The sequence below is a fragment of the Argopecten irradians genome, chromosome 2, assembly GCF_041381155.1.
Source record: "Argopecten irradians isolate NY chromosome 2, Ai_NY, whole genome shotgun sequence".
NCBI lineage: Eukaryota > Metazoa > Mollusca > Bivalvia > Pectinida > Pectinidae > Argopecten > Argopecten irradians.
Window position 1 is genome coordinate 9,286,617 of NC_091135.1, and position 144,179 is coordinate 9,430,795.

The 144,179-nt window shown below is 33.9% G+C and overlaps 3 protein-coding genes and 1 long non-coding RNA gene across 7 annotated transcripts; 2 read left to right on the forward strand and 2 right to left on the reverse strand.

Moving 5' to 3' along the window:
• The first annotated feature begins 6,193 nt into the window (after positions 1 to 6,193).
• Positions 6,194 to 89,545, forward strand: LOC138314373 (integrin alpha-8-like). 4 transcript variants are annotated; one of them, XM_069254677.1, is made up of 31 exons: positions 6,194 to 6,789; positions 14,346 to 14,470; positions 17,622 to 17,728; positions 43,066 to 43,180; positions 48,124 to 48,206; positions 58,519 to 58,567; positions 59,860 to 59,946; positions 60,785 to 60,829; positions 61,331 to 61,374; positions 61,814 to 61,867; positions 67,210 to 67,262; positions 68,072 to 68,171; positions 68,860 to 68,898; positions 73,152 to 73,269; positions 73,702 to 73,890; positions 74,196 to 74,241; positions 74,957 to 75,070; positions 75,412 to 75,467; positions 75,814 to 75,968; positions 76,455 to 76,589; positions 77,041 to 77,108; positions 77,620 to 77,767; positions 78,142 to 78,231; positions 78,758 to 78,837; positions 79,681 to 79,873; positions 80,266 to 80,433; positions 81,118 to 81,264; positions 82,185 to 82,298; positions 82,674 to 82,787; positions 83,391 to 83,516; positions 84,990 to 85,992. In XM_069254677.1, the coding sequence occupies exons 1-31, from the start codon at positions 6,584 to 6,586 to the stop codon at positions 85,035 to 85,037; spliced, it is 3,216 nt and encodes a 1,071-aa protein (XP_069110778.1). In that variant the 5' UTR covers positions 6,194 to 6,583; the 3' UTR covers positions 85,038 to 85,992. The 4 variants fall into 4 exon arrangements, with proteins under 4 accessions (XP_069110778.1, XP_069110775.1, XP_069110776.1 ...); XM_069254674.1 differs by lacking the exon at positions 84,990 to 85,992 and adding an exon at positions 86,777 to 89,545 and having other exon boundaries at positions 6,196 to 6,789; XM_069254675.1 differs by lacking the exons at positions 48,124 to 48,206; positions 84,990 to 85,992 and adding exons at positions 52,736 to 52,797; positions 86,777 to 89,545 and having other exon boundaries at positions 6,196 to 6,789.
• On the reverse strand, positions 47,824 to 62,709 carry LOC138314374 (uncharacterized). Its single transcript, XR_011207366.1, has 3 exons — positions 62,653 to 62,709; positions 62,148 to 62,246; positions 47,824 to 48,274 (listed from the first exon to the last, which is right to left on the reverse strand). It is a non-coding gene; the product is annotated as an uncharacterized lncRNA (long non-coding RNA).
• Positions 89,546 to 94,818: 5,273 nt separating the features above from the next.
• On the forward strand, positions 94,819 to 97,283 carry LOC138316424 (adenylosuccinate lyase-like). Its single transcript, XM_069258118.1, has 3 exons — positions 94,819 to 95,380; positions 96,782 to 96,985; positions 97,212 to 97,283. The coding sequence occupies exons 1-3, from the start codon at positions 95,150 to 95,152 to the stop codon at positions 97,281 to 97,283; spliced, it is 507 nt and encodes a 168-aa protein (XP_069114219.1). The 5' UTR covers positions 94,819 to 95,149.
• A 6,654-nt stretch (positions 97,284 to 103,937) lies between these two features.
• LOC138314375 (NADH dehydrogenase [ubiquinone] 1 alpha subcomplex subunit 10, mitochondrial-like) lies at positions 103,938 to 114,080 on the reverse strand. Its single transcript, XM_069254678.1, has 8 exons — positions 113,435 to 114,080; positions 111,616 to 111,702; positions 110,908 to 111,029; positions 110,438 to 110,526; positions 108,450 to 108,504; positions 107,779 to 107,891; positions 105,425 to 105,548; positions 103,938 to 104,214 (listed from the first exon to the last, which is right to left on the reverse strand). Exons 1-8 carry the CDS (start codon positions 113,976 to 113,978, stop codon positions 104,161 to 104,163), a joined length of 1,188 nt encoding a protein of 395 aa, XP_069110779.1. The 5' UTR covers positions 113,979 to 114,080; the 3' UTR covers positions 103,938 to 104,160.
• Positions 114,081 to 144,179: the final 30,099 nt, after the last annotated feature.

A 144,179-nucleotide genomic window follows, 5' to 3' on the forward strand; every position in this document is an offset into this window, starting at 1 on the left:
GAGTGACAACGAGCATATACTGTAACACCACGTGCTATTAATTACAGTAATGGCAAAAATGTATAAAATAAATGTCATTTGGTAATGACGTTAGCCGCTAAGATGAGCAATTACTAATGCAATTTTTTTTTTCTTTTTCTTTTCAAGTGAAATTTATTTAATTGACGATAGAGATGATTGGGGAAACATTTTTTTTTTCTTTTTCTTTTCAAGTGAAATTTATTTAATTGACGATAGAGATGATTGGGGAAACTACATGCTATGAAGGGACATAACTCTTGTAGCATTGAACACTGAATGTGATCGGAGTTGTCTTTCCTTAATTTGATTGTTTCATTTATATAAAAAAACTTGAACTTTTTTCCAAGCGTTTCCAACTTTCATCGGGTTCTTATTTTGATTAATAAATCGGATTCAGATTAAAATTTTTTTATATCTGTGGAAAAAACCAGAAGAGTCCAACTTGCCCAAGTCTGGTTGTGATCTGAAACCGGTTTGCGGTTAACAAACACGTAGGCGAATTGTGGGTGGAAACCTGTTTCTCCTATTTATTTATATCAATTGAGATCATTTTTTGAAATGTGTCATAAACCAGGCATTTTATGAAGGGTGTATATTATATATATAATGCTCTGACTACCCACAATTCTCAATTACTATTGATACTGTGACCACAATGCAAGTTTTCAACCACTTATTCTATTTAAAAAAAAGTGGGAAGAAGTCGATTCTCGGAAGAAGATATAAAAACTTAAGTTTGTTTCGTTTAATTCTATACATCTGTATTTGATCAGACATGTTCTATCACTGGAAACAATCATCCTAAAAGTACCAGATCTTGATATATGTTAATAGCCTAAAGCTAACTTCATCACAGCACTCTATTGGCACTTATTACTAAAGTACTAAAGATATCAAATGTATCTAGAATTAGATGAAAATCGGAGAACTCGGAGAAAATCCCTCCTACCTACGAACAGCATGTCATACCAATTTCACTACTTGCGTGAGTTAAACTTGCTATTCAACGGACTCTACTAGAAGTAGGATGTTGGTCACTGCGGGGCCCCAGGATGCATATTTCATAAGTGACGTAGAATAAACTTTTTGAACTTCTTAAATATTATGAAAGTGAGCAGAAATGTATACAAAATTTGAACAAATTGAAAAAAATACATTACGACATTTCAGAAGGTACGATTTGTGTTGATTATGTAATCAAATGATTGTCGACATGTTGTAGTCAATGTATAAATATATAAATAGACAATAGACAATGACAATTTTTATTAAACCAATCAATGTCCCGCACGGGGCATTTACATACAAAACATTTATGATTACATAAAGTAGACATTATACAGGACAACTTTTAAAGTTAAAACGCACTTAAATATAAATATGATTGCATGTTATCATAATTAGCGTTATATGTCCGTGAACAACATTCAGCTTACGATATCGCATATCAAAAATTACTTACATCAATCAACCCATAAAATTTCAAAAATGAGTAATCCTGTGTTTACAGAGAGTAAAATATGATCGCCGGAAATACACGGAAACACATCTTCAGATAATGGCGGATTGTTCGAATCTGCATTATGATGAAACTTGAGATGTGGAAAAGTAATCGGATAATGTAACAGTTCTAAGGGGATATAAGCCTTGTCCAAGAGGTACAGTACCTGAACCGTTTAACGTTCCCAGCCTAACGCAAACGCAACGCAAAAAAATCGTCCGTTAGCTAACGCTAACGATTGCTAACGCTAACGATTAACGATTAACGATAAACGATTAACGCAATACCTTCTAACGATTAACGATTAACGCAAAACGCAAAACGATCGGCTATGATAAACCGGAAATCCCATTGTTATAATCACGGACACGGCTTGACGGTAAATAAATTACGGATCTTGACGTTCTGAAATACAAACGAAAGTACAAGAAAAACTGGAGTATGTTCGGGATTAAAGTTTCTGTATATCATATAAACATTTGCCTATGAAATCTATATGGACACGATGAAGTCAAAGACGACAGTACTCAATGCAAAGCTTCCACTTTACATGTACAAAATGTACGTATACAAAATGAATTACATGTGCACTGTGTGTATGGAGAAAGAATGGTATTATTCTAAAGTGTCATTTTACCCGATAATTTAAGAAATAACAAATTGTTACAACATATCTTTACTGATAATAACACAATGAAGTCAAACACGACTGTACTCGATACGAAGTTTCCACTTCACACGTACGTTTACAAATTACGTGTACAGCCGTATGCATTAAGAGAGAATTGTATTATTCTAAGTGTCATATTTGTCCGACATTTTAAGAAATAATAAAGAAATTGTTACAACAACACTTTATTGATAATATTACCGTCACAATGTCATAACTTTAGTGAAGCGATCAGGCGTATACTGGTACTTTAAATAGTATCATGGTATTGAAATGACGAATAAAACATTTTCACACAAACACATTTAAAATGCAGTAAATCAAATTTCCATCTATATGTTTGATTTCTATTATCGATGTTTCATAACTCAACACTTGTAATAATTAACATCTTATAGTGTTTCCCGCAACTATAACAAGTTTCAGGGTTTTTGTAGATTGTCGAAAGGCTCTTCCGCTTACCATGGAAAATTGTATTCTCGGAATATTTGTTTCATAACGGATTACACGCTGTATATTACTAGGGTGTGCATTCATAAAAGCTCATTGCTTACAATTGACTAGGCATCGATTTTAGGGTCGTACATGTACATTTACAAATGCACGTACATACGCCACAGCTACTGTAATAAAGATTGAACATTTGAATTCTTGTTTCACCATTTGCAGTTCTCTCATATTATAGTTCATGCATATAATAAAGATATAAAGAGTGAAAATATTTCACTTCCAGTTATTTATATTCAAATTAAGTCAATTATGCATAATCATTGATAACAACGACGATGAAGATAGTGATGCACATACATACATGTACATGTATGTACACTGAAGATTATATACTGCAAAATTGCATTGCAACAATTTTCTACGTATATTTGTAACTGGTGTAAGACATATATTTATTTGATCACATTTCACATCAAGCAACTCTTCAATTTACAGTTTAAACAAATTAATTATTCATACAATGTATAAGTGTAAGTGAATTCTTTCCAACGTAATCTATACTATAGGAAAGCATATTGCACACATCAAAACTTTGAAATACGACAGTACATATATGGACGTGAAATGTACTGTCACAGTGTACGGCACACAGGTAAGTTGGGTATAAAATTAATCTCCCTCCCAAGAAGGTGTTAATTACAGGTGAACTCCGCCCGTGGCCAGCTACAGGGGGTCGACACAAGGTAACACCAGTCGTGACCTATATACCTGTACAGGTAAAATACCCGTGCGCGTCACGCTGGGAATTGAAGAAATTCCAGTTACAAATAACAACGAACACACGTGTGAGAAGGTGCCCGTGACAGTCCAGTTTTTATTGATATGAGCTGATTTGACACGCGTACAGTACGTGTGAAGGCTTACAATGTAACGTACCCCTGCACAGTTCAATTTATCCACACGTGTTCTACATGTAGTTGTAGGATTGCAAACATTTACATCATTTTATTCCATTTTCATATAAATAAAAGTACTTATAAATTGCGTTTAAAAATATGCAATGTACAGTAAATGTCAAATCTCACCTATTCCTCGTGTTCAAACTCGTCATATTAATGATTTTTAAATTTCACGAATTTATTTACAAATCTTCCGAGTCTTTTTTTTGCGTTCTTCGTACATTGATAATATTTAACATAACAAGAACAATATTATGCAGCGTGTCTGTAATAACATTTTTATATTTTTATTATCTGTTTTAGCTATTTTCTTGTGTAATATATCAGTCGTCGTGGATACACGAAGCGGTAAACGTAATATCTTAGTAGACAAAAATGAACATTATATCCGGATCGTCAAAGCATATCACCGGCATTTGGTTCTATTTTTAGTGGTTAACGTTAGCGGAAGTGGATCCTGCTAACGATTAACGCAAACGATTTCTAACGCAAACGATTGTAAACGCAACTAACGATTAACAATTGCTAACGCAAACGATAACGATTAACGATAAACGATTGCTAACGTTAACGATTGCTAACGGAAATAACGCAAACGCAAACGAAACGCAAATTTGGGAACGTTAAACGGTTCAGGTACTGTAGAATAAAAAAGAATGTCTTTATAATCATTCGGGTGTGCAAGGCTTTATAAAGTGATCTACGTCCCTAGAGGTGTCTAAAGGAATGGAATTTGGTTAACCACACGTTTTTTAATCTTAAAGGCCCAATATCCGTATCTTTCTTATTTTTTTCTTGATTTAGAAGAATGTTGAAAAAAAATCCTGTTGTAAATCATGCAGAGACAGGACTAAATCGAAGTCAAGATGAGCGATAATGATTCGTAATATTTCTTTAAAAATCAAATAAATATTAACTATCGCTAGGTGGGTCCCACTTAGTCAAACAAGCCGAAGTTAGCCGACAATGTAACGTCTTTGCCGAGAACGTCATGTGACTACTGTAACTACGTAACGTCTGTCCGAACTCTTCCGAAAACGGGTCATGAACTTTCCGACTTCCGTTCGGCAATACTCGTAACTTCTATGGCGACCAGTTTAAAATGAAGGCATGTTTACATGTATCGACTTTCAACAACTGCTGTACCAAAGTTATCAAAAAACATTATGAATATTCTTTAATATATCTTAATTTTAACTACATCTACAAATACTAACAATATCGGAGTCGAATTTAACTTGAATTTTTGTTGATAGTTACGTATAGTGTGGCTTTAAGTAAGATGTGAAATAGCAAAGAAAATCCGAAGTTTCAATTCTCTTTCAATTTAATTTTTATTCTTTGTGATATTATGCACGGCGTAATTTTCACAAAAGCTACCAGGTAAGTTTACTGCAATCAATACCCCGACAAGGGTAGATAACTCTGTAAAAGGCAGAAACGAAATATAAGGACTGGCAAAACAAAATTAAAGATGCTCCACCGCCGACAGAGCATGAATGATATTAAATAACTTGAATAATAATTGGTGTTTAATAGTGTATGTATATGTTTAATTAACACAAAAAATAATATAAAATTATTTATTTTGCCCTTAGTGCATGCGCAAACAGTACTTAATTCAATATAGGATATAGTGCCACGGAATACATTTAATTATTTTTTTAATTATTTTTTGTAACTTTAACTTGAAGTAAAATTAGAAGCTCAAACTTTTCAATGGTGGTAATGGTGTTAAGTACGTAACTTTTGTAACTGAAGAAAAATACTAAATCGTCTGCTCGTGTTTTTGATAGTTAAAAAATATCATTTGTCAGCGGTGAAGCATCTTTAAATGCTTTTTGGATTACTTGAAGTATAATGTTAAAAAAAACCGGGTGTTCTGAACAAAGAAGTTGAATAAATGTTTCTGTTTATAAATGTTTACCTTAAAAATCGCCAATGCGAGACTAAGTCTGCGCGACATCCGTAACCAAAATACATCGCTATATTCATTTTTGTTATTTGTAACATTTAAGTACATACATAATAAACTTTAAAACATTGCATGCTTCCGTGATTACAATCATCTATACTAAAGACCTACAATTACGATCATGAAAGTCGGTCTGTACCATTCACATTTTGACGCAACAAAGCAGAGCTATATTTCTCAAGAAATAATCCTCTTTAGTGTGTGATGCTACTATTATGAATAAATCTGTTTTATGTGGTAAGCAATACACAACATAGTGTATCGTATTGTATGGGGAAGAGATGGTTCATCGAGTAGCATGGACGATCGAACACTGTGAGCCTGTGTACCGCTCTCTCTAATCCACGATATACACACTGTAGCAGTTATATAGTGTCCCGTGTACACATCAATCAATCTTTAATGTAAACAAGAAGATGTCTTTATGTATGTCCCAACTGGTCCTATCTCTCATCCTTCCCCCCTACCGTGGATACCGAAGCCACGTGAGCGCGTGATGACCTTTGGCGTGGTTTATTAATATCATTTGTCCAGTAGCGTACGTACGTTGCCTCCGGAAATGCTACAAAGAAACTATATACATTTAATCCTATATATCTAAACGTGTACCACAAAAACAGCGGGAAAAGTTACGTGCGCCTCTCCTGCATGCTGTGTTCTTTATGAATGAGTCAGAGACCTATCCGAACGGCTACACAAACGGACCCCCTTACCTATATTTGGCTTATCACACCTATCAGCCGGCAGACGCTAACCCCCCTTGACTAAAGAATGGACTCACCCAAAGTTTTAGCGATGGGGTGTTAGAGATTCGTATGGTACAGAAGCTGCAAGGAAGCTACCAAGATGTGGATGTTACTTTCTTGAAACGTCAAAAAGTATTTTTAGAATCAACAAAGGAAGACAAATTTTGGGAGAGTTATAATATAGTCCTGTTGGTCGTTAGTTGTGATTTATTCTAAATTGTGTAAATTTTGGAAGTGTAGTCTTTCGAAGTTGGATATATAATGTGTGTGTTGTGTAAAACCATGTTTCCAAGGCTAAGATATGCGTGTAGGGTTGTGTCGTGTGTGTTTTTATGTGCTTTACTTTTCTTCGTGGACTCAACTCGCGGATTTAATCTAGAAGTTGAGTTTCCCGACGTACGGACAGGAAGCCCCGGGAGTATGTTCGGATATTCCGTAGCTCAACATATCGACCAGGGCGAAGGATGGTAAGTTCTTCACAAACTTTCGAACTACAAAAGTTCCCATAATGAACCCTTCCGTTTTCCAATTACAACTCGTGAGTAGAAATTCCGAAACTTGACTCCCCGTCGAGTCTAGGAATACCTGCCGTCCAGTATTGCGTTACACCAGCTAATTTGTAAACTGACTCGCTTCAAACTTCTTGCCCTGTTGTCTATAAATCTTGATAATAGATAATCAGAGTCTTGTTATATCCCAAACAAGTCATTGTGTTAATTTAACCTGATCGTATAATTTTGTGGGAGGGGATGTGATGCGGAGGATATCCGTCAAGTCTAGCCGACAGTCGATTAAACTTAAACCAGACTTCTGTAGACCCCAGTGTGCGATCAAAAATGAATCTGACATGCCACACTCAAAACATTCCCGATACTTTAAATAGTTTTCTACTACCAGCTTCAATACCCTCTTTATTACAGAAAAGTAATAAAATGGAGCAGGTGAGCCGATTAAGATCTATCTGACATTTGAAAGCGATACCACTCGCAATCCAATACACTTAATATACAAGACCATATCACTTTCTCTTGCATTCAATAAATTTATAAACATGCGTACTTTAAAGCTCGTGTACCCAGCCGATAAGATATATTTACTATCGTGAAAATCGCAATATGTATATGTGAATTAATACATGGACAGAGGGTACTGTCAAAATCAGGGACTGATTTTTGGTTCATAGAGGTTATGGCTGGAAAATTAATATAAAAACTGCACCTACTTGTAAACGTGCCCACACTCTTCTTAGACGTAAACATGTCTTATGTAATATGACGCGCCGGTACTTGTAAACATACACCAGAGAAAACAAACAAATATAATTTTACATGTTGTTTCAAATCTCTCCAACGCCAAACGAAATATCATCACAGTTAGTAATACACATTTTAGGTGTGTCGACATTAGCTCTAACTCGAGTAATTGATATAAAGGTCTTCTACTAAAGTTTTACGTCAGCTTCAGTAACTCCTGCAAACCGGAAGTGGATATTATAAATTAGCCTCGCTCTTTCGCAGATTGAGTCTTCGGCTGTGTAAGATAGAAGTCAAGATAGATAGGTGTTGCAGCGTCAATAACATCGACTGTAAAATGATAAAAGGATCGATGAGATCCGTATTGAATTAACAGTAGTAATTATCAAAAGTCTTCCAAGCGGTTGTTTAATTATCTTTTGCTCTGTAGAACTAGAAGCGATTTGACAACATTGTGACGAAAATCGAATATATATGCTATCCCATGCTACCATCTAACTGTAGCTGTTTTAAGTTTTGTAGTCCCATAGGATTTAATCAACAAAATACATGTTTTCCTTTTCAATTTCATTGTGTAATATATTTTTATTATTGTAGAATTCTTAGGTTCCTGGTAAGAATAATGACTGGACATGTTTCGGAGAACAATTACATTTCTGACTGACTGAAGTGACATGTCGAAATATACGTAAATTTTACCAGAAACGCATATTTCCCTGAATTTACGTACCATATAAAAAGAATGTTCTATCTGGCATATATAGTTAATGAAGTATACATGTATGCATTTATCTTCAGGAAAAATGAAAATCTGGGCCATACGAGTTCGGAACCATTCATAAATCGTGCTTGTAAGATAGATTACGTAACCGGTTATTTCGCCGTCATTGACAGGAAAGCTACTTAAGGTTAAATGATTGACGGCTTCTCCGTTGCGTTGACACGACATCCCCGCACCTCATAGATCACAAGACTACACGCCCCACCCCCGGGGTAATACACTTGTCAACAATGGCGTTTAGCTTCCTTTACGCAGTGCTATGCATCAATGTCGATTTCTAAGTTTAGCTCTCCCATTGGGCACATCTTAGTATAAAACCAGATATTGCAAATACGACAATATACCGGGAAGATCTATTACGAAGATGTAACCGAAAATATTGTTTAGGGTCTCTTGTGTTTTCTGCATCACGGCCAATTGCCAACACTTGTCTACATATATACATATCTGTCCGTTAAAAATAACCTGGATAAAAATTCTGGCCTAAACTTTGGAAATATACCTTTTTTAAGCCAGTGTATATAAAGTATATTCATATGTATATTTAGTGGAGAATCTCTGGTAAAAGCCTATTATCCATTATTTTCAGCAGCAAAAACGGTAGATACTTGAAATATTACATGCCTCAATATCGTTATTGTTATATAATTTATACTGAATTTTACAAATTATTGTTGACACTAAATTGTCCGTCATTCCTCTGCGTGTGTCAATGTTATTATGAACACTTAATCATGATTACCGCGCCTTTTGTCATTCGAAATAGCACAGACTTTAGTAAAAGAAAAAGGCGTACTTTTATTCTTTCCGGTACATTGAACGAGTTACGAGATCTCCTGGGGTTAAGATATGTCATGGTATTAAATGTCTACTGCTCTGTCCACCTCCGTAACCGCAGGGCTCGGCTTTGTTGATAAACCTATGTAAATTAGGAAATGATTAATGCTATGTGTAAACAGAGATGCTAGTACTGTAATGTGACACCACGGGGGGTATGTACCCTCTGGCCGTGAAACTGACCGTGGGTGATAAGTAGACAAACTGGACAGCAGTGACCACAGCGGAGGGTGTGCGTCATCGTTACAGAACCAGACGTCTCCCCCAGGGGCATAGAATCCGTTAATCTCCAAGGGGGTGGGGGTTCTTACCTCTGATATCTCAAATACATGAGATTATCCCCATGATCAAGATTAGACCCCCCCCCCCCTCTCCGTATATGATACATGTACCTGTACAAGTCTGTGTCCCTCAAGTTGTTCACCAACCTGAATTAGTCATCATTCATTGTATGGATATATTTTGGTGGATGCAAGTATTAGTGGGCGTTGTGGTTTATATGAATTTTCAAATAATACAATTATGTTCTTTCCTGTATCAATTGAAAAGATGAGCTAAACAAGTATTGAAAATGCACCTGTTCTGAATGCATGACACCTGTACATGTGACGTAATTATGTAAATTGTTTAGTTACCATCAACATGATGACTAGCGAGTGTTTACATAATCTTGTCGGATCACTCGGGGTGTCTCGATCATTATGATTCATGATGGGATGGGATGAGTATTGGGGGAGGGGGGCTATACAGTTTTGGCAGGGGTGGGATTAGGACTGGCTAAATGCTCATCGTAATACACAAGGTTGGCAGCAAATATACATGTATGAATGAGTGCATTAACTACATTTCCTATGACAAGGACCCTCAATACATTACAGATGCTTTGTGCATTATATAATGTACATACCATATGTATAATAAGTATTGCCACCCTTCCAATCTTACATCTTACACACATCGATAGATAATTAGAATCAGTCCTATATCAAGCTAACAGAGTAAGGTGATTATTAAAAAAGAATACCGCAAGGTCGGCGGTGACGGCTGCTGGTTATAGACAAACTGAGAAACGGACCGGTCCAACCGTTGGTATAATCTTATTCTGTTTTACAGTAAATACATGTACACTATTAACTGACATAATGCTGTTCTCATGACATGCCGGATCTTTATCTGAAATGCAATTATTAAGTTACGTGGCCAAAAAAATGGGAAACATGACCTGTCATATAAATCATAAGAAAACATTTCCTACATATCGACATTCCAGACCGATATGTAATTTTCTGGTCAGTTGTTGACCGGCTCAGGAGACGACCAACTGTCCATCGAAGGTCATCCCACAATCGAAGGCTGTATCTCAGCATCCGTACCCGTGTAAATCAATGGTGTCTCATCATACAACATCACAAGATGATTACATGTGCCAAAAAATAAGTACACGGTTTCCATTTTTATTTGACTTTTTGACGCTCGCGTTTGTTTAATTCGAGCTTTCTAGCGAATTTCAATCGAGTCATATTCGCTCGTGATAAGAAATCTTGCCAAGTTTTGCCGCAAGGTTGATTGCCGACAGACAGACGGTGGTTGTTGCGGATGAAAAGTTATAATACAGTTAGTGTATATATGATAGATGGGCAAATTTTAAATATAAATCGGAAACTCTTGGATGGAAGGACGGACGCATGATTTATGACATTCCAAGATTTCTCTTGACAACCGAAATTGACCACTGTCAGAAGCTGTGTGACTAGAAATACCAGATTAATGGTCTTCCAGCGTCCTATAGCGCGGATTACGTTTGATATTTTGTCGAATAAGCAGAATTTTATAAATTTTGTCTACGTCTACAGTTTTGAACCCTATACCTATATATATATACACCGATGCCAATTGCTGAATCTACACTGGCACGCGCCATACGAGGAAGAATGTTGGTGACTTTTATGCTTCATTAACGTAATTAATGCTAAAGGACTACTTAGCTCGTTCAGAGGCCTCCATTACAATATAGACTAGGTTTAATTTTCTGGCGCAAGGGTCTCTGGAATGGGGCTAAAGTCTTCACAGGCACTTGGAATATCAACATAAACATGTATATATGTGTGTTTAATTTTGTTGATAAGATTATCTCAACGTCTAATGCTAGATTGTCGCCCCTTGATTTGAGATACTGGTAGCTGAGAAATTCAACAACTGGCGAATCGTGGTCTAGTGTCCAGATATATAAGTTAGCACAGTATTTAACACCAAATCTTCGTCCAAATCATATTTAGGTAGTTACTAGTACATTTAAAGTCATAATTGAATAACGGGTTAATATTGATTTAAGATGAACCTATAGTCTCCGGTATCAGCTGTATTTGACACCAAACTGACCATGGCACTGCATGACCACTACTTGTACTTGTGACATTAGTACCCGGGATTCCCGCATGGACCACGTGTGAACACCCTCCGAACGTCGATGAATGACAAATGCTGTCATATATAGCGCATGTCTGAAACTTTCCTCACTGGCTCCAATATACAGTTTGTTACATGTATCTTTGTTTCATTCGACCAGATGGTTTAGTAATAGTTTGACAGTCGATGGGGGTCAACAGGGGATTATGATTTGTCCATAGCTGTTGCGCTGCCAGTGCCGGAGGAGATAGACAGAGCTATGATGCGGAACTCCTCTCTTGTTTCCAAGGTTCAGATTGAGGCTGTGATTATGTGGTACCCGTTAATTAACAAATAACGCGATATTAGTAATATCTGGTTAATGTAATCATGGTTAGTGTGACAAAAGGTCGTATCGTCACACCAGAAGGCCTTAGAATAACGCCATTTTAGTCTGAATCATAGTTAGAACAGATAAAACTTCTTGTCTGGACATCGACATGGTGGTCAATGTCATAGACATATGCACGTGGGGCGATTCCAATCCAATATTTAATTTCCTTATTAGCTGATAGCACGCGCGGACATCCAATGATGTTAATTTCTGACACTGATTAATATGGAGGTTAATTAATGGAATATGATTAGTGCCATACTGAATATAATCACACCGATTTGAAATAATTTGTCATACATAATTTCTCAGTAATGCTCGGGTATGATCCGTTCAGTCCCTTCATGTAAATCTGATCGCGAACAATATTATGCATGACGCATGGAATTCGAATCGTTTGTGTGGAACGTTAACCTTATATCGCAGTATATTTATATATGCACCATCAATAAAAATTCATCCTTTGGTGTCTAAATTTGACATTTTATTGACTTTTCTTTGGAGCGCTTTCTTATTTAAGGTAAAGGATGCAAATTTTTACATAATATTACAGCTAAACACCTGCTTCTGCAATCGGCAAACAATACTAAGTCGGCCTTTTCTAGCATTGCATTCTTTTCGGTGTACCTATACTAAATAAGCGGAAATGGCCACGGACTTGATTTCTTTAATGTCGTATATGCCATGGTAATATTGATTGTATACTGAAGATATTGATATCTGTATCACTGCCGTTAGCCAAGCACGTGCCAAGTACGTGCTGGTACTCGTACACGTGCTGGATGTAAACAAAGTCGGACACGCACGTGTGCATGTTTAGTAGTGCGCGTGCATGGTCCAGAGTTTTGGATATTATACTGTCTAATGAACAACAAAGTTTAACTGTTCGGAGGACTAAACATCGATCGGTGTGTAAAAAGTTCTTGATAGGATCTTGCCTCTTTCGCAAATGTGAAGTTCCTCGCATCCACGATCACATTTATAAGTACCGAGAAATGACTAAGTTTAAGTAAATATAATTCTAAGTTCAAAGTTGATTATGCCATCACACAAAATCACGAGATTGCATGAGACATAGTACCGGTGATTTCTTTGAATTTATTGTCATTGTGTGTGTTTATTTATTAGTAAGAACAAATCAAAATAAAAATCAACGATAATATTTTTAACACAAATATATTGCATATGTACTTCGTCGACATAGGTGCATTGGTCTGGGATTGAAATTTGGCATCCCCGGAGAACTTCCACCTCCCAATATATATACAGATCTAGAATATAAGGAATATATATACATGTACACGTGATTCGTTACGTTATCAAAGATCTAAGTACACGTGAACTGAAAGCAACATTATATTTAGACAGCTAAAAGTAACCTTAGTAATTATCATACATGCTGATCTAGATGTATGTATATAAATACAATGCTACAATCGAAGTTTTAATACAATATAGTTTGACATTGTCTCTTGGCATATATCGTGTCTTTTATATGCATATCTCACAATAGCTGCCCGTATATATACAGCACTGCTACGTCCTTCGCCATACTTTTCAAACAAATGTTGAAGTAGACAACAATGACCAAGAAGAACAATGGATTTCAACCGGAATCGGTATCGTCTGCTTCCGCTTCTTGTCCGACATATGTTTCAAGTGCGTGGTTGCAATTGTATTCGTGTCCAATAGCTATATAGGACGAAATAAAACCAAACATAGACAACAATTCTTGAAACAATTGATTCTCGAACGGAATGTTATTGTGTATATATATATATATATATATATATACACACACGCTAGAAATGGTCAGACAATTTGTCATAATTTTGTAAATTTGTCATAATTTTGTAACTTGAAAAATCTCGATCCTGGAAAAAAATTTATGAAAGCGGTATGCAGATTCTGGAATCTCTAGAATAGCGAATTAAGTCACGATGATAAAATGTATGGCTTATGTTAACGTTACATATAGATATTATTCGACCCATTAAGCACCCAGGACATTAAAAAATGAACAAAAAATGAAAAGGTGCTAATAAGACGAAATTATTGCAAATCGGTACAGTTTTGTTAAGCTTTTGGTCTATGTTTATGCCTCGGCAATTGAAATCGAGGCCTCAAAATTGAGGAGGGCGCTTACAGGGTTTAATACGGTACATCTCTCAAACTTGGTAATATCTGTTCAAGAAACATATCAAGTAAGAAAATTACGATCCTAAATACATCCCAACTCATAGCAAACTAAAGTTTGAGTAAAAAATAATTAAAAAAAATATCTTAGTTATAAACTCTTTAAAATATGCAAAGTTGTTTCATCATCATCGTCGTTTTTACTCTCAACCTTGTGTGATGTCATCTTGATTTCAGGCTTTTGGTTGGTTCTCCCACTGCCGCCACTCAACAAGCAGGAATTATAAGAGGTGGCGCCGTCTACCGGTGTCGGGCGAATAACACGGCCGAAGATTGTAATATGATACCGTTCGACGAACGAGGTGAGATATTATTATTTTATTTTGTGTTCATTACATTTCTTTAATGTTTAATGTAGGGCTAATGGCAAAAATTTCCGGTAACGTTTGATAATTATGAGCGAATCGGTTCAATGCACGTGCACACTATTAACTTTTTCACACTAGGAGCACCTCGCTCGCGTTTGCGGACAATCGGAACTCCTCGTCATTGAAAGTTCGCACCTTCCAGAAATGGCGGACAGCACTTTTGGTGCATTTCATTGAATATTTGAAACGAGAAATATGAGGGTAAGGACCACAACTATCTATGCAATGTGGAAATAGCTACTTAGGTAGAAATGAATTTGTGAATTCGTAAGACGTTAGGTCTTCCTGCAAATTGACACCATACATGTGCACAAACACGTATATTACGTAGATTTATCACTTATAAATAGGCCTAAATCCTGAATGTGCATTTCCCATTATATAATAACTTCAACACAAAATAACCATCGTCATTGATGGATTTGTGACAACAATAAGAAGAATCGGTTATGTAGAAATTGAAAAGGGGCATTGATGAAATCAGAAATCTAAATATATCTAGGGCCAATGTTCTTTAAGAAATATCTACCAACCAGAATTTTAACAAAAATACCAAACCATATTTGTTCCGATTAAAGCATAGGTATTTAGCACACTGGTATGTCAAAGACCCACTAAAGACTAATTATATAATATATGTATATAAAGCTCTCTTTATATTATTCTAAAGTGGGTATTTGACTTTTTTTGTTTGGTTTGAGTTTTACGGTCATTTAGGACTTACCAGCGTGCTATATACCTATGATTAAATGTTCTTCTGAGTTTCCAGCAAATATATTTTCAAACAACAGCCAAGAATTTATAAATCTACGTCCTTGAAGAAGCATATTATTATCTATTGCCAAGTTTTTCTTAGTCCAAAATTTCAAAGAGACCAACACCAATATAATATAAACTGTATAAATACTACAGCCTACCACAACATGTGCATACATTCACACAGGTATAAATGCAACACATTGCAAAAATACAGGGACGGCTGTCCTTCAGTGACCTTATAGCTGTTAATATAACAATGGTTAGTCTAATAAATACAACTAAATCAAACCCTGAAAAGTGCAATACTATATTTATCAAACCTACTTGGACCCTCAGGGGCAGCTTGTTATATTAGACCTGTTATAATGGATCCAGGTGGACTTTTGTGTCCCAGGTATTGTATTGGTGATTCATGGCGTTATGAATGACACAATAATTGATAGTGTCAGTGGCAAACATTAATCATATGCATAACATCGATGATTAGAATTCTATTTTTTAACGAATCGTGTAGCTGTTGGCTTGATTGTAAATTGATGGTCAGTACGTTTGTATTATCAGACTGAATGTTCTCTTGAAGTTTCTATGGCTAACTATAATCACTTTAGACCGTCATAAAAAACGGCTCATTTCCCATAGGCATATGGTGGGACAAAAACTGTGGTGGTTCAATGACTCCGACAACAAAAACCAAGCCTTGCCGATGAGGCTGGACACGGTCCAGTGACCATGGCAACTGCCTCCCATATCATTGTGAATGTAGTGTACAGCTGTTTGGCTATATAACCACATTGTTAGTAAAAATTTAAAGACAGATGTGAAATTCATAAACGAATCGGTTGCTTTCAACACCAGGTAAACAAATCACTGCTTAAAAATTTTGCATTTATTTTTTCACAAATATATTGAAAATTTAAAAGCCTTTAAGTGGCATTATGGAGGGGAAAAAAAGAAAAAAAGTATAAAAATATAAATTGTAGAACGTAGTAAAACAAATTACTTCTGGAAAGAAATTTGAGCTTGTATCAATGAAAATTGAGACTTCCTTTTAGAACTTTAGACCACATGTTCGTCTAGGGGTTAAGGAGAACGCTTGACCCTGTTTTTCCAATTACCTTTACTACGTATCAAGTTTAACTGCTTTTAAAGGCATATAATTATTTCTTAAATAAATTGTTTTTGCCAGATTTACATGAACAGAAGCTATTTATTGGTGGTCTTTGCCTTTTGATTTGTTTCTGTTAAGTTGATTACAGCTGAAAAAAACATTTTTTATTTATAAAGGATGATTGTCAAACAAGCCTTTCAAAGTGTGACAAATGGAAATTGTAGAATTTTGTTACCGGTAACAAAAACACGATATGTAGTAACTATATATTGTTATCATAAAAGATGAAATAAATGCAAGCCATTGATGTGCGATTCATGTTAAATCAAAATTTTAAATGTATTTTGCCGAAAATATTTGATACCGTATTTAATCCAATAAGTGTTTTGTAATTTCTATTCCTAGACTACCAAATATGGTTCACTATGAATGTCATTTTGGAGTAATGGTCAGCATGCAGCTATTTTATTATTCTCTTTCCAACATGAAATGCAAGTTACCATATTTGACCCAATAAGCGCCCAGAGCTTTCAAAAAATTTAAAAAAATAAGGGGGTGCTTGATAGAATAGGATTAGCCTTTCATAAAATTGATTTTGCATTAATAAGCCATGAGTTAATTTGTAAAAGAAATTTAAATTCCATACTGCATTTAGTTCATGGTAAGTGAAAAAGGGGAGGAACACTTATAGGGTCAAATACAGGAAATAAGTATTACTAGAGTTTGTCGAGTTGCATCAAGATCCCTTCCCATCCTACCTGATACAGCCTTGCTTTGATGCAGGGGCTTTTTGTCTGACAAAAACCATTTTTTTTTTTTTTAATTTTTTTTTTTAAAGTCTTTTCCTGTACCAAATATGTTTGCATGTGGTATATCCAGCAACATAATTTTCTAACAGAGATTATATGTATCAGAAACTCAGATCAACTTAACATCCTTTTATTTTCCTTACCAATCTCTTCACTTTCAGATATACCATATTTGACCAAAAAGTGCCCAGAGTGTTTAAAAAATTGAAAAAAATGAAAAGATGCTTAATAAGACAAAGTTATTGCAAACCTATACAGTTTTGGTTTTTATTTGTGCCTGGACAATTGAAATTGAGGCCTCGAAAGGGGGAAGGGGCACTTATATTATAGGGACATGGGTGCTTTTTAGGTCGAATACGGTATGTGGTATAATTTGACTTTGTAATTCACAACTGTTTTCTGCCCACAGGTAACTCAAACCAGTTTAATGGCTCATTATATTTAGCTATAGAAGATAAATCACACCAGTGGTTTGGTGCTACTGTAGCAAGTTCTGGAAACGATGGACATATCTTGGTGAGTACCGTATCAATTTGTCTGATTAATATCATAAATTGTCTCCCTTGTACCTGGTAATTACAAGATGTTACATATAAAAATAAAGATCCACTGGACTGAACTTAATTCAGCTTGAAGTTTGATCAGTTGAGCAAAAAGGCTAGTGGTTAAAAGAACCTGAAAGTTCCTGATGGAGACAATTATTCATATAAAATAATTAGTCATATGACTGTATCAGGGGAGATAACTCTTATAATCTAAACTGGTGGGTCTACTTTCCATGGCTGTCAAGAGGAGATGTTTTTACTGATCGATGTCTGATACTCGGGTTTCAATCTGTCTCAGAGTTCATTGTAGTTCTCTTATTTATCTTATAATTCTTGAACTTTAACATTTCTTTGTTAATGGCTCTTGATCAGATTTGTCAAAATCTGTAATGTATCTCAAAATGACCCATATATATATATTTCCAGCCAAAATGATTCATGCATCACAGTATAAAAAGACAGGAGCTGGTTGTGGTTTTGAATAAGTTCAAGAGGAATAAAAAAACAACTTCATAAAACATGTTATTTTTAGCAAGTTAGTCCCCTTTGACATGCGTGTATTATGGTATTTGGAAAGATTTTTGTAACCGAAGCTACCAAATTTCGATGAATTTCTACAGGGTGATGATCTTGTTGGCAGGGTATATGTAATGATGTGCAGTTTATTAGGTTTGCTCCTGTTTCTCAGTTAGTTGTTGAGCTATAAATGGATCAGTGTCAGAGTTTGGTATGCTGCTGATCTTTTAATGCTCTGAGAACTCCATCTTGCTTGGGGTTGTATCATATAAGTAAATTTATTTATAGACTTGCTTCCTGGTGTTTCAGACATTCGATTGTAACATGGATATGGCAAAAGCTAACAAAACCAATATAAGATCGTGTTCAACAGACACATAATGACATGTATATTAAAGAAAATACATTACATATCTGTTTCTCATTTTTTTTAAACTTTTATTTTACGGAGTTCTATCCGAAGCAGTTAAATGGAAATAGAACCATAAAAACAGTTTCCATCAGTTATAATGGCGATGGGCTCCATTTCTAAAACAATAAAACGTGTTTTCTGTGTGAAGATGAGAGTGGATTCCACCATTTCTGACAGTTGCTACATGGACTTATCAGAACTTTAGAAAGCACTTAAAACAAATGCTTGGCTGATAATTAATGCTTCCGACAACAGGCGATGCTTGTTCAGCAAGACATACCCATTTCATACCCCACTTCCAATGTTTCTTTTTTTAATCAAACTTGACATGAAGAGAAGGTCTTTAGACTCAAAAATGTTTCTGAGGCCAAGAGGCTTGTAGACTCTCTAATTGTATCTTTATATTACAGATTTTCTCCACTTTAAACCCTTTTAGTTGAGTTTATCTTTATTTCTTGCCCTATTTTGGCAAATCCTTGGACGATAGCGCAATCGACAATGCGTCACTGGCATTGAATTTAGCTTTTTCTAATGGATACTACATACAGGAGCTAACAAAACCTAAACAGTTTTCATTTCCATTCATATTCAATTAGGTAATTTATGATAGGTTATATTCCATTTTTTCATGTTATAGAGTTATCTCCCTTGTGGTAGGTATCAATTGTGATGTCATTACTTTGTGAGCACAAATTAAGTAGTTTTCTTTGAAAAACATAATGTTGTCCTAAAAAATAAGTAACAATCAGTACTTACCTGCAAGGACAGATAACTCTGTAATATGCAAATGCTGAGCAACTGTTCTGAATAACAGGGATATTATACACATTCTTGAAAACCAAATGAGCCAAAGAAGTGATCATCAGAACGACAGAAATCGATGGTATATATAAAACAATATAAAAGTTACAGTGACCTGCTACTTTTCCCCTTTTTTCTCTTCCAATATTTTTAATCCTTCTAGTATCAATAAGCATATATTGCTGTCCCTGCTTAAGTTAGTTGGATCACTGTATAGAAGAACTAAGTAAATACATGTCTTTGTTCAGCACCCAACCAGGAATTGAACCTGGGTCTCTGTGTCTGATAACCCAATGATAACCTGACTGAATCAAGAGAAGCTAATTAAGCATGCAGTTTTGTCGACTGTTGTTACCTGCAATACAAAGCCAAACATACAAAATCCTTCATACAGGAAAATTTCTCAAAACATGTATTTTAGAATTAATTATTTACATTAGTGGAATTGTATATCCCAGCTTAAATTTACATTAGTGGAATTATCACAGCATAAAAGTAAATCTGAATTTTCATTTTGTTTTTCAAATATCAATACACACGTGATGCGGCCCTATTATTTCTCTGATATGTCAATTTCATTTCATAGCAAATTGATGATATAACATATGTTTCTTATAGAAAACTTTATTGATCTGCTATGGTCGAGATACAGCTAACCTATGTACAAGTTTTCTAACTCATAAAGTCAATTCTAGGAGTCAAGCTTTAATACATTGCATGCATGCTTGTGCCTCGAGAAAACTGTTTGTTATTTATACGACCAATAGAATCCTTCTAGCTACACAAGTAATTTAACATTTTCCTTAAATCTATTTATTGATTCTTTTTTATCAGAAAAAATATAAAAAATAAATTATTGCAGCATCCTGCTTTCAATTTTTTCCCTTTCCATTAAAAAGTCTTTAGAATTTAAAATTAATTTTGAATACCTTGGAAGAAAATTACAGATCCCATATGACAATTTTCTCTGCAAACTTGGAAACATAACATGATGTATCATGTTGTCGTACACCTAGCAGCAGACAGATTGGAACAAGAATTCGGATCCTCGAGGGGATTTGAGACAACGTTATGAAATTCACGATCTGGTTTGTTGTAAAGTTGATGTATTCAAGACAAAATCGAAATCTTTGAGATAAATGGAAGGGTGTAGACATGAGAAACTCAATTTTCACAACAGTATTAGGTATTGGTTGTCATTCGGTCGGCTGAATTTACCGTGCCTCAGAGCTAAGGTATCCCTTGGTAACATTTCCTTCTCAGTACATGTACGTTGTTATGATGACATTTTAAGAGATGGAAAAACCGAAAGTTTTGGCAAGAAATGGAAATAGACTTCATGTCAATAAAGCATTAACATTTTACAATCTCAAGTTTTTACGAGAGAATGAGGGTTTTCAGATGGTGGTCTTTATATGTCCTTGAAACTTGTGTTGGAAGTTTTCACTTGGGTGTCATCACGAAATGTTCATGTGGGCTTAGCAAATATTTTGAAACCATCTTGAATAATTCTCTGTAACCTTTTGACAATTCAACTGATATCACAAAGAAACATCTAGGCCTGACAACGCTTTTTTCATCATTATAGGAGTTACATATAACGACAGGAATACATTTTTTTGAGACATGTAATTAAAGTGAGCTTCCTTCTTACCAACTTATACTGTCGGCAGATGTATACTTAAAGCCAGATATAGGCTAAAATTGACAATTACACTTTTATATTGAATAGAAGGAAATATGTATGTGATATGTATACTTCCATGTACATATATTCATACTCAATGTTTTACCATAAGCATAGTCCTTATTGCTTTAAGTTACAAAGGATTGGCAATATTCATTATACATTTACGATTGCCACTATGGCTGAATGTGCTACAAGCCCTCCGCCACGTGCACTGGGTTGCAAGTTTTTGAATCTCATGTGCCTGGGAGTTGCCAGGAACTGACCGCTGATTGGTGTTTTTTCTCTGGATATTCCGACTTTCCTACACCTCCTAAATCTGTACTTCCTTATATTAAATGATCATTAATAGGACATTTTAAACTAAACATTTACAATTGTATAATGTTTGTTTAATAGACTGTGTGATATTTCCAGTTCCATCCCTATTATATAGTCAGCAGAGAACTGATATTTTGAGGTCCACATACATAACTCAGAACTTGGAGAGATCTAGTAGATAGTTGACCTTCCTGATATTTAGAACTGTTTTCATCTGTACCTCCTGGTGCTCATTATACATAGAACAAATAAGTGAAGTCTTTTGCATCTGTATATGGAAATCATACATTTCCTAGAACAAAGAAATGATATATAGTTTGGCTTTTTTCCCTAGTAGTATTTCTGAGTAATATATATACATTATGTAATACTAGGCAGAACAATGGACCAGCACTTCAGCTGACTATGTGAGCTCAGCTTCATTAAGGACCATTATATCCTGTTCACAGTGTGCACATATATATAATAATACTTTTTGGCCCATTTAAAGTCTTCTTTTTATTATGTTGAATTTGTTTTACCATATCAGACCCTAAAAGCAGCCAAAATGTTTGAATGCATTTCTTAAGTTCTGAATCTCATGACTACATTTTTTTCTGGGAGGTCGGAAGGTTCTCGGGGAGTGGCATAAGATGTTTCTGGTCTGATTGGCTGATTAGATTATCTGATGAAAGAGAGATATCTATTAATTAGTCTGATGAGTTGAAACGATAACGGGGTGATAAGGGGAGATCACTCCCATACTTATCAGTAGAGGTTGTGGAGTATCTCCACTGTAATGACTAATGGCCGTCCAGTGTCAGAAACCTCAAGTGGGATAGGAAGATTTTTTTTCATTTTTTTTTCTCGTATATTAATATACACTGATGATGTAAACCTATATCTATGGTGCATTGATAACTTCTGTGTATAAGAATTATCACTGCAGCCTACACAGTATACCATGTTCAACATGCATATAACTAATTTACATTAGTATAAATATATGCTGGCATACGCATCTGATCATGAGGTTGAGAAAAATCAGTTGAACTAAAAACTTGGTTTTTTTTTATAACTATTATATCTCAAACATATTGGTGTATAAACTTGCTGGCCACTGAAGTTAAGAAAAACAGGTGATATTTCTTTGGAACTTTTATTTCTTTAAAAACATAATTTCATGCCCTCCATCTTCAAAAATGGGGTATTATGGTAGTACAGATAGAGTTACCCTAATGGTCATCATGTCCATCCCATCCAGGTGTGTCCAGTGTCTTTCCATATTGTCGGTCATATAGAGGCGGATCTGGAGCACTTATGTTTTGCAGATTTTTCTTGTCTTTTAGTTCAATATATTTTATTTATATTAACTCAATCACCCCCGAAGACACATTTGAACTCCTCTGATTCAAAGACTAGAATAGTTCATTATTAATGTTCAGGGGTTGAATGAGTTCAGCAAGCTTAACACTAAATATCCATAACTTTCCCACTGAGATTAACATTGAAGATACCTCCAAAATTAGGGGCCAGAATTTCATAGCCATCCGAGAAATATGACTTTTCTTGAGCAAAAAATCTGCATTATACTCACAACAAGAGCAATAAAATGTTCAAGAACTGTAGAAAAAAAATACACATATATAAAATATCTACTGTCTTTGTCTTCAGTGACGTCTTCATTCCTTTTGAAAAATAGCCATATAGACTACACAGTATTTCCTTGGAGATTCTTTGAAAGCTGTTAACATTTACAAATTGGTATTGACATTTTTGTTCACCTTTCCAATGGCTATTTTCATGCCTCCATTAACCACAGTTTAATCCTGATTGTGTAATGCCCTAGCAGTTCTGAATGTCGATAGAAAGACATTTTAGGCTATAGTAACTGGGTGTAATGTCTTTCTCCTGTGTCAAAAATTGCTTCACGATGGGGATGACATTTTCTAAAACGCTCATGTCATGTCGCCCATGTCGTTACTTCTTGTCATGTTCTTGAACTCTTCAGTTGGCTTAATTGCTTTATTTTTGCAAATTAAATTAAATTGACCTCAGAGCAGTGATTTGCATGGATAGACTAGTAATGTGGGAATGATTGTAATTTCAGCAGTAATTAATTATATCATTCAGTGAACTAGTGGTATGTACATTTGGCAATAGGGAACACTTTCTTATTTAGACCTCTCACAATTACAGATTTAGAGAATATAATGTACCCTTGACAATCCAGCCCCCTTCATTCCCAGCCTTAATCATCCTGATTATGAATTTTCTGTATTGCTTTACACTACAGTAATCCGGTCCTTGACATTTTCGTACTGGACTGTGAGTTTTTCGAGTTTTCCACAATCGGCATCTGGACTTTCGGAGTCCGTTACTACTCTTTACTCCTATAAACAATTTATATATCATATACACTTATAATTGTGTCACATATATTTATGGATACAGATGAAGTCAACTATGAATGATTGGTAAAAATTAAAGCAATTTTATCAAGAAAAATAATTATACAAACCAGTAACTTTAGCAAATGATTTCACCCCTGAGCACTGATTCACAAACTTAAATGCGATCAATGTTTAATGTCTTAATTTTATAATCTTCGGCTGGTTAACATGTTCTCCATTATTGAATAGCTGTTGGTTAACATGTTCTCCATTATTGAATAGCTGTTGGTTAACATGTTCTCCATTATTGAATAGCTGTTGTTTCTTGTTCATTGTAACCATTTCCTTCTTCTTTACTGCAATTTGTGTTAAAATCGGGGGGAAAAAAGAAAAAAACAAACAGGAAGTGTGGAGATAAATTCCAGACGATTCCTGATGAATTACCTCCCTTTTATAAGACCACAGTGAGGCATGGGTACCATTCTTGATGGTGTCAGAATCCAGGACTGTAGTTCTTCAGGCAGAAATCTCTGATGGAGTCAAGCAGCTGATGAACAGTGTCAGGAATCTGTGCCAAATCATCAGAGTTAAGGAATTGTTTGTGAGTGGGATGGGAGCTATTTATGGCTGAGTAGGTAACACAGGTTTACTGGCTTCTGATGAGTGTACCAAAGAGATGAGGTACAAGGGAAAAAGAGCCGCCATTCATGTTAAGAATTGAAGCATGTATTTTTGACTATGGGATAGGTCTGTAGCATTAGTCAGCTGATGATGTAATAGATGATTAATTTGTTTGTTAGGTTTATTGACCTCAACATGGAGTTTGAGACCTTAATAAAATAATAATGATAATTAATTATATAATTAGGGTCATTTTAGATAGGGAGTTCCTTGTAGTAGCAGGTGGCTAACTCACAAAACAACAGAACAAGTTAGATCCTCTGTACAATATATAGCAGAGTATTCAGGAAACATAATTATGACTTACTCTCTATGTACAGACCAGTCTGTTTCTCAACAAGATACCATATAATTAGGCTTATTTTAGAAATTGCAGTACATGTAGCTGGTGGCTATCTTCCTAAATGATAGCACAATATATATATCTATGTACAGACCAGTCTGTTTCTCAACAGGCTGATAAATAAACACAAACTGTCACAGGAAGAAGAGTTGATCAACAGGAGCAATTAACCTCATATTTTTTTTATCTTGGCAAGTTTTAAGCCCAAAAATATAACTAAAGTAGTTGACTAAGCCAAAAAGAAATATTAAATACATGGTGTATTTAAACTCTGGATACTTTCACTTAAGATTTTTATTTCGGGTTAAATTAGTTGAGCTTAAAAAGATGAAAAGATAAAGAAAACATTTATCAAACATAATGTATACAAAGAAGCTTCAAAGGAAAGCTAAACAAGAGTGTATCCATCAGTTAATTTATTTCATCTGTCCATAATTAAGTCTGCAGGTCTGACCCCACAGTGGCTCTAACCTGGCCCTGTATGGGGGCTGTTTGGGGTCCTGCTCCCTCTGGCACCACATGCAGGGCATTAAATTATGAAGTGCCCTTTCTGGATAGCCTTGGTGGTAGAACATGCACCATCTGTGTTTCTCATCAAATCTGCTATATTAACTGTTGTGGGGTTAGAAGGGTGTAACATGGTCAATAAATCCAAAATTCTTACAAAACTCACAAGTGCTTTTACGAATGTGGGACTGTGAAACATTAATAGAGCTTATAAAATGTTTTTGTCTTTTCTCCATACCTTGAACGGTCTTAATAGTACTGTATATGGTAAAAATATTCTTGAAAATTAACATTTAAGTCAGAATTATCAAAATGTCAATAAGATTTTGATTTAGGGTAAAGGTGACTGGGGTTAAGGAGATGCACTTATTACAAATGGATCTAAGGGAAAGGAGTCAAGGGAGCATATCACAACTGTCCATATATTAATTTTCTAACACTGGAGGATAAAATTGAGGCATACATTTTCAGATGGAAAGCTTTATTATGTTTTCTTAATTAGCATTTTCTCTTTACATTTTCTGCAGAATATGTTCTAAACGAATGGTAACACTGAAACATGTGATTGTGCCAAAATAAATATATTCACTAATATATAATCGTGTTTGTCTTGATTGTATAGTTTTAGGAGACTTCGGAGAATCAAGTTGGAGTTGTTTGTAATGAATATGCCTGATTTGTAATTAGTATTATTGTAATAGGAGAATGGTTGAGAGGGTCAAAACGAAGCATACACACAAGCACTGCATACATGGGAGGCCGTCCTTACATGACCATAGCTGTTAATAGGACGTTAATTAATCAAACAAACAAACAAAAATCAAAACGAAGCTAGTTTGGAGAAAATGTTTCCAGCATTCCCAGCCCAACAGAATCAAATGATCATTGTGTAACCATGTACTCTTAGATCACATAGATATATTCATATTCCACTTGGCTCCAAATTACGATCAAGGCTGGGAACAAAAATGTGTTTAAAAAATCCTGTGGAATGGTAACGATACACATTAACAAGCAAGCCAGTGTATGTCGTAAGTGGGGAGTTACCATACACTGTCTAATAAGCATCATTAATAAAGAAGAATTTATAACTATACTACGCTGCACTGCATCTATGTTGGGCAGCATCTATGTTGGGTAAGTGTGTAGTCGAATTTGCATGATCGTAAAAGGCGACTAAATTTAGGATCTTATCTTTTCTCTTCTGCCTAACTGACTTTATCTTTCCTAATGGCCCCTTGGCACCGCCTCACTTTTGGCCTTGAGTTGAGCGTTCACCCCTGTGAGGAAGGCTCTTCGTTCTGTCCTCTGGCTGAGACACACCAAAGTCTATAATGGTAATAGTTTCTGCTCCTGCTTATAGCGCTCAGCAAATAGGGAGTGGGTCAACTGGTTCGCCCGTTGTCAGTTGACCGGGTGGGATGTGTTGCTTGGTGTCTTGGTGGCATGTTTCAGTGATATAGCGCTATAAAAAGGCCAACAGTTCCACTATACAAGAGACACAACACGGACATACCGCAGTCTCCAAAAACACGCACCTCGCACTTCACACACGCTATACACACTGTATACATGGGAGGCCGTTTTTACATGACCCTGGCTGTTAATAGGACGTTAAAATAATCAAACCAAAAAACATACAACAGACTGGGTCGATTACCGTTGAGCAAGTAGAACTGATCTGGTTGGTGTTCGGAGATCCTTAGTAGATGTTAAAGAACTTCAAGCAAAATCAGCCAACCATTCATTATTATGAGGATGAGGACACTCGTTAGGTTAAATATGGTACGTGCGTCCACTAATGGATTCTGTTTTTGTGTTATATACATGTACAGCCCACATTTACAAACGGCAAACAACATCACAGTCCATTCATCTGCATTACTGCAGTTTTAATGGTGTTTACAACATTTATACATATGTATTTGTAAAGGATGTTTTGAGACATTTAATTTACAGTAGTTTTTCAGCAAACATTATGTTAGGTAATTGGGTAATTTTCGTTGTACATATTAACGAATGACTTTCTGCCAACATCATAGCGGATAATTACGTAATTTTCCCTGTATGTCGTGAATGTGTATCCATCATGGCTTATACATGTTTATTTCGTACTACTGTGAACATACGTTATCAAATAAAAACATCAGGCACGTTTCCTTATTAATGTTTGTTTCTGGTGCAGGGATGTTGTAGCTCAAGGCTGACTCTACTAGAGGTATACTTAATTAGACAAAAATGTTATTGTGACAGAATGCATCTGTAAAAATCTCAACATCAGTCACAGAGCTACAAGACAAATAGAGAAGTATCATTTTGATGCATTATGATCTTTTTGAAGTGAACAAAAAGAAAATAAGAATTTTAAATATTCCGTATTCCCCATGATTAGCGCCCAAGGTGCTTGAAAAAATTGTAGCAAGGGGGGGGGGGGGCTTATTAGTGAACCAAGATCAAGATCTAAGTTGTGGACGAAAAACTAAGCGATATTTTAACTCTTTCTGTACTCATTACACATTAATGTGTTAACGTGAACATACATATGTCTTGTACCACATTATTATGAGAATGAGGACACCCGTTAGGTTAAATATGGTACGTGCGTCCACTAATGGATTCTGTTTTTGTGTTATACATGTACAGCCCACATTTACAAAAGGCAACAACATCACAGTCCATTCATCTGCATTACTGCAGTTTTAATGGTGTTTACAACATTTATACATATGTATTTGTAAAGGATGTTTTGAGACATTTAATTTACTGTAGTTTTTCAGCAAACATTATGTTAGGTAATTGGGTAATTTTCGTTGTACATATTAACGAATGACTTTCTGCCAACATCATCGCAGATAATTACGTAATTTTCCCTGTATGTCGTGAATGTGTATCCATCATGACTTTTACATACGTTATCAAATAAAACTACTGTGAACATACGTTATCAAATAAAAACATCAGGCACGTTTCTACCAAGATGTTCCTTATTAATGTTTGTTTCTGGTGCAGGGATGTTGTAGCTCAAGGCTGACTCTACTAGAGGTATACTTAATTAGACAAAAATGCTATTGTTACATAATGCATCTGTAAAAATCTCAACATCAGACACAGAGCTACAAGACAAATAGAGAAGTATCATTTTGATGCATTATGATCTTTTTGAAGTGAACAAAAAGAAAATTAGAATTTTAAATATTCCGTATTCCCCATAATTAGCGCCCAAGGTGCTTGAAAAAATTGTAGCAAGGGGGGGGGGGGGCTTATTAGTGAACCAAGATCAAGATCTAAGTTGTGGATGAAAAACTAAGCAATATTTTAACTCTTTCTGTACTCATTACACATTAATTTGTTAAGTGAACATACATATGTCTTGTACCACATTATTATGTCAGTTTTGATGTTAGAGGCATTACTTGTGTAATAACATTGTTAAAGATGCTCCAGGGTATGGGGTGATTATACAATTTCAACTCCTTCTCCAGAATATGGGAGGGGTGCTTACAGGGGGAGGGGCGCTAATAACAGTGAATATGGTATGATGACGTTGTATTAGATTAAATCACACTATCTGCTTTTATATTCCAATCTTGCCATGCAATGTATATTACTTTGATAGTCCACATAAGCACGTAGTTTCTCTTTAAATAAAAACTGGATGGGAATAGAAAATTTTTTGTTAAAGTTAAATGTCTGGCCCCGTTTACAGTCCATGGCTAGCTTTGTCCACAGATCTGCCGTGGCAGTTTCCTCTCCTGTTACAGTAATTTGAATTTGGCATCAAACAAATACGCTAAGTCAGAGGATGTAAGGTTCTCTGTGTATTTGGAGTCAAAGACATACTGTTGAAAGCTGAGAAATGTAGCAGAACTGGACTGACTGAAAGTCTGAAGCCTGCGGTGCTGACAGCTTGCACATGCATAGTTATTTGTCTGAGAGCTGAATTCCCAGTCTGGTCATTGAATTAAGTGTTCTAATTGAAGTAAATGCATGTTAATCAACCTGATAAGTTAATCAAGGGAAGTCTAATCCTCTAAGCCGCAAAGTCAACTGGACCATAACAAGTTTTCGAGATAGCCGTGACATGTGAATATCCAAGATAACGAATCCTTTTCCTATATACCACGGAACTGTGTATTCCAGGTATGGAAGTTTCTGCATAAAAAAAGTATGAATGGATTGCATTTTGGAAACAAAATTATTTTTGAAAAACGCTTTTATATTCTTTTTCTCCTACCTAATGACTAGCAGAGAAAATCCATCATTACTGAAATGTTCCTGGGAACTTAGTTTATCTTGATGTGGTGCATTTGTAGAAATGTACATGATAGATATAATGTTAATCTACACCATTATCTAGGAAATAGCATCGCTCTTTGGATGATTAATGGGAAGCAATGGCTTCAGTTGTAAACACTGCTGGGGTCATAGGTCAGTCTAGTTCAGAGGTTAAACTAGGTGCCATATGATAATGATTAGTTGATGATGGAGTGACCAGTACATGCACCATCTGACCACTTGGATTGACCACTAAAGTGTTTTATCACTAAGGGGTCCTAACACTTGATCGGGATCAAGATTAGAAAATATGCAGTAGTAAAAACCAACTCCACCTCTGGGATAAAATATGATTTTCCTTTTTTGAATTGGGCTCAATGCAGCTATGCTGACATGAACTTGACCCCTGATGAACTTGGCTGGTAAAGTCATTGCACCATATCTGACCGCTTGACCACTAATGACCTATAGTGACTAACAGAGGTTAGAAATGTACTCTTAGCCAGCTCATATAGCCAATAATGCTACTGAGGAAGGGAGAATTAAGAATGGTTGATTTTAGTGCTGGTCAGTGAGTTTGGGAGTAATTGCTGTGAAACGGGACACCAAGGGTCAGCCGGTTCATTGGAAATATTGGCCATAGATAACATAGAACCATATAATGTTATTAGCTTCAGAACTCTAAACATCTGTGAATATAATGTACTGGCCATGTTATGGCTTGATATTATGACCTTGCAACTCCCAAATATGCAAGCAGACATCCTCCCAGTAGACTTATAATCATATTTACTGATCATGAAATATCTTTTATAACTTTTTTTTCGGTTATTTGTTTGAAATTCCAAAAACCCTGATTTAGTTTGTTGAGGAAAAAAAAATCATCATTGAATTTGGACAGACATTGGACCGGTCTTGTCTGGTACAGCTCTGACCTTTGACATCTGACCTTTGAAGGTCACTGGATGTCTGATCAAGATTATGAGTTGGTGGGACACCCACCATTAACCCTCGGCCTCCCTCTAATATCTATATATATATCTATATGTACCTAAAGACTATGGTGGATCCACAGGCCAATAAAATGTCGAAAATTTATCTTGTATTGATTTGTAGGTGTAATGTTATAGCACACATCAAGTATAACTAGCCGGCCTACACATAAAAAACTGATTTTACAAGGTAGATACTTGATTTTTTTCCCTGTAAGCATGTTATTATATAATACTTCTATATCAGCGTGACTGGCGTAACTGCATTCCTGTCAATTTTTGTGGGGTTACTATTTTTTAAGACTTTGGGTAAAGTCTAATAGCTTATAGATTTTAGGTCAGACAGACTTTTTTTTGTTCTACTTTTGCCTATGAAATTAATGAAAAGAAAAATAAAAAAAACATGCAAAAAATCCTTAATCCTAGCTATCCTTTATCAAGTCTATTTATATCCCCCATAACGAAGTTAAGGGGGGGAATATTCTGGAATCGGATTGTCCGTCTGGCCGGCTATCCGTCCGTCTGTCTGTCTGTCTGTAGACACAATTTTGTCTTCATAATTAACTACTAACCTCCATCCACTTCCTTTTCCTGGCTGGATCTTTGATTGTGGATACTTCACCTAAACAACTTGACAGATTTTGATCAAATTTGGTACATAGAACCCTGACATAAAGGGGTGTACAGTAAATATTAAAGGGTACTACAATGTCCCCTATTAATGGAGTTATAACTAAATTTGTGCAGCGGGGGTATTAGTCATCCACTTTCACAACAGAACTAGTTATGATTTTGCTATATATACTGATATGATTATGAAAAATGACTGACATCGCTCAGAAGCATTCCTAAATGATAAGGCAGTTATGTACTCTCCTACTCCTTAATTTGTGGGATATTTAATCAACCTGCGACTTCTACAATATGTAATAAATTCATCTGAAATTGATACAAGTTATAGTTATAACGTTGACCTGAAAGGTCATGCTGTCCTGTGGGTCAGATTGTTCCGACGATGGACTTTGTCATTGCAATTGGACACCACAGAAGAGTTCCACTATAATGATTATCAATATCAGTAAATCTAAATGAGAGATCAAACATTGGACTCTAATCTTCCATGATGTATATACAATAGCCCATTTTCGGTTATTGATTGCTTTCCATTATAAGTGCTATTTACTAAATTAGCAGACTTCATTAGGGAATATTTATATCAGTAATTACATTGATGCTTACTCCGATTCTGTTTCTGTTTACATAGTGGTAGTATATAGTTGTTAATGTAACTCTATTTTAGAGACACACGATCATCAAATATCAGCCAGGGATGTATAGGCATACTACCATTGTGTTGTAATGGTATTGATCTCACACACAGTTTGGGAGTATTAGCAGCATTCCAAACAAGTTGTAAGCCTATGTGTGTTACTTTAAGACTTGATCTGTCAGATACCCTTAATGCACTGGGGATTTTATTTCAATAATTCTATTTTGGTTACATTTGAAACAGTTCAAGTCATTTACTATTGAATGCAAATCATCATATTGTTGACCTTTATGATTTCTTGACCAAGGAATTTTGTTATAAAAGTCGGGCCATAATGTCTCAAGATCAAAAGGATGTCCAATATATTGTGGAATATAATGTTATGATATATATGTTATTATTCCATTAGATATTAAATATTTAACTATAATTCAGAGTTGAGGAATTGCAAAACTATTGACCATTAGTTTTATAAATATTTTGGATAGCTGAGAATTTCTATAAAAACATTTTGGGTCATGTGAAGTCCTATAATGTTGATTCTTAAACATTGTAAGTCAGGTTAACGGTACTTCCTTGGCCAGTTTGACTGTTTTGTGGTTTTGTCCTTGCATCATCATTTGACCAATACATTGATAAGTGACCTTCAAACAAACTCAAGAAGCCACTGGTCTCTGAGACTTTAGTATTTAGTACAACCATGTGTAAAATACTGCCCTCACCAGTTTGATGCCTACCCTTCTATCCTTGTATCTCTCTGACCAGTATTTAGTACTACCATGTGTAAAATACTGCCCTCACCAGTTTGATGCCTACCCTTCTATCCTTGTATCTCTCTGACCAACGTGTACAGTACTAGTTGGATGGTCCAGTGTACTGGTCAATACATGAGGTGTCTTATGAATGACCTTCAAGGGATGTACGCCTGTTGGTCATCTTGATTCACATTCTAGATATGATGGTGCTAGCATGTTTGCAGACTGTATCTGAAATTGTATCTATTTGACCAATGTTAGTACAAAAGTTTGTCCGATAGAAACTGGTCAATATCATATCAATGATGCAGGTTACTTTTACATGACCAAATAGAGGTCCAAAGGCACTTTCTTGACCAATGGTCAGTTTACATGAATCATGTCTAGTATACTTGTCAATATAGCTTATCATGACATGCATGTATCATACAGATGACTTTTGAACTTGAAGATCCTTTAGAGATATTATAAAGATGCTAGGTCATTTTCAAAATTGAAATTATTCTAAATTTTTCAACTGAAATATTCTAAATTTCAGAAATTTCCAAACGAACTAGACCAATCAAATTCCCATGTACTTCATACAATTCACCTACTTCCCGTAACCAGGTTAGCTTTTCAGACGCCATCCTTCATCATTGAAATACCCATACAATCATTTCTTGTTTTATTTGATAACAGTTGATACTATATAGCTACATGTTTACAGAAGTGGGGACATTCCTGATCCATAGAGTATCCAATGTTTACAGTAGGAAGTCCAGCCCACTGGTCAATATATATCTAATGACCGACAAGGCAGTGGTCAGTTGTGGACATAGATAATGAATATCATAAATAGAAAGTCTGTATTTGATAGATGAAGCAGATTAATCAATGTTCAGTTAGGTATCGTTTCTGATCCAATCGGAGGGCATGTAGAGTTTGCCTGCATAGACGGCTTCTAACTACAATTTAGCTTTATGCTTTCCCGTTGCTTAGCTAAATTGATAAATGTAATAAAATATCCACTTATTGATTCATGAATACAAAACCAATCAGCGAAGTTAAAGCTGCATTCTATCCATTTGAGATTTTTGGTGATTGGGTATTCTGATTACAATTCTATGCTAACCAAGCATAAATGGTGGAACACAAGCTCAGAGAGTTTGTCAGAAATATTGATGAATAGCGAAATGTTTAGAAATCCAGAACAAGTAAACAGTAATACGTATTTCCTTTATAACTGTAATCCGCCGTTCTAAACAAACATTTATAAAGGATTCTCTATCTCTGCTGGTGCTCTGTGTGCTGTTGAGACTTGTAGCATTTCGGTCATCTCACGGAACCAAAATGGTGGCTTATTCAGATAAAAGACAGAATCATAGCAGATGTATTCATTTGTAATTTGTACAAGAAGGAGCTGACGTTTCAAATTGATTTGTAGTGCAATTTATTGTTTTTTTATTGGAGGGACATTCACAGAGGACTTCAATACCTGCCACTCTCAAACTGTCTCAGCTGTCGTCAAAGCCCAGGTTCCTGGTCAAACAGTAATCCGGTACTCCACGATCTGAAGCAATACATGAGCAACTGAACAAATAGTTCCGTCTTTTATCTGATCTTTGAATTGTTAGAAATATTCAGGTTTTACTTGATGGTGACAAATTTGAAGGCATCTGGTGATAAATAATCTCAAAACATAGATTTACAACAAAAATTTCCTTTAAAAACATTTTCTTTGAAATAAAATTCTGAAATTTCTGCACGTCCAACACTACAATACGTATACACTTGCGTCTGCTTGCCATGCATGTACAACCCATACATATGTCTCGTCACATTACAGTAAAGTATTTTTTGAATTCTTTATTCCATTGTCATGCAAAATAATGTGAAGAATGTTGTTTCAGACCAGTATTGGCTTATTTACATCTTGTGATCTAAGTAACTGGAATATTTTATCACAACTTTCAGTCTACTCTGTCTTGCTGTTCTGTCGGGGAAGATAAAGCAGATGTATAGCTTCTAAGCTAGACGATGAGGGAGCGACATTTACCAAACTTGAAGAGGCAATACTTTTATCAGCTAAATATTCTTACAAGTTGATACTGGATAAAGAATTACTGTTATGTAACATTGAGTCTTTTGTATGATAAGATTTTACTTTGTCTCAAACCCTAGCCTGACTATAACTCTTTTAAAGTTCAGCCTTATTTATCAAAATTTCTGTCAAACGTTTTTTATATGTTGCAGGCATAGAATAGAAGTATTGTTGCTCAAGGGTTATCATATAGATAAACTTATTGTAATAGAAACTATGATAAGTTCCTCTTTGGGGTTTTGAGGTCAAGATCAAAGTTGAAGGTCAGAGGGTGATTTATGATGCAGCTTCGGTGATGTAACAGTAGGTCAGAGGTCACAGAAAGGATTCTCGGTGTTGTTGGGCAAAACTCTGATAAGAAGCAACATCGGCTGACACAATGTCTCCCTGTAGCTATTAATTTGTATTTCAGCACTGTGCTGTCTATCAAACACCATCTTTACTTATCTTTCAGGACTATTTGCAAGGAATTTGAGAGCTTCATGTGTTAAGATAAATATTTATAATTTTGCTGTATTTATTTATTGCTCAGAATTTGTTTTGATTGATTATATCTCTGAATTTCCATTCAGTTAAGTTGCTATAAATAATGTGTTGATTGGTCTTTAAGAAAAGAAATAAATATATGTGCTTTCATCTTAAGAAGGTCTAGGAATGACAACTTGAATGGCGAATTTAACCTGAACTTTAGATGCTTTACAAGCGGCATGAGAGGATAGAGAAGCATTTTGTACATAGTTTCAATATTTCCCACAGAAACTCATAGGAATAAGAAGTTATCAATGCTAATGTTTACAAGTTAAATAAATATGAATGGATGATGCATGTTTGTGAAGTATTTTGAGATGTTGATGGTTTCTTCACTTCTTAACCGAATTAATGCTGCATTATTACTCTCTGATGCAAATCTAGATGTTCTCAATGAACATGCATTCAATGGCATCCTGTGATTGATTTGAGATTCTAAATCAAAATAGAAGAATGAAGGTCAAAGTTCACATTTGTCCTGATGGCTTGGTCAAGGTCACTGCATGCAGCAATTTATTTTTGAAGAACTCATGGCCATTCATGGTCATTGAAGAAAGAATGTTCTAAATCTAACATATGTTCTTCAATTGAATGGATAGGGTTCGGTGAAAATAGTCATCTGTAAATATTTTATTGACAATAAGATAATAATAATAAGACTCTTTCATATGTGGATATGAAGGATAGGGATATTCTACCCGAGGGTCACAAAATGTAGTTAGTAAAACCCGAGGCTTGCCGAGGGTTTTGCAACATTTTGTGATCCGGAGGGTAAAATATCCCTATCCTTCATATCCACTTATGAAAGAGTATTTTTCTTTCATACCCCGACGTTTTATTGCATTTTACAACTATAATATCCCGCAATTTTGAAATAAATTCGAAGAAATTCACAATTGGAAGTCAATTTTCCATACATGAAAAATTACGTGATATTTTCAACACAAATTCCGTAATTTGCATCTTTTATAGTAAAACCAGTCATATTTGTGAAAAAAAAATGTTAAAATTTTACCAAGGAAATAGAGATTTTGTTGACTCCCTGTCGTCACGAGGCTTGATTGCATGGGTAGCCATGCAATACAGCCTCAGGCGACATGAGTGTAAAAAAATTGCCCTGGACCAGCCAGTATTACACCCAGAGGTATGAAAGAAAATAAATGTCAATAGGTTTATTAGCTTAGCTTTAAATTTCTTGGTCTCCCATTGCAAGATATATCTTGCAAATAGTATTTGTAACATTCCGTCATTCCTTTGTCCTATCAAGTCCAAAGACAAATGGATGGAAAGGGTAATTATGGCTGTAATGTCAATGGAAAATTATTGAGTCACTGATTTGTAAATGACTTAGATTGTCATGGTTATAACTTAAATGTATAGACATCAGATTTGTCATATTGTATCGGACTAATTTCATCAGACATAGATGGTATATGAATGTTCAGTATTCTATTGGTCATGTGTATTGACTTCATTGTTCGGTGGTTCCAGAAGAACAAACATTAGTATATTGTATATACCTGGTATGTGTGTGTGTGTAGTTATTGTATATACTAAAGAACCAAACAGCTATACACAAGAAGTCTGAAAAACTACTTCACTGTGAGCAAATGTCACTCAGTCATTTATCTCAAGGGTTGATCTGAAGAGTACTGCTCTTACTGAGAAATCAGAGTCTACATCAAACTGATGTTTATAGAAATTATGGTCTACAGCAAAACAAACTGATGGGTATAGAGAAACACAGTTTGTAGGGTCCTCACTATAGTTAAGCATAAACCATATATCCTGAAAAAAGGCAGAGTTTATCGTCATTGACCAAGTACCTCAATCAGTAGACCATTTGGCTAGCATTTGGAAGTCCAAGGGATTTTCTCCTCTCCTGTTAAAAAAGTCAAGAAGCTTGCCAAACCCCAGTGTTTCAATTGCAGCATTGGAAGTACCTGTTCACTTACCACTTGTGAAGTGTAGTGTCTTTTGAGACAAAGACATAGAAGAAAGAATATAGCAGAATCAGGCTGGGTCGAACATCATTGTCAAAGCAGCTCAATTGGTAGAGCTTGTGTTCGGTGGTTCAATGTTCAAACCCCGCTTCTTCTTTCCTGGTACAGTTTAATGAATAAATGGTTACTTTAAAAAATTCATGTTAGGATTTTATGATAGTTTGATGTCGAACATGTCAAAAAGAGTGTTTGAAGACTCAGGTGATTACTGAGACAATTTATATCCTGTTTCTTCATAAAATCTAGCACTAGTTTAGTTTTGACTTAGTGTTTTGGACATAAATGTCCTTTCTGTATGTCTGTCTGTTTTATTGTCTGTGTGTCTGTCTGTCTTACTGTATGTGTGTCTGTCAGTAGATCATAAATATCAGCTGTTTGTCAGTAGTGACTGGGATTGTTGACCTGGATGTATTTACCAATTGCTGTCTATCTAAATAGTGTTGAGCGATGGGAGTGGTGAGATGGTTCAGGTCTCAGCTGTGTCTTACCATACTTTTTACCTCAGAACCTCAACAGGTCCTGACTTCAGTAACAGATAAGATACACTCTACAGATATCATCCCCTCTCAAGTCCCAGAGCCTTCAGTGTGATAGAACCACTTGTCCTAATTGCCAACATGGCTTGCTTGTTTCCTGTCCACTGATTAGAGGATTTGTTGAACTGCATTTGTCTCGGTCAATTTCATTGGCTGTCTTTTAAAATTAAGATATGATGTTCATTAATTAGAAGAATGACCTGAGTTGCATTTGTTTCGTTGAATTTGATTGGTTGCGGCGTTTGTTTCGTTGAATTTGATTGGTTTCCTTTTAACATTTTGTAGCCTTTCTAATCTCCACTTGAAAGAGTTCTGTATTAGGCATGGCAGATAGCATCATGGGATTGGGGCAGGCCTGACTCCATGGGAGAGTCGGAGGAAAAAACTGAACTCTGCTCTGATAAAAATCAGGACAAAAAAGATTCTACAGTACTGAAGTTGTATTTTGTGTATACGCATATACAGTACATAATGCTTTAAAATTGGAACAAACTGGTTGACTCTTTACAAGTTTTACTTAACAAACATTACATACATTATACAGTTTAGAGTTGGCATTGAATATACTTTCTGGCACATCTAAAAGACCTGAATGGACCCTGGATGAAATTTAATTGAAGTGTTTCAATGATTCCATCAATATTGATTCATATAAAGCATTTGAAAATCACTTTTCTCGAAACCCAAAGTCATTAAAAGAAAGAAAAAATCTATATGAAAGTCATGTTTATGTCATAAGAGTGAAAGTGGTTCAATGTAATTAGGTTAAATAGTTTTATTATTGATGGCTCAGGTGTTATTGGTGTGTGGAGTGACTCTGCCATTCATTGGAAATAATCTTACACCATGAGTATATATCTGTCCGAGATATAGTAATGGAACAGCTGTGTTTGAGAGGAGGCTGTGAAATCTATTACCACATTTTACACATCCACCAAAGATCCACCACATAATGACAGGGATGCACCAGTATTCATCATCATTAAGTTCTTCCTTATTCAGTTTTGCTTGTCTTTCTGTGATTTTAAGATGATGACTTAGTCTGGTTGTCAAGTTAATGCTCCCACCTCCCAACCCAGGAGAGCTCCACTGTTTCTCGGCTATTAATAGACTTGATTACATTATCTGACAGAACAGCTTCTTACAGGAAGTGCATGCAAGGTAGATAGAGAGGGTAACCTGTGAATCGCTGTCTGTCAGGGCATGCTGGGAAATCAAGATGATGGATCACTCATGATCAGATGTAGAAAATGTAAAGCAACAGCATTCAAAAAAATATTATTTCCCCAAAGGCATCATTTACTATAGTAAGAATTTCAGTAATGGTTTTAGACGCAGATTGAGTGTTGTGTAACAAGGAGTTGCCATAGTTAGTTTCAAAAGTATTTTCGTATGGTAGTTGATATTCTAAGCAGAATTTCTCAAGCAATATACAGTAACCAAAGCCAGAATTACCTGACTCTAGTCCCTATAGATATAATCCCTGCTCTGTCATTCATTTAGGTACTTTCGGCTGTATCAGAAGTCTACAACACTCGATGATCAGAAGTCTACAACACTCGATGATCTGCAAAATACATATGTAGCTACAATATAAAGTTTTAAATGTAGAAAGAAGTTAAAAGAAATGTATTTATGGACCAGTCTAGATGTTACTGTATGCTCCAGAGGATGGTACCAGAAATATTGGAGGGGCCATTTGTTTTGCATCAGCCACAGAAGTATCTATGGTGCCAACAGCTGTAGAACATAGGTGGAGGTCACTGGGGCTGTATGTGTGTATCTCTCTGATATGTTGTACTAGTATTCAGGAGGTAACCAAGATTTTCTGAAGCAGCTTATTATATACTGCAATATATAATATTTCAAAATATTATTTCATATTTTGTCGTTCATTATGATTCAAATATTTATATAAATTTAATCCAAAAGAATTTGAATAAAAAATGACTGGATCAAAATTGGAGAAAGCTAGATCACAAACTCCAACGGAATTCAAGAAGAAAGGAAGTAGACATAAAAAAAATTCTGATCATCAAGAATGCACTTGAAGTTATTTACCATATTTGACTGGGTGAGTGCCCAGGGCATATAAATTATTGAAAAAATAAGAGGAAAACATGTTTAATAGGTTTAAATTTATAATATATTTTTACAGCATGATTGCACAAAGTTATTAAGCCATGTATCAACATAAAAAAAACTATTAAGGAATTACCATTGTGTTCATATTTTGAGTCTGCTTAAGTGAAATTGAGGCTTCAAGAAATAGACAAGGATGCTGAGGGACAGGGTGCTTATGGGTCCGAATACAATAACTCAAGTTGAACCCATCTGCCATCAGTGTTTAGTAACTAAAATAGATATTTCATAAGAACATAACTATAAAATATTTACAAGACTGTTTGAACGTTTCCTTGTTTCAGTAGAGAGAGCCTTCTATATATATACAATGTATAGCTCTAACACATGTTAAGTTGTACTCTAAAGCGTTTCCGTCTCGGCTTTTTAATTTTTATTTTTTTGGTGTCATTTCATGGCTGTAGCAGGTGTCATATTGATACATATAATGATATATTGTTACCCGCCTATTAGTAAAGTCACATCAAGTGTACCTATAAAGTGTGGGCTTTGATTTGGTGTGAAGTGGGCACTTCCTAAAGGGGAATAACTCTATGTGTCAAGTGTGTCACTCCTTATACCAAACCTAACAAAGTACTGATTACGTATTTGAGGAAACTGGATATTAAAAAAAATTATGGATGACTAACAAAAAGCGTAACATGTACAATGTAGTTTAGGAGAAGTATGGGAAAGTTTGTTTTAAATCAAAATATCATAAGGATTAAAACACACTTCTCCTTTTGTGATAGAAAGTACTTACTGTTCATTGTCTCTAAATATGTCTTAATTTGTGACTCCCACTCCCTACCATTCCCAATCAGGCATTGTCATCCAGTGACGGCAGAGATCAGATCTCACTCCGACCTTGATTTGAATGGCAGGTATCATTAATGAATACTTACTCTATTGAAACACCTGGTTCTGTTTGGTTTTCCTTGTACAGCTCTGTGTGACCTTAAAAAAAAAATCTTCATATGTGGAGATCTTGCTCAATGTTTGATAGATTTCAAGTTTGGATAATATTATGTTCCTGTTGTTATGTTACTATGATTGTATAGTAGGTATTCATTATATTTGATAATTTTAAGCCTTCATTTCCAAGAAGAAGTGCCAAAGCATGGCCGATAGTTTGAAAGACTTTTACAGGGGGACTTCTTGTGACAGTTTTGTTACCAAATGAGTTTTGAAATTTCATATTTTGAAGAAATCCTTGTAACATTTTGATCTTCAACATCAGACTTAGCCAGAATTTACTCTCCTACTGAAATTCATCAACAGCAGACATCAAGGAATTCCCTAAAATAAAAAAAATAATGTAATTCCTTCCAATGATTACTCCCTGATAAAATGTCTATAAAGAACAAGTCCAGTCTGATTTATTGACCAATTACCACAAGTGGTCCTAATCCCAGTCTGTTTGCCAGACGTGTCCTTTATCACCCCATCAACAGGCCTTTAGTACACTCAGTCCAGCTGGTCAGACCCATACTTTAGCTTACAGATGGTACAGAGCTTATGGTTCGGTGGCTGTATGATATCTCTAAGGGGAAAGCCTTGGTTAAAACACTGAACAATAGCAATAGGTCTACCAAAAATAGGATTAGAACAGTAATGGTGTCCAGAGGTGTTATATGATGTGTGATTCTAAAGGTTCATAAAATGCTCAAATGGTCTTGGGAGTTTTCGTACTGGTCAGTTCAGTGGTACAATGGTCATTTGCAAGAAATTGTTGAAGAATTTGTCTTGTGTGCAAATGCCAATTGGTATATGGTTTAAGGTTGCTTTGGGTATACCATATATTACTTTGACAATATTGTTGCTATGTGTTTCTATGGTTTATTACCATAACAGTATTAGAGTATGATTGATTTCAGTTGCATATAATTGATGCTGTTGCTAGTATGGTGATAAGATGTGGTTCATGGTTACTAGTGGTTACTATGGCAACACATTGTGGTTGCTTGCTGCTTTAGTTAAAGGATGTGGTTATAGTTGCTATGGTAACACATTATAGTTAATTGCTGTTGTGGTTACCAATTTTGTTTATGGTTGCTATGGTTACAGATTTTGATTTTATAGTTTCTTTGGTTACATATATATATATGTTTGTTGATTCTTGCTACGGAGACAAATTTCGTTTTTGATGGCTTCTATAGCTACTAAATAATGATGGTTGATTGTTGCTGTAGAGTATGGCTACAGTTCATCATGCCACAAGTTGTTACAGAGGGAAACCTGTTGAGGCCCATGCATGCCTCAAATACAGGAAGTGTAAGATTGGTAGAGAGTGCAATGGTGTTCACATTACAATGAAACGAGAAGTAGAATGCTCTGTCAGATATATGTCACATATCCTGAGTTGGAAGACAATTAGTCAAGTTTTGTGTCTGGCTCCACACTGTTTTATTGGGGTGAAATACTTCCTCCACACATACACCAGGGTCAGATTCAGTTCTGGCAAAGTTCTGAAGGATTGTACTGTACTAAGAGGCTACACAAGTGACATTTATGTGAGGAACATGTCCGGGATGGGTAGGGTTGGTCTCTCTAACACAACACTGGGGTGTGTTATACACACAGATATGGTAATTTGCCTGACAACAGACACATAAATCTGACAAAACTCTACCAATCTCCAAGACAACTGGTACTTTCAGGTGGTCATTAGACAAAGAGTTTTTGTCAGTGGTCTTTCAGCTTGACACTATCACTGATTCAGTCCATATAAGATTTATCAACAGTCTCTTTCATATTTAAACATAAAATAGCATGATAACTGAACTATAAAATAAAAAATTAAAAAAAGATGATTGAAGAATGGAAATATATGTAAAGAAATAATATTTATATGTATGTTAAATCTAAGCAAATAAAATGTTAATATGATCCAGTATGCTTGTAAGCATCCACTAGTGATTCATACATTCATGTCATGTCATTTTGAGATTCATATACTGGGTATTTTGTCATCAGTTTGTGTGATATAAAACTGATGATGTCATAGTTTATTGCTTACCTCACAGACTCAACATAATTAGTGAAAATCACCTGATGTTAAGGATGTTTATTGTTTAGAGTAACATGGTGATGTTTATTTTCCAGGCATGTGCTCCACGATATGTTTACAAATCTCCCAAGGCAGACAAGAGAGCACCGGTTGGTACCTGCTACCTGGCTAGGTATAATTCATTCCAGGAATTCACACCCTGTAAATCCTGTAAGTAGAACCCTGTTTCACTATAGAATGCATGCATGTTAATGCTTTCATTGCATTCCAGGACATATTTCATGAATTACATCATCAATAATTTTGATTTTATGAATTATATCAAGAATGAACTCTTTCACCCCTGAAGACACACTTGGACTCTTCTAGATCAAAGAGTAGATCAGTCCATTATGAAATTTCAGGGGTGATTAAGTTAATTAAGTTTATGAATTCATTTTCATTTCAAGGAAAGATCAAGATGAAATGGAATGAAAAGTACTACAATATTACCATGAATTTGTTTTAAGTGTGTTTAATATAAAACATGTTTAAGTGTCTATTAAATAAAGCTAAACATTGTACAAGCAGAAGACATATTTCTTGTGAAAACCTAATTTATCTACAAAGAAAGAATTTCCAAGGAAGAAGAATAACACACGTCAGATTAGGGTATTAAATGATTGTGAAATTGGAAAAGACTTCTAGTAATGTTGGATGTCGTGAAGGCTATGTAAGGCTATCCATCAATATTTTAAACATGGGATAATTACTTTGCCGGATCGCTGTGTTGACATAACTCGGAAACTTCAAGGAATCACAAATGTGTTTAGAAACAATTTTAGAAAACAAATAAGATCAACGACTATCAATCATTGTTTCTGCAGCATCTTGAGGAAGATTTGTTTTCAATTCGCATATTTCCGATTGAGGAACAATTGAATGTAAATCAAATTGCAGTCTTGATTTATTGATTGTTTTGCTTTAAGGCCTATAGTGCAGCTGTCATGGCTGATAAAATGCTTTAGCATGCATCTCCTTCGAGTGATCTTTGAAGTGATAACCCAATATTTTCAACAGCAGTTATTTTTTTAATTTTTTTTCGCAGAGTGGCTTTATTTCCAGCTTTTCTAAGATGAAGCATCAGTTTTGATTGGCATTATTTTCAGATTTTGTTAGATAAAACAGCAGTTTTGATTGGCTTTATTTTCAGCTTTTGTGAAATGAAACAACGATTTTGATTGGCACTTTTTCAGCTATTGTAAAATTAAACCGCAATTTTGATGCATTAATTATTTGAGGGTTTTTTTTTCAGGACAAAACTATCCTAGAAAAGCAGCCTTGAATTTTGACATTCCAAAGACATTGTTCATCATTTTGTATCTTATCTTGTCGTACTAATTAAAAATCAAGGGAAATAACTCTAAAAAGATTTTTATGAATATTTTAATGCGATATATGTGTGTTGGTGTGCTGTGTTACTTTCTGTATTTGTGAAAAATGTGCTCCACGTTTTGTGTGTGATGTTTAATAGCAAATAGATTTCCATTACCTTTTCCAGACTAGATTACTCAAAATTTTTATGGTTTCGAAAGCAGTTATTGCCCTTTATCTCAGTGTCCAGCATTATCTATGCTATTGTACATAGCTAGTGTAAACGCTTTGCTGTATTAAGTGTATCAAACCCATGAACATTTAATATTGATACATAAATATTAATATTGTAACTTAATATTCATTATATTGTGTTCAAATATTTTAAGGGCATCATGAAATTTCACCAATCAAGCCAATCAATTAACAGTTGTTGATGTATCTTATTATGTACACATCCAAATTATGTATCATAGATACATTTTTCAGTATTAAGAATTAAATTTATTCTTTCATTTTAGATAAATCATGTTATATTTAAAGAAAAAATACTGTGTTTAAAAAACTGAAACTTTAAACTGACTTTGACAAAGAAATCTGTGTCACTGACATGCTTGAAATATCTTGATGTAGAAGTCGGTTGTGGTGGTTTGAAGTTGTGGTTATGGTGGCGGTATATTAACCTTATAATTTCATAACAGGAAAAGTCCATCATCTAGCCTCTTATAGCCAATGGCCGTCTGAGTGGCTTTAGGTTCTCATCTCTGAATTACGCTATAGAATTAATATCAAAGACTACTTACCGTTAAATAACAATCCTTACATTTACGATTAGTAGTTATGTCAGGAATTTATATCAATAAAACATATCATAGCTTACTTCCCTTCTACTCTCTGTGCGTTGTTAAATATATAAAAGATACATAATGAAATAGTGTTTATTGATAAACAATTACTTATGATTACGATTTTACATATCATAAATACATAAGTGACATGCATACACATTTGTCTTTGTTACCAAAATGTTTAATGAATGAAAAACTATTCATATCAACATAGTATAACTCGGATGATTGTTCCACTTGGTCATAAAGACTAGGTTGTTTTTTATGTAATCTTTATTTAGTCTACTTTAAAATAGTCTAGTGATTCATGTATATCACAATAAATGCTCCTTGTTTGAGTACCTCTATCACAAGAGAAGTTAGTAAAGGGAGATAACTACATATGTTTTGTTCAATTGGTAACTGATTTGGGCTGTTTCTTTTTATTGTTTATCTTATAAATAGATATTAACAGCTACATTCATTTAAGGATATGCCAGAATTAGTTCAGGGGAACATTGCAGTTCCTTGACCCAGGTTCATGAACATTCCTTAAATTTAGAAATTCCTTAATTTAAATTTTTCCATAGGAAAGCATTACAGAAGTGAAGGAAAACATGTTAAGTTAAGGAGCCTTTCTTAAAATCTGTGATGCTTTTCTTTGGGAAATTTTAAGTTAAGGAAATTCTCAAAGTTAAGGAATGTGACATTAAACTGGGTCCTGGAATATAACTTGATAACCTACTTTGTGATGTGGGTCTGAATTGATGGGGTGCTTTAAATGGGACGTTGATGAGATAGAACTAATGATGAGAACATCTTCAGACACGAGAAGTATATGTCCTTTTGTCATTACAAGGAGTTACTGAATGTACTACATATATATGTGTAAGGACAGGAAGTCCTTCAGGGGAAGGTCAAGTACAAATCGGGTGTGGCCTTCTTATTCACCATAATGTTTAATGTTTTGTAAGCTTGCTTCAACAAAGGCCATGGAAGGCAACTTTATTTAAGGTCAACCATGGGAATAAGTATTTCTTAACATAAAACATTTTGGAATGAAAGTCATTATATATATAGAATCTATGAAAGCTTAAAATAATCTATTCCGAATTTGTGATCTTGAGATTTCATGTTGTGAATTTTGATAACCTTGAATTATTTGAGAATAGTTTTAACTCAATGCTACCAGCTTCAAGGTCAATTAGATTATCAAATATGTCTTTTGAAATGTCAAGGCACATTTACATTGGAAATGGAATAAACGAGAATGCCCAAATCTTTTTGTAATTGATTTCGACTGCATTGGATTTCATGGTGACATTCTATGGAATGAGACAAATCTAGCTTCATCTCAGAATGAAATACAAAGGATTTAAACCACATTCGATATTGACTACTGACAAATTAAACTAAAGAGAAATAAATTTCACTGGAGTTATATATCATAATTTCCTTACTTTTTGAGTAGAACATTATTGATTTCAACAAGCTGTGATATGACCCAGAATATGGTTGTACTGTAATAGTAATTCAAAATTACAATAATTCAAATTTATAGTATTTCAAATTTACAATAACATCTTAATCGTAGCAATTCTGTCTTGTGGAGAAAACTAGGCAATGTAAGCTCTGTGTGATATGTTCTGTGTGTGAAATATGACTGATCATGTATTATAGGTCTAAAGCGATTGAAATGATACATCATTTTGTGAACTAAGCACGAAATTGGAGATAAATTGTATATTATAAATATATAATATCGCTAAACTGAGGCTAGTGTAATTGATATATTAATCATTAGCCAGTATAGATCTCGGCATATTCAGTTTTCGATAAATCTAGTTGACAAAGATGGCCATGATTAATGTACTAGTCTTCAGGCTTAATTATTATAAGGCAGGTTTGATTGACAAGTGACTGTTATAGAAAGGTTTCATTTATACAAGTGACCTTTATAGGCTAGTTTCCTTTTTAGGTTATCTGACGCAATATCGTAGTTTGTCCCACTTCTGCCATGCATCTTTAGCTTCAAGTTCTACCATTGTGATTAAATAGCTAAAACTTGTCCAAAATGATCCTGATATGTTAATGACTATGTGTTGTTGGGATTTTTTTTTTTTTTGGGGTCAATCTGAAATCCAAGATGTCTGCCAAAGCAGCCATCTTGAAAACACATTATGAACTTCTGATATTATACCAATGCGATTAACTGAAACTTTCCTTAAATGATTCTGACAAGGTCCCTACCAAATATTGTTATATTTTGGGTCAATCCAAAATGCAAGATGGTTGCCACAGCCACCATCTTGAAAACACATTTTGAACTTTTCAAGTTCTACCAGAGTGATTTACTGAAAAAAATGCCTGAAATGTGCAATTTATTATGACTTTTTGGACACACCGTTTTAATTTCATGCTTTAGCTTTGACTTAAAGACCTAATTAACTTAGATTAACACATTTCTTCTTACCAATGTAGATCCTTAAGTTCTTATTAATTCACATTTTATGCTTTTAAGCTTTAACTGTTATTATTTTCTGCTGGCTTTATCATCTTAATTTCATTGCTTTTCAGATGCTGAACCAATACTGGGCTTAAATTATTTTGCTTATTTTTAATTTATTTGGAATGAGTCACAATACAATTGTAAACATCACCGACTTTGATTTTGATAATTTCCAGTGTATATTAATTTTATAGAAAAGATTTTCACGATATTTTGTGGTGTAAAAGGAATTTTATCTTAATGCATTTTAAACCTTTAAGAAATATTGCATGACGTCTAACTCAAAAGATAGTATGTGATGTTTGGATTTGAAGAGGCTTCTTTCATTTGAAACTTTAACCATTCATATTTCTCAAGAGACTTTTGAAAAGTTCAAAACACCATGCACTATCATGAAAATCTTTCTTTTTTAATGAAAAGTGATTATTTTTATGCCAAACATTTTTTTTTCCTTTCCACACTAGCGGTTGATCTGAATCCTAATAGTGTAGACCAACATAACAACCAGGGTTCTTGTCAAGCCGGCTTCTCAATTGCCATGTCAAATGTAAGTGTATCCGTTGTCATGGCAACAGTAGAATTAGGGATCAGCACACCAATGGCAATCATTTGTCACTGCAAAATATAAATGTTCTATAGCTGTTTATCGTTTATATCATAGCAATATATATATTTAGGTAGTGAAGAATCGTGTAGTGATCGTGGCTAAGATACTATAATAGTCACATAGCAACACTAACAAGTTACCATGGCAACTTGCATAGCTGTCATAGAAGAACTTCATAAACAAAACTTTTTTTGTTTTGTTTTTAGTGTAATCTAAGAAATATTCTACATGGTACAATAGGACAAAAAAATTACTTTGGCAAATTAGATCTATTTGATATTACAGGTCAGCTAAAAATAACTTTATTTCATGTACAACTGCAAACATTAGACAGGGATATTGCTAACAAAGACAAAATTAAATCTGCAGTATATCTTCTCAACTTCTGGATGTGTGCAGATGTACATTTTTGCTTGGCAACAAAATTAGCCCTTAACGACTCTAGCAGTGAGGCTTGAAACCTACACCTATCTGAGATTCGTGACTTTCTGTGGCAAATGCATGCAGCATGTGCATGTGCATGTTCTACATCTGCACTGACGTAGACCCCCAGACTGAAATTGATGACTGCCATATGTATCAACACACCGATTGTGGTATTTCAGTATGTCTCCAAATTCATCAGCCTTTTTCTTTTTTATCATCACCACCATTGCGTCCAATAGTGTCATCAAGTTTCTCTAAGACACTACCCAATTGGCATTGCTGTGATTGTAGCTTGGTGTTTAATCTACATTTGTTTAATTGTCTACAAAATGGAAATGAAAAACACACAAATCTGACAAGGAAGTAGATGTTTTTTCTAGTTTAGGTAAATGTACTTCAGGTCTGTATATATGGTGGGTAGGTTTATCTGTTCTCTCTGATGACCGGTTACCAAAATGTTTAGATCCGATAAAAGTTTAATGACCTCAGGCTACATGTTTCAGGAGTAATAGAGCCCGGTGTCAACGGCCCCAGTGTAACCTAATGTACATTACGATAATCTCTGGGGATCAATCTTAGCACGTCAGGAAGTTATCTAAAATTACCAGAAATTAAAGGTTGAATCAAATTTTGGAGTCACTTCTAATGCTGGTTAAAGATACTGATCAATATGTACTTTGATTCTTCGATATTTGCAATATTGAATTTAGCGAGAGATGCTTACTTGTTAATGTGCTAAAAGTTCATTCTATAGAAGTATTTGTAACCTCTTAATGTAATGATCAATGATTATTTCTGATTTTGTGATATCCTTTCAGTGAGGTTTCTATCTAAAATAATTTCCAAGTTCTCCTGAGGAATAGATTTGGATTAAACAGGGGAGATAACCAAAATGAAAGGCTTAGATTTTATGCAGTGCAAGAGTTTTGGAATAAAGAAGATTTGATTTCAAAGCCATGGATTTTATTTATTGCAAGGTGTACAGAGTATAATTCAAGGGAGATAATAAGCATAAAACAATAAGAATATCTGTAGTTAAAGATTAAAGAAGGGGAGATAACTAAGGGGAGGTTATCAACATTAAAGGTGTTTATAGTATGGGGGTTGTGTAACAGAAGCCAGGACAGGAATTTTTCTCTGTGTTTATAATATGTTATCTTGCTGGGCGTCAGATATCACAACAAACCTTTCACCATTGCGATAAGGTCAGCCACTGAAACCAAAGTAATTCCCGCTTAAATCTGTCACAACACAGAGATTCTGTAGGTCTATAGTTATCAGGTAGAAGGTCTCTGGATATTCTCCGAATGTGTTAGGTACACAAAATATCAAACAATTTATTTACCAATAGACTGCGAGTCAAATATTTCCTTCTTTTTAAGATTAATACAACTTTAACTTTTAGGGATTTTTGTATTTTGACAGGAGCCGTTTTGTCATTATTCATCTGTTTATTGTTTGTGTATATGTTTATTATTGTTAGTTTTAATTTGTGTATATGTTGTCTATACTTCTGTGTCTGTCTAACTGTCTAGGAAATGTCAGCACAGGTCACAGGGAATTTGTATTTTATATAAACATCTATATATACCAACACTTTGTGAATTTGATTAGAAAGTCACCTTGTAAAACACACCTCAAAAAGCAATTTATTTAAATTTTGTTGATAATTATGAAGGATTTTTCAATTACTACCAAGTTGTTTAGTTGAATTCATTATGTTTATGGAACTACAAGAACATCAGTAAACTGTCTGTTAATATTTTTCAATCAATCTAGATTAAGTCTTCGATAAACTTAAGTATAAAACACCACAATATTTATCCAACAATAAACTCTTCTCTGGTAATAAGCCCATGTCTAATAATAAGCCCATGTCCAGTAATAAGCCCATGTTCAGTAATATGTCCATGCCTAAATTATAAATTAAGGGGCCACGGTGGCCAAGGGTTAAGATGTTACGACATATTACCACAAGCCCTCCATCTCAAATCCAGTTCAAATCCAATGTGGGGCAGTTGCCAGGTACTGACCGCTGGTCGGTGGTTTTTCTCCTGGTACTCCTGCTTTGCTCCTGGCAATGGCTGTTAATATGACATTGAATTAATAAAACATGTCTAGTAATAAGCCCATCTCTAGTAATAAGCTAATGTGTATAAATAAGCCAAAGTCTGGTAATAAGCCTATGTCTCACAATGAGCATATATTTTAAGAAGTCTTATGATAAGTTGAATCTATGGCAGCTGAATTGATGAATTCTGTTGTCTTGCAATTGGTACAACAACACCTTATAATCAGAGTATATATGGCTGGAAGGAGTGTTTATTGTGGGCAGATATGGTATGATATAAATCTATGACCATTTAGTGGTGAAATATTCCAAACAATATTTGAGGTGTGTTGAGTTTGTTAGATTGTTTACAATGATATATATATACAAGTCTGTAAGAACTGAAACCATACTAGACTTTTTAATAGGGACCATGATGTAAACAGATAACTTACCACTTTTCATCTAAAAAATAAATGAAAGAAAATATCTGCTTTTTCTAGGTGATGTGAAGTGTAGCACTATGTGACCTTAACTTCAAGGTCAAAAATGAAGAAAAAAATGTACTTATTGGAGTTACATTTATGTTATTGCTTATTTTCAGAACATTGAAATTCATAACATGTATATGATGATTTGATAAATCAGTAGAATTGACTTGCACATAGATTTATCTTCATGAATAATGGGAATTAATTGATAAGAAGATTATTATATGATAGGTAAAGGGGAATAATTCATGCAAAAAAAATATTATAAGCATTTGGGAATCAAGTCCACAGACTTATGGCTGAGTTATCTGCCCTTGTGGTAGGTATCGATTGTGACTTCATGTGTTTGCGATCGTAAACATCATACTTCTTAGAGAAAATGTTGTGAATTTTACTCACAACTTAATGATGTCACCATGGATACCTACTTGCATGGGAGCTTACTCTGTAATATGCAAAGATAGAAGTTCAGACAATCTGCATTTTATTTCTGATGAAGAAGAAGAGATATTCACAGTTATTTTTATGTGAAAAGTGAGAGTTATCTGCCCTTTGCTGTCATGGTTTCTGGTGTGTAGGTTTCATGTACTTAGTTGTTATGTGTAGTGTTTTACATAGTGTCATATGAATGTTCTTCACTGGTATATAAAAACAACCATCTCACAGACGTATTTCATAAAAATCAAAGATTTCAATATCTTTCAACATATTGTAGTGGCATTGGACTGGGTCGATCATTGGTGACTACTAGTGTAGGTCGCTGAGTCGGTAGAGCATTAGGCTAGTGTTCTAAGGTTCCGGGTTCAAATTCTGTCTGGCCACTACACTTTCTCCTATTCTGTTTCATTATCATATATTCACTGTCTTTCAGTTGTTTCTTAGATAATTCAAAACATGGGGCTTTGTGCACTTTTTCATAGATTTTAAATACTCATGAAAGTCAATTTTGTATATCTGAACAAACATCAAATCATTGTAAAATATTCAAATATAAAATCCACATCATATATTATGTAAAAAATGAACATTAAAAAAACCCAATTAGATCCTTTTAATGACTGGGTCCATCCCAGATCACTCAGAATTATTCTTCCATGGTTAGAACCCTTGGGTATTGTACCTGCAGTGTTTCTTTCTTCATGTAAAAGATCATAGAGATATTTCACTCTTTGGGTTGTAGAGCAATTAAATTATTAAAGCATCAACATTTTGTTGGGGCCAAGAAAAAAAAATCAAAGTGTGTATCAAGTTCATAGTGTAAGTTCAGATTTAAGTCTTTCAGTTAAAGATTGAATTGGATTGTACAAGGTGCAACTATATTATTGAAGAATTATCCTGAGTTGGGATTGTTCTTACTACAGAAAGACAGTGAATATGTTTGAATAATTACAAAAACCATCACTTGAATGATGACTTCTTTTCTGTATTACTCTGTGAGTTGGTTGTGTACACATGTGTTGTCGTAACTGTAGTTTGATGTAGAGCCCGTATATACATTTCAGCTAGCTTAGGCTATGACAAGGGAGGCTACTGCGAGGCCGGATTCTCTGCGGCATTTTCTAACGTGAGTTGTCTAAAACATTACTGATATTGCTGTACCAACCTCTGAAAGCAGAATACCATTGTAGATAATGAAGATAGAATATGCCTGGAAGTAAAATTTGGTAAAATTTAATTTTGAATGGCAGATTTGATATAATTTGGGTTTTGTTTGAATAGTTATATTCCATTTGGCATTTTGATGCTAGAAACCATAATCATAAATAATGAGTGAAAACAATTGTAGTATCTCAAGGATTCAGGTAGGGACTGCATATAGGGATAAAGGCATTGATCAAGGTAAAAGCAAAAGCATCTTTAAAACATTTTAAGCTGCCACAACTATATAGAATAGAAATTAAATTGTTGTCATTTGATTTCCTTTAAGGTAATTAAAACTTTTGTTATTTTAAAAGAAACAAAAGTTTTGGTCTTAAGATTTGGAATAACATCATTTGGCAGATTAAACCCACTATCCATCAAATTTTTGCTAAAAACAATATGGTACAGCAATATTACCCCTTTTTGCTGAAGTTTTAAATTGACCAACCATTTTATTTTGCTTTTTTATTCAGAGGCTTTTTTTCACTAAGTTAAAAACATCATTATCATTTCATTTGCATTTGATAATTATCATTGCTCTTGAGTTCCATAAAAATATGTATAGTCAGAGCACTTAGAACCTGTTTGGCTTTGATATGCATATAAATATGATAGCATATAAAATAATTATAGAGCATATCTGAGAATTATGACTGACTGCTATCAATATAGATAATGTTATAATTGATCTTAAATAAGAACTGATCTTTTGGAGTAGATAGATGTTTTCTTAATCTTAACAGATGAAACATTGATAGATAAAACAGGTGGTGGCAAATGATATCAAATATTTAATCAACTGAAAACGTAATGACAATATTTAACCTTGTAAGATCAAAAGATTACTTTAATTTGAAGTTTCACAAATACTGCCACAATGTCTGACTATTTACTGCCACCTGGTGGTACAATCTCTGACATATACTGCCAACTGTTGGTAAAATATCAGGCATGTACTACCACATGGTGGTACAATCTCTGAAATAAACTGCCACCTGGTGGTATAATCTCTGACATGTACTGCCACATGGTGGTACAATCTCTGATGTGTACTGCCACCTGATGATACATTCTCTGACATATACTGCCACCTAGTGGTACAATCTGACATGTAGTGACACCTAGTGGTACAATCTCTTGACATATAATGCCACCTGGTAGTACAATCTTTTAACATGTACTGCCACATGGTGGTACAATCTATGACATGTAGTGACATCTGGTGGTACAATTTCTGACATGTACTGCCACCTGGTGGTACTAACTCACACATATACTGCCACCTAGTGGTACAATCTCTGACATGTAGTGACACCTAGTGGTACAATCTCTGACATGTAGTGACACCTGGTGGTATAATCTCTGACATGTACTGCCACATGGTGGTACAATCTCTGATGTGTACTGCCACCTGATGATACATTCTCTGACATATACTGCCACCTAGTGGTACAATCTGACATGTAGTGACAACTAGTGGTACATCTCTTGACATATAATGCCACCTGGTAGGTATGTTGCCAATCTTTTGACATGTAGTGACACTGGTGGTACAATTCTGACATGGCCACCTGGTGGTACTACATATACTGCACCTGTGGACATGTAGTACAATCTCTTGACATGTCACCTGGTGGTACAATCTTTTGAATGTATGCACTGTGGTACAATCTCTTGACATGTAGTGACATTGGTGGTACAATTGACATACTGCCACTTGGTGGTACTAACTCTGACATATACTGCCACCTAGTGGTGCAATCTCTTGATATGTAGTGACACCTGGTGGTACAATTTCTGACATGTACTGCCACTTGGTGGTACTAAATCTGACATAAACTGCCACCTAGTGGTACATCTCTTGACATGTATTGACACCTAGTGGTACATTTTCTGACATATACTGCCACCTAGTGGTACATTTTCTGACATACTGCCACCAAGTGGTACAATATCTGACATGTACTTCCACCTGGTGGTACAGTTTCTGACATGTGCTGCTACCTGGTGGTACAATCTCTGACATGTAGTGCTACGTAGTGGTACAATCTCTGACATGTACTTCCACCTGGTGGTAAAATCTCTGACATGTACTTCCACCTGGTGGTACAATCTCTGACTACTGTGTACAATCTCTGACATGTAGTGCCACCTAGTGGTACAATCTCTCTCACATGTAATGACACCTGGTTGTACAATCTCTGACATGAAGTGACACCTGGTGGTAGAATCTCTGACATGTACTGCTACCTGGTGGTACAATCTCTGACATGTACTGCTACCTGGTGGTACAATCCCTGACATGTAGTGCGTCACCTAGTGGTACAATCTCTCACATGTAGTGACACCTGGTGATACAATCTCTAACATGTAATTACACCTAGTTGTAAAATCTCTTGACATGAAGTGACACTTGGTGGTACAATTTCTGACATGTACTGCCACCTGGTGTTACAATCTTTGACATGTAGTGACGCCTGGTGGTATTATCTCTTACAGGTACTGCCACTTGGTGGTACAATTTCTGACATGAAATGAAGCCTGGTGGTACAATCTCTGAAATGTACTGCCACCTGGTTGTATAATGTCTGACATATACTGCCACCTGGCGGTACAATCTCTGACAGCACGTGTATGTCACCTTGCTTTTGAAGCTTTATTCAGTTTAAAAAAGGGTATCAGTAATTTAAGGAGATACTTGTCTATGCCACCACTTGTATGTAGGATTTTCTGTGGAGATGTCAGTGTATCTTTCCAGTGAGATTTGCATTGTGTTGTAATTGAATTCAGTATCACACTATATATATGATATATATATACTTTACAATCCTATGAATGCCACCTATCCATTCTCAATATTAGCCTAGTCTTGTAGCATCTCTTTTACTTGCACATATTTTCCCTTCAGGGCAATTCTCAATTCATTGATATGAGTTTCGCATTAAATGTTGTATTCAATGTGTTTTTTCTTTCATTACACGTTTTTGTACCAGATTGTTTTTGACATTTCACTGATGTTTTTATCATAATGTAACATATGTAATTACTTATTCATTTGTTCAATTATATTTAATAATTCAACCAAATAATTTCCTGACATGTTCCAAGATTCTTACTAAGCTAACATTTCCATGACAAAAAGTTAAACTATATTAATGTCTAACCAGGAATCCGTTAAATGCTTTCCATTTGCTGTCGCAGCAAAAACAAAATATTTGATAGATACCGCATTACTTAACAGCTATATGAAAAATCCTTGTTCCTTTCATAACCAGTAACAATCATATATGTCTACAGTAAATCCAATCTGACACTTTATGTATTTGGGATGTGATATTTCTAGCCTTTAGATGTCGTTTCTGTATCTACCGAATCTTTTTGTTTCCGAAATACCACATTTATCAATGATCTGTGTCCAATACAAGCCATTAGTGCTACGGTCCGCAGTCAAAGAAGTAAAATCAATTCATAATGTGTGTATAAATGCCACGCGAATTTCCTCATCGCTGATCAATGGTAAAATAGTACCCTATCAGTTTGCCAAGGATACGACCATTAGTTTTACATACATGGCTATTTGTATGTGAACAATTAGGCCTCTACATATGACAATGAAAATTAATGCCAAAAAAAGGGAAAATAAAAAACTATTTTGTGATATTTTAGCAGGATGAATTTACTATATCAACTTAAAGCCCATCTTGTTTTTTATTAAATGCATTAGTTTTATTAAACTATATGAAATTGAAATGTATATGTTAGTGATTCACAGACAAAATCAATTGATTTTATGAATATATGAATAGTAATTAGAATAAAAACTAGTAGTGATTCGATAGCATTACATGATTACGCTATTTTAGTGGATAAAAATGTAGAGCACTTGAATAATGGAATGCATTTTTTCCTAAATTGTTTTCAAATCTTTACTGTAAAATCTGGCTATCCTAATTCAGCAGGACTGTGGTAATAATTTTAACATTTTCAGAGTATTGAATCAAGTGAACTTGAATATTTGATTTAAGAATTTGATGGATGCCAACAGAATATAGTAGATCTCGAATAGACAAGCAAATTTCAGTTGATTTATTAACATAATTAACCTTAATTATTTAATCAAGTTTAAATTGCAATTAGTTTTTAACTTCCATGGTATCAATTAATGGTATTCTGCTACCTCATTTACCCCAGAAGACACTTTTAGGCTCTTCTAAATCAAAGACTAGACTACTCCATTATGAAATTTCAGGGTTGAGTGAGTTTCAAGTTTCAAAGGTTTTCTTTTGATTCACTGAAAATCTGTTCATAACTGTTATGAATAAGAAATAAAATTTTGATACTATAATCTCTGTCATGTAATAACACTTTCCATTTTTAGTCAAGAAATAATTTTAATGTTAAGATTTCTTTATCTTTGCCATTTAGCTGCTCTTTGATTCAGATGTGATAGCTTAAGACATTTCAGGATGTAATTTCTAACTGTTTGATTTTGATGACTACGGTAAAACATATGCCTTGAAATTATCTTAGCAGTTTGACATGCTTTATCATTTGTACAGCAAGGGACACAAGTCCCTGCTGTTTTAACTTGGGTAAAGCCTATCATTACATACACAAATTGAGTGCCATTCTAACGTCTGAGATGTCGATTTCGACATGTATCATCATAGAGACTGCTATGTCCATTTCTTCATAAGCTTAATTACATAAACAGAAATCTGAGATGTCAATTTCTTTATAACCTGAATTACCGAAACCGAAATCTGAGAAGTCAATTTCTTTATAACCTGAATTATGGAAACCAAAACCAGAGATGTCAATTTCGACATTTACCATACAGGCAGATGCGTCAATTTCTTTATAACCTAAATTACCAAAACTGAAATCTGCGATACATAAATCTATAAATAGAATATTGAATTGTAAAACGTATCATTATAAACGATATTACCACAGTTCCCTGCTTAAAATCATGATTTCTTATGTGAAGTTTTTGAAGGAATTTCACTTAGGCAAATTAAAGGGGAGGTTGCAGAATATTTCAATGCAAGAAATTAGCCATGGAATTAGGCAAGAAGACAACCAAGTAGGATATGAAATTAATAACATTTCTAACTAAAATAGGTCAAGTAATGCATCTCACGTAAAATAAATGGTAGCACGTCAGTACACGATACATTAGTGTAAAAGGTATGCATTACAATATCCATTGTTAAAAACAGAAATCAGAATCCCAGTCACGTTAAACTGGTAGGCAATATTGCAGGATCAAGGCTGTATAAATTAATATGAACATGCAAAACTAAATCTTGGTGATATACATATCTCATAAATGAAGCAGAATATGTTTGGTGCTTCATTAAAATTTCGAAAATCGTTGCGTCTACATGTTTCTGCGGTCTTCATATTCTTTTTCTGCGAATTCAGAGTTGTTTCTTGATTTCACAGTGATGGCAATGCGATGCAACACAAAAAAAAAACAATTGACGCAGATACACAATTGTAATGATATTTGGAACTAGGAAAGTTTTATTAGCGGACTGTGTCAAGAGATTTATCAATATAATACTGTTCTTACTGTATTTGTTTAATTAGTCATTAATACCTCGTTTCTCCTATCTGATATGTGACCCCACCTTTGTAGAATGGAGAAAGACTTCTGATTGGTGCCCCTGGAGCGTTCTATTGGCAAGGTAAGTTTTTGAGCCCACCATCAACAGATGGTGGGCTATTCAAATCGCTTTTTGTCCGTGGTCCATCGTCTGTCCTTCCGTCTGTCCGTCCTTCCGTCCGTTAACAATTCTTGTTACTGCTATTTCTCAGAAAGTATTGAAGGATCTTTCTCAAATTTCATATGTAGGTTCCCCTAGGGCCCTAGTTGTGCATATTGTATTTTGGACCAATCGGGTAACAAGATGGCCGACAGGCCGCCATCTTGGATTTTGATAGTTTAAAGTTTGTTACCGCTATTTCTCAGAAAGTGTCAAATTTATTGAGTTTCCTAGGGATGGGACCGATCAATTCGACAGGCCGCCATCTTGGATTTTGACATTGAAGTTTGTAAGCTGTTTCTCTACTGAAGGGGTCCCTGCAGTTCTTCTAGGGTCTAGTTGTGCATATTGCATTTTGGGACCGATCGTTGAACAAGATGGCCGACAGGTAGCCAACAGGACTGCCATCTTGGATTTTGACAATTGAATTTTTTTCCGCTATTCTCAGAATGTATAGGGATCTTTCTCAAAATTCACATGTAAGTTCCCCTAGGGGCCTAGTTGTGCATATTGCATATTGGGACCAATCGGTTAACAAGATGACCGACAGACTGCCATCTTGGATTTTGATAGTTTAAACTTTGTTACCGCTATTTCTCAAAATGTACCAAAAGAATTCTTCTAAAATTTCATGTACAGGTTCATTTAGGGCCCTAGTTGTGCATATTGCATTTTGGGACCGATCGGTGAACAAGATGGTAGACAGGTAGCCATCTTGGATTTTGATAATTGAAGTTTGTTACTGTTATATATCTCAGAAAGTAGTCAAGGGATCTTTCTCAAATTTCATGTGTAGTAATATGTAGTAAAAGCTTGAAAAGCAGAGAAAAGATCCCTCTTTCCTTTGTCAAACAAAGATCATTCTTAGGTGGGCGCCAACTTGCCGCCAAGATCCCTCTGGGATCTCTTGTTGAGTTATCTCCCCTTCGTTAATATTTCCTAGTTCACTTAAACTCATTCAATCAGACACTCTTTCTGGCATAGCATGCAAATATTATAGTCAACAAGAGTGTAATTGAACGAGTTATGTGTTCGCTGTAAATGCCAATAAAATGAAGCTGTTATACAAATTAAACAAAAAGAGATTTGCTTGAAGTCTGAAATAATTGAGATAATGAATACACAACACTTCAGAGAATGTACTGTTTCTCTTTCATTAGAATATTAGAGAGGCTTCAAGATGATATTTTCGAAATAAACCATGTATTTAACAGGTCAAGTTCACAACATTTATCTGGATCAAGGAAATTCTAGGAAAGACACAGGAGAAGAACCACAGGCATCAGACGACAGTTACAGAGGTAAACAATTCTAAAATGTTCAAACACCAACCACAAAATACTAAATGATTGATACTTAAATATTCTGTATTAGTATATTACAGAGTTATCTGCCCTTGTGGGTAGGTAATGATTTTGACGTCATGTGTTTGCGAGGGTAACGTCATACGTTTCGGAGAAAATGATGTGAATTGCACTCACAAAATAATGACGTAACAATTGGGAGCAAGGGAGTTAACTCTGTAATATGGAAAGATGGAATACACTAAACAATTGAAAAGTAGAACTTTATTGGTAGTATGGTGATAGCTGTGATTAGATTTGGCGTACTTAAATTTAAAAATAGAAGCAAAATTAGTAAACTGAATCAGACTTAAATAATGTTGAGTATTGCCACTCAAGAATATTTGTCATGGGGATATACGATTAAGAAATATTTTTATTAAATTTCATAAAAAAAAGAGGAATATCATCATCACAAAAAATACTCCCCCACACAAAAAAACTCCTGCTATGGAATTGCAATGTTGATGAATACTAGACTAAGTCGACAGCTTATCATGTTTGCTGTATTAGCAGTACACAGCGATGTGTTTTCATTTAGCAGAAGGATAAGGGTGAAATAAGATTTGGGAATTTAATCTCTTGTTTTTATTGTTTTATTCCCGACGTGGTGTTAGATTTTGTTGATGGCTAGGATGATAATAATGTGATATGGAGACCAAGAGATAGGGGTTTGGCCTCTCAGTCGACTACATTTTACCTAAATGATCACAAATCGCACTTTCACATGTGGTATTCGTTTTCGAGCCTTTGAGGTGTAACACAGTTTAAGACTGTCTCACTTGCTGTGTTTCAGGTTATTCAAGTGCGGTGGGCAGATTTGATGCAGACAATGAAGATGGTAATGATGAATAAACAATACATGGTCAATGTCTTAAACTCATTCACCCCTGAAATTCCAAAATGGACTATTCCAACTTTTGAACTAGAAGAATCTAAATGTGTCTTCAGGGATAAAAGGGTTAAATTATAAGCTGCTCTTTGCATAAACCAAACACCAAGGCTTTAATCTTACTCTTAATACATTTTCTAACATGTACAAAAATGACAGAAATTAGAGACTGACCATGTATTATATTTATGATATCCTGAAATTCTATTGGAAATTTGCTATTAAAATGCAACAATGTTGAATTATCTGATAAACTTCTTAATTGATGGTTTAAGATTACTCATATTTTCTGCCAAATTACAGTCAAAATTTGACACGGCAAATGTAAGATTTATCATATATTCAAAAATGTAATATATCTTAACTACCTATATAAAAGTTGAAATACATACCTAATCAACTATGATGAAGTATGGTATGGAAAATATCTCTACTAAAAATATCTTTCAGACTATGTTGTGGGCGTGCCAAGAGCAGAATTTCTTTTAGGAAAGGTAATGTTTTGCTCAGAACATTTATTTAATTAACTATTTGTAGAATCAAACATACCTGCTATGCAATTGTATCCAGTTTACTTTCCAAAATTACAAGTACATTTATTTCAAACATAATTCAAGAACTGCAATTTCTTTGATATATTTTGTACTGACTTTTACATGTCATATAACATGTAACACAAACTCATTCACCCCTGGAAATTCATAATGAACTCTTCCTGTATCCGAGTTGGAAGAGTTCAAATTGTGTCAGCAGGGGGGGGGGGAGAATTAATGAAAAGTTTGGCGATAAATTCCTTTCATTTCAAAAGACTACAGCACAAAAAGTTTGCTTGCCTATTTCGTGATCTCTTATTGTACAATAAATTTTAATGTAATAGTCCCTTCAGGTACTTTTCACCAGAAAGGTTTTTAAAAGTTTTTTTTTGTTCACTAGGTGGAGTTATGGACTCAAAATATGACATCCATACGAAACATTTCAGGAGAACAGGTAAGCTTAACTGTATAATTCTGCTTTATACAATTTATTTTCCTTTCATGTTTTGCTTATTGTTTCCTAAATATCTGTTTTACCCCAATATATATGCTTTACCAGTGTTTATACATAAGATTTACCTGCACCTGTCTCTACATAGGATTATCTTACTCTGTCTCTGAATTGAATTATCTCCCCCTGTCTCAGCATTGTATTATCTGCTCTATATCTAAATTGGATTATCTGCCCCTGTCTCTACATTGGATTGTCTGCCCCTGTCTCAACATTGAATTACCTGTCCATGTCTCTTCTATTGGATTACTTGCCCTTGTTTCTCTATTTGATAATCTGCCCCTGTTGCTACAATTTTCTATTTCTCCTTCATATACACTATCTGAAATAAAGAATAAACAAATCAACATTAAATCTTCAAAAAAGATGTTTTCAGTACATTAGTTTGAAATTGAAAAGTTACAAAAATTGAACATTTAGATTAAGATATGTAATAAAACTTTTACTGATGAAGGTTTGCTTGGATAAAACATAAATTGGCATTTACAAATTATCTGTCTTATACACTGTTAGCACTATCAGGTTTCAGAGTTTTTGGTGTATCCCAGCATTACATGTGTTGATGTATAGAAATTGTTGATAAGCGTAGACATGGCTGCAGATTCATCTACGATCTTCATTCAAACTAATCTGTTGGTAGTTCCTGAAAGTGAAATGGCTTCCTTGTTTGAAAAAAGCTGCACCATATTGCATTCCACACGAGATTGGTGTGCATTTTATTTAGGTACCTATGGTAGATATATAGACAGTGTTATATATAGCTTCCATTCCATTATGTAATTCACTGCTGCGTTTGAATTCAGTAAAGAGTTTGTGACAGGGAAACAAGCTTTTTATAGAACCTGATGCACTGGAATGTTTCTTATCAGATCCCTGTTGATTTAGTAGAGAACCGTGCAGCATGTGTACGTCACTTGTGTAAGCTAGGTACATAATGATGACTGCTTGTCGTAGTTTTGTTTATTTTCTATTTTTATAAAGATTTGTATAAACAAATTCTCTTGTCAAAATCTAGATAGAAATGACAGATGGGGATGCTAATGTTGTAAGTTATACTTGGTTAGTAGAGTTTTCTCTGGCAGATTCCATGGTTAAAATACTGAAATGCTGTATAGTGTATTGGACCTCCATAGATACAACCAACATCCCAATACTGTAGGTTAATAATGAAATATTAACACCGAAAATTCAGTAAGCATCTTCTTCAAAAAGAAAGAAAAAAGTGAAAATAAAATTATAGATAAGATTTACCCTAACAGGTTTTTCAAAGTAAATAACCCTTATGATCACTTAAAAGTTTCATTTAAGAAAACATCGTATATTTGGAATGAAAATAATTTGGTGGCTTTATATACTAAATGCGATTTCTGTGTTAAAATTGAATTTCTCTGAGCATAAGTCATTGTAATGGGAAAGACTGACATTATCAAATTCCTATTTTGTACTTTGAAAAGAAAGACCTGCTCAGAAAATAATTGACAATATGTGATTACGGAACATATAATCATCAGAAGCTGTTCGGCTTAAGATTTACTTCTGATATTAGTTTTTATCAGGGCTATGTAGTTCTTTCATATTACGATCTTTATATACCATATTTGACCCAATAGCACCCAGGATGCTTAAAAGATTGGTGCAGCAAGGGGAGGGGGGGTGCTTAATAGAAACAAATTTGGACTAGCCTTCCATAAGATTTATCTACAAAAGAAGTCATTAATCAATTTGCAAAAAATAAATGTAAGGAAACCAACAAAGATTTAATATTTTGTCTGCATTAACTTGGAAGTAAGTGATATCGAATCCTAAAAAAGGGGAAGGGGAGATTATAGATATGAGGTGCCTATTGGGTCGAATACGGTAATATGTATATTTTACATGAAATTACCTTTTGAGTAGTGGTCCCAATTGTAAAGTCTTACCGTTTTATTTCTGGCATTTCTACATTAAGTTTTACTCCTACAAACATTACTTATCTTATTTGTAAATAATAGTTGAATTATTCCTGAAAACTATTATCGCGGGTGCAGCTCACAGTATTTATATTGTCCCTTTGGGTTAATCGCCGATACTAAAAGCCAAGGATAACAATCTTTTATGATGATTTGGTATTTAATCCTCAAATGTGATATAAGACTTGGAAATATCAGAGTTTGTAATAACATAAATGTCAATTATTGTTTTATGTTGTGGAAAAAGTCCATTTCCTTGAATTCATTTTACACTGTAATTTTGAGTCATGCCCAGTTATATTACATATATTTATGTAATTTTTTTCAAAGTTTTTGTTGAATTTTTGACAAAAATTGGAACCAAAAGATGAGATTATATCCTCAGTTATTTAGTTAAATGGTTTCAGAAAAAAAAAGATTTCTGGTAGCAGTTGGTGGCTTAGTGAATGAAAACTACACATGACTGACTATTGTGATCTATTCTGTACCATATCAAGTAAAATAAAACAAGAAGTGGTGATATTTAGCTCAAACTTCAGCTCTCAATCCCTTTGGTTCAATTGCCATTTACACTTTATTAATGTATAGTCATTAGGACTATATGCTAAAACTTATCATGATAGGTCGGGGTTTTTTCCTCCGGGTACTCCAGCTTTCCTCAGTTGCATTAAACTAGCATGTCCCTTTAATGAACTTTATAGGATATTAAACAAACACACACAAACATATATGTATGTACAGTTATCAGGACATCAAATTTTCAATTTGTTCTCAGGCCCAACAAAACACTTTAGATTAAAGTGACAATTCATTCTACGAGAACATTAAAATTTGTATATATATCGGAAAAACCCCAGTTCTAATGGAAATTAGATCAGTCGGTTTTACTGTGATATGTCAGAAAATCCCATGGTGATGAAATGCGTGTGAAATGTTCAAACTCACTCGTTGTCCGCCATTACACATTGTGGTCGAATATCTTGTATGCCGAACCCAGTCCCTTGCTCGTAGAGTAATGCTACTTTTGTCTAGAACTGCTCAAATCGCTCTGACAGAAGTGTGTTTACCTTATTAGGTAAATTGTTTTGCCTAAAAAATCATTATATCACCTCCACAGTGGTTATGTAGTTCATTTGTTTAACGAGCATGACTTTGGCTCGGGTATGGGTACAGCGTACATATTGTACCTGCTTAATCGTATTGATCAACGATTTGTAATTACAACGGTATCAATTAAAATACTAAATAATGACGTGGAATTTGTCAATATCTTCTGTTATATGTTTCATAAGAAATGTAGAACAATACATTTATGCCATATTTTGCTTCTTAGTTATGTAAAAGAATTAGCCTGAGTGAATTGTCCCTTTAAACATTGTCTTGGAGTTTTATAAAATGGATTGAGCAAGTATCAACGCTATGTCTGTTTACTCTCTGAAACATTTTGGCTGATTTAGCATGTACCAATACATATGTACATGAAAACTAGCGTCCTACCAAACACCAAGGCTTTGTAATGGAAGTTAGAAACCTCTTATGGAACTTCCTGTGGCAGGAAGGCCCCAAATAGAATCTGAATCTGTAGTAGAACCGTTTTTTTTTTTCTCATGAGAACAATACTGACTTCCTTGTATATAGTACTGGCATTAAACGACTGACAATGTTGGTCAATCATAAAAAAGTTTGTCTGTCGCTAAAGAAATTTCATATCTCTATGAACATATGTAAGATTCCCCTTTATCCCATTTCCACGCTATATTTTCAATAACTAATGGAACTTGTGAAACATTTTATTGCTATTTCAAAACTCTTTGGCACCGCAACAAATGCTTCATAAAATTTCAAGGACGAAATTGTTGGGGCTTTATTATTCAGCTTGCTGTATTATCGGCCGTCAATAGAATGTTTTCTTTCCTCCGAGGAAATAAATGTGTCTCCATATCTGAGATGCTGGTCGGTACAGTAAAATCCTAGCCGTGTTTTGATTGGTGGAATTAAACAAAAAAAAGAACACAGGAAGAAATTCAAAATTCATTCTCAAATGTCACAGTTAGTGTTTTTTTTGTTTCTTTACAAGTGGTCTGATCATTCAATATTCTATTCTTAATCCAAATTCTGTTTAGAAACGTATAGGTTTTTCTATCTTGGGTAAAGTATGATATTTAAAAGAGTTAATAGTCAAAGTTACAACAGAATTATGTTTACTCAAGAGATGTTAAGAGATGTTATAGATAGGCAAACCTGCGATGTAAACCTGCCTGATGTTTCTGAACGGGGACCCTATTGAAGTTTTTATTTTACACACGTATAAAAGGGAAAGTCCTTTAGTTGTATTTTACTGTAGTAGTACTGTCAGCCAAACCACATTAGCCCTAGGAGACATTATTATAACCAAGCTCATTCCACACATTTCCTACTTTAATGACGTCTGTTTGACCCGTAGATTCAAATTGAAACACTAACAAAGATAAAAATGCCAATTCCATTTCTAACTGCATCATTCCATGGATAGCTCTATTTAATAGACTTTGCTGGTGTTAAGTCTGGTCTTTAGTTTAACACACCATTTACAGTTCAAAGCAGGTTCGCTATCATGTTCCAGGGACATTATGTTTTGTCAGACAATGGGAATTCATTGCTGTTCTTAGGTTTAAGTGTTCTTTTAAAAGGTACTGTATATTTTGTAGAAATTAGTGCACATTTTGTTGGTATTTGAGATGTAATGTAGACAGATTGCCCTATGTCAGTATAAGACACAGATAGACATGTAGACATGTAGATATTGATTATATCCTCAGAAGTATGATTCGGTAAGGTCGCACTATAAAGTTGATATCAGCTTTGTACCATCACATGAAGGCCAACATACAAAACCACAGCCTCAAGAACACATGAAATGATGTTTAGATACCTGTATGTCTATACAAGCGATTTAAACTGAAAGAACAATTTATTTCACTCATTCACCCCTGAAAATTCCATATGAACTATTCCAGCCATTGAAGCAGAAGTGTCCAAATGAGGTTTCAGGGATAGATGAGTTGGTAACATGCCTTACATGGGAAGTGGTCCTTTAATGATCATAGTTATTAAAAGGAAATTACTGGTAAACAAATGTAATCAAATCTTTGGTACCCTTGACTTTGTTTTCCCAAATCAATTGTTAAAATCCATGCTTTCATTTTCAATAAATATATTGCTTATATTCTAAAGCCATTATACTGTGTAAATATTGTGTCTGAAAATGTGGACTTTTTTCATGACAGATGTCCGACTTAGCATGTCCTGAACAATATTTTGTTGAATATTTGTTTTTAAATTTTTTTTCTGTTGTAGGTTGGAGCATACTTTGGTTATGCAGTAGCTGTAGAGGATCTGGATGGTAACAAGTAAGTACCAAAAAAAGAAAAAAAATACAGAAAAAAAAACCCAAACATATTTTTACTGCCAGAGGCACAAATAAGAGTATTTTATCATGATTCGACTTGACAACTTTCATCTGAGAAAGTGAGAAACGTAGAGTGGCAAACTGTAATAGTTCAGTGCACTTGCTCCACTGGTGTTCCTAGTTCTTCTGGTCTAGATAATAATCGTAAGTAGCAGTATTCCGTCTTTGCATATATTACAGGTTAGCACCCTTGCGGATAGGTATCCATTGTGACATCATTTTCAACAATACGAGTCGATAAAAATTATACTGATATATATGCATTGATTAATTCTATTGTATACATGAATTATCGTATTTGACCCAATAAGCGCCCAGGGCATTTAAAAAAATCGAAAAAAATTAAAAGATGCTAATAAGACGAAACCATTGCAGATCTATACAGTTTAGTGTAGTTTTGGTCATTGTTTATGCCTGGGTAATTGAAATGGAGGCTCAAAAAGGGGGGGGGCGCTAATAGGGACAGGAGTACTTATTGGGTCAAATACGGTAGGTAAAGCTAATGTACAGTGTAATGTGATTTGGCATTAAAATTTTTAAGAGTAATAAAAAGAAATCTGATTCAAATTTTCAAACCTGTAAAATGATAATGCATTTTCATGTACTCGCTAAATGAAAAAAAAAGCTCAATTGAGCTCAGTTTTAACTCATCTAATTAGTGTAACTTCCTTCTCAATGCAGTTTGATATTATGTTTGTACTCTGGCATAGAAAACAAAATGAACAATATCGAAAACCTTTTCTTTTATAGACTCCATGATATTGTTGTTGGTGCACCATTTTATTCCGACTACAGTTCAACAAAATCTTACGACACTGGCAGAGTTTATATTTACTACCAAAACAAACAGGTAAGAATCATCTACTCCAGTTGTTAAAGTCTCCAATTTTTCTTCCCCCCCCCCCCCTCCTTTCCCTCTTTTGTGTTTTTCCCCTTTGCAAAGTTTGGAGTTGTGTTTTAATTGACACAGAAAATTAACCAAGCTAATTAATTCGCCAAATTAATGGAGTGAAAATGTTCTGAAATTTGGTTTAACTGTAACTACTCCATGGTTTTGAAAGCTTCTGATATGCCAAAGTTTTCATGAGCACAATAACTTTTAAGATACCATGATTGGAGTTTAGAAATTTGTATCATAAAATAACCTTTTACATAATGCACATAGCTTTCTTGATTCAATTCTTTTCTAATGCTTTTTAAGTACTTATTTAACACCATGGACAGAAAACAGGGAATGTGTAGAATTTAATGGTTAAAAATAATTTAACGGAATGTTTAGATTTTAATGTATTTAATTTCTATATACAAATCAGTTAACTTTACGATGTTGTGTTAGATTAGATTTAAATTAGATGAGATAATTTATCGTAGAGAGTAACTTATGGTTTCTTTGCCAACTCTTTTCTGCCAAGTCACATTCTTTGACCGTGAATGTTGCACTAACAGAAGCGGCTATATTCAGTTCCGATTTCTGTTCTCTGATTCTCCACTTGCTGTTGTGTTGTGTTTAATTTTAACCTTGCCCCTGTTGTTGTCAGGGCGAGTTTTCAACTTCAGACATCGTAGACACGGAAGTTGTAAGTGTGTAGTATTAGAAACTGGATGTGGGTGTAGGTCAAGGTCATTCTCACCAGCAACATAACCTGTTTGGTAACACTGGCTTTCCGAATTCAAAAATAACTTTACAAAATATGAAACATCTTTTCTAATTATTTATAACAACAGAAATAGTCAAAGCTATATGCCACCATTGTAATGTTCCCTTTTATTACATTGAAATTCTATATGACTGTCACTTTGAACATGACAGGAGAATGAATAATTTTTAACTCTTTCACCACTGAAATTTCATTATGGACTGGCCTAATCTTTCATAAATGATAAACATTTGAATTTTATTGAATTAAGAATTTTGGAGTTGTTAAGTTGATTTAATTTACATTTATTTATCCTCCTAACCTTTTCTCTTTGAGCCAGTGTCACCAGTTTGAGTTACCATGGTAACAATACATTAATTAATTTACGTTTCCAAATCATTTAAAGAAATAAGTGATCTGATACCAGTCCAAATTTCCTGTTCTTCTGGTATATACCATTGAATAACAAATAATTAGTATTACTGTATTTATTAATATTCCATTCCGGTAGGACTTTAAAGAGTACTTTGAATAAAAATATCATGCATTACCATGGTAACAAAATTCATAGTTTTGGGAGATATGACTTTATATTCTGTAGATCATCATCTTGTTTACTTGAGAAAAAAATAACTCCCTTTTAGGCCAGTAAAATTTACTAATAGGCTTTTAATGTTTTTCTCGCTTTTAAGTACATTTCTGATTGCTTGTTGAAACGCTTGGTAGTAAAATTTAAAAGATTTTAATCTTGGCTTGCTTTTCAACAGTGCCTTTTCTCAGTTCAACTTAATTTCATTATATTGAACTGTAAAATTGGAGAACGTCATAAAGAATCAATTTGTATTTTCAATCAGACAATTTGCAATCATCATTATGCTCAAAAATTTACGTTTATCCTTCGTTAGAAGACCTGTATTGGATGCCTTCTTTCAAAAGGAGTCAAAATTTATCTCTTTTTTCCGAATTTTATACATACACCATTTCTCCAGTATTTCACAGAATGATAGACATATTACAAAAGTTGAGGCTGTTCAAGAAGTATTGTATGTAAAATGTCAACAACAAAAAAATGCAACTTATCCTTAACTGAAAAGAATGAATGATCACTTTTTGAAAATTAGATACAAAAGAAATCTTAAAAACAATTTGCCTGTATGGAATTCTGAGAACAAAAGAATCACATTTATATCCAATGTAAGCTATACTGTCAGTAGAGACATTTAATTTTGAATTCCAATGTATTACCCCAACAAATCTATGGTAGGTAATTAGCTATCAAATTTGATAATGCGGTCCTTTATGAGAAAATTAAACAGAACCCATATCTTCAATGCCAAGAGAAACGGTGGCTGTCTAATGCAGTGCTTTTATCATAGTTTATATATAAAGTTACACTATCCACATTCATATAAGGGCGAGAACACCTTCCTTAGCAGAAGAACCGTCTCCCATCGCCAGCACAGTTAATTGACACCAAGATGCTGCTGGCACTGTGTTGGGGAATTCAATTATCCCATCTAAACAAATTTCATTTAAAAGTTTTATTAGAAGAAATGAACTGCTTTGTAACTTTATAGCCTGTACAGTTAATGGCATTGTAGACTTAGCAGTGAAGTCTTACGTTTCTAGTAAACGTATCAGTAGTGATCCTCTGATCTAAAGGACCAATTGCAAGCCATATTAATTGTTAGCCACACTGTGGTGTCCAAAGTCCAAACATAGTAAAACTTTTTATCCTCTGATTTAGATTTCACTTAATCTGACAAGAAGTATTTCCAGGTAGTTGACATTCTAATCTGAAAAAAATGATGGGATCCCGAGACTGAGTCTGCTTATGTACTTGGTCTATACTTGAAATATATATGAAATTATCACAATTATCCTTGGTTCGGTTGGATTAACGTCCTATTAACAGCCAGGGTCATAAAAGGACATTACAGGTTTAGGTGGTGAAGGATAATGGAGTTCCTGGAGAAAAACCACTGACCACTTATAATTAGCCGTCAGTACCATGCTACTGCCCACATGGGATGTGACCTCACGACCCAGAGGCGGAGGGATTGTGATATGGCTAAACGGATAATGGCCATTTGATATTTCTGATATGATTTCCATCGTTATTAAAAATTCTAATTAATTCATTAAGTAAGAAGTTACATATCAATATGGCCACTAAAATAGTATAAAAAACTCATGTGTCTCATTCTTTGGGCATATTATTTATGATCAGATGCTATTATATCATATATGATAAGTTGGTGGAGTGTTGATGGGTTTGTTTATTAATTCCTCTATAAGTATAAAAAAAGTCATAAAAGAATGCCCTTATATGCTCAGTTTTCATCCTAGTGAAAAATGTTTCACTGTACTTACACCATTTTGTTTACCTAGACGACCCCACCCACTTTCATTTACTGAATGAATTGACATGTTTCAGGTGGAGTGAAGACCCCTGATATATACTTACTAATTATTATGCATCCTGTGGCATCTTAACTATAGGTGTTCAAACATTTTGTAACGTAGGGTTATCTCCTCCTTGTGGCGTTGTTACATCATTCATTTCTGTGAAATACATCATAGATTTGTGATAAATAAACTGGTCTTGTTCAATCAGATGCTTCAGTACTTGACATTGAAGACTTGTGTATGCTGTGTCAACAAGAGTTTTGTTGATGTTGAGCAAGGCTTCTAGATAACCATTTCTTTTGCACATAAATTGATGATGTCACAAAACTGTGTGCCTGCTATAGTCAAAGTAGATAACTCTGTGTTAGAAACAAAATGTTTAATTAAGATATCAGCTTGGTTGCTACTTTTCACAATTTGCATGTCTGTTTTTAAAACATCATCTATAATTCATTCAGATTCTGCCATTCAATTACATTTTTGACTCAGTTACTTTGCTTGTAATGTATTGATCTGCTGATGGAACTTGAACTTCATCTTTTCTTTATTTGTCTCTTAATTAAATACAGGTATTTAGGATTTAAGTACTTTATATATCAACAAACTGTCTTGTAGAAGCTGTTCCTTAAATTGATGTTAATTGTGTAACTTATTAACCCCTATAAACACATTTGAATTGTTCTTATTCTGAAGATGGAACAGTTCATAATAAAATTTCAGGGTTGAAAGAGTTAAGCTCCTGTAATTTCCTAGCTAAATGAGGGTGTTCTAGAAGTTTTCCTTGTTGAAAACGGACATATTGTGTTCGAACCATGCATTCTTGCATCTTTACAGAATAAACTCATTCACCCCTGAAATTTTACAATGAACTGGTCCAGCTTTAGCTTTGGGAGATTTCAAATGGGTCTTCAGGTGTGAATGAGTTAAACTATATAAAATACTGTGATGCAAATTGTAGTTGCAATTTCCAAAATCATGCATAGGTAATGTGTAAAGTAATATGATTTTGATATTTTGGCATTGACCCAAAGATCAATTATTTAAAATGGCTTTTACAAACATTCAAAGGAGTGCACCAGGGTGATGTCATGAGTTCCTCTTTTTTATAATATTTAAGAGAAGACTTTTCCACAGAACAAATCTCTAGTTCAGGGCTATACCATTATACAGAAATAATTAATTTTCTCTTTGTTACTGGCTTTCTGATTGGTCTATTCATTTTTTTCATTAAACAATTGGGGGAAAAAATCCGAGAATGGCGCGGAAATCCTGACGTTATCATGACGTCACAATAGAAAAATTGACGTTGCGTATTGATTTGGAAAAAATAATCCCTTGGAAAAAATCAATGGAATCGTACGTGTAAATGTATTTCATTTTATAAAGTAGCCTGGGAAATTAATTATAAGTATTGAAGTCACTATCTTTTAATTTCATCGGTGTATGAAAGAAATTTTGTTTGCAAACTTTTGTGAGAATCCGCTACCCTATAAGGGTTGGGATTGTGTTGGTCTTTCATACTTTTTTCAAACTTATGTTTGAATAAATCAAATGGTAAAGTAAAAAATCTTGACATGGGTACTTAACTTATCCACCCCCGAAAATTCACAATGAACTCTTCCTGCCATTGAATTAGGAGAGTTAAAAGTGTCTTCTTGGGTAAATGAGTTAAAAAAATAATATTAGGCCTTCTACTTTTTCTAGAAGACAAATATAAACTCGACATGACAAATATAAACAGAATGATAGAGATGATATGATTCATATTTTGTATTTTCTGATAGAGACAATTCAGACCCAACAAGAGAACAAGATATGATATTTTGGATGGACATTCTCCCAAGTCTCGGTTTGGATCAGCTCTCATTGGCTTAGGGGACTTAAATATCGACGGATTTAAAGGTGAGTACATGTTACACATGGTCCATAAAATTAAACATTGATTAATTTAAAGGCGAGTACATGTTATGAATGAAATATGCACGCATTTTATAAAAGATTTGCTGATAAAGGTCGAAGACATTTCATTCTTGCATTTCATGACCAGAAAAATATGATTGTACTACCTACACTGAGTTTTAATTTGTCTTTGTAAAATCACTACCTATGAATCTTAGGTACAATGTATTGTAACTCTCAAGAGCAAGTTCTTTCTGATTGGCTTGTATGAAAATTGTGGCATATATCACTTTAAAAGAAATCTTTTCGGAAATCGTTAAAGATATAAAATGAAAATTTATGCATTTTATTACCAAAAGAAGCAAATATGTGTATGCAAAATGAAATATAGTGATCATTCATATATACCAAACAAACCCATATCTTCTATTTCAGATCTTGCTGTAGGGGCGCCATATGGGGGCAGAGAAAATCGCGGAGCAGTCTACATTTATCTTGGTTCAGAGAGAGGCATAGTGACTAAAGTATCGCAGGTGATCGAAGGTGTTGACCTTAAACCAAATATCGGTACATTTGGTTGGTCACTTTCTGGTGGTCAAGATCTGGACGGTAACAGATATCCAGGTATGGGGAACTAAAGCTCAAGGTTATTCAATTGCCTAATTAACATGTTATATTTCTGATTATGATTGAGTTAATGTGGATTAGACAAATTACTGTAAGCAAAAAAAGAAAAAGAAACAAAAAGTAACACAGGTATCCCTATTTAACATGTTTGAGTGTCCAAGGCACTCTTGGGATCAAATATAGTAATACACATTCACATATTGTTTATGTATTGATTATAAAAAGGTATTAAAACAACTGAAATTATATATTTTTCTGATGAATCTTTAATACATTAATATTTTTTTTTTTTTTTTTTGCAGATTTGCTAGTTGGGGCTTATTCCTCTAACAACGCTGTATACCTGAAGTAAGTGTTAAGTAATGATTTGATTTCAGAATGTTTTATTGGATGGAGATAATTAAATCTCATTGTTTGATGTCAAGAATAGGTCAAGTGATTCATGTGTAACTTTTTACATGCCACCTTGGTGCTTCATCCATTCTTCTTTAATTGTCAGCGCTTCCATTCTAGTCATTTCTTCTTCCTTACGAAAGTTTCTGCTCCTGCTTAGTGCTCACCATAAATGGAGTGGGGCACATTTTCAGTGATATGTAATGTGACCGGGTGTGATGTGCTTGTTCGGTGTCTTCAGCAGCATGCTTCAGTGAGATAGCACTATAAAAATACCAGAATTCAACTATCACAAGGAGACACAAAATGAAAGTTCACATATAGGAAGTCATCCTTATAATGACTATGGTTGTTAATAATGCGTTGATGAAATAAACCAGAACAATCCTCACCAAAGTAAAATTGATCTTTGTTTATCTTTTCATTTATCATGGATTCCAGAAGAGGCATCAAAATTGAGATTACTTTGAAAGTTTGCAATCAAATTAATGGACAATGCCCAGAAAGGTCGCTGGCAGTAAAACTTGATATTTAAAGAAGGCATGATTAATGAAATACGTCGGAATTGAGTATTCTTGCGTTAAGAAGAAGCCTTCCATAGTGACTTGAGATTTTTAGTTTTTAAATGTGGTATGCTTTATCTTATTATTTCAAATCATTTGTTTTTCAGAGCTCGTCCAATTGTTTATGTTGCTGCCAGTTTAAAGATTGACCCAAAGAAAATTTCACTTGACCGTAAAGTTTGTAACTATAAGGGACCCAAAGCCACCCATAAAGTCACATGGTAAGCTTCTGAGAATCTGATTGGCCGGTCAGTTAAATCTTATATAAATTTTGATAATTCGTACAATGGTATTGGTGACCATTATTCCATTATGATTTAGTAAAAGGGAAAAATCTCTCCTAGATATTATGTTTCCCTTCTATTTCACAGTCATATTAGATACTTCCCAATCTTATTTGATTAGAACATGGGAGGTAACTACAGCAAATGTATTGGAAACAAAATCTTGTGTAGCTATAGTGCAGGAATAGCTAGCAAGTAATTTGTGAATATCATATCGCTATTACATTCAAGAGGTTCCTTCTGTTGCATTTGTTTATAAATTTTTTTTCTGATTGCAGTGTGACCTTATTTACATGCATTAAGTATGATGGTATTGGAGTCCCAAGACAGCTAGGTAAGTACAAAACCAAAAGAAGACCAGAAACAGCGTCTAAAAATTCTTAAGTTCAGACTAGCCAATCAAAGATGACATTGCAAAAGGCTACATCATATTTGATTGGCTGACTCTAAACCTGAGTTTAAGATTGTTTCATGTTCCTCAAACCTGGAAGCCCCAAAAGTTAGAAAGTGTCGTCTGCTTTATCAATTAGTATGGATCAGTTTCTGTTTGAGTATTTGTTTAAAAAGCAGTTCGAGTAAAAATGTCAGAACTTTTTTAACAATTTTCACTGGAAGTTAATCTTTATGCAAATGGTTTTATATCTGATCTGTGTAACATTGTTTTCAACATTGTTTTGTAGTTTTTGATCTTTCATGGAGGTTTGATGTTGATAAGAAGACTTTAGATCAAAAACGTATGTACCAGCTAAATACCAACCAAGTTGTGGAATACGTCAACAATAAACGGCTCACGAAAAACAAGGCCTGGTGTCAGAACTCTTTTGTCTACATTAGGGTAAGTCTTGAAAATGAACAGCCCACAAAAACAGTTCAGAATTCTGTGTTTATTAGAGTTCCTATTTCAATAGTAAAGGCTTAAAAAAACACTTTTATCTAAGAAGTGATATGGTCATATGTCACATTTCTTTTCATCTATTTATAAAAACCACAGAAGTATAAAAATTACTAGTGTAATCTTGTATATTTTTGTCTCGGAATCAACTGTGGTTCTCCAACAATTCCAATGTTACAGTAAACCATGTCTAAAAACACACATTTATAACAAATTTATTGTTATAACAAAGTAATTTTCATTCCCCGTAAGGGCTCCTTTAAAATGTCTGTAATATGTTGATAATAAATCATGCTTATAACAAAGTGATTTCGTTTGTCCACAGAGGTTTGTTATAACCATGTTTCACAATATATGACAGTATTAATAGTTATGTTATTCAATGTTAAATTATTATCAGATTCATTACGATAATGATTGATTTTACAGAATGACATCAGAGACAAACTCGCACCAATCAATGTCCAGTTTGAGTTTAAATTGAAGAAGAGGAGTCTGGCCCGTCGTCGACGGTCACTACAGCCAATCCTTGACCAGTACACACCTACCCTAGTAAACACAACTGTAAGTTACTGACCACACAGTATATAGTCATCCTAGCATTGTGTTACTATAACTAGACACGAATATTTATTCTCAGAATAAAGCTACCATCTATAATTAAACACCAATTCATCAATTATAGATATGTAACAGTTATTCACAGCCTCTTATTCTGTGTTTGTATATTACAGAGTTATTTGCCCTTGTGGGCAGGTATTGATTGTGCTGTCATGTGTTTCCAAACGTGACATCAAATATTTCAGAGAAAATTATATGAAATTCACTCACTTAATAATTTGTCGCAATCAATACCTTCTCCCAAGGGGGGTAACTCTGTAATATGCAAGGATAGAATTCACTTGTGAGAAAATGAAGCCTGACGACCCAAATGTGTACCTGACAATGCTTATTCCCTTTGACATCAGCCATTTTAAAACATTCATAACATAATCGAAATATTTCACATTTATAGGGACATATACAGAAAGAATGTGGTGAGGATGAACGTTGTATCCCTGATGTGTGGGGCACAGCATACACGTAAGTATCATGATTATATATGACACAGTCTTATACTGAAACCTGCAGTTTCCATTTCAAAACAAGTTTGCGAAGATTAGAATTTGCAGCTTGAAAAATTGAATGGCAATTTTTATCAATAAATATATGATGTAGATGGTAATTTGCAGAAATAAACTTTTTGGAAATTTACTTGGATCGGGAAATTCGCAAAAGTAAATCGCACATGAAAACAATTTTATTTACAGTGCTGTACACACAGAAACTAATTTTTGGAGGCGGACTGGGATAAATATGACTAGCAATTCTATGTTTATTAGTGTCATAGTGTTTCTCAGAGATCTCATAAATAGATTATGTACCCAGTGGATTATCCATTATATCTTAAGAAGGTCAGCATAACAAGATACTGTCATGTTTAGCCACTAGCTACTACTTTATAAGACGATCTCACCCCGGAATCCTCATACTTAGCTGCCGTTCTGTTGTTAAAATGACACATATTGACACTGAAGTTCAATCTTTGTTTTAGATTTACCGACAATGTCAAACTTGGCAGCACCAGTAATATAGATATTGTCGTCCATCTTGAGAACCGAGGAGAGGGTGCGTTTGAGACGATGTTATACATAGAGCTTCCCAGAGGGGTACAGTACAACGGAATTCAAGATAGAAAATTTGTAAGTGGAAATGTTGTCAAAGTTCTTAAAACTCATCTAATCCAATTCCCTACTTCATTTGATCTAGGAGTTGACTGTTATGAATTTCTCCTTGTTTCTAACTAAATATAAGTCACAATTGTTCTAAAAAATATTATGTGTCTTTAAAACACTAGAAATCATTTTGTTCACAAAATAGTCAAGGCCAATCTTTTTCTTCCATTTACTATTTCAAATATCAGACTATTCCATTTTCTCCTAACTACATATACACTTTTGTATTTTTAGACCATTCCATTTTCTCCCTACTACATATACACTTTTGTATTTCAGACCATTCCATTTTCTAGACTATTCCATTTTCTCCCTACTACATATACACTTTTGTATTTCAGACCATTCCATTTTCATGTGATAGATATACAACAAATGATACAAACCTTGTTACGTGTGACATGGGCAACCCACTCCCAACCAAGGCAAAGGTAGGTAACTCTTACATATCTTTGAACCCGTCTTCTGCTTCCAGTGTGGAATCACATTTCCAATATCAAATCAAAACATTTAATGTGTAATTCAGGTTGATCATAATTTCTCATCAATAATGAATCAAGAAAAATAAAATTCATCTGTTAAATCTCAGTTTAATTTCAGCTAAATTTATCATATTTAGATTTTACCCAAACTTTTTAAATCACTCAACATTCAATATTTATAGGTATGTATGTAGATGTTTATCTAATTCACCCCTAAAGACTCATTTGGATTCTTCTGATTCAAAGGATGGAAGAGTTCATTATGAATTTTCAGAGGTGAATGAATTAATTACATAAGACATGAAAACCACAATGAAATATGCTTTGATATTTAGAAACACCATAAATTTTAATAGCTATTAAGGAAATTATCAGCTAATTATCAGATTGTTTTAACTTTTCGAAAGCAATATCACTCTTGGAAGAATTATGCATATTTAAATAATTTAAAATGTAAATTCAATTTGATTTCCAGGCAAACTTTACTCTGCGTGTAACTCCAGGTGACATTGATGGAAATATGGACAAACTCATGTTTAAATTTGTCATTAACAGGTGAGAAATGAATCACTGTTTAATTATTTTGTATATTTGAACATTTGATATTAGGTTAATTTATAGCCAATACATTACTTTTTTGCCAATGTTTACTGTTTATTGGCCTTGAGTTGAGCATTTGCCCCTGTGGGGAAGGCTCTGGGTTCTCTCCCCTGGCCGAGACACACCAAAGTCTATAAAAGTGGTAGTTTCTGCTCCTGCTTAGCGCTCGGCAAACAGGGAGTGGGACGACTGGTTCGCCCGTTGTCAGTGTAATGTGACCGGGTGGGGTGTGTTGCTTGGTGTCTTCGGCGCCATGTTTCAGTGATATGGCACTATAAAAAGGTCAACAGTTCCACTATACAAGAAGACACAACATGAATACACCGCAGTCTCCTAAAACATGCACCCAGCACAACATACACGCAACACACCGCATACATGGGAGGCCGTCCTTACATAACCATAGCTGTTAATAGGACATTAATTAATCAAACAAACAAACAAACAAAGTTTACTGTTTAAGGAATTAATTACTGAGTGGTTGTAATTGTCTCACTTTCTAATATGTGTACTAGCTGAGATTAAGGTGCCTTAGGTAATGTTATTTCTCTCGGGGAAACTGCCTATCTCTTTTTCACCAAGCAAAACATTCGAATAACTTTTAACAATAGCTTTTGAAAAAAAACTAAACCATTTTCTATGGTCAACTTTGGCAAGCCATTTTATAAGAAAAGTCAACAGTCAAAATGCATTGTCTGATGCTAATAAATCAGCAACTCCTAATCAAAGCAACAACTCATTATCTATACTTGTTCTCTGAAAAAACTAGCAATTAAAACATTTGAAATTCTATTACAGTTCCAATGCTGAGCTCAACTCAACATACAGCGACAACACATTCTATGTGAGCATTCCAGTTATCCAGTCAGCTGACATCATCATTATTGGTCGACTTGGCGAAAACCAGACAGAACAAATTGTGTATAATGATACAGGAGTAGCCATCTACAAAGACAGCATATACGGACCCCCAGTCGTACACGAATACGATGTAAGTTTGGCTATGTCTTAAAATATTTATGCAAGTGCTCATTTTTAGGTAATAATTATATACAAATTCCTGAAAGTCATAGTTTTGAAATCAACTTAAAATTTGGACTATAAAGGAAAGAAATTAATAGTATATCTTACAAGGGATTGTCAAGTGGAAAGGGGATATCTCAGTGAAAGATTTTGGCTTGTCAAGGTTTAATTGCTGAGGGTTGATGCCCAAAAAGTCATGTAATTTTCTAGTTTACTTCGCACTTTGTAATCTGAAATTAATATTGGATGCAATATAAAAAATCTTCTGTTGATTAAATGATACCTTGAAATTGACTTTTGATTTCAAATAAGTTTTCATTTCTAATTTTTTTTTTTTTTTTTTTTCAAATTTTGATTCAGGTCAGGAACTTGGGTCCCAGTGATATCAAAGAAAGTATGATAGACATTTACTGGCCGAGCTTTGACGATGTGGGTCGTAACCTCTTACACCTAACCCACACCCCGGAGGTGATTGGCCAACAGAACAGCCTGTGTGAAACCATTGTTATAACTCCATTTAATTCATCTGTAAGTAAAGCACGTGTTTCACTGGATTTCATATCTGTAAATGATGCCTGTTATTATTGTTGCTTTCTGCAAGACAATGGGAATTACTCACATGCCACGCGATACCTGGTAACGTTTGTGCGGGACTGTTTTTTCTATTGGTGATGGAATGACATCAAAAGATGATATCCTGCACTAATTTTATTTAAGTGGGAAGATAACAAATAGTTACATTCCATCACCATTCAAGATACTAGTCCCGCACAAATCAGGTATCATGTAGTTGGTTTCATACTTTCCATGAAGGATTGAGGTGATTTTCCTTCCTCTGTTACACTTTTGATTTCCACGAACTGCTCCATCATTAACCGGAAAGAAACAGAGACTATAACTGACTGTGAACCACTTTACTTTCACAAGATACAACTTTTTGCATTATTTCGGGAGAGAGCTCAAATGTGAATTCAAATATTTTTTGTGAATAATTGTATAAAAAGATATTTATGAATGGACGATTATCAGTAAGAACACTTGAACATGAATTTATGCATTCATGAATATTTTAAAAATGCAGAATATATGCGAAAAATAAAGAGATTTACAGGATGTTGGTCCTATGTTGACGGGTGAAGGATAAAAAGGACATTTTTGTCTTTCAGACATTTCAAGTTTCTGTGTAAAATTATTTTCTTGATTCCATTACAGTTAATAGTGTGGTACGGAGAGTTCAATAGAGAGGGAGAAAAGGTGGATGTCGTCATGGCAAAACATCAGGCAGAGGCACGGAGAAAACGTCGATCACTGGACGCTCAGACGGGATCACGAGTTAGTCGTGACAGTACCAACAAAATAGTAAGTACCTATTTAAAATCTGCATATTATAGAGTTATCTTCCCTTGTGCGTAGGTATCGATTGTGATATCATGTGTTTGCGAGCATGACGTGATATTTTCAGAGAAAATGACGCAAGTTTCGATCAGAAAATGATGACGTTACAACGAATACCTACTCGCAAGGGAGGTAACTCTGTAATATAAAGACGGAATACTGAACCTGCTTGTTTTCTGAAACACTACATATACCAACCACTGGCAAAATGAAGAAAAATTTTGACTGTAATTTTAACTTAGAATTTTGTTCATTAATTGAGGATGTGCCAAGGTAAGATGTCTATTAAGGAAGACTGGAGTACACATAGAAAAATCACCAACTTACAGTCAGGACCTGGCAACTGCTCCACATATGCCTTGAATATGCATGCCAGATGAAGAAAGAAGCCTTATGGTAGCTAGAATGTCAGACCAGGCCACTATGGCCCAATTGACCTGACCTTATGCTCACATGTGGCAAATTTCTATAATGAGCACATAGGGTGTTTAGAAGTAAAACCAAACCAGTATTTTCATATACATGTACAAGTATGTCGTTTAAGCAAGTACGGTATACTATGCAAAGACGGCCTCTTTTTACAAACATGAATAGCTTGATTATATAGATAAAGTAAAAAGAGCCTTTATACTAGTATCTCATACTCAGTGTAGGTAGAAAAGTTCTGTAAAATAATGCAAATACAGTTGGGACTGTCTGGGCAACCTTACAAGAGACACCCCCCCCCCCTCCCCCAACCTGCAATATAATTAGTCTGTTTTCACCTACTCCCTGTCTTAGTGAAAAGCGACCATGTTTTCACAACCCACAAACTATAAGTCTGTATTGACATTATATATCGAGTTGTTTGTTCATAATACAATATTCATTCTCATTCTCCACAGGTTTGTAACAAGAACTGGTGTACTATCATCCGATGTAGACTTGGGTACATGAAGCCTCAGGATTCCGCTGTAGTAAGGATAAGATCCAGAATCTGGACTGATACACTTGTGAAGGTAAAGATCTATAATTAACGAGGCCACTGTTTTGTTGTCTAGCTGGGACATATTTTTAATAGCCAATTTAATTTATTTATTTCTTAATTTATTCATTTCTCAATTTTCTCTTTTTCCTTTTTTTATATTTTTAGTGAAATAGTTCAAATAAGGTTTTCACTCAAATACTATATTGTTTAAAGTGTACAAAATTACTACCAGTTATGAATATAGTTTTCATGCTTGTAATATTCTATAAATATGTTTTCCGATAAATATGTTTTCCGATAATTTTATTACAATTATTGATTTAATTAATTAAAAGCCATGCATAGTTAATGCAGAGTGGACTGATAAAGACTTATTTACTGATAATTAAGTTTAATTTGATTACAGAGTGGACTTACCAGTGAACCTTATCTAATAACATCCCAGGCTGTTGCTGAAGTCAGAAAAATGCCATACAGCATACGAGTATCCAACGACACCTACAATATAGCCACGTATGAAGTGAGTACCATCTCAGTTCCACCGAGATCAAAACAACAAACAACAGCGTTAGAGTTGTCGTAACTAAACCTATGCTATTGCCACATATGATGTAGCAAGTTATTTAAGAGAGTCAAACATTTCCTTTTCTTTTTGAGCAAATAACTAAGGCTTTCAAATTGAAATGCAATCATATGAGACCTGATATTATTTATTTAAGTTCAAAGTTTAGCAATAATGTTGGCCTGTGGTCTGTTAAAAATATGAACCAACCTGTAACATGTCAAATGTGATTACTTCCAGGTATTTTTGGTACTTCACTGTATAGTTACAATTTTGCTAAATTTGCAGATTCTACCAAATTCGCAAAATTTAATACCTTGCAAAATTGTTCAAAAGTCATGGATTTACTAAGCACACCTTGTCAAGTAAATGACACTTTCAAAGGCCACAGGGTGATACGGGAAAATTAACCCTGTAAATAAGTTCCTAGAAGTAAAGCGCAAAATTTTACAACTATACAGCTGCAGTATTGTAAGATTAAAGAGGAGACATCACACCTATCGTATCTCCTAACCAACATTTGTGTTCAGTTATTGATGTACAATTTACAATTACTTTCAGATTGGTTCATATGTAAATGCCAAAAAATTAGCGCCTCAACCTAAATCTGTGGAATCCTGGGTAATCGTGGTAGCGGTGTCAGCAGGCCTTCTATTACTTTTGTTATTAATAGTTCTACTGTGGTGGGTAAGTATACATGGTCAGGGCCTAACATTTGTGGATGTAGTTATCTTAATTCTTCATAGGCTTGATCAGGGCCTTAACTTCACTAGTGTATGTAGTCTGTAGTATTTATAGGCTGAATCGGGGCGTAGTATTTACAGATATATGTTGTCAGTAATCATTTTTCATAGTCCAAATTAGGCCCTAATACCACTTTGTAATGCCTTTAGTCTTTCTTCATAGACTTGGTGAGGGCCTAACATCCATAAGTGCATGCAGTATTTTATCAAAGACTTACATTGCTTTGATGTACTTGTGTTGTCTTCACTCTTGACCCGGAAGGGTTGTACATTTAAAGCTGTATGTATTTTGTCATTCTTCATACACTTACTCAGGGATTTCATTCACCATTCAATAAAAAACTGTTTCTTCATTTGCCTGAATTTTGCCGGAAAAAATCCTAGACTCTCTTCATAAACTCTTCAGGTTCAAATATTCCATGATGCTGTCAAACTTTTCTGTATATACCAATTATGGCCTGTCACTCTTGGCCATGAGTGTCAAAGTCTTTCTTATTGCTAAACAAAACCTGCAGTCTTCGTAATCAGGCGAATCGGGGTGGCCTAAAATTTACATACAATGTAGTTTTTCTTCATAGAACTTGTGTTTATGTTTATATTTATATAGTGGACTTAAACTATACACAAAACATGTACAGTTCATGTGATCCCCATCTCAGGCTAGATTTTAGTCTTCGTCTGGTTGTTGTATTCTTCATTATTGCCAAAATGTTGGTATCTTCTACATTAGGGAATTCAATTATACTTTTAGAGTTAATAGACAATTGCAAATTTTCAATTGGAGTTGCCTCCCCTTCTTCTATTGTATGCTAAATACGATCTCGGCAATAAGCAGTCAAACTACATGATTAAAGTACTAGCTAAACACTTTTCTAATCTGAATTAACTTTGTAAAGAACATAGAGTTTAAATGTCTTTCAAGAATTTTTAGATTTTCTTCTCTTGCTCATCCTCGATACTCCAGGGGTTCCGATCACTTACGATCTCTACACCCCTGGACTATCTCATAGTGAAATTGAAGGCAGCTCAGCTGAAAATATTTGACCAATCACAGACCAGCAAAGATTTCCTTTGAAGACTACAGAGAGAGCGACGCCCAACTTCAAAGCCACACAGTCAACCACAGTGTACCGTTATACGGTTCTTTTGATGTACATCAAAGGACTAAATTACCTGTTCTGTTCTGTTGCCTCCAGTTTTACGATGAGATAGTCCAGGGGTGTAGAGATCGTAAGTGATCGGAACCCCTGGAGTATCGAGGATGCTCTTGCTTGGCTCTCTTATATTAATCCCAGAAGACACATTTGAAGCCTTGAGTGAAACAGTTTCATTATGAAAGTATTGGGACGAATGATTACCTCAAAACCAAAAAACTGTAGATCTCTTGGATGACGTGAATATTTCTTTTCCTTTCTAGTGTGGGTTCTTCCAACGGAAACGACCGGAAGAGAAATCACTATTTTAACTGTTTACTGTCTAATATCTGCCTCAACTCTACTAATGCATTACCCTCTAATATGTTACGATACCTGCTACTTCTCACTAATTATGAGTTTCTAATGTACCCGAGTTTAAATTCCTTCTCAATATGCAGCTTAATTAATCTGAGCACACTTAAAAGCAGTATTTTATGAGTTTCCTGCTGTTAAATTATTTCCAATTGTTTCTAGGAAATAAGCACGATTTTAAAGGCTCCCATATTATGGTTTGCGCATTGATTTTTCCATGCAAGTAAGATTATTCAGGAATATGATATTTGGGACCAATTGAAATTGATTCCAATGATGAACGTTTTGATATTTCGGTTTTGTTTGTTTTGTTGTTTTCATAGAACAATTTCTGATTCAAGAGTTTCTTTTAGTCAATGAGTGTGAACACTATTGAATATCAAATACATTAATATGATAAAATCTGTTAAGAAATTCATTTATCGAAATTTTCAAAACGTGGAAAAACCAGTATATTTCTACAGAATAAGAATCAAAACTTTTTTCATCAACTTGAAATTCCTAATATGAATATAATCTATGCATCAAATCTTATTGCAAATAATCTGTACAAGAGGAAAAAAGTTCTTTTCTGAGAGTGGCGATATCTGATGGATTTTTTTTTTTATTTTGATTGTGTGAGCTTATGCAGCTTTTATTTAAATGCTATATCAATGTATGTCTATTCAAAATGAATTAATATATAGGACAATGGTTTGAATGATTACCCCACTCCCCCCATCCACATATGATTTGCGGCATGTTTTACAAGGATGACCTTGCATACCAGCATATTTACCCACAAAAGCTGTTACCCTACACAACTGACCACCAAAGGTCAGTTTTGAGTGACCCATTCAACCTTTTTGTCCCTATGGCAACTATCTATCGGCAGTAAAGTCAGGATATCTCTTCTCCAGTCTTGAACAACAGTATTCATTTTTGTATACACTGAAAGGTATTCAGAGTTTGGAGTGTGCATACAAACGCATGCGTTAAGCATGTGCTGACTTTGAAAAGTCAAAACAAACAGTTGTCTATACTTTACATTATTTTTAGCATCTTGATGCATATATTATTATACAGCTAAGAGAAGTATATAGAGTAGTTTTTTTCTCCGTCCATCCTTTCTTTTGTATTTTGTAAATGATTTTATTGTGGGTGATGTGGGATGGAAAATTCCAGAAATTTGAAGAAGGTTGCACAGTTTCTTTTAGACAAACACCCTTACTAAGATATTTCCTTTAATGTTCCAAGGGTAACATTTGGAGATTTTGCGGGTCATCAATACAATCGCTAAAAATTTAACTGTGACGTATTGAGTAATGACTGAATTAAATATATCCTGATAGTTAGATCACACAGGTTCTTTTAGACAAAACATGCCCTTACTAAGACATTTCTTTAATGCTCTTTGGTGACATCTCAGTACTGTAACTGTGTAAATAATCTCAATAAATGATATAATGAATAGCCAGTTATTTTTGCTTGGATGATATTTTCGCGATTTCGCGGGTCATTGCTCCGATCACGAAAATTTGAATCGCGACATGTTGAGTAATGGTGAATTATATATACCCTGACAATCAGATCGCAAAAATGTACAACCGCTGAAAAAAATTTCATTATTGATTTACCCGCAAAGACAGCCAGCTTTATGATAATTTTTTAAAAGTGCACCATTGTCTGATCTTGGATATTTCCTTTATCTTTACAGTGTGGATTTTTCCGAAGGAAGAGACGAGAACAGGAGGAAACGTATGCAGCCAAACCTTTAATGACTAATGGAGCCAACAATACTAAATATGATATCAATTCAAAACGTTACGAATAATTGTAATTCAGCTGTTAGGGAATTGTTTTAATTTTTATATAGATGCATTTTGGTTCAATTCTATGAATTTTGATAATTAAAGTTATTTCATTCTTCTAAAAGAATGGTTTAAAGTGAAAGTTCATGAAAATAAGTTTTTAATAGGATACTAGTATAATGTGTATTATAATGTGGTTTCTAGAGATCACTCAGTTGAAATCAAGTATCCTTATGGGAACGAGAGATAAGTTCTATATTTTTTTCTTTTAAGAAATATTTCCTGGTGTGAAAATGTACACTGACCAACCCATTTTCATTTTGTCATAATCAAACATCTACAAATTACAAGTACAATTATTGTTGTTCAACAATACCAAGGTACATGTTGATGACTCATTGAAATGGTTAAAGTTCAATAATAAGGTTAAAATAAACTGTGATAAGGAATGAGCTCCACACTGCAATATTGAATTGATATAGAGGGAGCAACATGTAAAAACAACAGGAAAGTGCAGTTAGAACGTAAAGAAGAAATCAAAAAGATTTTTATAAAAAAAAAAAAAATTATGTATTTATGAATTGGAAAATTTAATGCACTTTAGTTGATTCACTGTAAACCATCATATTTCCCTTTTATTTAACAGAGTTACTTCCCTTCGTTTCACTCTGTTAGTATCCGAATGTTTTATTTTGGTATATCATTATTTCTAGCATGCTGGATAGGGTTTTTCAAAAGATAAATTGCTGCAATTAAACCTGCAATCATAGGTAGTGTAATATTTTTTTTTATTCATACTGACATGAATACCCAGATTTGTAACTAGAAAGGGAGAAATGAATCTCCATCAATGACGTGAAATGATCGCGAAATTAAGATAAGGAAAAAACAATATGGTTACCATATATGCTGCTGTTGAATATATATTGTTGTTGTCAGTTATTTTTGTAGTTTTGTTTTTGAAAGACACGTATTTATTTCTTATATTATTTTCATTGTTTTCATCATTTTGACATTTACCGTTGTGTTCAATAAATTTTACATTGTAAATCGCGTACTTTAGATTTTAATTTAAATGACAGAAAAAAGCACTAGAGATTTCATTTGATATGAATTTGTGTATTAACAAAAGGTCACCAATTCTTTCTAATGTAAAGTTTATTAAGGTAATTAACACTCATTACGTTGTATAAACATTAAAGAAAAATAACAAAATGGGCAAAATAATAATCAAGAATATATAACAATTATGTATTTTGTGTAGTTTGGGTGCTGGAAATTCGGTTATTTTGTCAAGTAGTTAACAAATACTACAGAATTCATGAATTTTACAATTTTGGCCAAAACTGGTTTGTAGAATTATTCTATTTTGAGTTATATCTTTATCATAAGCTATTTCACTTACAACATTGTCTACTGATACTGATATTAATGCATCGAAAGACAAAGTATTAACATATAATTGATATAAGATAGTTATAATAATAACAAAAAGGCCAATATTGTTATTTATAACATAAAGACGCACAAACGCAAATCCTCTTTGGTGTTTATTTTATGATTAAGTTAACCTTTTTGAAATGACATAAATTATGCTATACTTAATTAGAGATGAACGTCATTGTTTTAGTTTTATTTGTACTACTATATATTAGTAACATATGTACATGTAGTATAGCGATTTAGCACTTATCCTTCTACAGCTAGATCAATATAGATTACAGCTGCCGGATATAATCCACATCAGACACCAAATTCTGATGACCATATGATATAGAAAACTGTGTTACTGTACAGCTAAATTGTATCGTTCCGTGTACGAGATGCACGTGTGTGCTGTATGTGTATGGATCATACAGAGTATGTTCTGACCAGGTACGCGTGTACCTAAAATGTGTGTTTGAATGAGATGACTGGTTGAGATTTTGTATTTATTTATGATCTGTATCTATAATTATATCTAGCTTTACTCGATGATACACTTCATCCAGTGGACGTCTGCTCATCCCAAATACATAACTTGTGAAATAGTGACATTATCAAAAGCTATTAATGCTAATGTTGGAAATTCTCAACCAAAGAAATGCCTCAACTTGCACTCGTTGATATCCAATACTATTTTCAACTAGGTGTCTAATTATTTTTTTTCTTTTTTGGTGCTTAAACATTGACAGTGTGATTGTAATTTTATTTTGCGTAAATTTGCCAACCTTACCTGTGGATGTCATACTGGAAACACATGTCCAGTTTGGAAAAGTGTACATAGGTCTGTCTGTATTTTCGTTGGATGAAATATAGTCATTGGTTTCTCCGTCCAGTCCATCATCATTTGATTATGTCTTTACGAGAGTCGTGGAATATTTGCTGTGTTTCCATAACTACGTCAGTCATTGCCATCATTCATAATTTAGATATTCAGATTGTTCTATCTACTGCTCATATTACAGCCACAAATGTTTAAACTGTTCAGAAATTGTCGCTTATGGTTGAACACTGGAAGAACAAATGATTTCATACAACATTTTGTACGATTCGTTTTCCCATAATCCTTAAATTTGCTTGAACTAGATTTTGCGTTGAAATTTTTTGATTAATTACAAATTTATTTTGGAAACATTTGATAGTTGTATATATATCAAGTACATGTGTACTTGATTAGGGGAAGACGATGTACTTGATTAGGGGAAGACGATATACATGCGTACTGAATACTAATAACACTTCTAAAAATAGATTTAAGGCATTTTACAAAATAGAATGTATAATTCATTGCGAAATTTTGTTATTGTATCAGAAGATGTTGTGAATTGAAATAGTGTACGTTTTATTGAAAAATGAAAGATCGCAATTTTGAGTAAATATATTTGACATTTTTGGAATTTCTACAACCTCATCATAGGGTTTTCCGGTGACCGTTAGTCATGACCTTAACTGGTATTCTGCGATTTATTGACCCCCTCGTTCGAATGACTGTGTTCCACAATCATGTAGATTTAAAGTCCATTTAAAAGAAGTTTATTGTGATCATGCATTGTATTTATTTAAGTCCTATTTGTACGTTTGATATACTATCGTATTGTACATTGTGGAATTGTTTTGTGTTGGTTATGTAATTGTATGGTTATGAAAACATAATGTGAACTTGTATGATGTTATTTTGTATATATATATATATACGGGCTTCCATTGACAACTACCGGCTCATTAACTATGAAAGTAAAAAAAGTGGCAAAGTCTTTTTGACAGCTGGTGACAATATATAATACTATCTTAGTATATTCTCGATCATTCTAATAGCGTTGTATTCGTTCATTTACATTGTTTCTAGTACCTATGCAATGTCCTTTTCAGTCTAAGTTGATTTTACGGTAATTTTGGTCGAAATTTATATTTCTGGTTTCGAAGGATAGTATTCATATTCCTGATTGCAACAATGATATAACTTTACGGCATTCCTACTTACTTCGGGTATATCTTCTAGGAACTACTCTAAATAAGTTTAGTGTATGTACATGTACGTTGATCACCATTTGAAAAAAAAAATATTGATAAATTAGGAAAAAAAATTCTTCGGTCAGGTTAACATATATACGGAAAATTTCTAAAAGCGGTGTATAAATCCTTTGTCATTTCACGCAGTTATCTGAATGAATATATTTTTGTGATATATAAATATTTTATATATATGTGTTGTATATTATACTGCGTACCATCTTTCACCTTAACCCGACATTATGTTAATAACTGTATATTTGTTTAATAGTCAGCATTAGAGTTATATAAGATATCTGGTTTTTGCTGTGCATCGTCGTTTACGCGTGTATGCTAATTAGAGAAAGTGCGAAATATGGGAACATGTAATTTATACAAGTGAGGCGTGAAGGGAAAAGATTATACAAGAAGAGGCAATGATCAATGTTGAACTGTAAAATTGGTTACACAAGTAGGAGTTTTTACTTCCTCTAATAAATGCTTATTTACTTCTTAATTTTATTTTTTGTTGGATATTTATATAATGTAACGCTGTTTGGTCTGTTTATGTAAGCCTCTCGAGGTATTTGGAAATTATGGTTGTAAACTTATTAAAGTCATACTGAAAATAGTTAAATTAATATTGAATTCACAATTAGTATATGTTCATTTTCTGAAGTTCACGAACAATGAATTGGAACTCGGCAATTTGAATGTGATTCCGTGTAATATCAGTGTTGCGCATGTTTTCTTATAAGAAGATATTTCCATTCAAATTTATGCTATATAAATATACTGATATCATAAGCAATATACGGAAAAGACACGTGACTATTACTTTTTTAAAATTAAAACTGAAGCTACAAGTATGAAAAAAAATGAAACGCACATTTATTGTACTGACATTATATTGTGTACAGATGTATTTAATTGAGCGAGTGATTGTCTTGTGAGAGTTTGTATGGAGTTTGGTGTGAAACGATTTGTAAAGGTCGTGTGAAGGTCATATAACGGAGTGATTTATATGTACATGTTGTTAGAGTATATTGGCGTAACATTCACATGCTAAGATGTTTAAATTAAACTGATTTTTACAAATTTCAAGCCGTTTTTCTTATATATTAAACATGAAATTTAGTGGTTCTTCCTATTACATCGTATGTAGATGTAAAGTATACATAACAAAAATTCATTGCTTTATATAGATTGATCATTTAATCATAACTTATAAAATTGTAAATGAACAGTTGACAGGGAATCTTCCGTGAAGTTTCTATTAACGCTTTATATACAAAACCAAGTTATTTTTGCGGCTTTAATATGTTTGAAAAATCATGGCGACAAGTTAACAGTACCCCTTTTCTAACTCCTGAAAAATGCAAAACTAACATTGCACTTAATAATTAACATTAATTAATTTCGCAAAAATTACAATTGAGTACCGAAACTCTAAACTGTCGTATAATACATCGACACAAAATTTCAAGCGCATGCTCCAAAATGCTTTCTAATCTAACATTTTGAATATAAGACGATCGGTATCTAGTTATATATATCTATTCTATCGTATATGATTTCAGAAAAAACACATCCGGTTTATGAAGAAGCAAATGTATTTAGTTACACCAAGAAAATGTGTTATCAACTTGGATGTTTTTGTGGCGATACTAAAGGACTATATCTTCAACTTGGGTCTAGAAATCTATAAATCTGAATCTAGCTCCTCCCTAGTGGTTATAATTTGAATAGTAAGTTCCTTGAATATTTCCTCTTTTATCCTACTTTCCTTGCTGCAGCTTCTTCGTTCGATGTCTCTATGACGGATGTCCATACCTCCTCATATCACGCGGACCGTTAGTTTCGCCTTGACGCCTGTCCTCCATATGATCATGCTTCAAGCACCTCAGTGGTTAGCCTACTATATAAAAAGATATTACATTCAATTCTTGATACAAAACAGACACGTTCATCAATACCACAGACGATGTGCATGCTTCCTGTCTTTATCACTGAAATATGCAAATTCCGATGACGATGACACTTAACCTTAGTGTCAATTCAACAGACTATACTAGAACCCATATATATTACTTATAATTTTGTCCCGAAAACGTTTTTATCAATATAACTGTTTATTCTTTTTCAATGTCTAAAAAAATTAATTTTTTTTTCTGTTTACCTTTATTAACATTTCGCTTGTTGTTCTCCTTACTTCTACATTCCGGCATGTAACCGCGAACCATATACCTGATCTCGTTTTGTCATACAAGCTTAATTATGTATAACATATTTTTAATGTTCATGCTGATTATTCAGAGAGTATAACAAAATTGCAAGGCCCTGCCGGATGTAAATTAAATTTGCTTGTTATTAAAAATGTATTGGCATCAAGAACACAATAATTTACCTGGTTCCAACAGCAATTTACGTACATATTGATTAGGTTTTGAGAAATGAATGGTCATCCTACTATCGGTAAGTGTCGTCTGCTTATTGTGACTGATCCGTTCATCTTCAATTACGTCTACCTTTACTGAAAATTATCTTGAAAAAGATTAGGAATGTGTCAAATTACTTATTTGATAATGCCATCTAATATATCTTAATTTTGGACTTGTGTAATTCGTAAATGAGTTGTATTTGTTTGTATTTTTTATGTTTTTGTAAGTTAACCAGACTCCCCAGAAAATGGTCGTGACGTCGGAGAGCTAAAACAGCACAATACTTGAAGCATGACCTTGCTATAACTGAATCAGGAAACACCGGTTGTTATCTACACAAAACCGCTGTGATCTCCATATCAAAGTTAGAATGATATTCCATAACACATTTAGGTATGCCATTGATGAGCGACCCACAGTCATCAAAAACTTTTTTTAGGAAATTTAAGATCGATATTTGTAGAAAAACACATCATTTTCAACAGGAAATTATACGCATTTAGATTTATGCCTATGACAAGCTAAAATATATTGTATGCTGTACACATGTAAATAATTCATCACAGTATGGAGCCAAACAAGTGCGAAAAAGTCAACGAAAAGGGTTATAGTACCATGTCGGCTTTCAGTTTATTGCCACGATATAACGATTATACAGGAAGCAGCGGAAAATGCAAAATATCGAACATCTGCATATTTTGTCATTTTGTTTTCACTATCCTGACAAAAACAAACAACGGAAGACTTCCATCAAACCAAACACGAAATAGGTTTTTATTTTAACAAACTAGTGGATTGCACGAAACGATCTTATGTTGTATTAAAGGCTTTTCGCAATAGCGCGTTTATTGGTGTGCAAGATTTAACCGCGATCACGGAAGCCTATTTGTGCCAAGGTGTAAAAATAATTGAGCATCGAAATTGAAACTTAGGTACTGGTAGAATAGGACAGAGTGATGGTTTTATTTTTTTTTGTATTTGTTCTACTTCTTTTTTTTTTGAGTAGATCTAGTTAACAGGACCGGAGTGGTTGAGGAAGCAGTGGCACTATTGCATCACAGTATTGTTTCGATTATGAGGCGGATAGTGCTCCCTTCGCCGTGGTTCGCTTCGGGCATCTATTCCAGCCCCTACCTCCACCCATGAGCCATAATGGTTTTATAGTACACCTCACCACTCTCAGACACAATGAGAACCCGTTTTCATAGGTCATCGTCACAAAAAGCACGTCAAGCGACATCTCGCAACGCTATACTTCATTTCCACACCACGTTTGTTACATTAAAAGTACAACATATTGCGAATTTGGTCGAAGACAATTTGCGTTTCTAATAAAACTGGGTAGAGTTCAGCCTTCATGGAGATCACTACGCAAATAGGAATAAGAAGTGAACTGCCTCTTCGGTAGAAAAGCAACATTTGCTTCTATGCCCCCACAACAGCAGTCAGCCTGTACGCCATCTGGGACGTCTTGCGGTCGAAGCTGCCACGGTATATCAATGACGTCATGTAATGGTGGACGCGTCACAATACATTTCACGTTACAATTCGCGCGCCACTGTGTCAATATTTCCCCTTGCTTGCCCCGGCAACTAGTTGTGCAAATAGTACACTCAAATGGGTGTTGCCAATCAGGAATCACGGTATTATGCTGTCACGTGAATGTACGACATCATATTTAAGGAAACAAAGTAAAAAGTACAACCAAAAACCAATATGACATCCACATGTTACATCCATGTGATCTCACTATACAGTATTGATGATTAACCTATCTTTCAACACACATGCTGTTCTCTTGTGGACACCGTAATGCTTTATCACATTTCCAACACTATAGGTAATACTTCTCATCTATACATATTGTAGAATGGATAGGTTCGCCTAACATTAAGTAAATAGTGAATTTACAAATTAATCCTTAATTGGGATTGTTGACATGGTTCAATGCCTCTGTATAATAAATGAACGTGACAAGGTTTGTTACGGGTGGTAAGTAAATTGGTTTACCCAATCTATGACGTTTCCAGCTTAAGCATAGTCAATGAAGCATATCATTATAACGAAATTTAAATTATTGTATGGACGCCAAGAAATTAGATTGTTTACTCTTTGGCGATTTGGAATTATATCATTGTGTAGAGAGTAGAGGTTTGCTTTTCACCACAATGTCAGCGGAAACGTTTCCCATGGGGAGAGAGATATACGGCGTTATGCTGATTACAAGTGACAGGGTGATCAATAATTTATTAACCGAGCACGGAGCAATATATCCGGCCTAACAAGGATAGCTATACCGGGTGCAAATACATTACGTGTATCTAATGCCACAGGTACCTTTGGAATATTGCAACATTACCAGAATTAATGGATTCTCCGAGAAATCGTCAGAATTATGGTAGTCGACTTTCAAATATCAGTAAAGTGGATGTCAATGTTTCTCCACTAGACTTGAACAATGTGCCTTCAGAACATCTTAAATACCGGTCTCCTCTCGTGTCCCGGTATGCTGGTCCAGAAATGGCGTACAACTTCAGCGAAATGAAGAAGTTTACAACGTGGAGAAAACTTTGGACATGGTTAGCCAAGGCGGAGAGGGTGAGTTTTACATAACATCTAATAGAAATAAATGTAGAAGAGTAAAAATATGGCAAATTACTTTGGAAATTCAAATTACATCACATATGGATTTTAAATGAATTAATTTGCTTGACAATATAGCAGTACAGTGCAATGGTAGTTTTTGAGCTTGAAAGGAAACGTTCAAGTGGCTATAATGTTTAATGTTAAATGCATATACAATGTTGTCATTCACATCTGAAAACTTTTTTATTCGTCTTATGAATATGAACATTGCACCTGACATATGATTCCTCAAAACACAAAATACGTTAGCTTTTGCCATCTTCTTGTGTTGCTTACCGTGGTATGACTGTCAATATGGACACCGAGGTAATGATTAAAACACATTTAATGTGACAATAAAAGATAAAAAGTTTTGAACTGAGATTTAAAAATATAGCATTTCAAGAATCTACATCCTTGATACATCTATAACTACACCTGGCAGGTGGGAGCTATTTTCCACGAACTCCTTACGTGTACCCCAAGTAGGCATTGCAGAGGGTGTCTTGAAACATGTTGCTTTATTATGTTGTTTTCAAATCTCAGACGCATGCTTAGAAATTTAAATTATCAACCCAAAAATGTACCAAAGCCAATGAAATTGATGCTACAAATGAAATTAAAACTCTTGGTGCTACTATTATGGGACGTGATGTTGGTGACAAACTCATATACTGTTTCATAAATTGTTAACCAATCCTGTGCCAAAGAGCCTATTTTTAGCCGATTGAATTTACATTTAAGCCCATTTCATATATTTTATGATGAAAGTTGAAATCGATAAATGTTTTCCTATCTCTGCATATAAATTAAAATTCTCTATAATTGGATAGTTTTTGAGTGTGATTTCATTGGCGTAACATGAACTATAATATTTATATCATTATTGAAGATCAATATTTTTATAGTATGCCTGAACGAAAGGCTCCCATATATAACAAGATGTCGTCATTTCATCAATAACCGAAATTGATTTTTATAACAAAACTATCACTAGCTTTACTTTGAATCTGATAGAGTATTACAACTCCCTGCATCAGCATAAAGGCGGGATTTATTCCATTTTAAAAAGCGATGGATAAAATCGTAGGATATACACATATGCGTAAGATCTAAATATTGCAACGACTGTCTTGTATGTTTGGTATAGTTACCAAATATCATTGCATATGAATACATTTACTGAACATTTCGAAAGTAATGTCTGTTCATAGTCTTTCCATTTTTATACGTTTTATATTTGACATTTCAGCATTTTCATTCTAAATATGACCGCCCTACAGTATTGTAAGAAAAATTTGAACCATCTTTGGCCATACAGTATGTATGTGTGTACAATGTAATTTCTCAAACATTTTAACAATCTGTCTTCAGCATTTGGGTCTAGATATTACAGAGGAGCAGATTTCACAAATGGAACAAAACATCAACAATATCGACTTCGAAAGAGCAACACAAGAGGAAAAGCGAGTACGACATGACGTCATGGCGCACGTTCATACATTCGGTGCGTGCTGTCCTTCTGCATTACCCATAATACATCTGGGTGCCACTTCCGCCTATGTGGGGGATAACACTGTATGTATTTTCAAAATCTCAAAATAACTTTGTTACGTTATTACACAGACTACTATATCATATTGAAATATCCCATTTCTCCAAAGATATTGTCGCAATATATTTGCTAATAGAATATATATTTCTAATCGAGATACTCAGAATTGATTTACTTGAAACGATTTTTTCTCAGAAAGTTTTCATGAAAGTGAAAGCGAGCAATATTAATATACATCTTATATTACAGGACCTTATAGTAATGAGGGATGGTTTCGACATTTTATTACCCAAAGTAAGTAACATATTAACTTCACATTAAACATTACCTTCGTAATCTTTTTATTTCTTTCAATAAGTAATGGTAATTTAATGGTCTTTGTGATAGAGGAAACATTCGTTTTATTACACGTTTCACATTGATATTTAAGGTGTGTTTTCGGCCACCACTCAGCCCTCACGAATGCCAATAAACACACCACTGCATATTGTATTGTCTCAAGTGACATGACATCATGTACCGTGGCCTTTACTATTTTTTGTTGTCTATTTAACTTTTTAACCGTACACCATACAAGTGTAGTCTATACGGTCTAGTAGGTGTAGATCCAGAGTTAAGGTTTGCCCAGTTTACAAGAAACTGCAAATGAACGAAGATGCTATTTTAATTTTAATTATTAATCTACCCGAGTATTTTCAATACAAATCATCTAGACGAAATGACATGGTTTTATGCCTCTATGGGTTACAACCTTCCATCTCACTCGTGCGGTCATGGTTCGATTCCTCAGTGTGATCCGTGTTATTAAGGAACCTGTATCTTTCGTTACTGACTAATAAACCTCATGAGTACACATGTCAATCTCATATCGCTTATGTAGTGATCGTTCAAATAAATGTGAATATTTTTAATGCAGTCGTAGACACATATTCGAAACATCACACTTTGACTCTCTTTCTTTTTTTTAAATTTATTTTGTATTCAATTTTCAAAAGCTTTGTACATACAATAAACATATATGAAAGATGTATGTTGGAGTTAATTAAGTTAATACAAAAGTAGTCATGTATACTCATAATATACATCAATCAATGGACAACACATTTTCACTAACAAACTCACTGATTAATTTATAGAGGATAAAGTTCTCAAACATTGATATTTTAAGGTAATATACGTTGTTAAGTATCAGAGAGATGCAGGACACACATACATACATACAAGGTACCTCTGTCAAACCTAGGTCAAATATTTATTTTACAAGTTTTTTAACTGGTTTTTGTATATGTTTTTAATGTTTTAAAATTTTAAGATTGGAGCCAAAGTTGTATTTCTGTTAAGACCTGTTGTTTATTTTTTATATTACTATTGGTTATTAAAATTTTTATGAGCTTTCAGTTCAAATTTGATGTGGTGTTTTAAACCAATTAGACAAAGATCTGCTTCAAGACATTTACAGTTATAAATATATTGTTTTGTTAAAAGTAAGATTAAGTTGGTCTTAAATTAAAATGTGAATGTTTATTGTTAACTTTCTTGCCAAATATAAATTATTGTTTACTGAATCTAAGTCCTAGATTTTTTGTAATAATTGCTATTCTCAGTTGTTCTATCAGATTTGATGTTTTATCACAGTCCCATAGTATGTGGTGTTATGGTTTCGGGAGAAGTTCTACAAAATATACACATGTTATTATCCGCTTTACCTATTCTTAGTAAAAATGTCTTAGTAGTCAGGATTCTATGATTTATTCTATATTGTAACCATTGAAGTTTTGAACTTGTACATGTGTTTAAAAGGGTGTTTATAAATCTTTTTCCAATCTTCTTCATTTATATTAAAAGTTTGATTCCATTTATTTTGAGCTGTAGGTTTAACTTGGTTTTGAATTAAAATATTGTATATGTATTGAGCTCCTTTTTTAGAATTTAGAATGACTTTGAGATCTATAGGTATATTGGGTAATATTACATTCTATTCTGTGTCGTAATTTTGATTAATTGTTTTTCTAACAAAATGTTGAATGGCATTTTTCAAGCTTTGGTATTTAAAAAGTTAGTCCGAATACTATATATAATCACAGAATTCTTCAAAACTGAGAAATGATTTATCTGGTTTTGTTATGTTATAAATAAATATAACATTGGCTTGGAGGTGATTCTTGATGTATAAGGGTAATTTTTTTTTAAATGAAAAAAAAAAAAAAAATATGTCGGCAATATTTATGTTGTTTAGCTTATAAGCATAATAGAGAAACACTTGTCTGAAAACTAGTGCTGAAAGTCTAGTCTATTTATTTTTACCTCTGTTATTTAGACAATGTTTCTTTTATGTTGGTTTCACCTGCCATGTCTTTGAATACTTATCTTTTTGTGAAACAGTCATTTTGATTAAAACATGAATTCCCGGTCATGAAGTCATCCATAATATACAGGATTGAGTAATCGAGTATCTATTAAATTTATTGCAATCAAACTAGACCTATTCCCAAATAGACTCATGATTGCTATCGTGTATTAAACGGGGTACATGTACGTTATATATCATCAAGGTGCAGGGCGTCGTTATATGAACAAATAAAACGTATTTATGTATCTATGTCAAACAATTTACCAATGATGTGTTTGTTTTCAAAATAAAATATTGTCGCATCATTTTATCCCTCTCTCAATTTAATTACTGGTCATTATGCCAAACGACTTTTTACTCCGTCAGAATAAGCTATGAGAGTTACTCCCCTTCGTTTTACTCCGTCAGAATGAGCTATGAGAGTTACTCCCCTTCGTTTTACTCCGTCTGAATGTATTATCAGAGTTACTTCCCTTCGTTTAAACTCCGTAATAATGATCTATGAGAGTTCCTCTCCTTCGTTTTACTCCGTTATAACGATCTATCAAATTTACTTTGCTTCGTTGTACCAAGGATTTATAAGTGAGAAGGATTCGTGACTGTCTCTTTACATTACTAAACACCACGCGAGCCGCCTATGAACCGGGAATAAAAACATTTTTCTCAACAAATACTTGTCTTATCCAGTCAAACGAAACACCAATGTAAAGTCTATTAAATTTCACAACGATTATTACTTGATTTAAGGACGGAATATTTAGAGGATATGTCTTAAATTTTCGTTAAAAAATACGACAGCTCATGAAATGACGGCCCGCTTCAGAAAGTAAGACGGTAATCCTCGCACCCGCAAGCTACATCAAAGGCTGCGCCGGCGGATATCAAAGGAAAATCAGTCGTCGCCCAACGTCACGGTCAGTGCACAAACATAAAAGCTCCTGCCTTGTACTTCTCCAAAACCCAGTGTGACTTATCCTTCTCATATACGTCCTTGGTTGTACTCAATCAGAATGATTTATCAAAGTTACTCCCCTTCGTTTACCCAATCTGAATGATCTATAAGAGTTATCCCCCTTCGTTTTACTCAATCAGAAATTGACAACGATCTTTTTCGTTTTACTTCGTCAGAATGATCTATCAGATTTACTCCCCTTCGTTTGACTCAGTCAAAATAATCTATCAGAGTTACTCCCTTTGTTTTACTCCACCAGAGTTACTCATTTTCTTCGTTTTACTCCATCAGAATGATCTATCAGCCAATTCGTTTTACTTTATCAGAATTGATCCATCAGAGTTACTCCCCTTCGTTTTACTCTGCAGATGATCTATCAGAGTTACTGACAACAGGCTTTTGACTATTTATATTGAAACATATAGAGGTTCCGTAAATCAAAAACCAGGGTAGTGTATACGTATGACAGAATGACCTTATAAGCGCAATGATACGTTAACGTCGTTTAACGCTAGAAAAGAATAGATATTTAGAAAGCATAACATCTAAAGCTCTTGGCGCTGTTTTATATCTTTGTATCTGTACAATGATTTTATGAAGTGTTTTTTTTTTGTTTCTGTGAAACATGAACTTTGGTGTTAACTGGGTATTTTCTGAAATATACATAAGAGAGATTGGCAGCTCCGCCATTTTACGATCGGTAGATGTAAATTGTACAAGGGATTTAAATATTTATATCAATTTATCTATGTTTCTGCAGAAACATATATACATAGAGATTGGAAACTCCTTCTTTGTTTATGTTGACAGGCAGAGGGACCTCCGTTTATAGGCATTTTGCCTTGGCTAACTTCTTTTAAGTGTATTCTTTTAAATATGATATTTTTGCATCAACACAAAGTTTAAACATTATATCATGGTTTGATGTGATCAGTTTTACCGATTGATGTTATTTAATATGATTTTTGAAAGCACGAAAATAAGCAATTTTACCTGGTTTTTTTTTCGAAAACCAGGCATGCAAACCGGAAGTGCGTTTTGTTTTATTACTGAAATTCAGAATAAATTAAAACATTATTTTTTCTATCCAAAAATGTACTCAAACCATCTGAAAATTACTGAACTTTTACAACATATCAAAGTTATTCTTTTATATCCAACTATTTAAGAGTTTATGTAAAAACCCCTAAGCACATACAGATCGTAAAATTAGAGGAGTTTGCAATCTCTATGTATACATGTTTCTGGTTTCTGATTGTACCTCTGCATGTCAAAGTAAAAATGTTTATTTATTAAAACATATTAATAGGAAAAACTGGTCATATCAAACCCTGATATAATGTTTAAACTTTATAATGCTGCAGAATTATCATGTTTAAACGAATATTTTTTAAAAGTAGTTAGCCAATGGGAAACTGCCTATAAACCTCTGCCTCTGCCGTCGACAAAGGAGTTCCCATTCTCTATGTATATATATATTTCTGGTATTTTGAAATCCATAATGAGTATCAGCATATAATTAATTTTTATTTGTTTTCATACTAAATCCAGCTCTCTTTTTGGCAGATTATTTTTTTTCTTATACTATGAAGAAAAATTATGAAAATGGCGCGAAAATCCGCCGTAATCATGACGTCACAATAGAGACATTGACGTTGCGTATTGATTTTGAAAAAAATAATCCATTGGAAAATCGATGGAAACGTACTTTGTTATCAAATAGTCTAAAAGATTAATTATAAGCATTGATGCAACTATTTTTTAACTTCATAGGGTTATGAAATAAATTTTGTTTGCAAACTTTTGTGAGAATCCGCTTTGCAGTTTGCAAGCAAAATTTCTTTCATACCCCTATGAAGTTAAAAAATAGTAACATCAGTGCTTAAAAAGTAACAAAATTCAAGTCAACTATATCCGCATTCGTCAAAACATCGGGAAACTATTTCAGATCTCCATGAACAACAAACCTATGTCAAGATTAAAAATTAACCTATATTTCATGGTGGAGGAATTGGTGATTTAGCATCTTTTTGCAGTACTCAACTTTTTATATCCTAAGATAAATCTTATTGTTGAAGTGTGTTGATTTGTTTGCATGATGTGTATTAAATCCAACATGTTTTAAATAAGCTGTGTCGCTTGTGTTTTGACGACTGTGTTTCGTCTGCAAACGTTTCATTCAAACGACTTCTTCTCAAAAAGCGAAAGAAACAGGGTACTTGTATTGGGGTTGAAATATGCTGGGATGTGGAATGATGTGCTACAAAGTTTGTTCAAATAAATGACCTTGACATTCATTCGAGATCAAAGGGGGCAAAATACACTAAAAGCTTTAAATGACTTCTTATCAATACATTTATCTACAAGAGGCTAAGAGATCTGACATTTGGCCTGTGACATGCTTGGGTGACGGTCTACTAAGTTTTTTTTTTAATTGAAAGGTCATAGGGGTCAAAGACACTAAAATCTTTAAGTGATTTTTGTCAATAACTAAGAGGCATAGAGACCTGATATTGAGGATGTGGCATGCTAGGATGAAGGGTTACTAAGTTTGTTTAAATGAATGACCTTGATCACCATTCAAGGTCACAGGGGTTAAATAAGCTTAAAGCCACACTATACGTAACTCTCAACAAAAATTCAATTTAAATTCGACTCCGATATTGTTAGTATTTGTAGATGTAGTTGAAATTAAGATACATTAAGAATGTTTATAATATTTTTTTGATAACTTTGGTACAGCAGTTGTTGAGAGTCGATACATGTAAACATGCCCTCATCGGTCGCCATAGAAGTTACGATTATTGCCAAACGCAAGTCGGAAAGTTAATGACCCGTTTTCGGAAGAGTTCGGACAGACGTTACGTAGTTACGGTAGTCACATGACGTTCTCGGCAACGACGTTACAATGTCGGCTAACTTCGTCTTGTTTGACTAAGTGGGACCCACCTAGCGATGTTTAATATTTATTTGATTTTTATCAAAATATTCCGAATCATTATCGCTCATCTTGACTTCGATTTATTCCCGTCTCTGCATGATTTTCAACAGGATTTTTTTTAAACATTCTTCTAAATCATGACAAAAATAAGAAAGATATGGATATTGGGTCTTTAAATCTTTAAAGAACTAAGAGATCTGCAGATATTTGTCCTGTATTATGCAGGGGGTAGGGCAACCATGTTTGTCGAGTTGAATGACCTTGTCCATCATTCAAGGTCACAGGGGTCAAATATATCAGAAACCAACAATGTCTACTGAAAAGTTCCCAGTATCAGTATGTACAGTGTCTAAGTGTTAGTTGAAGAGAAAATGGGCATTTTCAGAACATTTGTAGATTTTTTTCCGTTAAAGTCCATGGTCCTCTTGTTTCAATTGTTTGAACAAAAAATACATGTTAAGAAGGAAGCAGGAGCATCCTGTTATATTGTGTATTTGCATATCACAGAGTTATCTGCCCTTGTAGGAACTTTTGATCATTACTGGTATTTTTCAGAGAAATCATGTAATTTGTTATCACTAAGTAATGATGTCAAAATAAATACTACCTGCAAGAGAGATAACTCTAACATGTATATACGGAAATCTGTCACAAGTAAATTATAGCGCAAAAGATAATTAATAGTTGTTAATTGATGAGCTTAAAACATGTGAAAAAAAAAGACAACATTAGTTACAGATCAGTGCCAGATTTATTACAAACCAATGTTTCAAGTCACAAAAATTCTTTCATAAATATATTCATTCATTCTACGCAGCACTAACGTAATACCAGGTCAACAGGAGCCTTAGGTCCGAGAAAAATATTGTCTTTTTTAAACACAACTTTGACCTTAAACTTCCTGACGTTTTGCGATATTTTTAGTACGATCTTTCATCTCCGCAGCAGTTCTGCCTCAGTAAGTTCCTGTTTTTGGATCATAGTAGTGCTTGTACTTATTTCCTGGGTGCTACAAAAGAGAAATAAAATATTATAACTGGCTGGTTTTGTCTGTAAAATCATGCGCATTTATGCAAAAAAGACTGACATCGAATGAAAATGTTCACATCTGAACCTTATTTCATAAAAAGAAACAAAACTGAGAATATTCTTGCCTACAATTTCATGAATGACATTAATGTGATAAATAAAAGATTCACCAATGTCCATAACAATCTAGGTAATATTGAATTTCTCTAACTTGTTTAATAATTTGATATGCCACTTGCCTAAATGACTTAATAGCCACAAATGTTCGATTCCGTGAAAAGAAATAAATTATAAACCAAAGACTGGAAAAAGCAAACTTTAAATGACCAATTGTTGATAAAATTGAATATACTGTATTCGACACAATAAGTGCCCACATCCCTATAAGGGCCCCTTTCCTTTTTTTAAAGCTTCAATTTCAATTACTTTGAATTAAATGCAGACTGAAAATATGAAAACTTTGTTGGTTTTCTTAGCAATTTCTTTTGCATATTGATTTATGGTTACTTTGTAGAACAGTTTTATGAAAGGCAAGTCCATATTTGTTTCTATTCAGTATCCGTGAATTGCTTCAATTTTTTAAGTGCCCTGGGTACTTATTGGGTCGAATACAGTATTTAAATTACTGTAAACATACATAGTATAGTGATGATCTTATTTTCAGTGCTTTTCGCTCAAGCATTTTTTTGTAAATATGATTTCATTAATTGTATTTATCACATAATCTGCCTGATATTAAGTGATTTCGCCTGTGTAATATTTTTGCATATGTCACTAGTGTAATATGACCTGGAGCAATTTTCATTGGCTGGAAATTCATTGTAACGTCAGACAGAAACAATAAAATGACATCAGGAAAAATGATGTGACATCAGCATTACTAGGACGGTGGGACAAAATGGCGGCCTCCGCTGAATTTACATTTTGACATGAAATTCTTTGTTTTTTAGGTTTTTGTAGTTATGTGATAAAAAGTGTCTTATATTTGCATTCATTTCATATGAGATTTTATGAAATGAATACTCATGTAAGATCCTATAGGTGTGTGTGTATATTGTTAATTCATCAAATTAATCGTTGTGTTGATCAATTCAAAATTAATTTTGCATTGAAATTTGATAGCGCTGAAAAAATATGATTAGAGTTAACACTACATGATCCTGTTGTCTCTATAAAGCTGATATACCTACCTGCATAATGATAGTTTCCATTTCCTCCAACTCGTTGGAATCATAATTTAATTCGTCTATATCAGAGGGAGTGGTGAGTTCCTCAAACAGTCTGTCCCAGTGCCACTTGTATCTCTTTCCATACCTTAAATTCAAATAAGAATTATGTGTAATTATTTGTCTTGCTTTTCCCAATTTGCATCATGGTTAGGTCCATTTGACAACAAAGAAATAAATAACAACAATTATTTCTCCAAAAAATTGATCTCTTGTATTCATAACATACAAGAGGTCAATTTTTTGGAGAAATAATTGTTATTGGTTATAAAATTTAGTTTTTAAATATAACTGAATTTTAATGCGATTAATAATTGACCCTTAAGTTTAATATTTTGACCCTCAGGAATTTGATTTGACCCTCAGGATTTTACAGCTAAGGGTCACTGACTCTTGAGATTTTGATCCTACTGGATGCCCTGGTTATGAAATGATGATAGTAAGAACTTTATCTTAGATTGGATTTAGATAACTTAGTCAAAAAGTATCACAAAAATTCTCAAAATCCACCAAAATTCTGAGTTTTTCAATCCAAAAGTACTAGAGCTACATAAAAAATTCCCCTCAATCTTTGTCTCTAGTGTTCTGATGCAGGGGTATTTTTCACTTAATTGGGAAAGGGCCTTTTGGGAAAGAAATTGGCAAATTGGGAAGGAAATTTCCAGGAGTAAATTGTATTTTTTGGGAATCTTGAATTTGAAATATTTCCGTTGGAAATGGGGCCTATTATCGGCCCCAAAAAGCCCCTAGAAAAAAAAACCTGTTATGGATACATACACAAAGACAGTGTAAAACACTATAGATTAATTGTAAATCATTGAAATAAAAACAATGGTTTTCCTTCAGTCATGGCTATGATGTCATCTTTTGTTGTCCCAAGTACTTTATTTAGACTATTGTTCAAGTACTTGTTCTGTCTGTAGATTAGTACACCTTTCACTGTACATTAGTTTACCTGTAGCTGTAGATTAGTTTCAACTAATCTACAGTTCCAGGTAAACTAATATACAATGAAAGGTAGAGAGTGACACTACATGCAGCATTTTAAAATTGGACAGATAAATAATAAATAAATGTAACCAAATTCAACATAAATGTAATAGAAAACTTCAATAATACATATTATTACATATTTTCTGTTTTATATATTGATCCATGGACATCGGCATAAATCCAATCACATCAACCACGCATAACGCATAAAATTACTCCTTGTGTTGAAAATCAAGACTTTTTAGTATTTCGACAGCACAGGCATTCCTACAATGATGTTTTAATTTTAGATAGATATGTGTACTTTCTTTCTTTGAAAATGGAATGAATGCTTTCGGTATATTTTCCAATAATTTCACTGTTAATTGCTTCATTTCTTGAATACATACACGTAACAAATAAATCCACGTTTCCCAAATTGAGTAATTTCGGTATAATTCCTTATCCAAGAATCACACAAAGCCTACTGAACAAATTTGAAATTTTAAGCTTTCTTTTCATCACTTTGCCGTTTTCACTGAATTTCAATGTTGTTTCCTTTAGAATCCACTAAATCTTGATATTATGTTTTAGGACCAATCATATTCTTCATTTCATAACGTAGAGCGGTATACTAAAAATTAATACGTTTCCATTGTAATCCTCCATATCTTGTGAATTTCCGACAAGTTATATCCAAGTGAATGGTCTGCCTCTGACATAAAGAGCAGTTTAATTAACATATCACAAAATAAACTCTGTTATTGAAAATTTGATAATCATTTTAGATAGTTTTACTTCGTAAAGATCTGATCTGTACTGTCTGCCATGTTGCCTCTTGTACTGCTCCACTCAGAATGAAGAGAACTCAAACTCACAATAAATTTTCTGGTAATAACATTGGTATGGAATTTCATGAAAAATTCATGCAATGCATGCACGACCAGTGTAGACATATTACAACTGTGCTGACATGTTCAGTGTCAAAGATGGTTGAAGGCCTTACCTATAGCTGTAGATTAGTTACACAATAGCCATAGTTAGCATTGTACATCCGAGTGCCATGTTTTAAGTAAGAGAAACACCTATACTTATAGAGAACAAATGGGCAATATCTCATTTAAACGCTTACACATTCGACTATAACACAATGATCTAATTCAGCTTTAAAGTCAAGAGGATTCAACTGCACCTAAATGGATGACCATGGATGGAGTAAGTAAAGACAGCATAGCCTAACTCTCACATTAGACAGTGAGGAATTTGAAAAGGGAACCATATATTTTTATTTGATGGTTTTCGTCAATGAATGTGACAGAAGTACAAAAAGTGTAAAGTATATTTACTGGTATCTGATGATACTCATGTCAATGCCTGTTGGAGGTTCCCATTCGATGAATTTATTTTCCTCATTCATCTTCGGTCCGTCCAAACTCGTGTCATTCAGATCTTCAAAGATCTAAAGAAAACAAAAATTCACATATTAAAGAAAACTGACATTTTATATGTAAAAAAAATACATAAAACTGACGTTTTATATGTAAAAAAATATCATGCACATAGCGCAGAATTACACAGTGTTATAGAGCCCATGTACATGTGTCTTTTAGACAGATTTAAAGGTGCAATATATAACATCCCTAGTGCTAATATAGCAGATATGTACACAATTGCCGTTGAAGTACTCCAGGTTTTCTGTAGAGTTGTCTCCCATTACATTTATCTATCAAAGTTCCACAAAAAGTATTCTGCACAGAATATTTATATTATTACAGTTAGTCATATTACATTTCCACCGTGTCACAAGTACACAAGTAAATGCTCATCAGACATAGCTACCATGACAATCAATATTTCATCAAAATACACTTTCATGTACATCTACACATTGCTTCCAAGTTTCATTGAAATTGACTCAGTAGCTTTAATAGGAGGAGTTTTCCAGACAGACAGACAGATAAGCTGAATGAGGATCAAATTAATGGAAGTTAAACAAAGGAAAGGTAAGTATACTTACCAACTCATAATCTAGTGGACTTGTCATGTCGTAGGTTTTTATCTCGGACATATCCCTTAAAAGACAAAACAATAATTATTATAAATAAAGCGGGTGGCGGAGGGGTAATAATTATTGTTTATCTAGGCTTAACTCCAACACAGATTTTGTAAATATAATAAAAATACATAAAATATTTGCTAAAGAAAAACATGGAATAAAATTTTAATATGGCTAACATTTCAATAATATAATTAAAATGAAGATCCTTTAAAATTCTCACTCTATCAACGTCTTTCATAAAGGATCAGTCAAAATCCCGTTAGGGGTCATCAGTTCTAGTGACCTTTATACTCTCTGTACAATTTGCCAACTATAGTCCACTGTATATATAGCTATATATCATGTAAACTTTAGGAAATTTTTGTCACTTGGGTCATTCTTAAAATAGTATCTGTATGAGATGGACTGATGGCTAAACAATTATTTGGGCCGGCAAAAGTTCCCAAGTTAATCAGTACATTCTAAACATCAATATTTTATTTTTGGCCTGCTTACCTAAGTTCTACTATTTTTTACAGCTATTGAGTAACTAAAATAATCAATCGGGGTACAGAATATTGACAAAAAACTTGGGCTTGTGACTGATATGAGAGAATCGGTGATCCTCTCATTACGAGTCCAGCATGCGGCCATCTCATGTCATCAAGTCTTGAGATCTTCATACTTACTTGAACTGAGGAAGGATGTCTGTCTGGTAAACATGCTCTATGTCACCAAGTCTAGAGACCTTCAAACTTACTTGAACTGAGGGAGGATGTCTGTCTGGTAGACAAGCTTTATGTCACCAAGTCTAGAGATCTTCATACTTACTTGAACTGAGGGAGGATGTCAGTCTGGTAAACATGCTCTATGTCACCAAGTCTAGAGACCTTCAAACTTACTTGAACTGAGGGAGGATGTCTGTCTGGTAGACGTGCTCTATGTCACCAAGTCTAGAGATCTTCATACTTACTTGAACTGAGGGAGGATGTCTGTCTGATAGACGTGCTCTATGTCACCAAGTCTAGAGATCTTCAAACTTACTTGAACTGAGGGAGGATGTCTGTCTGGTAGACGTGCTCTATGTCATCAAGTCTAGAGATCTTCATACTTACTAGAACTGAGGGAGGATGTCTGTCTGATAGACGTGCTCTATGTCACCAAGTCTAGAGATCTTCAAACTTACTTGAACTGAGGGAGGATGTCTGTCTGGTAAACATGCTCTATGTCACCAAGTCTAGAGACCTTCAAACTTACTTGAACTGAGGGAGGATGTCTGTCTGGTAGACGTGCTCTATGTCACCAAGTCTAGAGATCTTCATACTTACTTGAACTGAGGGAGGATGTCTGTCTGATAGACGTGCTCTATGTCACCAAGTCTAGAGATCTTCAAACTTACTTGAACTGAGGGAGGATGTCTGTCTGGTAGACGTGCTCTATGTCATCAAGTCTAGAGATCTTCATACTTACTAGAACTGAGGGAGGATGTCTGTCTGATAGACGTGCTCTATGTCACCAAGTCTAGAGATCTTCAAACTTACTTGAACTGAGGGAGGATGTCTGTCTGGTAGACGTGCTCTATGTCATCAAGTCTAGAGATCTTCATACTTACTAGAACTGAGGGAGGATGTCTGTCTGATAGACGTGCTCTATGTCACCAAATCTAGAGATCTTCAAACTTACTTGAACTGAGGGAGGATGTCTGTCTGATAGACGTGCTCTATGTCACCAAATCTAGAGATCTTCAAACTTACTTGAACTGAGGGAGGATGTCTGTCTGGTAGACGTGCTCTATGTCATCAAGTCTAGAGATCTTCAAACTTACTTGAACTGAGGGAGGATGTCTGTCTGGTAGACGTGCTCTATGTCATCAAGTCTAGAGATCTTCATACTTACTAGAACTGAGGGAGGATGTCTGTCTGATAGACGTGCTCTATGTCACCAAGTCTAGAGATCTTCAAACTTACTTGAACTGAGGGAGGATGTCTGTCTGGTAGACATGCTCTATGTCACCAAGATATTTCTCTGTCAGAACAGCACTGTTCACTTCCCATGGCTGAAATGTGTTAGAAATCACACTATTTGTTATTTTCTAAAATGTAATATATATACAGGGTTCTGTGTACCAAATTTTATCAAAAACTGTAGTTTAGGAGGAGTTTGTCGGCCAAAGTTGTGTCTACAGACAGACAACTCGATTCCAGTATATCTCCCTTTAACCTCGTTGCCGGGGGTATAATTATCTAAACCAGATGCTTGATCACTAACGTATTTGTTGAACCACAGAAAATAGAGATAAAATATTTTTATTGTTAATTTTAGACATGATTTAATAGTCATGAACTTCACTTTTTGATTTACTGATGATAGATCATGAATATAGTTGTAGATTAAGTCAGTTACTATGGTAACATTGTACAATTGTATTTTTTCATACTCTTCCTCTTTTCTTGATTTGTTCCATACAGTACTGAGTAGGAGCATCCAGGTAAATGAAGAGATGGGGACTGATCAATTCTACCTGTGTCTTGTAATATATACGTGCATAATGTTGGAAGCCTGAAATATAAACATTATTCCTCATTCATAGTACATGCATGTACATGTATATATAAACATTATGTAGAAAATTGGGTCTGACAGTTTCATGAACATTCCCTAACATTCCCTAAGATTTCCGGAGAGAAAGCAATACAGAAGTTAAGGAAATTTTCTTTAGACTTTCCCTTTACAACTTCTGCAACATCATAGGACAGCTAGAACTTTTTGTCAGCATGATTTGGGCCGATTTATGGAAAGGCCCCTTGTAACTTTAGCACAGTTCTAAAATAAATTCTGAAAGCAAGGCTGTGTGGGAATTTCATCACAGAAATAGCCATCTGGGAGGATGTTTTAGGATTCCAATAATATAAATTGATTTCTTCTCATGCAGAGCAATTTTGTCTCATGCAGAGCAATTTTGATGGTAAAATTTATTTTTCTATTTCATAACAAATTATACTGGATATATCAACATCATCTTTACTGACTTTAGCCTCCCTTTGCTCGACTATCCACTTTAAGTATATACTGCAACAGACACCAGCAAATCTTGTAAATAATCAAATCCAGTTCCCACTGCATGTTCTATATAATGATTCCTCACCTTTAGCTGTGAATACTCCACTTTTCCTTAGAGCTTTTGCAAAAGCAAGGTCACTAAAGACACTGCGGATCATCACAACGCCTTGGCCTATAAAAAAACACCAAATTTACGTTAAATTAAGTATTATTTTTAATATAAAAATCAATATGTCAGTTGAACTTCTCTATCCCTGAAAACGAACATGCAGGTCAAGGGTTGATATTGAGAATTTTCTTTTGGGATATTAATTTCCATAGCCCACACAAATTGTAAATCCTGGCAACCCATTAACTACACGCGTGAAAGCCCATATTTGACATTACCAGCAGGACACTATCCAGTGAACAATTGTGATGATCTAATCTGCATAATATCTTAAAATATAGAAGCAAAATCATTCTAGAAATGATACAGAGATTAAGATAAACATGTTTTTTATTGACTTCACTTTGTTTGGGATTAATTTTGACCATCGGTCTGCTAAAAAGTGCCGACACAATAAATATTACATGTTGAAGCAGAAAAGGATATTACATTTACACTCAATGTTGTCAAATGTGTAATGTTCCAATGCCAGCCTCTAACCAAGCTTCTATGGGTTCAACCTGACATCTGCGCAAACAACTGTCTGCACTGCTGTTTTAGCGATGTCGACGCTTCCAGGGATCAATCTAGCTCTGATTTATTACCTTTTATGGGTAAATTTCCCCTCAAGGAATGAATTCCCCTCTGGCCTAAAATTCCCTCTGAAAATTTAAGAATTCCCCCATTTTAAGCTAAAAATGACTGTTTTTGTAACACAATTTCCCCTGTGACTTATTTTTCATTAATTTTTTTTAGACTTTTGTTTGCAAATTTCTTCATATTTATCACACAACTACTGCATATTTTGTGATAAACTAAAATTTTTCATTATTGAGCTTTAAATCCTGCTTTACTAAATCTAAATTAAAATTAGTTGTTAATATAATTTGGACCAAAATAAGAAGATTCAAATTCCCTTAAATTTCGCCAAACTTTTCCCCTATTTTGAAAAAGGGTAGTTTCCCCCAAAACCTAGATTGATCCCTGGCTTCATGACTAGAAACACGCTAGTCACCAACCATTACCAGGAACATTGTTTTTTCCATGCTTTCTGAGATCAACGTATCATACAGAATGCTAATTAAGCCGGTTCGCTAGTACCAAATGTAACATGTCAAGGCCAGAATGCATCCAAGAGCAGGCAGCACAATACGTCATAGTCATAGAAGTGTAATATCTTCTCCGCTGCAACAGTCAGGTCCGGCAAAACCACCAATTTGTGTATTATATGCAAACTTGAGTATTATACCTCAATTGGAGTATGGATTTGTTACTAAAAATAACCTAAATTGCTGAATTTTCAAATTTTGCTATACTTTATAAAAAATCACATTGATATATGCCAAGATAAAGTACAATTTACTGAAATTTGTGCAGTAGAAGTGTTTGTTACTTAGGAACTTGATGCAACTTTTCTCAAAGTATTGCATCAATTTTCAATACTTTCCGACATGGAAATAAATCTATTTTTTGCATTAGTGTTGTGTTTCATAGTTAAATAAATGCGATTTGTAGAAATAGTTTGGAAAAGTTAATTTTAAAGCAATTCCTCTATTTTTAGTAACAAATCTATACTCCAATTGAGGTATATAATACTCTAGTTTGTGTATAATACGCAAGTTGGTGGTTTCCCCGACCTGACAGTAACAACTTACCAAGCCCCTTCTTTGACAAAATATTTTACTTTTTTCTTGGGTTTTTATTAATAAAGTTACCATTTTAATATGTTTTTAGCATTTAATGCTCTGTGTATTACCTGTATTCCATATGTGGTCCACGGCTTCTCTGTAACGTTCAAATTTTCCCTTGTACAGTGCTATTTGTGTTCTAAGAAAATGTCGAGCATCCTTTGGATTCTTGGCACTGTATAGCATTTCCAAATCCCAGTATTTGGCTTTATCTGAAACTTGCTCATTTGTTTCTCTAATGTCAAACCCAGTACCACTAGCAAGAAAATACTCCTCTTCTCTGTAATCGGGGATGAATTTCATCCCGAATTCCTCAGCAATTTTTCTTCCAAATTCTTCCTTTTCCACTCCCATATTTCCTTCTATAACTATGAGCTTTGAGTTTTCATCTAATCTATTGACTGTTTTGTCTGTGAAAATCTGAGGATATCGTAAAGGCGATGTTTCATATGGATACGGTTTCATTCGTTTTTTCCGACTAGCGTATTCTGGGTCCGAGATGGATGTTAGACTAGCCGCCGGTACATTCGCCTTGAATAAGCCATTGACGGGACCTACCGTACGCTTCAAACAAGGAACTATGTTCCTGTTTGCCCAAAGGAGGATCCGCATTTTGTGAAACCTGCAATCGAAGGCGACAGACAGTAGTTACAATATCATCAGTTTTTCATTTTCCAATGTCCTCCAACACCGGAAAAAGTTTAAAAGCGCCAATAGGAGCGTGTGTCAATGACACTAACTACTGAAACAGCAAGAACGACAACTCTAATTAGCTTGTACGAACAGGCAGCACGCTACTATTTGAGTGCACAAGTTTTTATGAAATGATTACAACTTCTGGTGACAATGATAATAGGTGAATGATAGTGAGTGAGTTTACATGTCAATATGTACATGTATCTATGTTTTCATCAAACTGACTGGAAAAAAGTAAAGTTATAAAAATATATTAGATTCTAGCTATATTACAAAAATGTAGACCTTAATGTCACTACATTTTTATTTACTTTTTAAATAAAATTGAATAGCTTAGATGTATTATACCAGAATTTGATTTAAACAATTTTTTCACGTACTGCTGACAATCTAACAATTATTTGCAGATATCATATATTTGTTTTATGAGCATTATATAATTCTTTTTTTTTCTAAATATATTTTCTGTGTAAATTTCAACAATTCTGTTTTATAATATTAACAGAAACATATATACATAGAGATTGGCAACTCCTCCAATTTTACGATCGGCAGATGTACCTCTGTATGTGCTTAGGGGTTTTTAGATAAACTCTTAAATAGTTGAATATAAAAGATTAACTTTGATATGTTGTAAAATTTCAGTAATTTTCAGGTGGTTTGAGTACGATTTTAGATAGGAAAAAAATATTTTAACTTATTTATTAATAAAAACAAAACCTACTTCCGGTTTTGAATGCCTGATTTTCGAAAAACCAGGTAAAATTGCTTATTTTCGTGCTTTCAAAAATCATATTAAATAACATCATTCGGGAAATATGATCACATCAAACCATGATATAATGTTTAAACTTTGTGCTGATGCAAAAATGTCATGTTTAAAAGAATACACTTATAAGTAGTTAGCCAAGAGAAAATGCCTTAAACTGGAGATCCCTCTGCCTGTCAATATAGACAAAGAAGGAGTTTTCAATCTCTATGTATATATGTTTCTGATATTAAATATAAAAAAATTTTTCTTAAATTTGTTAATAATCTTTTTACTTATGTATAAAGGACTTAAGTCACTTTTTATTTAAACGATATAATTGGGATTGCGCTTTAAATAGATTTCCTAGTCAACGAAAAACTGCATCTATGTTTACTAAGGGGATTATGCTACAACAATATTTCTTCTTTAATATAAATAGAGAATGCGATATATTATACAGCAGAGTTTGATTTATACTTGCTTCCTGTGATGTTTTAGTTATATTTAAATAAGCACATCTTATGTCAACAAAATGCAATTCATGTATTGATTGTCCTTTGATGTATATTTTTTTTCATATATTCATTCATAAAAACCCAATTTTGTCCGAAGACTTACGATCGCTCTCTCTTTCTTTTTCTCTTCATGCCCCCCCCCCCCCCCCCCCCCCCCACACACACACACACACACGAGGGCTCTCACTCATCACACACCACTTACAGTCAGACTCATCTCATCTATCCCATAATATAAACGTTTAATACGTACTCAATGGCATTCATTTATTTTTCATTCATTCACACTGACAGGACAGAGTAGTTCCAGTTTTACCTTATTAAAGTTCAAATTATATTCTATATAACTATATATATTTGTTCAGATGATGAAGTTCAAGACAGTATCTGATCAATATACTTCACAGGTCTGATGCTTCATCAAACATGTGAATATTTTGTATTGAATATAAAGAGTTGTCGATGCTGAGTTTAATCGTCAGTTTTTTTTTAAATATAAAAATGATATAAGTACCGAACGTTATGAAAGTTGAACAGTTAAGTCGATGCAGAGTAGTCGGTTTTCCTCTAATGAACACTTATTCTACCCTTTGACCTACAGAACATGGAAGCCAGACGGAGATTCTTGTTTTGGTTTTATCAAACCCACTTGAAAAAATATTCATTCCGCTATTCTATCATCCTCGATACTCCAGGGATTACTATCGGTGACGTTTTATCCACCCCTGGACTACCTCATAGTAAAACTGGAGGCAAAAATGCCACATGTAATTTGATCCTTTTATGTACACCAAAGGAATTGTATAACGATACCCGTGGTTGACTGTGTTGCTTTTAAGTTGGGCGTCGCTCTCTCTGTAATCTTAAAGTGGAAGTCTCTGCAGGGCCTGTGATTGGCAAATGTCTTCCACTTACATGTAGCTGCCCACCGAGTTTTACTACGAGATAGTCCAGGGGTTTATATAACGTTAATGATAGTAACCCCTGGAGTGTCAAGGACGATATTCTATCTGATTTTGATGTAATAGTTTGTAAAATGAGCAGGTGGGTGTTTCAAGACCCATGTATACACACAGGAGAAAAACCTATTTGTGGATATTATATAACTTAAATAAACCATTAAAGTTCAGAATTTCAAAGACTCGAGAATTTCTAATAATTGGGTTTGATGGCTCCTCCAGTTTTTATGTTTTCTATTTGCGTATATATGTAATATTGTGGAGTCTTCGATGACCTTCGTAGTAGTTACATACCGAGTTTTTATATGTATTTTGTATTTTTTTTTGTCTGATATGTATAACACTTATTTGTTGGATTTGAATTCAAAAGGAAATGACTATTTCTAAAACTTTCGACGGTGAAACCCTCCCCCTATTTCCCCCCCCCCAAATAAGAAAAGTATATCAATCATTTATATGACTAAGTTTAGGCCTATTGCTAATATACACGAAAAAATGTAGAGACAATACAAGTGGACCATGGGCCATTAGAGTTCATTTGACTATTAGACATCCAACAACACGGTTCTGTAACTTTGAAATACTAGGCCATTTATCAGTTTTAATAAAAACTCGGAATACCTTTCATTCTATTCAGGCTACTCGGGCCGGTTTTAATGTGCTCAATACGTATTACTATAGTATTAGTAATGAACAGATACTTCCTCGTCTTATGTTTATGTATCTTATGTTTTTTTATTTTTAGCCTTATTCAAACAAAATTTGTGAGTCCCTTTCATCCATAAGCATTTTCTCCATATCCCAATATGAATACACCCTCATTTTTTGTATGTATTTAAAGAAGAAATACGTTTGTATGTAATAGTTTACGAACGGGCCGACAGGCACATCGGGCGACAGACTACAGACGATGCATGATGACTAAAAACAAGGCATCATGTTTCATGAAACAAAGACCATATAATAACTCAAAACACATGTCTGTAATTTAAGTCTCAACCAATCAAAGAATACGTTTAACAAAGAGTTATATATTTATGATTGGATTAAGTCAAAACTTAAGTGTAAGAATGTTTCATGATCCGGAGCCAGGTCAGATGAACTTAATACGTAAGCCGTTCATTTCAATTTTTTCAATTTTATGATTTTTTTTTTTGTAAAACATAAAAAAACAATTCGTAACTGCATCACACTTTATTAAATTGGCAGAATATGGATAAATAGATGAATTAATTATAATAAATCATCAACACCATTTTAAAGATGCTCCACCGCTGCCAGAGCATAAACGATAGTTACTATTTTTAACAATAATTGGTGTTTAATTCGTGTAAATATATGTCTTATTAAACACAAAAACTAATAAAGATCATTTATTTTGCTTTTGATGCATTTGTAAGCAGTTTTATCATTCTATATAAGACATAGTGCCACGGAATTTTTTTCGGGATTTTAATTTTAAATTATTCTTCACTATCAATTTTACATCGAAAGTAAAATGAGAAACTCAAAACTTTTCCAATGGCGGTAATGGGTGCATTATATAGTTAAGTATACTTTTGTAACTGAAGAAAAATAGCTATAAATCGTCCTGATTGCCTGATTTATTGATTAGTAGAAAATATACCATGTTGTCAGAGGTGGAGTGTATCCTTTAAAAATAACAATTTAAAATGCAAAATAAAAACTGAATGATTTTAACATCCAGGAATTGAAACATTGTACATTATTTGAGTGCCGAAATTCTAATTTATTAATGCACAGTTCTATTAAAAAATAAATTAAAACGGAAAATATGGCTAGTCTTTTAAGAATGATTACAGGTCATGTGCGCTGTTTACGACAATAGACAATTTCCGTTTCCAATTAGAGGTATCTCCCTTGAAACAATATTTTTTAAATTACTAACTTATTGCTAATATTCTTTTATTATTCTTTCATTCATTTGATTCTAATTATAAAAATTATGACACCCCATAGTTGTCAATATTTGACCTACATGTATATCAACTATTTACATTTATTATTCATTATGAATATGTTTAATTTTTGTTGTATTTCATGTACAGCCGATTTCATGGCGTATCTCTGTTTAAAAATTCAGTCAAAAATATTCAGGGTCATATCGTTTACATTATTCTATAAAAAATACAATACAATCATTTAGGCAAACAGTATCGATATATTCTTGCAACACCATGATTTCTAGTTTAATTTTTAGCATCAAATGATTACATGTTTTTGAGTTGTCATTATTTTAAATTTGTAGTCCACTTATTTCATTTTGGTTGCTCCGTCTCAATTACACAACAGTACCAGTGCGCCAAGCATGGCGAAGAAGTAAGTTGAAGAAATAGGACTGAGATTTATTGTTTTTTTATATATTTTTTTTATCCGTCAAGGGAAATAACTTTAAATGTATTATAAATAGAATTAAGAGACTTCAGTTAGTTCACCAATTATTATCGTGAAATTAACTACCGGACACACAAATCACGTATAACCTTTTTCTATTCAGATAGCTCTGTAAGTTTATCTTAGAAAAAATTCCATTGTGACCTCAGCATCAGAGGGAAAGACTAAGGAAAATAATTTTGTTGCTGTATATCACTGTAACTTGCATTAGCCATGATCAAAGAAATGTAACGTTTTATCCAATGAGAACGAATACAAAAACACTTACGTTTAATTATCTGCATGCAGGAGAAACTAGTAAGTTCTTGAATAAAACAAAAGTAGGACAATATAAAGTAAACATATAAGGAGGCTTAAATGATTAATTTGATTAAACTTTCTTGTTTATCGGGATATATACCCTCGTAATGAAAACAAATTATTGGGCTCTGAATTTGAACGAGCGTTCGAAAATATTTATCTCCGCATTATCATCTTAACTCAACTTATAAAGGTTCCGATGTGCGAGACACGTAGGTTATGGTACCAAAATGTTAGAAGGTCGCGATTATATTAGAGTCAGTTCGTGGAGACACTTGCCCGAGGGTAGTATTAAAAATTTGAAATGAGCTAGACTGGGTGTCGGCGTTTGTACCTGATCCAGAAACTTACACTTATAACAAGAGAAGTGGAAATTTCATAATGACTTATTATCGTCTAGATCAAATTAGCTTTATGCAGTTGGTAAAGAAAACAGCAGATTAACACATTCACAGAATTCCTATATAAAAGTCATTTAACGTAATTATATTCCTATATAAGCATGTAAGCATATCGCTGAATCTGTTTCACCATAAACTCTTTTTATATTAAATACTTACACAGTTTTATTTATTTTATATGTTGTTTACTTTACATTAAACTGTTACTTTAAATCGGTAGAAATATATCTTTTAACACTGTTAAATCTTTTAATATACCCCAAATGTCCGCAGTTATTTCGCCCATTATGTTCATATTTAGAGTCCAAATATATATGTTGTTTCCATCATATATTGTTATCTTATTATCTGTGATGTAATTTTTAGAATATTTTACATAAGTTCTTATACTTGTTCGTCAGAATTATCAACATGTAGCAACACTTATTTTTTCATTCAATGTATTCAGAGTTTTCTGATGGTAAAGTTCAAAATAAATATTGCTCTTCAATATGTTTCCAAGTCTCTATCTAGCGCAATGTATATTGAAAAATATAAAAATTTATCATATCTTTATTGTTTGCAAATTTCAACAATGCGGAAACACTATTTGTCCATTTATTATAAAGATACGTTCATGTCATATTGGACTAACTTACACGAGCTTTTATCAAAGGAAACAATTCAAAGTTGTATTTCTCATTTGGTGCTTGTTTGATTCAGAAATTCCTTCCTTAGGTAAAAAGAGTTACACAAATGATAATTAAACTACGAAGTAAAAAAGTCACACAAAATCATCAGCTAAAATCACGCAAACCTATATGCAAAACGACGTATATTATACGATAAGTAATCGTCATGGACCATGTCCATATTCACAACTGCAAATAAGTCCTGTATCCAAAAGTGTTCCGATTTTCTACACCAAACAAGATTTAGTTCTCAGCATTTTGTCTTTAAGTATGACTTGGAGGCCGAGATTGGGCCGGAGTGATCTGAAACATAAAAAAAAAAAAAAAAAAAAAAAAAAAACTCATTCAGTTATCATTATTCTTATCAATGGAATTTCTTCGTACTTCGGCCATAAAAATAATATCTGTTTAGGGTTACATTGGCAAAAAAAACATAGGGTCAGTCGGTCGGTAGGATTAGAATTTTTTTTTTAGTGTCTTTCACTCTTAAATAATGGCCGAACCGGAGTCTGAGATCGAAATCCCGACTTTTTTTAATTTTTTTTTTTTCATAGAAAAGTAAAAAAAAAAAATAGGGTCGAGGGTAAAAAATTAAGGTCGTGTCGGGTAACCCTAAACAGACATTTTTGTCCTGGCCTTATCATAAAATAGACTATATAATCAGCCACAGTGGATTAGCTTTCGAGGCATCCATGTTTTGAGTAACATATTTTACTGTCCAAACATTGTGTGGCTCAGTGAGAATGGATAGAAAATTTCTATGCGTTTCAAATGCCCGCCATCCTTCAATATTTATTTAGGGACTAGTCGGTCCCAATATCATTCATTCAATATCCAACTCATGCCATTATCCTTCAGTTTTTAGGAAACCACCAGAAAAGATAATTATATCGTTAAATAAAGTTCATATCAAGGGAATTTTGAAATACGGAAGATTATAAGGTTGCATTCATATATATGATATCATGTGTGGATACGTTACATTTCTGAACGAAGGTGTCGAAAAAATAATCGCCACGATGCTCAATACTTAGTTGAAGCACTAATCAACAGGGTCGTGGGTAAACTAATGTTACATTGTAAGGTGGTACTTAGCAACAGACTGAAAAATGTAGTTCTTGAACAAAGAGTCTAAATGTAATTCGTCTAGTCTTTTTTGTGTTAGTTAGTTTGTTTAAGATGTTAATGAGGTGATTGATTTGATGGCGAACGCAAGTGCTACTTGAATTTATTTGTTCATTCCCAGATTAGTGAAATGATGGTACGACGCATGATTATTGCAACTGAATGATACTCAAATCTCGCAAGCAGTTCATATCAACTCGACGAAACGTGACGAAAAAGTTATTGGGACGATTAATCAATTATCGAATGGTACAACTCAAGCCAAGGAATCAAGTTCAACTCTGATTTTCGTTTTGAGAGACCAATATGCCCAATTATAGTCCAACTTTCTTGTTCTAATGAAGTTAATGCGCATTGGCCATTTTGTTGGCTGGGTTGGCCTGAAACAAGTAATAATACGCGCACCTTATTTAAGGACTTGAATTAATAATACAGTATACCGTATCCAGTTTGCATAAAATAAACGATTTTCACAGATTATAGTTGTTACATTTCTCAAGAAAAGTAAAGCGACTCAGTTTTCTACGCTTAAGCGAACATATTATTTCCGCATGAATTGGGTTGGCAAAAAATAGTAAGCTGTAAATGTTATAAGATTGATAATATACATACTAAGATAAATGGTATCTGAGTATATACCCAGGATTGTATTAAATTCAACCAGATTAGATTATGTTAAAGTTAAAAAACGATTTACTGATTTGTAACTTAAGCATGTTATACAATTCCATGTTATTTTTTTTAAAGTAGATACAAAAATGTATGTATGTATGTATGTATGTATGTATGTTATGTATGTATGTATGTATGTATGTATGTATGTATGTATTGTATGTATGTAATGAGTATTAATTTATCGTAATGTTGATCTGAATTTACAAGTACTGTATTAAGAAATAATGTTATGTATCGTATGTATGTATGTATGTATGTATGTATGCATGTATGTATGTATGTACTGTAAATGTATGGTAAATGTCAAACAGTATGTATGTATAGAAGTGAATGTATGTATGTACGTATGTAATGCATGTAAGTATTACCATTTATGTGCTCAATGTGTGATGTATTGTACGAAAATCTATATGTATATGTATCTTATATGAATGTATTATGTACGTATGTATGTACTTTAATGTCCATGTATGTAATAGAATGTATCGTTTTGTAAATGTCATTGATAATGTATGTTAAATGTCATGTATGTATTTATTTTAATGTATGTAACGTTATTGTATTATGTATGGTCTATGTATGTATGTATGTATGTATGTATAAATGTAATTTATGTATGTGATATATGTATGTATGTATGTATGTATGTTTATATATGACATTTATGTATGTATGTATATCGCACGTGTATGAATGTATGTATATGCATTATATATGTATGTATGTATGTATGTATGTACAATATGTATGTATGTGTACTTATGAAATGTATGTACAAAAAGTATGTTGTATGTATGTAAAGTATGTATGTAACAGTATGGTTATGTTGTTGTATTAGTTATGTATGATTATGTAAATGTATGATATGTATGTATGTATGATGTATTATGTGGAGGACGTAATGCAGAGTATATGATTATGTATTTGTAATTAAAATGTTTAGTCAGTATCTCGTAAGTATGTTCATATTGAGTATGTAATAATGTATGAAATGTATGTGGGGAAGTATGTCTTGTAAATATGTATAAGTTTATGTATGTATGTTTGTATTATGTATTATGCTATGTATTACTGTACAACTATGTATGTATGTATGTATGTTTATGAATGTAAATGTATGTATGCCCAATAAACATGTATGTATGTATGAATAGATATGGTATGTAAGTATGTATGTATTGTATGTATGTATGTATGTATGTATGTATGTATGTATGTATGTATGTATATGTATGTATATGTATGTATATGTATGTATGTATGTATGTATGTATGTATGTATGTATGTATGTATGTATGTTGTATGTATGTATGTATGTATGTATGTTGATGTATGTATTATGTATGTATGTATGTATGTATGATGTAGTACTAGTATTAACAATGACGATTTATTTGACTGGTAATAGAACACTATGAGATACAGAAATAATGTAGACATCGTCACGGTCGTATGAATGTTTTTTTTACTCACCAGTATTTGTTGCATCATGGCCTAGAAAAAAGAAAAAGCAAACACGTTCCAATAAAGAGAAAAGAAAAAGAGAGAAGAAAGAAATCTTTTTTTAGAGAAATAAATTTTTATATCATGAAGTATGTTATATTATCTTTTAGAAAATACTATATTATTTATATAATCTTCAACCCAAAATAATTACTTATACTCCGTTACAACATCATGAACTGTGTGGCTCATGAAGACATTATGAATAGTGGTATCTCGTTTTGTACGAGAATAAATACCGATTAATTTCAGAATGCTTTTCCCAACGGCATGTTACATTAATTTCTGTAATTATGATAAACCTTTGGATATGATCGATGAATGAGAATGACATTCATTCATTTATACCACGTGACATGGGACTTTATTAATATAGCATTAGGTTATATGAAAATAAGTATAGAATAGGCCCTGCAATATCTAGCCATTTTCAAGGGTATCACACAATATGTGTTGTCAGTAAACTGAAACAGTATACGGTTTTAGTTAGTTAACTGTCCTCTTAACAGTCAGGATCATGTAAGTAAGGACATGGTTTACTGGTGGAGGAAAGCCGGAGTACTCGGAAAAAAAACACCGAGAGCGTCAGATACCTGACAACTGCTGATACTTGGATTTGAACCCGCGACCTAGAAGTAAGGGCTTGTGGACATATGTAGAGACATCTAAACCACTCGGCACCGTGGCCCCGAAACAGTTACACAATTGGTAAAACAATAAAGTAAATTTTATGCGACTCATTTTAGCCCTTATGTAGGTGCTTAACAGAAAAAACACCATATGTCTTATCTCTGTATATTATTGAAAAGGTTTGACCCCAAAAAATACCAAAAAAACCCAAACATCTATGGGGGAAAATTAGAGTTTAATGAAAAGGTGGTCCAAGACAAAGGCCAGGGGATATTGTCTTAGTTTTTTCTTATTACTTGGTGTTCAAAGGGGGGGATGTAAGAAGTTGAAATAATCAGGTTTGCAACCTTAACTGAAAAAAAATACAAAATTTTACGTTTGATTGAGGGAATCCAAATTTTGGCATAATCAAGATTTAAACATGGGAATTTTTCAAGTGCCAAGGTAATTTAAAATTTAAAAAAAAAAAACCAAAGGGTTTTTTTCCGAAAGGTGGTTGTGTTTTTTACAGTCAGGGGGGAAATTTGATTTTTGCAAACCACAGGATTTCACCTTTCCCAAACTCTTGGAACGGTGCTAGTCTCCTAAAACCTGGTTAATATACATTATTGGGGAATTTTTTTGCATTTTATTTTGAAAAAAAAAAACAAAAAACAAAAAAAAAAAAAAACCGAAAAATAATATAGGGGGCAGGGTTAAAGCAAAAAACTATTTGAAACCGAGGGGCATTATTGTATGGACAAGTTTATTTTACACAAAACACGGAACCGAATAAAAAACTAAAAAACTTTAATTTTCATAATATTTTAAAAAAAATCATGTTTGGTCTTTTACCATATTCATGTTACCATTGGAAATAAACTTGTTTATAAGGTTAAATGAATTCCTGGGGGGAATTTCATTTTTAAATACTTTAGAAAACTTTTCAATTTAAAAAAAGCTATTGGGGACGATATTTTAACATTCAAAAAATTAATGCTAATCTCCTTCCCTTTATGGTTTCATCTGGAAAAATAGGAAAATAAAATAAAAAACAAAAAATTAGGGGATTTATATGTTTTCATAATTTTTCTTTTTTTGCATTCGGGGAACATTAATAACATCAAAAAGTGTATTTATTTGATTACGGAGAAAATGCAAAGGGGGGTTATCTAAATAGCTTTCAATTTTAAATAAAATTTAACAAAAAAAAACCCAAACGATGATTTCATGCGGGCAATGCTAAAATTAACTTTTGCCCATTCTCTAAACGGGATTTTTTTCACAAATTGGTTAAATTATTTTGTTCACTATTAAAAAATAAACTTTTTGTTTATTTTAAAACAAGTTGGGGGACGAAATAAAAGTAAGGATCATGATATACTATTGAAACTTTTTGGAATACTTTAAATAATAATAAAACCTAATTCCATTATTTCAACCACCTTTTGTTTTCATTATTTTTTCCACTCTAAAATTGTGGACATTCCAAATTCATAATTATTTGGAAAAATAACTTTACCCCTTTTCTTCCTTAATTAATAATGCAATTCCGGCCCTTATTAAAAGTTAAAAAAAAAAACAAAAAAAGACTATAGTTGAATCACTTTAATCACATGTAACATTACCCGAAAGTACTAAAATTTAAATATTTAGATTATTTTGATCCAAGAGTAACCAGGTTAACTGATATTATCCCTGTGCGAGATATTTCCTTGTATCATGAACGTGACCTTGAATGCAGATTGATCATTGGAAAGTGTGATTGAAGAATAGAGATCGATTTCCTACGCACAACCACGGTTTTGGTATCTTCTGGTCTCTTATCCTCATATATCCCTACTAGCCACAGCATTCGTTTTTATAATTCTACTTAATTATGTAGTATTTTGTCATAAAACAATATTTTGAACAACTTACCTCCATTTGAACAACTGTCCCTGCAAAAATGAAAAAAGTATGCTTCAGGATCATTGCCATAAATAGATCGATAAATGAACATTATTATTTTCACGTAATAGCAAAGGTATTTCGAACTACTACTTTTTAGCTTCTTTATTTTGAAATATGTAGACATGCAGTAAAGGAAACCTAAACTATACTATATTCATAATGCCATACACATTCGGATTTAATCTTTTTACCTTGGATAGTTTGTGTATGTAAATTTGCAATGGAATAAATACCGTTTAACTTAAGAATGCTTTTCCCAACGACATGTTACATTAATTTCTGTAATTATGATATACCTTTGGATATGATCGATGAATGAGAATGACATTCATTCATTTATACCACGTGACATGGGACTTTATTTATATAGCATTAGGTTATATGATATAAGTATAGAATAGGCCCTGCAATATCTAGCCAGTATCAAAAAATCACACATAAATATGTGTTGTCATTTCATACGGGGTTATCGCACAGTTCAGTTTATCATGTAAGTTTACGTCTTATTGTTTGCTGTGTGGAGGAAAAAGCCGGAGTTCTCTCCGAGATAAAAAAACCGAGAGCGAAGTCGTACCTTTGAAATTGGGTTTTCAAAGTTCTAGCAAACCGCCGTCTAGCTTACCTACTTGGTGTCAAGGGTTTAGAGAGTAATTTCGTGTGAAACCTTAAGTAAACAAACTCGGCCACCGTGGCCCCGAAAACTACACAAAATAAGTGTCACTGCAAACAATACAATGTCATTTGACTTACCTTTTAGTCTGAGTCGGTCTGCAATAAAACAAAAGAAAAATATGGTTCTTCGGTCTCTGTCATAAAAAAATTTGCAAGTAAACAAACACAACGTTTTGAAAATTGTCTTTTTTACATGATTAGGTGTCACTACAAAAACATCGAAAAAATGCTTAGTTTCTTTACTTTCAGTGTGTCAAAAAAAAAAAATTTTCATTGCAAAAAAGCCTTATGTACTGAACAAAAACGTTTTGCTTGAAGGTAAAATTTCAACTTGTTAATCAACTAACAGTAAAATTAATAACTAAATAATTGTAATCTTAGCAAACCAGCTAAGGTGGTTTTGGGTTTTTTTCACTTAATTTAGATAACTTGTTCATAAAACATTTTGCCCCAGTTGGATTTCACAAAAAACTGGCTATTTTATAAATTTAACTGAAACAATGTTCTTTTACATAATTACAGACTTTTTTGAATTGTCGTAATTTCAAACGAAAAAACATATCAGCATAAAATTGTTCGAACATGTCATCTTAACAAAACATATCGAATTGCCAAAAAAAAAACAAATATAAACATATAATCGCAAATGTATTTTTAGAAAACTTTTTTATTATCTTTAATTTGAAATATGTAATACCCTGACTTGCAGTAAAGGCATTCAAACCTAAAACTGTTAAATTCATAAACCATACACTTTAGAATTCAATAATAAGCTATTAGTTTTGACATATTTAACCTTCAGTCTGCAATGAAATAAATACCGTTTAATTTTAGAATCTTTTCCTGCAAAATGTAAACATAATACAAGCGAGGATAATTTATCATATTTTCATTGAATTTTAAACTTTGATATGATCATTAATAATCAAATGTATTCATTATTTTATACGGAAGAGAAACAATGTCATTATAGTAATATTTTCAAATGGTATTATATATTTTCAATATTAAAATTTAACAACCGATGAATACAGCAATGCTAATTACTTTTGCCATCCTTTAACGGATATCACAAAATTGGTTAAATAAATGAAACAGTAAAATTACCTTTGTTTATTAAACATAGTTTATGACGATTGATTTTATTAAATCAGATCATGTAAAAAGGATGCACTTGGAGGAAAGCCGGAGTATTAAAAACACCTGACAGCTATACTTTTATTATTCACCTTTGGGCTTTTTTCATAATTGAGACATCTAAACAAAACCGTGGCCCCGAAAAGACACAATTTTGAAACTTAAGGTTTTCTTCCTTTTATCGCCTATTTTAAATGACATAAAAACAATAAATTTTAAATCACCTAAATACACATTTCAACATTAGCTCGAAGTTATGAAATGTAAATATTGACATTTTTGAATCTAAGATAACCAGTAACTGATTAAGGAATCCATCAAAAATCGAATGTTATTTAATACTTGAAAGTCAGTACGTGACTTGAATTGCAGATTGATCAATAGAAAGTGTGATTGATGAATAGGAGTCGTTTCCTACGCACAACCACGTTTAATATCTTCTGGGGACACTATTTAATGCAAAAACCCTAGGCGTTTCTGCAAACCACAATCGCATTTACTAATTTGATATAAAGTCTTACAGTGATCTGTAATAAAACAATAGTAAAATAGCAATATGTACCTCACAACATAATATTTGTAAAAAGTATATAATAAATCATTTGTATACAATAGATCGGAAGTTTTCCTTTTTTTTAACAATAAATACATACATCACAAAGGTATGGCCCAAAAAATATACTTGACTTTAAGCTTCAAAAAACAATGTAAACTTATGCATGTAAAAGAAACCTAAATATATAACTATATCAAATGCCATAAGCACATTAGGATTTAATTCAGCTTTTACCGAGGTTTAATAGTTTTTGCAGTGTAAAATTTTCTTAATTTAAATACTTGTTTAAAAACCCTTTTCCACGGCATGTTACATAAAAGCCTGGTGGTTTTATGCAATAAACCCCAGAAACATATATTGCTAAATTTGTCATTTAAACTTATTACTTTTTTAATTATACTTATAGTTTTTACGTATGAAAATTAGTTTAGGAATTTGAAAAAACAGCATAAAAATTGCAGTCGATTTCTGCATCATTATATTTTCTAGAAGGATTTTCCGCATTTTCTATCTTTTAAAATGAATCAGACATGGTATGGTGCTATATGGATGCCATTGACTTCAAAATGTACATTGAATATTTTTCAGCAAGGTACCAGCTGAAATTTTGCTGATTAATTCCGTTTGAAATGCGACACATGTGATTTTGTTCATATATACAGCAAGTATATATAAATTTGTAATAAGGGTTAGTTTTGCCAAAAACGGATTTCATTTCACTTGAACGTGCCAGTCTTCTAAACCTGCCTAATAATATTAGGCTTTTTTGCCGAAACATTAAAAATCACTAACGCCAACGTAGACAGGTTAAGCAAACAATTGTAACGAACACTAAATAGTAAACGCGAGCCCAATTTAGCCATTATATTACAACTGAAACAAATTTTTTCAGCATCTCCGTCTGACGTTTTAAATTTTTAAAACAAAACTAATCATTAAATTTGAGTTTAAATAGGCTATTGACTTATATTTACCTTCAAATCATTACCTTTGGAACTTGCTTCAAGGAAATAAATCCTGAATCATTATAAACTTTAGAACCTTCAATTAAGCTATGAATACATATTAATTCAAATCTTTTGTCTCCTTCTATGGATTCTCCTGAAAAGTAAAACAATAGGGATTTTATCATATTTTCATTGCATTCGAACATAATACATCAAACGTGATTTAATTGAATACTTAGCAGCAAAGGGGGTATTATTATCTTTTATATTTCAATAAACATATATAATTGCAATGGCTAATTAACTTTTGCCATTCTATTTGAAACTTACCCTTTCTTCCTTAAGCATCGCTTATAAAAATTTGTTTCAAATAAACAATGCAATTTAGTTTGAATCACCTAAATCACATGCAACATTAGCTCGATGGAGTACATGAAATAAAATTAATATTTGACATTAGCGGTCATTTTAATCTAAATAACCAGGTACGAACTGAATTAATCCTGTTGCAAGTTATTTCCTTGAAGTCAAATAATGATTGAATGCAGAATGATCAATGGAAAGTGTGATTGATGAATAGGATCTTTTCCTACAAACAACCACGGTTAAAAAGTATCTTCAAAACGCAGTTATTTAATTTGCCCCTACTCAGCCACATCGTGAATTCGTGCAAATATAAAGTCTACTGATTTATTATATGGGTGTCATGCAAAAAAAGAAAAAAAGTAATGCTTCAGGATCAGTTCCCAGCATTAATAGAAAAAATCGATTAATGCACATTATTAATAAATACACACGTACTAGCAAAGGTATTTCAACTACTACTTTGTTAGGCATTTAAATAGACATTTTTGAAATATGTAGACATACAGTAAAAGAAACCTAAACGATACTATATTCATATAAACCATTTACACATTAGGAGTTCATCTTTTTAAAATATAGTTTTGTGTCATTTAAACTGAAACAATGGAATAAAGTTACCGTTTAACTTAAAAATTTTAACAACGGCATAGGTTACATTAAATTACTTTAGGTTTGTTGATAAACCTTTGGAATGATTGATGAAAAGAATGACAGAAAGCGGTCATTTATATCCATATTGTATTTCACGGGACTTTGCCCCGATATAGCATTACAATTGGTTAGAACACTAAATTAAGTATTAAATCATTTTGCAATTTTAAATCTAATAAACCATTTCTGAAAAAATAGTATCTGTTAAAATAATGTTTCAGTAAACTGAAACAGCATAATTGTTTGATAGTTTAGTTTTAACGTCCTATTAAAGCCGAATTCATGTAAGTATTTCATACTTGTTGGTCAAGAGTGAAAGAAGTAAACTCGGAGAAAAACCTTAACTGAAGAAGCGAGTTTGATGATGGATTACCTGGAAAATGCTACACTTGGTCACTGCAATTCGAACTTGCGACCTATTTTCCATCATTTTCTTTTTTCATATTCAGACAATTTAACATTCAAGCTCGGCCATAAATCAAAAGTAATAATGCTTTTGAACAAACGAATATCTGCACTCATATACACTAATTGTGCTAAGAACACTAAAAGTTTAACGACGTCAATTAGCCTTAATATTATGTGCTAACCGAAAAAATTAGCATTCAAAGGTCTTCTCTCCGTCTGTTATAAAAAGATTTACCCTAAAACAAAACATACTTACATATTCTTTTTGAGTAAAAAGAAGGTGTGAAAAACCATCATTACCTTTGGAACTTGTTTCAAGGAAATAAATCCTGAATCATAAACTTTAGAACCTTACAATTAAGCTTATATTTACATATTACTTTCAAATCTTCTGTCTCCTTAATAATTTCATGGGCCTCCTGAAAAGTAAACAATAGGGATTTTATCATATTTTCATTGCATTCGAACATAATACATCAAAAGTGTATTTTAATTGATACGGAGCAACAATTAGGTGAATCACCTAAATCACATGCAACATTAGCTCGATGTACATGTAATATTGAGATTAATTTGATTTCAGATAATCAGGTTAACTGAAGTTACCATATATATGGAAGAGACAAATAATCATGTGCGAGTTATTTCCCTTGTAGTCATAAACATGAATGTACGAAGATTGATCAATAGAAAGTGTGATTGATGAATAGGGAGTCGTTTACTACGCACAACCACGTTTAATATCTTCTGGGGACACTATTTAACTTCCCCTAACTAACCACATCATTTGTGATATGAATTCTACTGATTCGTCTCAAACAATAGTTTAAACAATATCGTACCTCCATCCTGGACAACTTTCCCTGCAAAAAAGACAAAAAGGTATTCGTCAGGATCATTGGGTATAAATAGATCGCTAAATGCACACTATTACTTTCATATCATCGCAAAGGTCTTTCAAACAACTACTTATTAGCTTCTTTAATTTGAAATATGTAGACATGCAGTAAAAGAAACCTAAACTATACTATATTCATATAGCCAATTTAAAGGGTATCACAAAATAAATGTTGTCATTTACTGAAACAGTATACGGGTTTAGTTAGTTTAACGTCCTATTAACAGCCAGGTTCAATGTAAAGACGTGGCAGGTTTGTTTGGAGTTGGGAAAGCAGGAGAACTCTCGAAAAAAAAACCACAGAAAGCGGTCAGTACCTGGCAAATGCTATACTTGAACCACTACGCCCCGAAACAGAATACAATTGGTTAGAACACTGAAGTTAAGATATATCGACGTCAGTTTAGGCTTATTTTAAGTGCTAACTAAAACAAAAACATAGTTCTTCTCCTCCGTCTGTTACAAAAAGGTTTCCGCCCGAAGCAAACACCGTTTTGAAATTGAGTTTATGAAGGTGTCTAGCAAAGGCCGAATGTCTAGTTTCTATACTTGTTGTCAAGAGTGTAATAGTGAAATCGGTTTGCAAACCTTAACTGAACAAATACGTTTTGATGGGGATCAACTGCAATCATATCATAAATTTATGCAAGTAAATATATAAAAGCAAAGTTTTCCGAAGGTCTTTTTTTTACACACAATTATACATAAGTCAGAATATGATTTTGCCAAAACCGTGATTTCATTTCAACACTGAACGTGCTAGTCTCTAAACCTGTCCCTATATACATAAATTGGACTTTTTTTGCCTAATATGAAAAAACAACTCGAACAATAATAGGCAGGTTAAGCAAACTATGAACGTGCATATGTAAACAGTACAATACAAGCCCGATAACTAACTATATAATCATATGTTGGTGTTTTTTTAAACTAGTATTATCATCATTACCTTTGGAACTTGCTTCAAGGAAATAAATCCTGAATCAGTAAACTTTAGAACCTTCAATTAACTATTGACATATTTACCTTCAAATCTGTTATCTCCTTCTGATGTTTCTCCTGAAAAGAAAACAATAGGGATTTTATCATATTTTCATTGCATTCGAACATAATACATCAAAAGTATATTTAATTGATACGGAGCAGCAAAAGGGGGTATTATATCTTTCAATATTAAAATTTAACACACTGATGAATACAGCGGCAATGCTAATTACTTTTGCCATTCTCTACGGAATCTAAATTGTTTAAATTATGTTCTTTATTAAACAAGTGACAAATAAATAAATGCTGATAACTTAGTTTAACGTCCTATTAACAGCCAGGTTCATGTAAAGACGAGGCAGGTTTGTTGGAGGGGGAAAGCCGGAGAACTCGAAAAAAAAAACCCACAGAAAGCGGTCAGTACCTGGCAAATGCTATACTTGAACACTACGCCCCGAAACAGAATACAATTGGTTAGAACACTAAAGTTAAGATTATCGACGTCAGTTTTAGGCTTATTTTAAGTGCTAACTAAAACAAAAACATAGTTCTTCTCTCCGTCTGTTACAAAAAGTTTCGCCCGAAGCAAACACCGTTTGAAATTGAGTTTATGAAGGTGTCTAGCAAAGGCCGAATGTCTAGTTTCTATACTTGTTGTCAAGATTGTAATAGTGAAATCGGTTGCAAACCTTAAATGAACAAATACGTTTTTGATGGGGATCAACTGCAATCATATCATAAATTTATGCAAGTAAAATATATAAAGCAAAGTTTTCCGAAGGTCTTTTTTTTTACACACAATTATACATAAGTCAGAATAATGATTTTGCCAAAACCGGATTTCATTTCAACACTGAACGTGCTAGTTTCCTAAACCTGTCTATAACATAATTGACTTTTTTGCCTTATATGAAAAAAACAACCGAATAATATAGGCAGGTTAAGCAAACTATGAACGTGCATATGTAAACAGTACAATACAAGCCCGATAACTAACTATATAATAATATTTGGTGTTTTTTTAAACAAGTATTATCATCATTACCTTTGGAACTTGCTTCAAGGAAATAAATCCTGAATCATAAACTTTAGAACCTTCAATTAAGCTATTGACATATTTACCTTCAAATCTGTTATCTCCTTCTGATGTTTCTCCTGAAAAGAAAACAATAGGGATTTTATCATATTTTCATTGCATTCGAACATAATACATCAAAAGTATATTTAATTGATACGGAGCAGCAAAGGGGGTATTATATCTTTCAATATTAAAATTTAACACACCGATGAATACAGCGGCAATGCTAATTACTTTTGCCATTCTCTACGCGAATCTAAATTGTTTAAATTATGTTCTTTATTAAACACGTGTCAAATAAATAAATGCTGATAACTTAGTTTAACGTCCTATTAACAGCCAGGTTCATGTAAAGACGTGGCAGGTTTGTTGGAGGGGGAAGCCGGAGAATTCGAAAAAAAAAACACCACCGAAGCGGTCAGTACCTGGCAAATGCTACACTTGAACACTACGCCCCGAAACAGTATACAATTGGTTAAAACACTAAAGTTAAGTTTATCGACGTCAGTTTAGGCTAAACAAAAACATAGTTCTTCTCTCCGTCTGTTACAAAAAACGAAGCAAACACCTTTTGAAATTGAGTTGATGAAGGTGTCTAGCAATATTGAACATTCAAACTAGAAATATGTCTGTTTAAGACATTAACCGCGCGTTCCAGTTGCAGATACAACTGGTACGAACCCGCTGTATCTGTAATGGAACGCGCTGTACTAGCCGAACCGAACCGGTACAAGTGGTTCGTTTTCAGAAGCGTACCACTTGTATCCAAGATGGCGGACCCGAGATTCTTCATTTGTCACCGGAATGTTTTCTTTTTGAGAAAACAAGGCAGAGTGTATTTATATCCGATGAAATTACATGGATCGTTTATTTCAATGTGTGCTGAAACTATTAAGGTATTATTTATATATCCATATCATTGTTAACACCGAAGATACTTAGCTTTTATATTCGAAGCGTATCTTTCATATGGGTGCAGCCATCATGGGAATATCCAAACGCGTTCCATTTGACGGTGTCATATCACTTTAGTGCAACTGGTACGAATCCGCAAATGGAACGCACGGTATGTGCTTGCTAAATACTTCCTAACCTTAATTTCCGCTAAGAAGTCATCCTCTGCAACACGTATACATAGCACTTTCGCTCATTATCCTTGGGACTATTGCAAGGAGATGGTTAACGCCCTTGGTGCATTGTAATAAATACTTTCCTTAACATCAGATCTTTAAATGTGAAATTACTTCTTCGTTACATAAAAGTGTGTTTATTATCATATTGATATTGATACGATAAACTTGTTTCGTTGTTCAAAATAGTCGTCCGCTACAGCACTGTCCAGTCTCTGTGCACGTGGTGGCTTACCTGTGTCATGCTTGAACGCTTTTCTGGGGTACATTCGATCTAGAGCTCATACACTCAGACTGACATTTTATAATGTGTTTTTTTATTTTGTTTCTCTCACGCAAAGCTGTGTAATTTTTTGTATTTTTGTTAATAATGATACTTTTAAATATTTGTAAAATAACACTATAATAATCCGTGCGTGCGTAGCCGGAACTCAAAAGTCGGTGTAGGAGGGGGAAACCCCTGTCTCCACCAAGATCTAGAATACCATCAATGCCTCTCTACAAGTGTTCACACTTTCAACGTGGGCCGCCATCAGCGAAGTATCAGCGAAGTATGCAGATTTTTACGGCGTATTTTATCATTGGAGAGATAATATTTTGATGAAAAGTTACATAATATAAGACCACGATCGAGTGCATCGTGGGTAGCGATAGGCCTAGGACATCTCCTTGCTGACGGTGTATGGAATTTGCAAATTATTATTTGTGTTGATGAAATAAATGATTTGTTTTAATGTCCAGACTGGATTATGTGAAAAATGAATATACAAACCAATATTTTCAACGTTAGAACAGTTTTATTTTGCTGTAATCAATATCGATGTTGGTATCGTTTGTGCGATGAGAGGAGATGACGAGGTTTTGCCGATTTATCTCGTCTTTCCGTGTCGACACCAAAATAAAACTTGTACTGTACGTTGAGTTTTGTAAATAATGATTATACAAACCCATATTTCAACGTTAGACATTTTTTATTTTGCTGTTATCAATATCGATGTTGGTATCGTTTGTTCGATGGGAGGAGATGACGAGGTTTTGCCGGTGTCGACACCAAAATAAAACTCGTACTTTAAGATTCTGACCATGTATCCGATGTAAATCCTAAGATATATAATAGTGTATTTTGTAGTAATAGCTACATGTACATGTAGCCCTCACCAGATTTTGTGAATAGTTTGAATTGGCATGTTTGCATGAGATATTCAGGGGCGGATCAAGAGGGGGGCACAGGGGACACGTGCCCCCCGGCAAATATTCTAATAAAAAATTAAAATGTCATTGTCGTAGTGGAGATCTATTCAAATTTGGAGCCCTAACCTAATTTGTTTCCAATTACATCATTTTTCCCATCATGCATTTTTTATTTTGTAAACTTCCGCTATGCTGGTTTGAGGTGGACATCAGAAAAATTCCTTCCAAACACTTCAAAACGGTTAGTTACTTTCTGAAATGGTTTGTATTTATGAATGCAAACATAAGAAGTTACACGGGAATCATAATCCGTGCAATATTATGGACTTTATACTCATATTTAAACAAAGAGATAATGTGACACGATCGGAATACACAGGATAACTAACAGCGTCGAGTTTTTCAACAAAGAAATATTTTGTGATATCATGTATAAACATTGTAAATCTAAATCTTTTTACTAGGGACTTCTTTAAAATAAATAAAGTTATTATGGATAATGTTTATGTCCGTACTCCAACGCTTACAACATCTGCTAGCCGTACACGTGATGCTCAAGTTTTCTGTTTGTTTATTTTGTGGATATGCGATTGTATTAGATATGCTCTGTGTAATCTAAGTTCATGAAGGGATAAAACATAAAAAATAAACAAAAGTTATGTTTGTATATTTTGATTTATAGAATTTTGTGAAAAGATTGAAACAAATACTGATGAGATTAATAGCAGTCATTTTCCTTCGTTTACATTCAATAGTTTACACTACTTTATAATCAAGTCAATATTCTCTGTATTCTAAGCTAAAAATTAACTTTAAAAAAATGGGTTACATGACTCATACTGAAAACAATCCACAAATTCTTTGTTTTATTTTTACATCAGTAAGTTTTCTGAATATTGATATGTTATAATATGACAATATTCTAGTGATGTGGTAGATTCAGCAATGAAATATTTTTCTTGGATTTGAAATGCAATTCTACATGTAAATTTATTTTTATTGTGTTATTTTTTATTTGTATGAGAATGTTAACGGACTTGAAAAATCTTATAATGATGTATCGTTGCGGCATTTTCAATGTAAAAATCACTTTATTTGAATTCACAATTTTATTACAGATCCTCGACAATTCTTCCAAAACGTGCTAGATGTGATCCACCAACTTGCCCCAGTACTTATCATACCCCAGCCATATCATCTAGAAATGCTGGCCTTGATATTGCCACATACATGGGAACAAAACTGTCAGATGAAGATAAATATAAAAGTATTAAAAAACCATTTTCAACCAGACAGCAGCTATAAGTTTCCTTCAAAAAGTTTGGTCAAAAACAGAGAAGTTTACAGCGTACATGAATTGGTCTACTCTCCATCTACTGACGGTGCATTTTGCTTGCGTTGTCAACTTGTGTTGGAGTCATTCAGAAATTGGAAAAAAGCATTTGAGAGATTTTGATGAACATTTTCATACGATCAGACACAATTCTGGAGATAACAGTGCTAGTTCACACAAAAAAAAACTGGAGTGAACACGAAGTAAACATGATGGACATCGTTGTAAAAAGTAATAACTTTGTGAAATTATAAGAAGATAAGCAGGTTCCTATCCACCATCAAATTGATGCTGCTCTAGAGGCTAGGAAAGAGAGGAACATGAAAGTCTTGGAGACAATTGTTGAGACCGTTTTGTTTTGTGGACGACAAAACATTTCCCTACGTGGACACAGAGATGACAGTCGCCACAGCGCATATACGTCAGTCAACACAGGAAACTTTAAAGCTCTCCTTGAGTCCAGGATCAAAGGTGGAGACCAGAAATCTCCATTATCACCTGGAAAATGGTTCCAAAGAATGCAACTTGAGCATCAAGGTGGATTCTATCCATTGTCTGGCAGCATGAAGTTCACAAGTAATCCATGACCAGTTAGCAGTTACAATTAGGTTTGTTGGACAACACGGGCGAAATAAAATGTCAGTGAGAGAACAACTGGACGAGAATCTGTCAGCATGAAATTATTATAATCTAATTGAGAACAGGATGGAATTGACAGAAATCAAAAATGCGAAGCCCAGTGTTTATGATTGGAGCTCGGGAACATGGCTAGGAAAAAAACAAAAGTTTGTTGGACTCAAGGAATTCAACAACTACCGTACCCAAGAAGGCTCTCCCTTTTTTGTGCTACAGCTCATCAATTGATATCGCTTGTATTGTACTGGCCTGTGCTTACCCAGCTGTACTTAACATGATGAGTACTGCAAACCAGGTGGTTTGATTCTTTGAGTTTTTCCCCAAAAAGCAAGACTCTCTTGAGGAAGCTATCAATGCTTTGGAGTTGCCTGAAAATAAGCGCCACAAACTCAAAGAGTTATGTGGAACCAGGTGGGCTGAGCGCCATGATGCCTTTTATGTATTCTTTGATTTTTCTACCTACTACAGTGGAAACTTTGGAGATGTACGCCAAATTGCCGAATAGCAGGACACCAGCAGCTGCTGATGCCTCGTCACTTTTTGAACTCTGTTTGCACCTTTGATTTTCTAGTGTGTTTAATCATTGATGTCTTGGCTATTTGAGGGGACTGTCTAAATCACTTCAAGAGCGTACACCTGAAATTGGTCGATTCCTGAAGAATGTGACATTGGTGAAGCCCATCTCTACAGTCTTGCAGAGATGACATTAGACAATGTTCACTAAGAAATTGGTTTCCAAGAAGCTGTGGTTTTAGCAGTGGAATTGGAAATACCAATTTCTAAACCAAGAACTAGTGGTCGCCAGTCCTTAACAATGTTCCAGCTGAGAGTCCCCAGAAAATTACTATAGAAAAATCTATTAGTATTCCAGTGACTCGATCATCTTCTGGAGGAAATGAAGACACGCTTTACCAGTTTGCACCAGAAAGCAGCCATAGGATTGATGCCAAGTTCCTTCAGAGCTGGATGAAGAAATATTGATATCAGGTGCCTTGACAGAAATTCTGTGACGATCTGCTTCTTCGAGAACATTGGAGGCCGAGTTGCGACAGTGGATAAATTATTTTGCGAAGCAAAACCCTCATCCATTTCTGCCACCATCAAGGCTTGTAACAAAGATTTTTTTCAAACATTCACACCATTCTTAAGATATGTGGAACCTTTCCGGTGACAAGTTGTGAGTGTGAGAAAAGTATTACTTGTCTACGACTTCTTAAAACCTATCTGCGATCCACTATGGGACAGGACAGACTAAGTGCTCTTGCACTGATGTTTATCCATAGGACAATGAATGTGAGGGTAACCGACATTGTGACAGAATTTGCCAGGAAACACCTAAGGAGGATGCAGGTCCCAAATATTCTGTTTGAGGAATACACTTGTACACTGAAGTGTAACTGTACACTGAAGTGTAACCGTCATCTAAGACATTTAGCATCATATTATCAATTTTAAGACTTTTTGAAATAGTAGCAATAGGTGACACATTGTATGTGATCATGATGATAGTGTTATTAAGTGTTTTTTTTATGAAAATAGTAGCTATTAATGTGATAATAGTTTCACATCAACCTTATGAGTCTGTTGATAAAGTACACTATTTTTAATACTTTTAAGTCTATGATTTACTGCAATAGTAGCAAATGTGATGATAGTGTTGGTTCAATATTTTCCCTATGTTGTTGATGTATATAAGTATATAATGCTAAGTCTTATGACTTACTGCAGTAGTGCCAATGTGATAGTAGTACCGTAGTGTTAAAATATAAATTATTGGTTTCATATTTTTAATTTTATTCAGTTTGTTTTAATTAATAAGATGAAGGACTCAAATATTAAATTCATAAGACTGTCATTAATAATTCAATATGTAGTTTAAAAGTCTTTCACAATTCTAGTCTTGTAAGTGATGATCATTGTTTAGAAAAAATAACAATTGATTTTACATGCATGAAATCAGGATATAATTTGTATTTTGATAAAGATTTCTTTTATTATTTGTTGAATAAAAACACTTAGAGAGTGTTCTTGGCTACAAGCTATAACATCTTTACATTATTCTTTTTACTAAGTTATATACTAACAATGCCATTGAGATTTCATGTTGATAGAGAGAAATTTTTATCTCATATTTTTCCAAAATCTGATATATACAGTGTTCACATAAAATTGTGAAAATCAATTAATGTCTCTTAGACTTTTGTCACTTTTACAAGCAGTGTAAGACATTATGCTGAGATCTCAGAATAAAAGCATAATGAAATCGCAATGGCATCATATGGGAAACAATCCAATCATTTTTTTTGTTCTAAAGTTGTGCACCCCCCCCCCTGCACATTAAGACCTGGATCCGCCCCTGATATTGGGAAAAAAGGCTAAATGCTCGAACGTCGGTGAGGACACCCCTGACGGGGATGAGATGGATTTCGCCGACGGCCCGTGTTGATACGGAGAAAACTACAGCTTTTACTTCATATTAAACGTTACCATTGAATATAAAAGCTTACTGCGTATGCATCGTAAAATTCCGTATTTCGTATGATTCAACTCAAATATAAAAAAAATATACGAAAAAAATCGAGATAACTGCAGAAACATATGGTCCCGACCCAGTACTGTTTCTTTTTGTCAAAGTGACGCTTAAATGCTGTAATGTTTCAAGATAAACTTACACAATTATTGTAAACTATGTTCTGTTGTATATGAGTGCAACTTGCCACCATAATACCACAAATGAATGCTTATTCCATCAAAACGCCAGTTTGTAAGGTAGACTCACTAGGGATCATAGGACTAAAAATTAAAGTGACGTCACTGGAATGTTCGGGATCAAATTATCAATTTAGAAATGATAATCAAAATTAATTTTTAGTTGTTTTCATACTAAATCCAACTCTCCGATTGGCAGATTCTTTTTCTTCATATACCATGAGTATGGCTGGAAAATCCGACGTAATCATGACTTCAAGACAGATACGTCTACGTTGCGTATTGATTTAGAAAAATAATAATCCATTGGAAAATCAAAAGAATCTTTCGTTTAAACGTACTTTATGTTATCAAGTAGCCAGAAAAATTAAGCATTAATATAACTACAACAATGTATTTTTTAACTTCATAGGATTATAAAATAAATCTTGTTTGCAAACTTTTGTGAGAATTCGTTAAGGAATGTATCTGAAGGTGATCCATAAACAAAATAGAATACATCACCAATCAAATATGGCCGCTATGGCCTCATTTCCAGTTTCCAATTTATGTCAATTTCTCCTTAATAGCTTGACGAATTTCTTTCAATTTTGGATATGATATGTAGAATAAAAAATTGAAACTTCCGGTTGGAAATAAGGATCAAAGTTCAAACGTGCAATTTTTAGTAAAAAAAAATCATTAAAAAATCTATTTCAAGTTCTGGAAGGCCAAGAAACCTAATATTAGGCATGCTGCATGCTGACATCATTGCCTAGCAAGTTTGATAATATTAATGACCTTGACCAATATTTAAGGTCACAAGGGCCAAAAACCTTAAATCTTAAAGTGACTTCTTCTCGGTAATGGCTTTCGTTTTTTTGATAAATTATGCAGAATAAAAAATGAAACAATTAACTCCCATACTTCTTTTTCTGTTAAAAGTGAAATTCCGGTTGAAATAAGGGTCAAAGTTCAAAAATGCAATTTTGGGACAAAATCATTCAAAAAGTCTTCTTTTTCAAGTTCTGCAAAGCCCAGAGACCTTATATTACGCATGTAACATGCTGACGTAAATGCCTACCAAGTTTCATAAAAGTTCTGGAAGGCTTCGACACCTAATATTAGGCACGAATGATACTGACATACATGACTACCCACTTTGTTAGTGTGATTGACCTTGACCTATACCCCAGGTCACTGGTGCTGACAATCCTAAAATCTTCTATTGACTTCTTGTGAAGTTCTGAAAGGCCTAAAACCTGAAAATGGACTTGCAGCACGTTGAGACAAAACGCTACCAAGCTTGCTAAGTGAATGACTTTGACGGAATACCTTTTCGGTGAAAGGCCCGTCAATTTGTCCAGGTGATAATTCCTAGTCATTATTCTTCTTCTTCTGATTTTGTGAACGTTCGTTAAATGCTTGCCGGATTTCTTTCATTTTTGGATATGTTATGTAGAATGAAAATAAAAAAAAAAAACTTCAACACCACTTTTCTGTGAAACGTCAACTTAAAATAAGGGTCAAAGTTCAAAAGTGCAATTTTTTCGACAAAATTATTAAAAAATCTTTTAAAAATCTAGAAAGCCTAGATACCTAATATTAGGCATGTAGCATGCTGGCATAAATGCCTACCAAAGTTTGTAAATATGATTGACCTTGATTTAAATTCAAGGTCACAGGGGCCAAACAATCTTAAATTTGCAAATTACTTCTTCTGAAGTTCTGGAAGGCCTAGAGACGTAATATTAGGCCTGAAGGAAGCTGAAATAAATGACTGCCAAGTTAAATTGGACTTGAAGCACGTTGAGACAAAGCACAACCAAGCTTGTTAATGTGAATAACCTTGAATGCCTTTTAGGTGAACAGCCCGTCAAATTGTCCAGTGACTATTTCTAGATTTTTTTTTTGTAAATCTATATCCGCAACTCTATATTCAGTCAATGCGGAATGTTTGAAGTAACATCTTGCTTTATAACTAACAAATTCAAAATATTTTATCTTTTTATATCTTAATGACTTTTAGAGTTTTGTAAGTTTTAGTCTAACCGCTTGGCTTTAGGTTTACTTGTCAGTTATCATAACAAAGTTTCCCGAGAACGTAAATTCTTGCTGTTTGCCAATCACGCGAAATTTTATTTCGTCTACATTGTACAAATATAATCTGAGTATCTAAACACCAATTTCACATTGATGTGATGCTGGTCAAACTATAATTTAGGAAATGAATACATTAAAATTCTTGAAACTAATGTTTTCTCATCTATAACACAATTTCTTCCAACATAGTCACTACGTCATAGCTAGTCAAACCACGTCAAATTCATTCATAAAAATGAAAAACACAATGATGGAGGTCACTCTGACAAAATCATGTGTCATATTGGATTTCACGGTGTTTCTTGAAAACAAAGTGTGTGCTATAAAAACGAAGATGTGCAAGTATATCAAAAGGACTATGAAACGTTTGCTCGTAACATTTTAGTTTCTAGATGACCTCGTCATCATGGCCGGTTTATGCTACTTGTGTTGTAGTCTCCGTGATTAAATATTCATGAATCCTAGTATTGACTAGTGCTCAGTTGGACGCATGTATAGCAAACAGTTTAAAGGAATTGGATAAATTGGTTTCCTATCAGGTGAGTAGAGTAATCTGCAGCTTGTTTCTTAAATCATATTGGCTGGGTTTTATCTGTACTGTACCGCGGGCTTAAACTTAGTCGGGCGAACCCGTGGATGATCGAACGCAATGTGTATATTATACAAGTATCGACCTATTTTCAGGTGGATACGGTGAGTTTTCAACCCGAGTAAATGATATATCCCGAGGCCGGAGGCCGAGGATTATATCATTTTCTAGACTTTACCACAATAAAAAGGATGATATTTGCAAAATATTATTTTTTTTTTCTTTTTTTACAAAAGTAGTTTATCCATTACATGTAATATATGGTAAAATATTCAAATTGCTTCTTGCTAGACTGGTAGAACCGGTATATTTTATCGCTGTATCAACTGCCCGTCTGGCATTCTTGAACGTTTCCATGAATTGAAGTTTGCAGTTGATCATCGTTGATCGCAGTAAACTTAAGCTTGCTACCGTCCGCCATATGTGTTGCTGACTATAATGTGGATGTCACAATGGATTATTCCGACGTCATTGAACTAGGAAACTCCCGTTACGCTATATTTGGGTACGACTCGACGTCAAAAGTGATTATGACGTCACATATAAAGGGTGTTTTCCTCGATCTTTTTGACAAAGGTTACTGGACTCGCGAGATGTATTGGACTGAGTCCAGTAACCTCGCGTGCTTTTCACCGCCGATCTAGGGGTTGATATCGCAGTTAATGAATACTTTTTAGAAACGTATTGGCCAATCAAAATACAGCAAATTACCAGTCATATAATAATGATTGATATACAGTATCCAGAATTCACGGGAAAGCCTGTATTAAGCTATGTTGATAAAACACATACAACCTACTCCTAAGATATAAGCATGGTATTTTAAGAATGCATTTTAAATACAGGTGCTGTGTTCTTCATTATTTATTTCA

Coding starts and splice junctions, on each gene's coding strand:
- LOC138316424 (XM_069258118.1), top strand. CDS start 95,150: ATGGATTCTCCGAGAAATCGTCAGAATTATGGTAGTCGACTTTCAAAT. Junction 95,381..96,781: donor GGTTAGCCAAGGCGGAGAGG/GTGAGTTTTACA, acceptor ATCTGTCTTCAG/CATTTGGGTCTAGATATTAC. Junction 96,986..97,211: donor CCTATGTGGGGGATAACACT/GTATGTATTTTC, acceptor CTTATATTACAG/GACCTTATAGTAATGAGGGA.
- LOC138314373 (XM_069254674.1), top strand. CDS start 6,584: ATGTGTGTGTTGTGTAAAACCATGTTTCCAAGGCTAAGATATGCGTGT. Junction 6,790..14,345: donor ATCGACCAGGGCGAAGGATG/GTAAGTTCTTCA, acceptor TCTTGATTTCAG/GCTTTTGGTTGGTTCTCCCA. Junction 68,899..73,151: donor ACATCGTAGACACGGAAGTT/GTAAGTGTGTAG, acceptor ATTTTCTGATAG/AGACAATTCAGACCCAACAA.
- LOC138314375 (XM_069254678.1), bottom strand. CDS start 113,978: ATGCGGATCCTCCTTTGGGCAAACAGGAACATAGTTCCTTGTTTGAAG. Junction 108,505..110,437: donor GACATCCTCCCTCAGTTCAA/GTAAGTTTGAAG, acceptor TTGTCTTTTAAG/GGATATGTCCGAGATAAAAA. Junction 105,549..107,778: donor ATGAGTATCATCAGATACCA/GTAAATATACTT, acceptor TTTGAATTTAAG/GTATGGAAAGAGATACAAGT.